This window comes from Akebia trifoliata, chromosome 13, assembly GCF_017979445.1.
Source record: "Akebia trifoliata isolate Shusen 1 chromosome 13, ASM1797944v1, whole genome shotgun sequence".
Classification (NCBI taxonomy): Eukaryota; Viridiplantae; Streptophyta; class Magnoliopsida; order Ranunculales; family Lardizabalaceae; genus Akebia; species Akebia trifoliata.
The window spans coordinates 2,300,686-2,427,176 of NC_141387.1; the positions used below are offsets into that span (position 1 = coordinate 2,300,686).

The following is a 126,491-nucleotide window of genomic DNA, read 5'->3' on the forward strand; positions in this document are numbered from 1 at the left end:
TTTATCATAAAGGTAATACATTTTTGTTGTGTTTTCTTTTCGTTTCTTTTCTTTTATCTCCCCCTTCATCACGTGTTCCTAACATTTGGACTCGAGAATTCTTGCGTATATATGAGTTTATGATTTGCATATATGTATGAATTTTGATTCAAGAATTTTTTATTTATTGATTTACCATGCATTCCTAACATTTTGATTCAAAAATTTTATATATGCGAATTGGTATTCGATGATTTGCCATGTATTCCAAACGTTTGTTTCAAGAATTTTATATGGATGGATTTTTTATTCGTTGATTTACTATGTGTTCACAAGTTCCCAACTTAGAAATTTGACGTGAATCTCTAACTCATGGATTTTCTAATATGTTAATAAATTACCAATGTTGAAATCCTTATATATTCATATTTTTCAGATTTGAAAATTTTCATATGACATTTCACCGATTTTCCAATTTGTGAATGTTCATATGTTCACTAATGTTTTATATAATATTTTCACCGATTTCATAAGGTATTTTGTAGGATAGTGATTTTCACTAATTTTGTGATTTATTGATGTTTATATTTCTTAAATTCCATATTTTAATATATGGCATTGATTTTCACAAACTTCATGGTATATGAAGGTTCATCTTTTCCAGATTTGATATATTTACATGATATTGATTTTCTTTTGAGATGCATGAATATTCACATTTTTCAGACTTTGTAATTTTACGTGGTATTGATTTTTGTTACTTTTGAGATCCATGTGTATTCATATTCTTCAAATTTGTTAATTTCATATGGTATTAACTTTTTACCAATTTCGAAATCAGTGTATGCTAATATTTTCCTGATTTGGTAATTTTACATGATATGGATTTTTGCTAATTTTGAGATTCATGTATATTCCTATTTTGTTCATTGGGTGTTTTTATGCGATATCGAATTTTGTAGATTTATTAAGTTGTCATGTGTCCATAATTACCTAATTTGGAAATTCATAATTATTTGTCTTAGGAAAATTCATATTCATCTAATTTAGAAGTTCCATTTTTTACGATTTTTCAATTTGAGAAGTTAGCATTTTCCTTATTTAGAAATTTCATGTTCATAGAAATTTATGATTTTCTAATTGGGAATTTTCATGTTATTTTGGTAATTTTCTATTTTGGAAAATTTATGTTTAGAAATTTCTAATTTAGGAATTTATCCCATATTTGCAAACTTCTAATTTGGAAAATCTCATGTTCATAATTTAGAAATTTCATAATTACCAATTTTGAAATTTCACATTTATAATTGCTTAATTTGAGAAATTTTTATACATTTCTATTTTATTTGATTTGGAAAATGTTGCAGATGTGGATTCTCAATTGAAGGATATTGCCATGTGAATTTTAAAAAATGAGATGAAATTATGATTTTTCCGAAGTTTTCATTTTTGTGTGGAATTCAAAAAATCATATAATATTTGGAAGAACTTTAGTCGTAAGATTCGTTTAACATATCCGATATAAATTAATGATGATGATTGGGCCATAGTCTTTCTTATTTGACCTTAAAATTTTTTTTGGATCATAGTAGAAATCAATAACCTCGATCGGACAGGTTTGGTGTTTTATCTTATTTGTAGAATGATCCAAATCCATTTGAAGTTATTTGTAGTTCCTAAACCTAAACAATGTGTCAACTCCCATTTTTCAAAAATCCTCCAATTTATTAATCGGACTCCTTTAAATTATTCAGTGAAAAAGAGTTAAGGCGATTTCACACAATCTCAAAATTTTGTATGAAATCACCTTGAAACTTTTTGTAAATGTATGAAAGAAAAAGAGAATAGTGATTTAAAAAAGAATAAGAAAGAGATGACGATGATGAATTACTCTACAATTGATTTTAGTTTAAGGTGGAATGAAAGTGAGAGAAGAAGAATATTGAATTAGGTTCGATTATTTTGATGAAGAATAACAAGTGCATGCACTTTGTAACTTAAATAAATTTTTTTTTTTTTTTGGGTTGGTGCAGAGAAAATTTAGGGTTTTTGGAGTGGTGTAAGCAGTAAGTTGGTGCACTAAAACAATATTTCATAAAGGGACATTATACACATCGTGTCTATGATACCCGGGTAATGTAGACAATAACTGTTTTAAACACACTTCGGACTATGAAAGATCATACCTTTGATTTTTTTAGATGCACATACATGGTTAACTAAATAGTAGAATGCCCTTAGCAACACATGACACCATCTAATGGGATTTCAAGCTCAAACCTAATTGTGATTCAAAATGGTCCCATCCAGAAGTATTTTTTAATGGGACATTTTACACACAATGTCTTGATACCCACGCATGAGATTATTTTATTTTTCCCTAATTAAGAGCTACTCTAGAAGGCCAATAAAAATGACTGAATATTTTCATATTCAACTTCTAACCACAAACCCTCATAGTTCTCCCAAAATCCATCATCTTCTTCCTCTTCAATAAATATCTTAAACCTTTCACAAAAAATTCTTGAATTTTCTACCCAACAATCTATAATCTTCTACTTCCCCCAAAAATCTTATCTTATCATTGAGATTTGGATGATAGAAGAGATATTTCCTATACTTTATTTGGGTTGAAAGAAGTGGAGAAAAGAAATTTGGACAATTTTAAAAATTTTAAATGTCTTAAAAGAGATTTAAGGGCAAAGTTGAAATTATAAAATATTTTAAAAGGGTTTCTCTTAATTTCTCTCCAAGTCTCTCCACTTTTAAAGAGAAAGAAAATTCACGATTTTTCTTTTTCTTCTCTTCTCACTTAACAATCCAAATAAGAGAAATGGAGAGAAACTCATTTATTTTTTCTTCTCTTCTCATAATTTCTCTCAATCCATACACAACGTTAGAATTGAAGATTGAATACACAAATTTTAATCCATAGGATTGAAGCAGACAACTTATGAGAAAGAGGGACTTTTGAAGATGGGGGTATTTAGATAAGGGAAAATTATGAAAATAAACCCAAAAAAAAACTTTATTTCTTAAAATAAACCAAAATTATTGATAATTATAACGAGCATACTAATTCGGCTATTAAATGGCCGGTCAAATTCTCTCTCCTCTCAAAAAAAAAATTTTAAACAAAAATTTGGCCCAGTCAAATTCTCTCTCCTCCTTTTTTCTCTTTCCTTCGATTTAAAAAAAAATGAAAACATTATATTCAGCCATTAAATGGCCGATCAAATTCTCTCTCCTCTATAAAATTCTCTCTCCTCATTTTTTTTCTCTCTTTCCATTTTTTTTAAGAAAATGAAAAATATATTCGGCCATTACATGGCCGGTCAAATTGTATAAACATTCACCTCTTCTTTTCATAATATATTCGACCATTTTTTTTCAAAATTTCCCCTATTTTATAAACATCAAGATTTTAAGATGATTTAAGATCTTGATTTTAAGATATTGATCTTGTGATCTTGATCTTAAGATATTGATGTTGATCATGATCATGATCAAGATCAATTTTTTTTAATTGATTTTTCTTCATATTTGAATCTATTTAATGTGATATTTGGTTTAGTAAGATTTGTCTAAATATTATTTCAATGATAGATTTAGTGGTTGTATGCGATTTTGTTTAACGACCGAATTAGTATCCTCATTATAATTATCAATCAATTTAATTTTTTTAAGAAATAATTTCTTTTTTTTCATAATTTCCCCTATGTTCAACCATTAAATGGCCGGTCAAATTAGTAAATAAAATCATATAAAACCACTAAATCTATCATTGAAATAATATTTAGACAAACCTTACTAAACCAAATATCACATTAAATAGATTCAAATATGAAGAAAAATCAATTAAGATCATCACGATCACGATCATGATCAACATCAATATCTTAAGATTAAGATCAAGATCTTAGATCATCTTAAAATCTTGATGTTTATGAAATAGGGGAATTAAGAAAAAAAAAATGGTCGAATATATTATGAAAAGAAGTGGTAGATGTTTATAGAATTTGACCTTTCGTTTTTTTTTTTTAAATGGAAAGAGGGAGAAAAATGGGAGTGAGAATTTTAAAGAGGAGTGAGAATTTGACCGGCCATTTAATGGCCGAATATTATATTTTCATTTTTTTTTTAAATGGAAGGAAAGAGAAAAAAAGGAGGAGAGAGAATTTTAAAGAGGAGAGAGAATTTGACCGAGTCAAATTTTTTTATTTTTTATAAAAAAAATTAAGAGGAGAGAGAAAAGAAAAGAGAGAGAATTTGATCAGCCGTTTAATGGCCGAATTAGTATCTCATTATAATTATCAATAAATTTAATTTTTTTTAAGAAATAATTTTCTTTTTTGATTTTTTTTTCATAATTTTCCCTTTAGATTATTTTACGTTACTATCTCAGAGGAGGCCCAGGTCAAAAGGTACATAGGGCGGAGCTAGTAAGGAGTTGGTGGGGGCAATTGCCCCCACAAAACTTTGAGACATCCTCTTAGCCGGCCTTCTCATATATTAATTAGAAATAATTTAAATATCGTTTTCTCCAACTTTTAATTAAAAATCTCTAAATTTCTCTCTAAACCCATTCATCTTTAAATTCTTAAAAATATATAACTAATCATAGTTTGCCCCACTACAAGAAAATCATTGCTCAGCCGTGAAGGGGTAGGTATGCCTAATAGTGTCATTTTCGTCATATTAACGGACAATTGACCACGACAAGGATAGAATCCTACCTACAGGATAGGAACCGAGAGAGAGAGAGAGAGAGATTATTAAGTGCTATCTAACTAGATGATCTTCGTCCACATTAGCTAAATCCAACTCTTCATTATTTTACCTAAAGGTGTGATCCTGGTACCAATCTCACATAAAATGGAATATTTTTGTTAGGCCAATTTACCTAAAATGGAAAAAATCATCTCAACCAGTAAAATTGCCACGTCAACTTTTGATATCTTACTAAAAATAGATGAGTGATTTTGACATAGCCCTCTACATTTTGATAAATATTAGAGATACCCCCACATTTTCAAATTGATGACATAGATCCCTTGACCATTGTCATTAATGAAGGACCAACAAAAGATGACGTTTAGGTGAATAAATACTTATCAAAAGATTTAAATACCCTCACACTAAATTCATCAGTGAATCAATGCCTTTTAAATTTATTGAAATACTCTCATTGTTGCTTCATTTGTGACTCACTTGAAGAAAAATTAGTTAAGTGGTCATGGGCCCACATGAACTATCAAGTTGACAAACAAATACGTCAATTTCTAAAGTTATTTAGGTCATATTATATATATTTTTTTAAATGGTAATAGGGCACATGGATTGCCATGTTGGCAAAATAATATGTCAATTAGAGGGTCATTTAGATTAAATCATTCAAGAATGAACTGTTGTAATCTTGATCAAAGACAATCAAAATCTAACTTTTTTTTGTTGAATTTTTTTTTAAAATTTGAAATATTTAAAATTGTGGCATCTAATCATCTTTTTGGTTGTCACAAATAGATATCATTGGAAAATCACTCCCCCCATCCTCAGAAAGATTGAGTTGACTCATCTTGAGGCAATTAGTATGATAAAAGTTAAATTATTATAAATAATTACATTATTTTCATATTTGAATTTTTATTTAAGATAATACTCTTTAATTTTCGACTACAAACAAAATCCTCACAAAAAAATCAGTTTATCCTGAAACTTTTAACTCATATAAGACAAATAATTCAGCTAAGGTGTGGTTGCCCTTATTAATTTGTGAGGTGCTTTTATAATTACCCTTTCTATTAAGCTAGTTGACATAAAACCATCCTATGCCAAACAACTACAGTAACATTTATTTTTTACATAAACTAAGTTTTTGTTTAAAAAGAAACACAATTAAAACAGAAGTACAATTAAAACACATAGATAGTAGTGTAGGCTAACGTACTTAGTAAGATTTCAAATCTTACCAAGGGTTGTTGGGCCTACATGAATCACCACATTGGCATTCCAACACCACAACACTCTAGATTTCATGGGAAAACTTTGATTAACAAAAAACTAATTAAAAAATTGATCTATGTATATTGATTAATGGTGTTGAAAATAGACTGCTACCGATCTTCCAAATTTAAAATTAAAATTTATGGTGAAAAAATAATTCTTTTTTTTTTTTTTTTTATAATTTTTTTTTCAAAGTTCTTAGAATTCTGTTATGTACAACCATGTGGCATTGAATCGTGTTTTTGAATACTACAAGATTATGGGATTAGGAAATTTACTAACTTAATAAGGAAAGTGTTTTTCTTAATATATTCATCTTCTCCAAATCTTTTTTTTTTTTCTTTTTTTTTTGAAGTTAAAGTCCTTTGCAGGTTATAATTTCATGGTTGTATCAGATTTAATAAATAATTTAAAAAAAGACCTAAAAAAGGAATATGTAATGAACTTTCAAATTTTAAATTAAAATCCCAGGTGAAAAATAATTTTTTTTTTTTTTTCAAAAAAGATGAAAAACTTGAGATTTTCAACCATAATCATGATTTTGAGATTACCTTTGCTTGGAATGAGACAGTGAATCGATCTTAACTCTTCTATATTGTGTGATTCATGTAAAGAATAAATGGATAATGATCAATTTTCTCAAGGGTTTTAGTATTTATCAAAATGAGAGGTTGAAGATAATTACAGACTTTCTAAAAAAGAACACTCAAGACTTTCAATCTTACACCCTAAATCCAACGTCTCATATCAATTTTAATATTAAAGATCTTGATCGTTTTACTAGATTTTAATTGTGAGAGTATTTTAATTTTTTGATAATTCTTTATTCTTTCAAACATGGGCGTGACTTAACTAGAAGGGTATTTCAGCCTTTTGACAAGTAATTATTCTCTCAAAGAGTAATATATTGTTAGTCTTTCGTTAAGGACAGCAGTCAAGGGATCTAAGTCATTAATTTAAAAATGTGGGTGGTATCTCTAATATTCATCAAAGATTAGGGGAATGTCAAAATCACCCAAAATATAATTGCCAATTCTGACCATTTTTGGCTCAACTCACCAATAAATAGTCCGGACGACATCGAGAGCAGATGAGTCAAATTCGAAGAATCTCTCTCGATGGCTAACGCGACGATAGCGAGTTGCAGAAATCCTAGTTTCTCCATCTCCAAACCCAATCTTTATTCCTTTAATCCCCTTCAAAGATCCTTCAAATGTGTGAAATTCCCATCGAGTCTGTCCTCCATTAAACCTGCTTCGATTTCCTGTACTCTACTTAGAGATCCAGCTGTTCAAATGGAGGAAAAAGAGACCAAATCTACGATTTTGGAGAGACCTGATTCGTTTGGTAGGTTTGGCAAATTTGGGGGAAAATACGTCCCGGAAACCCTTATGTACGCTCTTTCGGAGCTGGAGTTAGCGTTTCATTCGCTAGCTGGAGATAAAGATTTCCAGGTTTGTTTAGTTAGATTTAGGTTTCCTATCAAAGTTCCATTTTCATTTTTTTTTTTCAAATATAATTTTTTTTCGATCCCAATCTTATGAGTTTTAAGTGATTTTCTGAAAATAGATCTTAAGGTCGGTTAAGCAGAAAAAAAAAATGTTTTTTGGGAATTAAAAATGTAATTTTGGCAGAAAATGATAATCCATGTTTGGATTCCACAATTTTATTTGAAAAATCTAACCAATTTTTTTTTTCAACTTTTGTTGTTGTAATTGTAGGAAGAATTAGCTGGAATTTTGAAGGACTATGTCGGTAGGGAGAGCCCTCTTTACTTTGCAGAGAGGCTAACAGAGCATTATAAGCGCTCCAATGGTGAGGGCCCTTTAATATACTTGAAACGTGAAGATCTAAACCACACTGGAGCTCACAAGATCAATAATGCTGTTGCCCAAGCCTTGCTTGCGAAGCGTTTGGGGAAAAAGCGGATAATTGCTGAAACAGGAGCTGGTCAACATGGAGTTGCAACTGCTACTGTATGTGCTAGGTTTGGGTTGGAGTGCATTATTTACATGGGTGCCCAAGATATGGAAAGACAATCACTCAATGTTTTCAGAATGCGCCTGCTCGGGGCTGAGGTTTGTAGCTATTGTTCTCTTGGAGTGTTTCGCATTTGAACTAGAATGTGTATCCATGTTGTTTAAACTCTTTGAAATATGATTGTTTGGTTCGATAATTGAAAAAAGTAGTCGGCCAAAAATTCGAATTAATGATGGCAATCATATTGTTGATGAATATGCTTATTAATAAATTGATTCGTAGAGAACAAGTTATCTTTTATTTGTTCGTTGTAGGCTAGTTGGAGTTTCATTTAAGAATTGTAAATTAAAAGTTAATTAACCAGAAACATACATAGAAAAGAGATTAACCAAAATATGAATAATTGGAGTTCGAGTCATGAATCTTTGGTTGGATTATCGGATCTCGAAGATTGGGGCATGACAAAACCTCACAGAGCAATCAAAAAATAATAAAACTGTCATAAAACCTGAGTCCCTATGGAAAAGGGTCTCTTTCTCGATTTAACCTCTTGAAGCCCAACTTAGGAATACTAGACTTCTCACAACAATGCTCGTATAAAGGTTCTAGCTGTGCTTATGATTTTGCGAAAAATGTTTTTACGAAAATCACTTCTACTAGAAAATGGTTCTATAAAGAGTAAGGCTAGCCTTACTAACTAGGTAGGATTTCAACTCTTACTAATTGTTGTTGAGCTCACCTTCTGACATAAAAAAAAATGATCCAATACCATAGGGATTTAGAGGAAAAATTTCTCTAAACTTAAAAAAAAAAAAAAAAGAATCGATAAATAAATAAATAACTTAAAAAATATTACTTTTCACCATTAAATTTTAATTTTAAATTTGGGAGTTCAGTAGCAGTTCATTTTCAAAATCTTGGATCAAGCCTGCAAAAAATTTATTTTTCTGAATTTTTTTTGGATCTGAGTTTTTCCCTGAAATCTAGAAGGCTCTGGTGTTTGGATTTCAAGAGTGATTTTGGGGGAAATTCCCTATCCCACAAAGGTCAGTGGTAAATCAAGTTTGACCTTATGGAAGAGTCCTTCACGAAGGCTCTATTTGTTTTCTTTTGTGGCCACATACCATAATCATTATCTTTCACACCTTATCTCAATTATGTGGAGATGCCCTATGAGTTGTTTTATGCCAAACTATGATTTTCTTTTAACCATGTCTTTGGATTTGTTCACTCATCCAGGTAAGAGCAGTCCATTCGGGGACAGCCACACTGAAGGATGCAACTTCAGAGGCTATACGAGATTGGGTAACTAATGTCGAGTCAACCCATTATATTTTGGGGTCAGTTGCAGGGCCACATCCATATCCCATGATGGTTAGAGAGTTCCATGCAGTAATAGGCAAAGAAACAAGAAAACAAGCAATGGAGAAATGGGGTGGAAAGCCAGATGTGTTAGTTGCTTGTGTTGGTGGTGGTTCAAATGCAATGGGACTCTTTCACGAGTTCGTTGATGATGCAGAGGTAAGGTTGATTGGTGTGGAGGCTGCAGGTTTTGGCTTAGATAGTGGAAAACACGCTGCTACTTTGACAAGAGGGGAGGTAGGGGTTCTGCATGGGGCTATGAGCTATTTATTGCAGGACGATGATGGACAAATAGTTGAGCCTCATTCCATTAGTGCAGGGTAAGAAACAAAACCCTTTCTTTCCCTTGTTATTGATTCATGGTTTTGGTTTTCTTGCTATATTTTTCTTTTCATTTACATGACCAACTTTAGTCATCTTGTATCACATATAGCTTGGATTACCCTGGAGTTGGCCCAGAGCACAGCTATCTAAAAGATATAGGACGTGCTGAGTATTATAGCATCACCGATGAGCAGGCACTGGAAGGTATTGAGACTATAAAATCTTTTTTTTTTTTTTTTAAATGATTTCCATGTGGATTTTGGATACAGCATTTGCTGTATTACTAACTCATAGTCAAGAGGGTCATTTTTTAATGTATATTGACTTTGCATTGACTCATGCATCTTTTCCCAGCAGAAAACTTTGAAAACTTTCAAATTTGAGATAACGTGATTCATTTTCTTGCTTCACCAAAGTTTTTTCTATATTGCTGTAGTGGAATTCGATATGGTGTGATTATTATTTTGTATATGGCTTTCTCCATTTCCTAGTTTGGACTATAGTTCTGCATCTATCCTTGAAAATGATTCACCTGTATGTAGAATTGGAAGCTCCTCCAAGTTCTCAATATGGAGGATATCCTTGTCCATTCAATATTGGTATCCACACAACAAACTTAATACTTACGGTTAGGACTGCAAATGCTTTGATAAAAACCTTAGACGTTGTCCCCCATAAATGTTTCTGAATCAAAATATCTGCAAATATTGTGGCTTTTACTCCAAGATTCATAACAGCAACTTGTATTACATAAGCTGGCAAAAATTGAACTACTAAGGATCAGACATGGGCCTGATTTTATAAATATTGAGGAATTTACTTAGAAGTACAAATATTTGATTCCTTCTAGTTCCTCGTCATTGTTGTCTACTCCTCTTTGAAGGTGTCAGAGTTATTTCTATTGCTTATAAACTTTTCATGTATCCTATGTAGAGAAATTGCATGGATGATTTCCACTTAATATACCGAGTCACTTCTTGAACTGTAAATTTTATAATGACCCAATGGAAAATATCGACTCAGAACTACCATGGAAAACAAATGGTGGACATGATTTTTCTATCTTCCCCTTAAATGTACTAGTAACTGGTGCAGATTCAGATACATTTTTATGTATCAGGACCCTTTGAATGACTTTTAATCTGTCAACAAACTAGTATAAATATTAAATGTGGAATCTGTAAGATCTGGATATCTGCAAGTCCAGGTAGTTATTATATATGTTGCATCTTGCATGGGCTCTTCTAAAAGGGTGATACACCAATGTCAGACGTGTGTTGGATTCCAACACACCAATGCACTCTAGTGAAAAAATTCTACCTTTTTGGCTTTTGTCATAGACTACGAGTTCTACTCTTTTAAACTGAAATTTTCTTTGTAGAAAATGTAACATGAAGTGTATGTATGTTTATGTATTCATTCTCTTGCCATAGGTATATGTTATGTATCATAAGAGATCCTATTACATAATCAATTGAAATCAGTGACTTTGTTCTAAATGATTTAAAATATAATGCATTCACTTGTCTTGATTTCATCGTTATGTGCATTAGGTGTACTCGTCAGTGTGGTTCCGCTTTTCTGCCTTTTCTCATTATTTTTCTTATTCTTCTGTATTTGCAGCTTTTAAAAGGGTATCTCGACTGGAGGGTATAATACCAGCCTTGGAAACATCACATGCTTTGGCTTACCTGGAGAAGTTGTGCCCCACTCTACCAAATGGAGTCAAAGTCGTCCTTAACTTCAGTGGACGAGGGGATAAAGATGTTCAAACAGCCATTAAACATTTAATGCTTTGAAGGTGGTGTCATTATGCCGCCTTATGTTCCGTATTGAATCTATAAATGTTTTTTTCTTTGTTCTCTTTGAGAAAGTTCAAACATTTGTATGAGAGGAAAAAACAATATTGTGAGTGGTGCCCATCTGTTTTTCCATTAAAATAAAATGTAAGATTGTTATGGTCAATTAAGGATGAGTTACTTCTACTTGCTGTCTTCATTTTAGGTAATACTGTTTCAACCATGGTCTTATATTGGTAAATACTTTTTGGGAGAAATCTACCCTATTTGCCTTCACTCACCTGATATTGCAAATGTTGAAACCTTATGTCCAATAGGGCAGTGGAGTCTTTTGCATGCATGGCACACATTCTCTCACTATTTTAGCAAATCCCTAGGAAAAATGTGGAGTCAGTAGCACCCATTTTCTCTGGACCCGACCACTTTCACCGACTTTTCATCAAGAACAGCAGCCTTGAAGGTTGGTGGCATCTGCTAGGTTCAAACTTTTGATGCAGGAGATGCCCTTGATTCCCTGCTCTGATGGTTGGTGGAGTGATGATTACTCCACTTGATACATAGGTGATGCAGTGGCAGGTTATGTTATCTTGTGTGGCATATAAGAAGGATTTTTAAAAATTCTTGGAAATGGTCTGCTTATTTCAATCTCGTGAGATTTACCATACTTTCAAAGAAGTTTAAATAGAGCTGGTCATATCTTGGCGTGGTTTATAACTTTTAATTGGATGGTAGGCATCCATCCTCAAATCTTTTCCCATTCTTTTTTGTTGTTATTATTGTTATTATTTATTTATTTTATTTTTGAGGAAGTTAATCTTTTCCATTCTATTTGTTAAAGGTTTAGCTGATTTTGATAAGGTTTAGATGATTTTGATATATTCCCTCTTGGTTCTGGTAAATATTTGGGATGTTTGTTTTAAACTATGTTATACTCCTAGACCTCAGTCTTCCTTGAGAGTAATAAAAAATGACCTAAAATGCCCTCCTCTTCATCCTCTACAGGAAGTCCCCTTGGTTTTTCTCACCAAAACCCATCTTCAAATGTTATTAGAGTACTTTTTTAACCTAATCTTTAACCTCAAGATTTTGGGTGTATGAAAAGAGAAGGTTGAGTTTGAGAGTTGAGACTTTCAATAGTTCAACTATATCAAGTTCAACACTCAAAAGTTACAATGACAGTTCATTTTAACTTCGGTGTTTGGTTGGCATCCATGATTCAAAGAAACTCTTATCATCTCCAGAATCGAAGTATTGTCTCTCCATCAAACCCACAAAAATTCATTGCAACTTTCTCTGCCTTCGTAACTCTCTACAACTCCCAAACCCTCGAACCCAAATTCACAATCTCCTACTTCAACGACATCACCTACTCTGCAACCTTTCAATCTAATGGAAAAGATCTTGCTATTGGTGGCAACTCTAATCTTCTTGTAGTCTTTGATGTCAAGAATCGATCTTCTCTATTATAAATAAAAAGAAAGTGACTGTTTAAAATAGTGTGCTGGTTCAGAATAAACACACTGGTTCAAAATAGTGTTAAATTAAGCAAAAACAGTGTTTATTCACAGAATAAAAGTGGGTCTTGAAAATTAAAGCAAAAATGCGACGGGTCTTTGTGCGCACCCACGCGAGGTGTAAATCCGAGATTTTACACCCCCCTCTGTGCATTAAGGTTTTCGGACCTGTGGATCCAAATTTCAATTAGAACCATGGGTTTTCCTCTTAGACCTCCGTGTGGGTGCGTGAGCCCGCCCATTACTTCTATCCACTTTAAAATTATTAGAAGCACAACTATTTAAGAATTGCAAATCAATTCTTCTTCTAGTCGATGTGGGACTAAAATTACTTAAGGCAAAAATAAAGTTATCAATTAAACTTAAAGCAATAAAGTAAAAGGCATAAAGCATAAAACATAAAGCAAACATGGGATTGAAATATCCTATGGTTAATAGATTGATTTATCATATGGTTAAAACTAATTAAATATTAAAGGATTTTCCAATTCAACCCTCTAAATTTCAACATTCTCAACATTCGTCTCTTGGATGAATGTTGAATGACACAAAAGTTGGAAAATTGCCAACTTGCGTGTGTTAAATTTCCAAACATGTAAAGTTATACAACTTGCTTGAATTGCCAACTCACACGCGTAACTCTCAATCATCAAACATATCCTTTTATCTTCTTTATCTTTCAACCTCAAGCACAATATGGGAAGTTGAGAAAGATTTATTTTTCAAATGAAAAATCAAGGGCTTTTTGCAATAAAGAGGTAGATAACAAGGTTCGAAGATAATGGGTCGAAGGTGAAATAGTTTTTAAGAGAAAAATCATGGGCATTTTGGATAGTAGAGAAGACATTTAGGTCATTTTTCTGTTATTCTCTCTCAGAAGACCAAGGTGTGGGGGTGCCTTCAATTTGTAAACATCGGGGGATGTCCCAAATATTCACCCAAAACTGAAGGTGTACGTCTAAATCACCTTAAGACTCTCTGTCAAATTAACGGCTGAGATGGAATTAAATTGCCTCAGCATCAAACCGTGATTGAGTATAAAAATTCCTTTTTATACCCTCTGTTTTGGGACAACGATATTAAAATTTAGAGGTCAATTTCTAACATACTGAGGGTATTATAGTAATTTTAGGGCCAATTAATTTTCCCTCCGAAGTCCAAATTACATTTCTTGAGACTGTTCGTTACATCGACCGTTATATAATAACAGCTCCAACTCCCAAACCCTTTTCTCCTTCGCACTTGTAAATTTCCAAAGGTCGAGCGATTTTCAACTCATCTCAAGAAGCAGAGATGGAGAAAGCGATTCCTCAAGACGAGCGCTTCGATCCAAATCGCTTCTTCATGCTCCGTCTCGGGAGCACCATCGTCACCCCCACCACCAGCCCCAACCCTTCCACCTCCACCTCCACCTCCACCACCACCACCACCACCACTAGAAGCGATTCTCAAGATCGAGTGATCTTTGCAGATCCCTGTTCTATGTGCGGCACTAAGAAGAGAAGATCATCTCCTCGTCAAGAATCAATTTTCAATCCAAGAAAAAAGAAATTCTTGGTCGAATCAGCTTCCAACCCCATCACTACCGCAACTGGAGGAACAACAACTCTACAAGGATCCGATCCTCTCGTCCGTTCGATCTACGGATCGATCCCGTTTCCTCTTCCATCTTCTCCGATCACATCTCCCGTCCCAAAGACAAGTTCGATCTCATCAACGGTGGCTACTATTCAACGCTGCAATTCTGCTCCGCCGGAATCTATTCCCAGCCCAAATTCTCCGGTGATTGCTTTCGGATCGATACAGACACCACCACCATCACAGCCACCGGTGGTTTTCCGTGATCGGATCAATTCGGTTTCCGGTAGTCCGCAGATGTCACCAGAGTTATCACCGGCCAATGCATTTCTGCCACCACGTCCACCGACTCTTCGTCGATCGTCTTCGGCTCCTATACCATCTATAATGCATCCAATCGCGACAATTGGTGAAACTGTATCTGGTACCACATTTTTGGGGAGTTCAGACTCAGTAACTGCAACTCGGACTGGAACCGGAACTGAAGAGAGTCCTAGCCAGGTGAGTGAGGATTCAAAATTAGGGTTTTGTAATTTGTATGTTTAAGGATTTATGTTTAATTTTAGAATTACCCTCTGTAAAATTGGCGAAATTAGGGATATTCTCATCCGAAATGCAAGATGAGGTTGGCCGCACTTGATCAAAAGTCAACGTCACTCAAGGACGTTGAATTAACAGTGAAAATTAGAATGAAGTTAATTTGAATGATTTTGAGTTACGTTGACCTTTGGTCAAGGGATAAACCTAATCTTGCATTGCATTAGGGATAAACCTAATTTTTTGTTGTTGTAATTTTACGTGAAATAACGAAAATGCCCTGGAAGCAGAAGAGGTGGAAGAGAATGAGGGAGAGTTTGGCGGAGATTAGAAAATGGGTGGAAGAACAAGAGACATACGAAGGAGAGAATAACAAGAGTGAAGAAATAAAGGATGTAAAGAAGGGGGAGGGGTATGAGGTTGAGGATAACGTGACAGTAGAGAGAGATGGAAACAACTTCAGTGTCAGTTACAAGTGTTGTTGTGGGAGACGATGTCATATTGTCTTGCCCATATGAGAGAGAGAGGGGTTTTTTTGTTTTTTGTTACTGTAATTTGTCATGATCTTCACATGTAAAGGCTGATATATATCCCACATTAAACACTAATATTAAAATGAATGATGCACTGAAATGGAAATTTTACTAATTTTCTCTATTTTTTTTTAATGTTTGGTTGGATTACATTGAGAAGGCTATATATAATCAAAGATGTGAATGCCATGTTATGGATTTGTCTTGGATTACCAAGGCTCTTTTTGAGCAGGAATTAGGTTTAATTCTACAAGTTGTCACACCTTCTATCTTAGTTTTGAGAGAAACTATCTTCTAGAGGAAAAAAAAAAAAAGGTTTCCTCTCTGTGATTTCTCTCCTATATGCTAGATCTCTCTCTTTACTCTCATATAGCCATCTTTTCCTTTTCTCCCTTACTCTAGTCCCACCATCAATTATAAAGAAAAATTAGTTTACTGTTTTTTAACCTTTTTACACAACCATGGAAAATCTCAGCATAAGAGGGGGCAAGCCAACTTTTTATTCTCCTAAATTTGTTGTGGCTAATAGTGTTATGTATTTTCATTTTTCCCATTTTTATGATCAAATGATTAGTCATGGTTCAAAGTATAGTTTATTCTTAGAATTTATCATCCAAAGATGTCTTGGTCTCAAGCTGATGGGAATGCGATTTGTCTTGGATTTCAACTGACCAAAAGAGCCCCCAAGATTGGAACTTCAAACCATGTTTTACAAATAAAATGATTTAGCATAAATTATATATGGAAATGAAGTTTAAAAATTCTATAATTAATGAGCTTGAATCCATCTGTAAATAAGATTTTCAAATTTGAAGTAGATTTTTTTTTTTTCCAATTTTTGCAAGATAAAAGAAATTGGGTTAGGACACTTTTGAGAGAGAGAGAGAGAGAGAGAGAGAGAGAGAGAGAGAGATTTTATTGATTTTGGATTTCAATTAAGGAAGAAATAATAAGAGAGAGGAAAATAGATTTTAAATTAAAAAGAGTTGATGGAAGGATCTAGAATTGTTGATTAGTGGATTTTGTGAGTTTGGTTCTAATTAACTATAGGCCACGTGTCGTTTTCTCTTTGATTCGATCTAGGTAACCAGGCCTCATATATATATATATATATATATGGGGAATGCTAATGTTTAAGGTCTCATGGGGACAATAATATTCTTCAATATATTTTTTCTTCTTCAATAATATCTTTATTTATTTTGTCATTTAATGAAAAAAGATAAAGATATATTAATCTTTTTATATAATAAATATTTTAAAATTAAATGTCTTATTGCAATAAATGATTTATTAATCAATACAAATAAATATTTATTATGTCAAAGATCAACATGTCCTTATTTATTTTTATTAAAAGACTATATCTATAATAAGTTAACTAGATGAAACTTATCTTGGCCTGTGGATGTTTTATTTTTGGATAATAATATGACAAGATTTGATTTAGTATAAATCAATCTTGGTCTGGTTGTATTTGAGTTGTTGTTCATGATCCCTACTCATTGTATCCGCACCAAAAGTCTAAAAACGCATTAATTTATCAGGACTCTTTCGTCATATTTTTTTAAATTAAAGGTCTCTTGACTACACACATATCAAAGCAGCGAACTACTTTTTACACATCAAATTTTCTTTGTATTTTTATTAAATATTAACACAAATGTTGAAATGACTACAATGATGTGGTAGCGCACACATAATCGTAATGCTTTTTACTCGTATATTGTAAAAGGGTCCCTATCCGTGGCCAACATTTTGGCAAACACTTTTTCAAAACATGGGTTAGAGGTCTTGGAATGGGCTGATTTTTGGTGAGGATGATCTCTACGGTGAGGAGATCATCCTCACCAAAAATCAGCTCATTCCAAGACCTCTAACCCATGTTTTGAAAAATGTGTTTGCCAAAATGTTTGCCAAACTGTTGGCCATTGATCGCTACCCATTGTAAAAAGGCATCTATTGATTGTGCGTCACTACATCATTGTGTAACTCATGTGTTTGTGGTCACCCCAGCAGGACTCGTTAATATTAAACAAAGACTTAAAAAGGGTCTGTAACACCTCAACACTTTCTTCAGAAAGGGTCTGTAACACCTCAACTCCTCATTCTCTCCATTTCTTAGCTCTCACAAACAAGCAACCCCTCAACTCATCATCATCCAAACCCTCTTTGAAACCCTTCTTAACTCTGAGGGAACTCCAAACTTAGGCCAAGTTCAGTGAATTAATTCGCCTCATCTTTAAAGAAATTAATGCCATTTAAGGGGTTCCAAACTTGCCAATGTAACTCAAGTCTTCAAGAGAAATTCCTCTCTCCATCTTCTGTTTCAACGAAGAGATTTCGACCATGGGCGACCATCCCAAGTAAGTCCATCTCTAACTCTCCCTCTCTTATCAACTTCAACCATATAACTCCTTGACATTAATTGAAGATGACTGATTTTTTTAGGGAAAAATTTAGGATTTTGCAAGTCACTTTCTTTTTAGATATTATTCGAATTCAATTCAGATAATATCCGATATCCGGAAAGATAATTGGATACGAATTCGAATATTGACTTAATTATCCGATCCAATTTGGATAAAAATATTTTTCGGATTTGAATTCAGATATACCGATATGGCTATATCCGATCGGATAGCTACACGTTGACAGCCCTAATTAGATCTCCAAAGATTTTTATGTTCTGTGATTTTTATCTTAATTTATTTTTCAGTCGTTTATTTTTGTATTTTGTTTTAAAGTTGTGATGATATTTGATGGAAAAACTTGTAGAAATGGATAACGAAAGTAGATTGAATTTATTGGTGGCCAAGATATAACGAAAGTAGATTTGTTTTAAAAGCAGGCCGTTTATGAAAGAAAATATGATATAATGTTTTTTTTTTTCTAAATTTTTTTAGGAGAGCAATGGATGTAAAAGAGCAAAAGATTTCAAAAGGAGAAAACAAGGGCAGAGTAGTAGATAGAATTAGTGAGTTACCAGATTCACTTGTTCATCACATACTCTCTTTCCTTCCAATAACGCAAGTTGTTATTACAAGTATTTTATCAAAAAGATGGAGATACTTGTGGGCTTCTCTTCCCATTCTAAATTTTAAATATTTGGAGCCTTATACTAGCAATCAAAATCTAAGACTCGAACGGGCGAGGAAGTTTATGAATTTTGTGGAAAGATTTTTGTTTGGTCATGACATGAATATACAGAAACTCAACCTCGACATTGAGGGAGAAATTGATGAATCTTGTGTTAATGCATATATCTCCAAGGTTATAAGGCACAAAGTTCAAGATCTTAGCCTCAACAAGGACTTTTGGTTTGAACACTTTGTATTTCCCCCCAATCTTATAACTTGTGAATCACTTTTGAAGTTGACAATATATGGGAATTTTGTTTTCAAGTTTCCTAGTTCCACTTGTTTTCCAAGCCTGAAGATCCTTAATCTTTCAAACTTTGAATTTTCGGATGACTACTCTACCCAACAACTCTTTTCCAATTGCCCAGTTCTTGAAGAGTTGACAATATGTCGTTGCAAGTGGGATGATTTGAGTATTTTATGTATTTTGGGGCCGGTACTGAAGAGATTAAAAATTAATGATTATCAGAACGAGTGGGGTTCTTATTATAGTGATTGTGTAACCAAGATTAATGCACCGAACCTCGAATACCTCAGCTATTTTTGTTACTTACCAATAGATTTTGACCTTTGCAACTTTTCATCACTAGCATATGCTGAAATTTGTCTTAAAATTCAAGAAAGTGAAAGTAGTGATGCAGAATCAGAATCAGGTCATTGTGCAAGTAAGTTGTTTGAAGCGCTCTCTAATGTAAATGTTTTAAATATATCGGGTGAAATGTTTGAGGTATGCTTTCTTTCTTATTATATGATCCTCCAATTTATTTAATGACTTCAATGCATATATATACATGGGGAATGCTAACGTCCAAAACCGTATGAGGGAGTTAGCATTCTCCAACTCTTTTTTTTTTCAAGAATACCCTTACCCATTTTGTCTTTTAGTAAAAAAGACAATGGTATATTAGTCTTTTTACATAATAAATACTAAGGGCATTTAATCTTTAAAATTAAATATCTTGTTGTAATACATGATTTGGCAATTAATGCAAACAAGCATTTATTGTGAAAAAGACCAACATACCGCTATTTTTTTCATTAAAAGACAATATACCCCTAGGGGTATTATTGGAAAAAAATTGTTGGACGATGCTAATGTCCCCATAAGGTCTTGGACGTTAGCATTCCCTTATATATATATATATATATATATATATATATATATATATATATATATATATATATATATGTTTTGTTGCTCTTAAGGGTTATCTAACACAATACCATTTTTTTGTTCTGCTCTGTACCAAGATTCTCTCCAATACAAAAGATCTCTTAACGCATAATCCCAAATTTCATAATTTGATCCGTTTGGAGGTGAACGCAAAGCATTATGATTTGAGTGGAAGGGCACTGTTGGACTTACTGCAAATTATGCCTAATCTAGAATGTCTCATCTTTGATGAGGTAAGTCATTAAGAACTTAACATTTTTATTTTTTGCATCATTGATCAAATTTTTTATTTTTTGTTTGCTGCAATTACAAATAAAATTCTAAATTCTGATTCTCATTGAAAAGCTCTCTACCAACAACGAATATTGGACATATGAGAAGGTGCCTCAGTGTTTGTTGTTACATCTCAAGGAAGTTAAAATCAAGAAATTTAGTAGGTGTAAAACGGAGTTCTATGTTTTGAAATTCTTATTGGAGAATGCCAAAGTTTTGGAGAGGATGACTATCTCTAGTTGTTATTCAATGAGAGATCCACCGAAGAAACTGAAGATTATGAATATGTTACTAATGGTCGCCAGAGGCTCGACCAACTGTGTAATTGAGTTTTCGTAATGCATTTGAAAGATATTTTTGAGATCCAACTTTTGGATATATAAAACATACTAGATGTAACGACCTATGATGATACATCAATGGAACACTTATATTCGAAATCCCAAAAGTTGACTTGATTGAATAACTGTAACTATTCCCTCCTTTGTGCCAAGATCCCAACTATTATTTACGTATCATCTCTATATGGTTGTTCATAGATAGATCAAAATCATTTGTAAGGTCTCAAGGGTTACGAGACTCAAGACTACAGAGTCGGGTATCGTTCTTCTTCTTAAACAAGGTTTGCCGACTGATAATGTAATACTTAATTGAGTAAATTGTTTGGTTTGTCTTTTAATTTGTTGAATAAGTAGCAAATGCATGAGGGGGTTGAAAGCCATCACCTACTTCAAATGGACCAAGAAGAACAATGTGATGGATTTGATGGTAAGACACTAGATTGAGCTAACCTTACCCAAACTAGGTTATCATGTTCTGCTTTCTATTAACAATCTTTAGCTCTGAATGGAAAGCTTGGAAAGATTTCTTTTCATGCAAAAGAAAATTCTATTCTTTAAAATTTTCAGAACATTAATTTTCAAAGAAAGTTCTGTTTGCTTGGAACAGTGCCTTTATTTAATTTATTCCCACTCTTTTTATTCTGTTTGTTTAACAATCAGAAATGTTTTCATTTGCATCTTCTTCGATGATGAGAAGTCTTATATTCATAATGATTCACTCAGACTTGTCCTCAAATTCAGAATGTAAATCGGCATCACTCTAAAAGTCCAGAACAAAGATTGTTGATAAGGTCCCAATTATTCGATTTTGGGACCGTAATTGAATTAAGATTACCATTGCATAAATGTTAGTTCCTTTAAATAATTGCAAAATTATTTTATTTATCCAAATTAATAAAGCTAATGATATATTAGTGTTAATTGTAGTGCACGTGGAAGCCAACAAATCGCGAAACAAATACGGTTACAATACACGAGCCGAAAGGAAGTATCCAGAAAAATCTCGAAGGATTTGGGCGCCACGTCACCGCGCCGCGGCTAGGCATGACCGCGCCGCGGTCATCTCGAGGAATTTGCCCTCGAGATTTTCACAGAAGCTTCTAGAAGCTTCGGTGGTTGTAACTGAATGGGTAGTTTGAAGCGAATCATCCGAAAGTTAACCCGATTGCCCGAATACGAACATTATAAATTTGAGGGTTGATTTTAGAGAATGGTCCTTCTCCTTGCTCTCTTCTTCTCTAAGTTTTGATTTCTCCTCTTTGTAATTCTCTGCAATTTTCCTTTGAGTGAGATCTTGAGTGTAGTGAGAACATCAAGAGGAACCACTCATTGTTTATGTAATTGTTGGAAGAGCTATAAAAGGAGAATTTCGGATCGATCATCGTCTTCATCTTCTTCACCCATATTCTTTGCTTTTTATTAATTGTTGCAATTATGAATCTTGCAATGAGTGACTAGAATCTCCTTAGAGAGTTCAATAATGCCAGAGCAAGTCCATCCATTTAATGTAATTTCAAATTCATTATTCTTGTTTATCTTGTTAAATATTCTGTAAATTCTTCTTTGATTAGATCCCTTAGCTTATATTTCTGATTCAACTTTGATAGCCATTACTTAGATAAGTTCAAGAATGGCTATGCTCTGTGAAGAATCAGAATATAGATTAAGCAATCTCAATCAGATTAGGATTTACATGAATAATTTCTAGTTACTTTCGTTGATTAAACGGCTCCACTTTCCGATCCATGAGCAATGACTTGCTACATGGATTGAGTTAGATTCAGAATTAATCTGCATTGTGGATGGTTTGCAAAGGCTACATTGAACTCTCTAATCCTTCTCTCTTAGAATTTCAATCTTTATTTTCTGTTTAGATTTCAATTTAGTTTTTACTACAACTTTGTTTTGTTTTTAAGAAAAATCTGTTTTCCAATTCTGTTTTGGCATTTTTATCCGAATGAATCCTTGAATCCTCATTGTCCCTGTGGAACGAATTCGACTTACCCAAAGTCCTTGTTCAAATCTTAATCTCTGCATCTCTATTGTAAGCTTTACAACCGATCAATTGTTTTTTTTTTTTTTTGATAAGTCAGAACAAAGATTGTTTTACCAAACTAATGTTCTGTTATAGAGCTTGTATGGTATCGAAAACATGAATCCAATGGAGATATTGGGAGATTGCTTGTGGGTGGGTTTTTTGAAGGTTTGATCAAAATCCATTACATTTGTCGATGAAAACATGTGTCAAGAAAATGATCTTCCAATTGGGTCTAAGCTCCATGTATGTTACTTTGAGATGTATTGTGTTGATAGATTTTCTAGTAGAAATGGTGTTTGGTGCCGGAAATGCAAAAAATGTGAGATCATAAGGGCAATTTCGAGGGCTTTAGATGCGTATTGAGGGAAAGCTTCGACAGAACTTTGACCTGTGCACCTTGGAAGAGGGAGATTGGTTAGACCCTAATGGGACAATAAGTGGGCAGTGTTGGATGGCTATTATGACATACCCTTTTGTTGAAGCAAATGGTCTAGTTTAGATTTTGGGACAACTGTTTTTTCTAACACAATTGTTTTAGTTCTTTTGTAAGAGAATTGAGTTCTTTATTTCAATGAATCAAATTCGCAAGCTCCAATACCTATTTTTATTCGAACACTCTCAACCTCTAATAGTGTTTGTTGTTATCTCTGTGATCTATGTCTTGGGGGCTGACATTCATCATCTGAAATCTCACTCAACATATCGATCAAAAAAAAAAAAAAATCTCACCCAACATCTATAAGCACATAGGGTTTATCCGTTCTTGGGTAAAGGAAGGTAAGTGTCTCAACCTTTACTTTGAAACTTACAATGGTTGGTCTTTCTTGGGCAGTTCTTAAAACTGCACTAAACCCAAGGTCCCAAGGTAATCATCAACAACTTTTGAATGTACAATCATCAGAAGTTTAGATGTAAGCTACAGTTGCAACAAAAGATTTGATCAGTGCTACACAAACCGACACTTAAGTATTTAGCGACTTGCCTTGTCAAGGAAAAACTGATTCGAGATTGGCAAAGGAGGAGATTCCTCCAGGAAGTAGATCATTTGTATTACTTATTTCCTATACAATTCTTCTAGACTTGTGATTGGGTAAGGTGTCCCATTCCTAGGGATAACAATGCTGTCTACGTGTGACACATATATTAGGAATAAATACATCATTCTGCATTCAACACAGAGAACAGCTTGGTTAGGAGTCAATGAATCAGATTTTTCTCTTTGAGGATTGATACTGGTCTGCGTTTTTCCATTTTGGATCATTTAGTCCACTTGCATTGAAGGCATCCTAATGTGGGTATAATGTGACTAATTTTTTACAATCGGGATGCCCTTCAATACACTTGGACCATTAGGAATGTTGGTTTACCTGATCATGATTCTTCTATTGTACGCTTTAGATGCCATGAGATTCAATAAAAGTGTGGGATCTCCAAAACGCAAGTCTCCAAAAATAGCACTTGATTCTTACTGTATGTGGCGCTCTTCTATAGATTTAAACGCTGTGTTTGGATTGAGAGAAGAGAAAAGAAATGAGTTTCTCTCCATTTATTTTGTTTGGATTGTTAAGTATGGAGAGAAGAGAAAGAATTGGAGAGAAGGGGGGAAGCATATGTCAGAGGGGGGTGACAGATTATCGCGAGACCTCCAAATAACATAAGTTTAGAAAAAATGATCTTGTCATGCATGTGAAGGAAGCAGATTTTTTTTTAAAACTCACACAAAGTTAATTATTGAACGGAGGGTGTTAAAGTAATTAGATACGGGTTTGCTAAACGTGCCTCCTTAAGGCACATGTTAAGATGCATTTAAAATAATTTCAAAAATAAATATTTGAGGGTATTTTTAGGTTATTTCATATGGTAAAATAAAATTTTCAGGTGTTTTTAATGCTCTTAAGTGAACAACACCCAAAAATTGGTGAAATACTATTAGGCAACCTAACTTTTACTTATTACACTCAAATTAAAAATAAAGAAAATAATAATTTTTCCCAAAACGTGGGAAACAGTCCAAATCTTGATTTCGGTACACTGTTCATTTTAATTCCCAAAACATGCATTTCGAGTGAATTCGCCAATTTTATAATCAATGAATTTGCTGGTATATCTATGAATTTGTAGATATTAAAAGTGATGAACTCACGAGTTCACAGGTTATAAAAATGACGAATACATGTTTTGAGAATTAAAATGATCAGTGTAGAATTTCGTTGTATTCAATGCACGAATAGAGATTCACCTAAGAAAAATAAGTGAATGATTGAGAATACGTAAATATTGGGGTCCTATCTCTCTGTTTTTTTTTTAATTTTTTTTTAGATTTTTTAGATTTTTTTTTTTTTGAGTTTAGGAGTTTATATAAGACTTTTTATAATTGTAAACAACTATCAAAATTGTTTGTAAGAGTGTAATAATGTTTTGTAGTGTTGAGATAATAATTTGAGCATAATGTTTGTATGTTTTAAGAATGTGTTTTAATCTTTACTTGGGGTGTGATAAACACTTGAAGAAATTGGGATGTAATAAGAAAAAGGTAGGGTGCCAATAGCAGCTCTCTATTTTAAATGCACTCCAATTTGATTTGAACTGAGAAAATATATTTTAAAAAAAGGATCAAAGGGGGGATATCTGGATGTGGTGGCGCGTATGCCCATAGATGCATTTTTCCGAGATACGAGTAATTTTGTTTGCTTGGTATAGTGCCTTGATTTAATTTATTCCTTCTCTTTTTTTCTTTTTAGGTTCGTTTTACAATTAAAAACATTTTCATTTGCATCCTCTTTGATATTGCATTCAGGAGATGAAAAGTCTTTGATTCATCCTAATCAAATGCAAGATTGCTTGTGGGATTTTTGAAGGTTTTTGTCAAAATCAATTACAATCATAGATGATATTACAATTGGGTCTAAGCTTCATGTATGTTCCTTTGAGATGTGCTTGTCCTACTAAATTTTCTACTAGAAATGGTGTTCAGTACATTGTGACATACCCTTTTGTTTAAGGGTGCGTAAGAAATTCAGCACTCCTTATGAAATTACAAGCTCTTCTATCAAGGTCCTTAGCAGAAGGTAAGAGCTAAGATTTGTCTTAACTTCTATGAGACTTAAATTGACCTTTCTTCAGCTATCTATTTAATGAGCCTTTATTTATTGAGTTTCTATTGGCAGCCTAACTTTCTTGAGCTTCTATTATTTACTTATTTTCTCTAGATTGTTGCTCATAGATAGATCAAACTAAGTTCTTGGTTAAGATCAAGATTATAATTCTTCTTCCTCGTCAAAGTATAATATTATGGAAGTTTTATCTAATTATTTGAGTAAAACGCTTGGCTTGTTTATTTCATTAGCTATTAAGTTGCAAATGCTTAATGGGGTTGAAACCTTTCGCCCACTTCAAATAGACCACCAAGAACAATGTGTGGATTTGATTGTTGAGATCAATAGATTGAGGGGTCTGACTTTGGACTCACCTTTTGACTTAAAAAAAAAAAAACATGATCCAATGCTGCAGAGTTGTAGAGGACAAAATTCTATGAACTTTGAAAAAAAGAAGTTATTTTTAACCGTTGAATTTTAATTTTAAAGTTTGGAGTTAGGTAGAAGTTCAATAGTTGTCCATTTTCAAAACCTTGGATCAAGCCCAAAAAAAAAGGTTTTTTTTTTACCTGAGTTTTTGGATGAAATTTAAAGGGCTGCGGTGTTGGATTGCTAATGTAGTAATCCATTTAAGCAAATCGACCCTCAGTAAGGCTTAAAATCTTTACTAAAAAAAATGGTTCTCTAGATTGAGCTAACTCTTGTCTAAGTAGGATATCTTACCCCTGCATGTGTAAACCCTCTCTCTATAGCTCTGTTTGGAAGCTTTGTCTTTTCTCTTAACATAAATTATATCGTTTAAAATTTTTCACAACATTAGAAACTTAGTTTGAAGGAATATTTTGTTGGTTTCTGAAAGTGCCTTGGTATAAACCAAACCTTTGGTTCAAACGAGCATAAACATTTGCAACTGCTTATACTAACACAACTGTTTTAGTTCTTTTCTAAGAGAATTGAGTCATTTATTTCAATGAATTGAATTCGCAAGCGGTTTTGTTCCAACCCTCTCAACCTCTAATATTGTTTGTCGTTGTTTCTATGATCCATGTCTCTGAGCCTGAGATTCATCATCTGAAATCTCACTGAATGACTATAAACTCATGCAGTTTTTCCATTCTTTAGTCAAGGAAGGTAAGAGCTAAGCTTTGTCTCAACCTTAACTGCGAGACTTCAAATGGTTGGCTCTCTTGGGCTATCTATTTGGTTCAAATCTCATTCATTTGGCTCAAATAACGTCAATTAGGTATGTTAAGCCTATGATCTCATGCTATGTTGAGCCCAAGCCCATATTAATCCTAACCAATGAGAGTTGGGCATAATGGCCAATGCCTACCTCAAAAAAAAGGAGAGGTCTTGAGTTCAAACAACTTATTTAGTCACATAAAGGGATTTACCCAACTTACTTGGTTTGTGGGATTTGTGGGGTATTGCATGTACTCAGGGGATTTGAGCGAGATATGATACTTTAAGAGGCCAATTGCCTCGCCTTGTTGGCCAATGGATCTCGACACCCCGTGATCTAAATAGTCCTACCATGGTTTATGTAATAAAAAGAGAGAATATATATATGTCATAACTTATGGCTATCATATGACCTTAAGCTTCATTGGTCTAAATAGCCGTTGAATATCCTGTGATGAAGCTCCATTACATGTTCAAGCTTATTTTGGCCTAATCATGTACTTTTATTTTTGGATTCTTTATCTTCTACCATAGCTCTAGGGGGGCATGTAATTCATCTTGTGATAAGTTTGGGAGTCCAACTCAAAACCAATTGACAATAAGTAGAGAGGCCAAGGAGCTTAACTACAAGGAGACAGACAAAACAATGAGTGTCCTCTATGGAACTAAACTCAACATTGTGACCTTTCCGCGATTGATTTAGGTTGAGTCATGATAATATAACTCGCTAGGTGGCATACTGAATCGATATGACTTGCTAGGTGGCATACTCAATCAACTCCTTGATGTGGACAAGTTTGGGAATCGTAGATATGTACGTCTCAGGATACATGGCTCCCTCGCGATACACTTTTTTTTTTATGGGGAAGTGCAATCATGTATCCCGAGACGTACATATCTACGATTTCGAACTTGTCACGTCACAAAGTCGATTAAGTATGCCATCTTGCGAGTCATATTATCATGACTCACTTAGGTTATGTGTGCACCTCCATGTCAAAAATGTGGGGTCACAGTAGATCCAATGTCACCCTAGCATTCTTGTTAAAGTATTGATGGTTCAAGCTTGGGGAATACCAGAAGAGGAAGTTAAAGTAAACACTAATGTTGGGGTGACATTTAAATAACAAAGTTTCTAATATTTAGGGTTGGCAATGGGTTGGATAATATCCGTTTACCCTGGTATGGGCACAAATTTTTTATCCGATTAAGAATTCAAGTAAAGTTATCCACAATAATTTTTATCCGATTAGATTTAGGATCGGATATGGATAGCATTTTATCTAATCCGAATATATATTTTATCCAAGTTTAATATGATAAATTCACGATAAAATATATGTATAATCAAAAATTAAAATTTTTCCATCATCTTCACAATGAGAAATATGTATGCGACTTCCATATCCGCTTGAAATTTGGGTACAAGTTGGCTATGGATATCCTTTAAAAAAGTGGATAAATAATTGGATGTGGATATCTTGATCAGCATAAGTGGGTACAAAATTGGATGTGGGTAATGAGCTATAGAGTTAGATAAGGATATGACACTAGCTTCATCTAACCCACACCCGACCCATTGCCAACCTTACTAATATTCCCAACTAGGGGTGTCAATTGATACCCATATTCCTAACTAGTAGTCATGATTCTAAGTTCCTTAGGAACCGATCCAATCTTCGTTTTAGAGCCACAGTATTTTAGCACGTTTGTAACTGAAAATCTTGCAAAATCTCTTGACTTGTAAGTAATGCTTGACACGGACTCTTCAAGTTAGAGCCATTAAGAAAGAAGTCCCTTCACTAGGTCCTTTTAAGTAATTTTCCCTTAATTCAACAGCACAGATTTTTGTTAACGCGGACTCTTCAATCCAGGATCTGCTTCTCCGAATATAGCACTTTCTTTAATAATAAAAATTGTAAGTTCATCTATGTTTCTATTTTGTGATTTTGTGATTTTTTTTTTGATGGATGTTAGTTATTTGATGATGAATTAAATTTTATTTTTCAGGAAATATATGGATTTGAAGAAGCCAAAGATTATAAAAAGAGAAAAGAAGGGCAGAGGAATGGATAGGATTAGTGAGTTACCTGATGTGCTTCTTCATCAAATCCTCTCTCTCCTTCCAATAGATCAAGCTGTTACAACAAGTATTTTATCAACAAAATGGAGATACTTGTGGACTTCAATTCCTATTCTCAATTTTAAATATAAATATTGGCAATTTAATTCTTCCAATCCAATGGAGGTGATGAAGTTTATGAATTTTGTTGATAAAATTTTGCTTCTCCATGACACAAACATCCAGAAATTCAGTCTCGAATTTAATTATAATAATCTTGAGGAGTCTCGTGCCAATGCATGGATTACGAATGTTATGAGCCATAAAGTTCAAGAGCTTAACCTCAATGTGAATACATGGTACCCCTTTGTATTTAACCCCAATCTTATAACCTGTGAATCACTAATGAAGTTGACACTAACATTGAGAAATTGCGTTCTCAAGTTTCCGATGTCGACTTGCTTTCCACGCCTCAAAATCCTACATTTTGAGTTCTTTAAATTTCATGATGGCTACTTTGCTCAACACTTCTCTTCTAACTTCCCAGTTCTTGAAGAGTTAATAATGCATTACTGCTATGTGGAGAACTTGAACAATTTCTATATTTCAGGGCCTTTGCTAAAGAGATTAGACATTAAAGACTTTTATGGCGGGGAAGGTGGTTTAAGTGGTTGTCTAGTCAAGATTAATGCACCGAACCTCTTATATCTCAGTTATATGAGTGATTATTTACCGAAAGATTATATTTTGTGCAACTTTCCATCACTAACTGAGGCTAATATTGCTCTTACAACTAGAAGTTTGGGAGGGAGAAGTTTTGAAGAATTGGGTTATTGTGCAAGTAAGTTTCTGAGAAGTCTCTCTAACGTAAGAACTCTAAGACTATGGGGTAAAACCTTTGAGGTATGCTTGCTTTCTTATTATAATTTTGATCCAATTCAGTTAGTCACTACTACAAGTATTGAATGCATATTGTGTATATATATATAGGGTACCGTTCGACAAACAATGCTAGGGGGACAATGTTGGGAGACAAAATTTGTCCTATATGACTTAAAATTTTGGATTTGGATGATTTTTTGTGAGGATTATCTTCTCATCATAGTGATCATCTTCACAAAAAATCAGCCCATTCCAAAACTTCTAACCCATATAGGACAAACGTTGTCTCCCCAACATTGTTTGCTGAACGAGACCCATATATATATATTTGATTTGTTTCTCGAAGATTTATCTAACTCAATACTGATGTTTTATTGTACTGTGCCAAGATGCTCTCGTATGCAAAAGATCTCTCAAAGAATCTTCCCACATTTAATAATTTGATCCATTTGGAAGTGTCTACAAGTTTTTATTCTCCGAGCACTACACTATTGGACTTACTCCATATCTCGCCTAATCTAGAATATTTTGCTGTTGATGGGGTAAGTCATTAAGCACTTAAAAATTTGCTTGTTGCATCATTGACCAATATTCGTTGCAATTATTGCTGAGGTTTTAAATTTATAATTTCATTCAGGATCTGGTCATCAAGGAAGATTGTTGGATAAATGAAAAAGTGCCTCAATGTTTGCTGTGGCATCTCAAGAAAGTTAATTTTAAAAATTTGGTTTGGATGGAGACTGATTTCTGTGTTATTAAATTCTTCTTGAAGAATGCCAGAGTTTTGGAGAGGATGGCTATCGCTTCTCATTATTCTACATCAAAATATTCAAATAAGAAATTGGAGATTGTAAGGCTGATATTGATGATCCCCAGAGCTTCGATCGACTGCGGAATTGAGTTCTGCTTTTTGAGTTTAAAAACTAATGATGAGATGAAAAGACTTTATTTTAGATACCCACAAGTTTGACTTACAACTTTAACCATTTTGCCCAAGATTTAGAGGTCATCCATGGGATTGAACTCCATACATGGTCTGTGCTGAATGGTTGTCCCAATCCCTTTTTTATATGCCAAGGCCCAATAGAAGCCATCTCTTATTTACCTATTTTCTCTATATTGTTGCTTATAGATGGATCAAACTCATTTGTTGGTTAAGGGACTCAAGATTAAAGAATCAAGTATCATTCTTCTTCCCTGACAAGGTATAATGTTATGGAAGTTTTATCTGATTACTTGTGTAAAATGCTTGGTTTGTTTGTTTCATTTCCTATTTTAGTTCCAAATGTTTAATGGGGTTGAAACCACCCTTCACCCACTTCAAATGGACCACCAAGAATAATCTGATGGATTTGATGGTTAGGATTAGTAGATTGAGCTTACCCTCTCCCAACTAGGATTTCTTACCCCCACCCAACTAGGATATCTTACCCCTGCATGTGTTAATCATCTATTGCTCTGTTTGGAAGCTTGGAATTTTTTTTCGTTTTGGTTAAATTTTTTTAGACATTTTAAATTTAGTTTCATTTAAAATTTTGCTAGTTTCTGAATTGCCTTTATACATGCCAGATCTTTGTGTTTTTAAATTCATGTTGTGGATAAACTTTTACATCCATTTGGACACATTCGGCTATTTGCGGTTATCAATATCAATTTCTCCATGAGATCAGGATTAGATAATAGTATCTAGATTTTATTTTTATATTTGACATTGTTATATTTTCTATATAAACCTATTAGGGTAGATTGTAATTTATTGAAATCCAAGATATTAAATTAATGATTGAGAATAAGTAAAAATTGGGGTGCAAATAAACTCTCTCTCTCTCTCTTTCTCTTTCTCTTTCTCTTTCTCTTTTCTACTTATGTTTTTAAATGATCTTTTATGAGCGTAATCATAATTGTAGACATCTATTGAAATTGTTTGAATGAAGGCTATAACGTTTTGTAACGTTGAGATTATAATTAACCAAACCTTTGTAATGTTTCAAGAGTGTGTTTTAATCTTTAATTGGAGTGTGATAAATAATTAAGAAATTAAGGTGTAAGAAGCAAGCGTTGGATTTATGTTTTTCCAAAAATAACCTCAATCATTAATACTAATTTAGAGCAATAAATTAGGTTACAAAATTTGTAGACTCAACATGTAAAATTAATTAGTATTAAAAAAACCAGTTTCTTTCTTTAAAAAAATTAATACTAAAGAATATTTTTAGTTTCTTGCATGTTAAAAAAGAGTCCAAGCTCCATAGTTTTCAATTGACTAATACTAAAATAAGATTTTGGATTTTCTTGGTTCATCAGCGCTCAATTAAAAACTATATATAAAAAAAATAAAAAAATTTGTATCGTTATTGTCCCCTTTCTCTTCGTCATTCACAATCTTTTTTATAGCCTTTTTTTCTTTTCTTTTTTCTATATGAGTTGGAAATCTAAATCTTTTTGCAATATTTGTTTAGTAGACCCTATATATTTATTTTTTATTAATATGCACTTTTTTAAAAAGTAATTTATGTGAAGTTTGTGATTATGTTAATTGTAATTGTATGAATGAAATTTTTTATCTCCAACTTGAAGATAAATTTTGAATCCTTAATACAAATATCAACCATAGTTACGTTAGGTTGGTTTTGGCACAACAAGGGTTACATTAATCCTTTAAGAAAACCCATAAATTGAATCAATTTATTGAACCAACTCAAAAAACAATGAGTCAACTTGTTAATTCAGTCATTGGGTCGAGCAATATATATATGTTAAGAACAAAAATAATATTTTTATTATTTAAAATATTTAAAATTTCAATTTTTTTATTTGATTTGTTTGAGTCAACTTAAAAGTTGTTGACTTGACTCAACTTAAGGGTGGAATTTTTTTATTTATTTTTATATTAAATATTATTTGATTACAAATGTTTTGCTAGAGTAGCACTCATTCAAACAATTTCAGCAGATCTCTACAATTATGATTAGGCTCATCTATGATCATAAAAAAATAAAAATAAAAAATTAGTGAAAAGAGAGTTTATATTTGCACCTCAACTTTTACTAACTCTCAATCATTTACTTTTTTTCTTTTTTCTTTTTTTAAATTTTAATTTTTAATTGTGGTATAATAAGTAAATTTTGGGTGCCAATAGCAGCTCTCTTTTTAAGCATGGAAGAAAAAACCGTCTTATTTTAGTATTAATTTTTTTATAAAATTAAAAAAATTTTAAATGGCTTTTTTTTATTGAACAAAAATAAATATTTTTATTATTTAAGATATTTAAGGATTTAAATTTTTTTATTTGAATCGTCAAAGTCAGCTTAAACGTTGTCAACTTGACTCGACTTAAGGGTGGAATCTTTTTTTTTATTTTTTATATTAAATATTATTTGATTACAAATGTTTTGCTAAAGTAGCACTCATTCAAACAATTTCAATAGATGTCTACAATTATGATTAGGCTCATATATGATCATTAAAAAAATAAAAATAAAAATTTAGCAAAAAGAGATAGTTTATATTTGCACTCCAACTTTTACTAACTCTCAATCATTTACTTCTCTTTTTAATTTTTAATTGCAATGTAATAAGGAGCTCTAAAATTCAATTTTTTTTTCTCCTTATTGGAAATAATATAGTTTTTAGAAAAAATATGGATGTGAAAAAGCAAGAGGAGGAGGTTTCAACATAAGTAATTAATTATACAAGAGTAAGAGGAGGAGGAGAGTAGGAATTGATAGGATTAATGATTTACATGATTCACATCTTCATCACATCCTCTCTTTTGTTCCAATAAGGCAAGTTGTCACTACAAGCATTTTATCAAAATGATGGAGATACTTATGGACTTCTATTCCCATTCTTGATATTCAATATCATCAAGCTTATCCTAACAATCCAAAACGGGCGAAGAAGTTTATGTATTTTGTGTATAGATTTTTGCGTGGCCATGACATGTATATACAAAAGTTAAATCTCCACTTTTTTGTTGGAGAAGTTGATGAATCATATCGCTTTAATAGATGTATATCAATGGTGATGAGACATAAAGTTCAAGAGCTTGGCATTTCCTTTGCTGTAGACCACACCTTTGCATTTTCCTCTAAGCTTTTAACTTGTGAATCACTTGTAAAGTTGACACTAAATGGAAATTTTATTCTCAAGCTTCCTACGTCGTCAACTCATTTTTCAAGGCTCAAGATCCTTCATCTTGTAAGGGTTGAATTTCCGGATGACTTTTCAACCCAACAATTCTTTCAAATTGTGAAGCCCTTGAAGAGTTGCAAATGGAAGAATCTCAAGAGTTTCTGTATTTCAGGGCCTTCTCTTAAGTTTTGTGAAATTGATGGTGGACAGGATCGAGATGATGAGGGTTCTTGTGATTGTTTAGTCAAGATTTATGCAGCAAACCTTCACTATCTCCAATATTTATGTTGTCTACCAAAAGATGGTATTCTAGGTAACTTTTCAACATTACGAGAAGCGTATATTTGTCTTGAAACTGAAAGTAAGAGAAGGAGTGATGCGGAATTACGTTATTGTGCAACTATGCTTCTTGAAAGTTTCTCTAATGTAAAAATGTCTAGCTATATCCAGCGAAACATTGGAGGCACGTTTTCTTCCTTGACTTAACTAATGACCACTACAAATAGGGATCCAGAACGGTGCCCCACTCCTAACCAAGGTTAGGTGGCACCCCATTTTATGCCACATGACACCAAAGGCAGAGCCAAGATTTTCTTGTAATGGGGGCAAACTATTGTTAGTTGTATAGTTGAAGAACTTGAAGATGACTAATTTTAAGGAGGAATTCAGAGGTTTTTTGTTAAAAGTTGAAGAAAAGGATATTTAGGTCATTTCCAATTGATATATGAGAAGGCCCGGTCAAGAGGCAATGTCATCAACAAAAAATTGAAGAGTGGGGTTGGGGGGGGGGGGGGTCAAAAATTGGAGGGAGGCGAGGGTGGAGGAGAGGTGAGGGAGTGGGGACAAATGAGGCATGTAAATAGTCGAAAATATAGGGGTGTCTCGAAGTTCTGTGGGGGCAATTGCCCCCATTAGCTCCTTACTAGTTCTGCCCCTCTATGCACTTTTTGTGACCCACTGATCGTATGGATATGTGGTCCATCCCTGGGTGAACCTACACACAAAATATCAGTTTGATTGGTGTTGTGCATCCATTGATAATAGTACTCTCTTAAGAATGATTTCTAATAGTTTTGGATTTAAATTCTTTTTCAAGAGCTTAGATCTAGTGTATACAAGTTATCAAACACTATGATTTTTGATAGCTAGGTTCATCAAGGGATGGACCAAATATCCATATGGTTAGTAGATCCCCCCAAAATGACGGGGTGGCACCTGACCTTGGTGAGGAATGGGACAACCCTTCTGGATCCCTAGTCCTACAAATAAGGCATGTATAGATAAATGTTTTTTTATCTGACTCAATAATGATGTTTTGTTGTTTCATATCCCGTGTAAAACATCTCTTTATCTATCTTTCCACATTTAATAATTTGACCAATTTGATGGTGAGTTCGAACCTTCATCATTTGGGTGCAAGAGTAGTGTTAGACTTACTCCAAATCTTGCCTAATCTAAAATATCTTCTCTTTCTCGGGTTATGTCATTAACCACTTAATGTTTATTTTTTATTTTTTTGCAATGTACAGCTGAAGTTTTAAGTTTTGATTCTCATTTAGGAATTTTCGCTGCCACCAACGTTTCTTGGATATTTGAAGAGGTGCCTCAATGTTTGTTACTACATCTCGAGGAAGTTAATGAGTTTTGTTGGGAAGAAGATTGAGTTGTATGTTTTAAAATTTGTGTTGAAGAATGCCAGAGTTTTGGAGAGGATGAATATCTTTTTTGCTTATTCTCCATCAAAATTATCTGTTTTGCCCAATAGATCATCTTTCTCTTTTACTTCTTTGTTAATTTCTATACTATTCTATTTTAAAATTATAATCCTTTTATTTTATAAAAATTCATGTTTGGAATTCAGATTGGGACACATGGCTGACCTATCAAAATTGATGGGATCTTGGGGCATATGCAGATTTTAGTTTTGATGAGTTGAACACTTGAACACCATAAGTTTTTCTTCTTGTTTAATAATGTTGAAGAAAGTATGTCAATTAGGTGGAAAGAGGATGATTAGTGAAAGAAAAATAGGACATGTTGCTGTAATGGATGCAAGATCTTATATTGTATTTCTGAAAAAGACTTACTTTTATTGTGCTAAAAAATTTGTTAGAAGCAATTGATTTATGAACTGAGATTTGCTGTTTTGAAAATTATGTGCTAAGCTAATGAACCAATGGCATGACGCCATGTGTATTAAATGAGCAAAAGTGATTGGCCATTGAGAGAAACTTTCAGGAGAAAATTTTTGAGCAGTTTAAGTGCTTTATATGGTGTAGTGTCACTGGCTCATCAACTTAGCACATAACTTTCAAAACAACAATTCTCTGTTCTTGATTTCTTTGCAGTTCTCATTGGATTGATGCATTTATTGATTAAAAAACATCTCGTAGGTTAACTTTTTACTCAGCCCGAGCCCGTTAGGGTAGGGTTGGTACTTAATTGGCTTAGGCCTGATAGGGTTATAGGGCTTTTTAAGTACAACCCATCACTTTAGGGCTGGGTTAGGGCTCAATCAAACCGGCCTAAACTCACCCATTGACAGTCCTACTTGAATCCGACTAGTCTTACTTAGTAAAGATTTCATTCTCACTAAGGTTTGTTGGGCTCAACTTGTAGAATCCAAAAACATGATCCAATGCTTCAAGGTTGGAGAGAATAAATTCTATGAACTTTGAAAAAATTAGTCCCAAAAAATATGTTGAATTTCAATTTTAAGTTTGGGAGTTATATGAAAGTTCGATAGCCATTCATTTTCAAAACCTTGTACCAAGTTAAAAAAAACAAAAAAATTGATTTTTTTTTTCTTTTTTTGTGGATCTAGTTTTTCAAAGCAACTTAGAGGGTTGTGGTGTTGGATTGCTAAGGTGATAATCCATTTGAGTAAGATGATGGCTCAAATCTCTACTAAGTTTAGCTAGGAAAATGTTTCTCTCCTCGTTTTGCCTACAGTTAAAGATGAGGACTTATAAGTCATTTTAATTAGTTTATTAGAGTGAGATGTCAAAGAAGAATGTCATTACCCTTTGAGTCACCCACTTAAATTTTTATTTTGTTTTTTAGAAAAGAAATTACACATATACCCTCCCTCATCGAATTAATTTATACACCTACCATCTTCTCCATCTTATCTACTGAATGAAAGTTCGAACCATCTCATGATCTTCTCCATTCATTCTCTTCTTCTTCTTCTTCACCATCAACCTCTCTATTTCTCATTATTTATCTCCTTTCGAGTTTCATGATAAGTTGAATCAATGGAGATTAGGTTTTAGATTTCTTTTTTAAGTTATCTCATTTCTTTAAAATTACTTTGACTTTTTTTTGCATTTAATTATCAAGAAAAATAGAAAAAACACTATTAAAACTTTCAAAACAACAATTTGGGATTAATAAAAAAAATTTCCTAGAGATACATTTTGGGAATGAATAATGTTGAAGTGACCTCGGGCTGGAATCTCATATCGCACTTCTTAACTTGAAAGTGTATGGGAACCATAGATGCTTTCTCACTCATATCCAAAGGTCATGTTGATGTAGAGCCTCAACTGCTAGCATTGGACTTGGAATGCCTGGGCGCTCATAAAAATGTTTTGAACAAAGCTCAAATCTAATGGATAAAAATCACAAGTCTGTCTGTTGGGTTTCATTGGGTTAAGAAAGCTCATTATCCCTCACGAGGGGGAATCATTGCTGCCTTTCAATAACACCAACCTCATTCTCCGGTATATCTTTTCAAATTGATGACATGACACCTCGTCATCTATATAATAAAATACAACTATATGACCCACCATTACTATACTTTACTATACTTTATGGGACGAACGTCACATCTATCCTTTGTGTGGGCTCTAGTATATTGCCTTCTATCTTCATCCTTCAATCTTATTGTCTTTCATCTCCTTCCTCCACTTTTTTTTTTTTTAAGTAATACCCCTCTAACTGTTGTTTTTACTCTTTTAACCTCAAAATTTTTTTAATGATACCCTTGCAATTTTATTATTTTTCTTCTTGTACCCTTTTAACAAAAAGGATGCCAGTGTTGTAGGCACAAACGAACTTGGGTTTATATAATAAAACACAACTATAGGACTCATCATTATTACAATTATGGGGGCAAAAGTCCTATCCATCTTTTGTGTGGCCCCCACTATATTACATTATCTCTTCACCTCCTCTCCTCCCTCTTCCTTCCTTTTTTTTTTTTTTTTTCAATAATACTCTTTCAATTATTATTTTTCGTCTTTTACCTTTTCAACTCTAACAATTTTTAACAATATCCTTGGAATTTTATTATTTTCTTATTTTACTCCTTAATCTCCCAAAGAGAATGCCTGTGATATATATATATATATATATATATATATATATATATATATATATATATATATATATATATATATATATATAAAGGGTGACGTTCCTATGACCCTTATTACGACTCACATTGAGATACCGTGTTTGTCTTATATGGGCAAAAAGGTTTGAAATGGGCTGATTTTTTATGAGGATGATCTCTGTGATGAGAAGATCATCCTTGCAAAAAATCATCCCATTCCAAAACTTCTAACCCCATCAAAATTGATTTACAAAAATTGGACGGTCTAAAATTTTTTAACTTGTAAACATGGGGCTAGAAGTTTCATAATGAGCTGATTTTTGGCAAGGATGATCTCCTCACCATAGAGATCATCCTCACAAAAAATCAGAACATTTTTACCCATATAAGACAAAATACGGTGTCGCAATGTGAGTTGTAATAAGCGTCGTAGGAACCCGACCCACATATATATATATATATATATATATATATATATATATATATATATATATATATATATACATAATTATATGTCCCAAGTTCAACCTATTTCAAGCCCTACCCATTCCATGAATATGAAATTTGGTAACAGAAGAGCATTGTAAGTAGGAAGCTCAAGTACAAGGAGTTTTTGATTAAGTCAACTAGCACAAAATCTATAGGCCAACCCATTTTCTTGCTCTTAAAGCGATGGATCCATCTTGACATATGGGCTTCTGTCGAGCTATATGATTGAGTGGTATCGTCCACAAACGAGACGTTTCTCAGAAGTCAATCATTCCATTTTATCTCATTGTTGAATCAAAAGATTCAAATAAATTGGACAACTCGATCTCATTCAGGACGAGATGTCAAAGCACAAGTCTTAAAACCATGAGAGACTTGAGAGATGAGAGGTTTTAAGTCATTTTAATTATTTTATGAGGGGTCTTAGGGCATTAAGGTTCAACAACTACACTTCAAAAATTGGATTTTGTTTCGAAAACAACCTTGAAATTACTTTAATCAAAGTAAACGAGGCGGGAAGAATGTCATAAGTCATAACCTTTTTTTCCCTCTATTCTTTCTCCCCCCCCCCCCCCCCCCCTATTCTCTCTCTCTCTCACAGACGCACTCACGCACATACAGAGCTCCCTCTCATCCCTTCCAAATGGAGATATGCAGAAACAACAACAACAAAACCCTAAAATTGTAGAAAATATTCGATTTCTTCCACTGGGATAAATCTACCATAACCAAATCTAAGAAGATCTCTAATTACTTACTTACTTACTTGTAAGTTCATTTCTGTTTTGAAATTTTTTTTTTCTTTTTTAAATTCTGTCTTCTAATATTATCTTTAATAGATGCCCTGTTCCTCAACAGTGATTATGAATCTAAAATTTTATTTTTAAGTTACTAAAAAAGTTGAGGGGGGGCTCTGCGCCTGAATTAAAGCCAAGGCAAACATCAAATATTGATGTTTGAAGTCGAATCAAACTGGGATTCCTTTTTACTTATTAACTGTATAAGATACAAATATCGATGTTTGAAGTCGAATCAAACTGGGAATCCTATAAGATACAAATATCGATGTTTGAAGTCGAATCAAACTGGGAATCCTTTTTACTTATTAACTGTACAAGATAACAATTATACAACCCTAAACCCTATAAAATCATAAATCCCTGAAACAATTCGTATTTTATACTAAAGAGGAAGGACGAAAAATCCCAGAAGGAATTCGTAATTTGTAAGTTTTTTTTCTTATTTCTTTATTTTTTTCTCTTTGTGATTTTCTTAAGAGTAATCTTTTTATTCATATTTTTGAAGTTATATTTTATAAGTGAGATAGCGTGGCTACCTTATGGGGCCATTCTGTCACGTTGGCTGAATAAGAATTCGATCATGCTTCAAGGCGTAGATCTGATTTAAGGGGGGAAATAAATAAAATAAAATAATTTTTTTTTTTTCTTTTGGCATGATCCAAGTTTTCCGATCCAAACCCGAAAAATACCTGAACGTGAGGTGGTTCGGTTTGGTTACAGTTTCTATGACCTAGAACTGGCCCGAACTCATCATTGATCCATAAAATACCTTACACCCGTATCCATACCCGATACTCGTAAAATTTTTAGAATTTTAAGTTAAAAATATTTAAAAATATCTAATATATTTTGCATATACTCTATCTTTTATAATTTTTTTCTAATGTAGGAAGATTTATATATTTATAAATTTCAACTTTAATTTAGATTTAAATTTTAAAGTTAAATTAAATTATGTAAATAAATCAAATTTTAAGTTAAATTTTTTTAATTTTTAACATATGCCCAAACCCAAACTTGTACCCATAAAATACCCAAAAAATCAGGTTTGGGTAGGGTTCGTGTATACCCTTTTGATCTTTACCCATACTTGAAAAGTAATGGATTCATTCCGGTTTCGTGTATACCTGACTTGCACCTGAAAAATATGGCCGGGTTCGGTCCTGGGTACTCAAATGTACACCCCTAGTTAGATGTCCCATGATTTGAATTCTATATTGCTTTGAAATAATATTTTTAGATTTTTTAAAATATCTTTCTCCACTACTTTAATTTAATATTACATAAATACTTCTAAAATAAAATGATTATAATGGTAAAATATAATAGTATAGAAATTAACAAACAAATATGGTAGAAAAAAAAAAATTAAACTATTCGAAATTATTCGACCTGGTCAAACTCGAATCAAGCAATTCAGTCTAGATTTGCATTCGAATCCAAACAAAGAAATTTAGATCTGAATATGGACTTACACAAATCCGAGTAGAATCCAACCCATTTTAATCCCTAAATCAAGGAGCCCCCAAATTTAAAATTAAAATCCAACGGCAAAAATTTTTTTTAATCTTTTAAAATTTTGTGCGCCACACCACATCCTTGTGATATCTGATTATCTTTTTGGATTCACATGAATTGGGTCAAGAAATATTCCTTACCAAAAGTGTTTAAACACTTTCAAGTTAAGGTCGAAGCCAAAATATTATCAATTGCAAGTATGCAAATCTCAAAATTTGAACAATAAAAAAAAACTTTCAATTTTAATTTTAAATTTGGGAGTTTGTTGGACAGGTGGCTGTGCATTTTCATAGCCTTTGATCAAGCCTAAAAAGAATATATTTTTTCTGAATTTTTTTAATAAATGCGATTTAGGACACTAACAAGATGGCTGATAAGTTATTTTACTAATATAACAATCCACATGATTTTTTCTGAATATCATTTTTTGATATTTTGTTAAAGGTCTACAAAGAGAGAATTTTTTGCTCACAACCAAGTAATTTTGTAAATTGACAATGCCCTCAATACACGTGAGCAGGGGCGGAACCAGGATTTTGACCATGTGGGGGCAATTAAGCGTGAAAAAATATTTGTGAGTTCAACTAAGAGAGGTTTTTTCTTTGTGGGGGGCAACTAAGGGTAGAAAAAACAATTGTGGAGGCAATCCACCGCAATTACTGTCCCAATAACTCATAAATTCTTTGATATTGACAATTCTAGACTTGCCCCCAATGTAAATCCGCCCCTGCATGTGGATTCGTGTGATCGGTCGATCCGAGATTCTATAGTAACCCCAGAGTGGAATTTTTTATTTTTTTTTTGTGAGTGAAAAAAATTTCATTTACCACATGTATTAGAAATGCATAACAAAACATTGATTATAGAGGCAGCTAAATATTTTAATTCTGTATTCTAAACTTGTGTGTGTGTGTGTGTACGTTTTTTTTTTTTCTAAATATAAGTTATTTTTTGATGAATAATTTTTCTTTTTCTAGGAAACCAATGGATGTGAAAATGAAAATGCTTCCAAAAAGAGCATGCAAGTGGAGGAGTGGAGTAGATAGCATTAGTGAGTTACCTGATTCCCTTCTTCATGACATCCTCTCTCTACTTCCAATAGATCAAGCTGTTACTACAAGTATTTTATCAACAAGATGGAGATACTTGTGGACTTCAATGCCTGTTCTCGATTTTTTACATAGGAGTAACTTGGTGATTTGTGACCACAACCCCGATCTCCATTACAAATATTATCCCAACCCAACATCTCTGACGAAGTTCATAAATTTTGTGGATAAAGTTTTACAACACCATGACATGAACATACAGAAATTCAGCCTCGATTCTGAAGACAAAGTTGATGAATCCATTTTTATTGGATGGGTCTCGAAACTTATAAGACATAAGGTTCAGGAGCTTACACTCGTTGTGGATGTAAAACAACCCATTGACTTTCCCCGGGATCTTTTAAAGTGCGAATCACTAGTGAAGTTGAAACTAGGAATGGCAAAATGTGTTCTCCGGCTTCCAACCTCCACTTGTTTTCCGCACCTCAAAGTCGTTCATCTTGTATTGGCGTATTTCAACTCAACCGAACAACTCTTTTCCAACTTCCCAGTTCTCGAAGAGTTGATATTAGATAAATGTAAATGGGAGTATATGAACATTTCAGGGCGTGCACTAAAGAGATTAACAATTGAAGAATACATAATAAGGGAGGATCTTGGTTTAGGAGATTGTGTAATCAAGATCGATGCACCGAACCTCGTAGATCTGAGTTGTTCGTGTTATTTACCTAAAGAATTTATTCCATGCAACTTTCCATCATTAACTAATGCTTGTATTTGTTTTGCAACTGAAAGTTGGGGAAGGAATTCTGAAGAATTAGGATATTGTGCAAGAAAGTTTCTTGGAAGCCTCTCTAATATTAAATCTTTAGATATATGGGGTGAAAGCTTCGAGGTATGCTTGCTTCCTTATTATATTATTGATCTTATATAGTAATATTGAAGGCATCTATCGAAAACTTGACTTCGATATGCAGATACTGATGTTTTGTTTCTCTTAAGTTTTATCTGACTCAATGTTAATGTTTTATTGTGCCTTGTGACAAGATTTTCTCCAATGCGAAAGATCTCTTCACCCATCTTCCTGCATTTAATAATTTGACTCATTTAAATGTGGATACGGACCTTCGTTTTCCAAATAAAAGAGCTCTGATGGAATTACTCCATGTCTCACCTAATCTAGAATCTCTTGTACTTGAAGTAAGTCATTATGCCACTTAACATTTCCATTTTGCGTCATTGATCTATCTTTTGTTGCAATTATAGCTAGAGTTTTATATTTTAATTTTCATTCAGGATTTTGAGGTTCCGAAAGAATGTTGGGAAATGAAAAGGTGCCTCAATGTTTGTTGTTACACCTCAAGACAGTTCAATTTATGCGTTTTGGTGGGAAGGAAACCGAGTTCTATGTTTTAAAATACTTCTTGAAGAATGCCAAGGTTTTGAAGATGATGACTGTCACTTGTAGTCATTTATCAACAAATCTAGAGAAGAAGCTGAAGATTTCAAAACAGATACTAATGCTTCCCAGAGGCTCGACCAACAGCGTAATTCAGTTCAACTAATGCATTTTATAGAGTGTTTTAAGATCCAACTTTTGGAGTTATATAACATACCCGATGTAAAGATTTTGTAATGGTACATCAATGGAAACCTTATATATATTTGATGTCCCGACTTGATTGAGCATAACCAAAAACATACACAATGCCATTTTTTCCAGAGAGGCCATCCATAGAAATGGAACTCCATATATTCTTTTTCGTAAGTAGTTCAAACTTATTTGTAGTTTTGATTCAAGACTAACGAAACATGTATCCTTCTTCCCCGACAAGATTTGCATAGTGTGAATGTAAAGTTTTATCTAATTGTTTTTTGTTTGAGTAAAAAACTTGGCTTTTTTTTTTTTTTTTCTTTTTGTTGTATAATGCTTTAGGGGTTGAAATTCGTCACCTACTTCAAAATGTGTTTGATTCATTTTTAGATTATTTTAAGTAACAAACAAACAAGAGATATTGGAGGAAATTGAACCAAATGGCCATGGGTGTTTAATTATCTTGAAGAAGTTATGCTAGTCAATTAACCAAGTATGGGACATTTACAAGGTGCATTATCTTGTTATGTTTTATTAGTTATTTTACAAAGACAGGAGGAAAAATGCAGATTTCCTAGTTATTAGTTTCAATAATACATTTTTTTTCCTAGAGATACATTTTTGAGAATCCTTACATCTCAACAGTCATGCTGATGGAGGGCCTCTCTAAGTGAAAACTTCAAAATTTGAAAAGAAAATTCAACAGGACAAGCCACACAAATTTTAGAAACCAGATTTTGACATCCCAGGGCCATTGAAAATTTTTAGAACTGTCGAATTTCTCCCATCCTCCTTAATTTGATGATTTCGGCCCATCGAGAAAAAAAAAAAAAAAAAAAAACCTGACAATGAAAAATTTGACGCCTTGGTCTTTCGAATTTTGTGAAATACGACAGTCTTGGGCCGTTGAACATGGGCTTCTTTCATGTATTGCCTAAACTGCTATTATTGGGATTGGAAATTGGAGTGTATGGGCATGTTCATAAAACCCTGTTGAAAAAAGCTCAAATCCAATGGTCAAAAATCACTAGTCTATCTGGTTTCAATTGGCCAAGTAAAGCTCATTAAATGATAGACTTACCATCAATCCGACACAAGGGAGAAGCATCACTGCCTTTCAATAACACCAATTCCATTCTTCCTGTTTATATATCTTTTTTTTATAGGATGATTTAGACATACCCTTCCATGTTGGTAAAGAATGGTACTACAGTGACATCCTACAACACTTTCTATAGCACTGTTTGCGCATAGAACCATTGATTTTCCTTGAATGCACAACACTCATATCTCAAGTAAAAGCATATACGGTTTTGTGCAAACCCCCCACGTCATCGCATGCATTAGCAATTTAGCATTTTTCTTTGATAAATATTTGAAACACCCCCATTATTCAAATTGATGACATGACACCTAGTGATTCTAGTATCAATTATAATAAAAATGACCTAAACATCCTCATCTTCAACCTACAACCAAAAATCCTACATTTTGTTCTCACAAAATATGTCTTCTTCAGCCTCTAGTGTACATTATTTCAATTTATTCAACTTCAATTTCAATCTATCATATTCAACCCCAGCTTGATTCATATACGGGTCCTTTTTTCTAAGTAACCTTCTTGCACCTCAATTTGTAGCTTTAATGGTGGATCCTCCTTCTTCTGCAAAGTTTGTGCACCAATGTTGCATCCATCAAAAATCCTCTGACACTCAAGTTAGTACTTAGTGAATATGGTGTCTTCCTTGTCATCTTTCTGCCCCATTTATAGGTGGATTTCCTTTCGCTACCTAATGGCATAAAATGGGTCAAATTTTATCTAGTAGGATCCGAGTTGTATTCGAATATGTATTTGAATCTAGAAAAAAAAAAATCGGATATGAATATGGATATACTTAGATCTTGCCTAGGTCCGACCCATTTCAAGCCCTACCCATTCCATGAATATTGGATTCAGTAACGACATTGTAAATAGGGAGGTATTCTAATGTAGGAAGGACTCTTTGATTGGGTCCACTAGCGCAAAATCCAGGGCCAACCTTTTTTTTTGTTTTTTTTGCTCGGAAAGGGATGGATACACCCTGACATATGGGCTTTGGTCAATCCATATGAACGACCAGAGCTTTTTCATTCAAGAAGTACCATGGGCTTAGCCTATCTCAACCCCACTCAGCTCAGCCTCAATGTCTTCATAGGATTTTGACACGTGTAGGTTGAGGAGATACTCTACTTTTTTATCTTATATAATCCATTAAGTAGAAAACCATTGATTTTCTACCCAAAATTCTCTCTTTCACATCTTGCAAATTTGTGGTGTTCTTGGGATTTGAAATGAAGGTTGGGAAATAGATATAATATAAAAAAGAATAATGATGAATGCATGCAGTGATGGTACATGGCTGACATGGCAAGGGCACAGAATCGTACATCTTTTTCCTGTGTATCCCAATGAAAACGATCTATGGTTCTATGTCCTTTTCTCATCAGTTGCGTACTTAACTGCGTATCAAGACCGCATGCATTCATCACGACTCTATAAGAAAGGGTCAGACTCTTTGTAGCTACCAATACCATTTGTACTCCCTATTCTCACTTAAAGCACATGCATTTTGGGCTGGGAATTGGATGTATGGGGAAAGTGGGTGCATTATGCATAACGATGGGTGCAAATAGCCTGGACCTATATGTGGGAAATAGGAGGTTTAGCCTCTCTCTCACACACACAGGCATACAGAGTGTCCTCTCCCATCCCAACCAAGTAGAAATATGCAGAAGACATTTCACTTACTCCCCCAAAAAGGAACCAACAACAACAAAACCGTAGAATCATAGAGGATATTCGATTTATTTCACTGGGATAAACCTACCACAACCAAATCAAATATCTCTAATTACTTGTAAGTTCGTTTCTGTCTTGTAAGTTTAATTTCTGTCTTCTAAAATTCCAATTTTTTTAAAAAAAATCTTTGTTGGATATTGTAGTTTTTTAGGGAAACAATGGATGTGAAAAAGCAAGAAGAGATTCCAAAAAGAGTATACAAGAGGAGGAGGAGGAGGAGGAGAAGAAGAATCGATAGGATTAGTCAATTACCTGATTCACTTCTTCATCACATACTATCTTTTATTCCAATAAAGCAAGTTGTGACTACAAGCATTTTATCAAAAAGATGGGCATTTTCACCCAATATTTGAACTTGTGAATCACTTGTGAAATTGGAAATAGATGGGCATTTTGTTCTCAATCTTCCCACATCCACTCAATTTTCAAACCTCAAGATTCTTCGTCTTGCTGGAGTTATGCTTTATGATGATTATGCAACCCAACAATTCTTTCAATTGTCTAGCCCTTGAAGAGTTTTTTTTTTTTTTTTGATCAGTAAGCTGAGGCTATAGAGGGGCCCACCCTTATTATTAAAAGTTGCTTATGCCGAACAAAACAAACGTTAATATTCTCTGGAGGATATCATACAAGTCCCTCCGAAGATTTGACAAATTAAAAATACAAACATTTTCACTTTGAACTCCACTTCTTGCTAACTAGTCTGCTGCATTGTTAGTTTCTCTCCACTCGAACTCCAGCACAACCGAATTAAAGCCACTCATAATTATCTTAATATCCCTTACTAGGCTGAGCAATCTCCAAGGCGAGTTCCATTCTTCCTTAAGACTATTGACAGCAACTAACGAGTCGGAATTAATGATTATATCCGTGAACCCTTGCATTTTTAAATGGTTCAATCCCACAATAATTGCTTCCATTTCAATAGCATTGCTGTTATTATGATTTGAGCGCCCCATACCTACTGTAATCAACTTACCATTCCTATTTCTCGCAATAAACCCAAATCCTGCCCCTTGCTCTGACAAGGAACCATCTGTATTTAGTTTGATAACTCCCATAAGAGGAAGACGCATCTAAAAACAGAGCTCTCCTTTGCTCTGAAAATTGCATTACAGCCCCAACTTTGAATCACTCGCAGAATTTCAGCATTTTTCGTTTGAGTGCCTTGAAGTTTGCCACAAACATCAGCCATAATAAGCCGACTTAATTGCTGCCCATTCATCTCTTTTTCATCGAATATTCGTCTATTATGCTCCCGCCAAATATGATAAATCGTAGCACAAAACATAATACTAAGAATAAGCGTTATTGAATGATTTCCAATGAACTCCCCTTCCTCTTCTAAGCTCCCCACTATACCTCTATCAATTGCAGCCCACAGCAAAACTGATTTCCAGCAATCTCTACTGTACACACAATTGAAGAATAAGTGATCATTATCCTCAACATTCATACGGCACAAAGCACATCTAAACACCACCATCACACCTCATTTCCTTAAGGTTTCTACTGTTAGCAAGTTTCTGTTCAGCACCATCCAAGTTATAAAAGAATGATGAGGAATCTTCTTCTTACTCCATATTACTTTGGACCACGTAACTTCCAGATTCTGACATCTAATGGTGTTCCAAGCTAGGCTCAATGTGAACTTCTCATTCGCAGTCGCCGTCGACACTATTCTATCTTCTTCATTCGACCAAGGAGAATGGTGCTCTTCAACTTGATCGGCAATTTGGATAGACGAATCTCATCTCTTATGATGACTACTCAATCCAACAATTCTTTTCTAATTGTCAAGCCCTTGAAGAGTTGATACTAGACAATTGCCTCAGGGGGGATCTGAAGAGTTTCAGTGTTTCAGGACCTGTTCTTAAGAGAATTGAAATTTATCTTGATGATGAGGATCGATATGATTTTCAGTATGTTGATTGTTTAATCAAGATTTATGCACCGAACCTTGAACACCTCAAATATTTATGTTGTCTACCGAAAGATTTTTTTTCTAAGTATATGTTCGTCATTAATTGATGCGGATATTTGCCTTAAAACTAAAAGTCAGAGGAGTGATGCGGAATTAGGTTATTGTGCAACTAAGTTTCTTGGATTGCTCTCTAATGTAAAATGTCTGGATATATCCAGTGAAACCTTGAAGGTATGCTTACTTCCTTATTATATGATTTGAGTTATCTAATGACTATTACAAACGTAGAAAATTTGACTTCAATGCATTTAGTGATGTTTTGTTGCTCTAGCGTTTATCTGACTCAATAATAATGTTTTATTGTGCCATATGCCAAGATTCTCTCCAAGGCGAAAGATCTCTTAACACATCTTCCCACATTTCATAATTTGACTGGTTTGTGAGTGAGTTTGAACCATCATTTAAGTGGAAGAGCATTGTTAGACTTGCTCCAAATTTCACCTAATCTAAAATATCTTTTCTTTTCTGGGGTAAGTCATTAAGCACTTAAAGTTTAGTCTACCTGTTGCATCATTCATCAAATTTTGTTTTTGATTATCATTTAGGAGCTTCTTGCTGACGACAAAGATTGTTGGATATTTGAAGAGGTGCCTCAATGTGTGTTGTTACATCTCAAGGAAGTTAGTTTTCTGAATTTTGTTGGGGAGGAGATCGATTTCTATGTTTTAAAGTTCTTGTTGAACAATGCCAGAGTTTTGGAGAGGGTGTTTATCCGTTCTTCTTGTTCTACATCAGAAGATTTAAAGAAGAAATTGGAGATTGCGAGCCAACTACTGGTGCTTCCCAGAGCCTCGACAAACTGCATAATAAAGTTCGACTAATGTTTGCAAATGCTTTAGGGGGTTGCAACCTCTCAACTACTTCAAATGGACCACGAAAAATAATGCGATGGCTTTGATGGTTAGGAACACTTGATTGATTTAGCATTCACTTCCATCTGTTATATATCCATCTGTAGCTCTTTATGAAATCATAGAAAAAAAAATTCTTTTCCTTTACACGAATATTCTATTTCTTAAAATTTCTCAGAACATAAGAAATTTAGTTTCCAAGAAATTTTTGTTGGTTTCTAACAGTGCCTTAATTCTTTTTTTTTTTTTTCTCCCAAAAAATCTTAACTTAATCTTATATCCATCTAATTCCATCAATAATTGTGGATTGGTGTCATCATATACACTTTTTTTTTTTATATCTACATCCTTATGATGGATTTTAATTCAATTATAATTCTAAATTAGTTTTGCAAATATGGATGTTGAATCACTACAACTGGTTTGCCTAGCAACAAAAGGAAAATAGGATAAAAAAACAAAAAAAAACTTAAGACTGGTTTAGGATGGATTGGCTTTAGCTGTTCAATTGGTACGAATCAAATTATGACCTACAACTGCGGATTTAACCCCAATATCCAACTTTTTAAACTATGTTTTGTATGCTATATGTTTTTTCAGTGTTGTATCAACATATGCATTAATGTTAAGCAAAGCTCACAAAGATAAGAATGGTGAATGCCAAACATGACTCCATCCCAATCTGTTATGAACCCAAGTCTTCTTTTGATATTCAAAATGTGTTTTTATTCATTTGTACGTTATTTGAAATGACAGCCAAACAAGAGATATTGGAGGAAATTAAACCAAATGCCATGGGCATTTATCTTGAAGAAGTTATGGTAGCCAATTAGTCAATTATGGGATATTGACAAGGTGTATTTCCTAGATATTAGTTTCAATTTTCTAGGGATTAATAAAAATTTCCCTAGAGATACATTTTGGGAATGAATAATGCTAAAGTGACCTCAAGTTGGAACCTGATCATATCGCACACTTCTTGACGTGAAAGTGTATGGGAACCATAGATGCTTTTTTACTCATATCTAAAGGTCATGTTGATGTAGACTCTCAACTGCTAGCATTGGACTTGGAATGTATAGGCGCTCGTAAAAACGTTTTGAACAAAGCTCAAATTTAATGGATAAAAATCACAAGTCTGTCTATTGTGTTTCATTGGGTTAAGAAAGCTCATTATCCCTCACGAGAGGGAATCGTAGCTGCCTTTCAATGACACTAACCTTATTCTCTATGTCTATCTTTTCAAATTGATGACATGACACCTCGTTATCTATATAATAAAACACAACTATATGGCTCACTGTTACTATATTTTACTATATTTTATGGGACGAACGTCCCATCCAACCTTTATTTGAACTCCATTAGATTGCATTTTATCTTTACCCCTCAACTTTATCGTTTTTCCTCTCCTTTCTTCCTTTTTTTTTTTAAATAATACCCTTCTAATTATTATTTTTACTCTTTTAACCTTAAAGGCTTTTTGATGATACCCTTGCAATTTTATTATTTTTTCTCTGATATCCCTTTAACAAAGAGGATGCCTATATTAGAGGCACAAACGAACTTGTCTATATAATAAAACACAACCATAAGGCTCATTATTACTATAGTTAAGGGGGACATTCGTCCTATCCATCTTTGGTGTGGGCCCCATTGTATTGCATTATCTCTTCACCTTCTCTCCTCCCCCTTCCTTCTTTCCTCTTTTTTTTTTTTTTTTTTCAATAATACCCCTTTTAATTATTATTTTTCTTCTTTTACCTTTTTAACTTTAAAGATTTTTAATAATACCCTTGCAATTTTATTATTTTCTTATTTTACTTCCTTAATCCCTAAAGAGGATGTTTGTGATACGGCACAAGTGATCTCTAATACATATATATAATAAAAACACAATTATGTGCCTCAGGTTCAACTCATTTCAAGTGCTACCCATTCCATGAATATTGAACTCGGTAACGTAAGAGCATTGTAAATAGGAAGCTCATGAGGAGTCTATGATTAAGTCAACTAGCACAAAATCTACAAGCCAACCCACTTTCTTTCTCTTAAAGGGATGGATCCATCTTGACATATGGCCTTCGGCCGATCCATATGATTGAGGAAAGCTTCTTCATTCAAGAGGGTACCGCAAGTAGAAAACCATTGATTTTTCTAAGAGGAATATGAGTCCATGAAACAAAGAAGGTTGGGTGCAAATAGCCTGGAACCATAAAAATTAAATATAAAAAAAAAAAAAAGATGCGGTTAAACCTACTGTTAAGAGATGGGCATGGTTTTAAATCTCGTACATTCGTCTTTGATATCATCTACAAACGAGATGTTTCTCAAAAGTTAGTCATTCCATTTTATCTCATTATTTGACTCAAACGATTCAAATAAATTGGACAACTCGATCTCATTCAGGACAAGATGTCAAAAAGCACAAGTTTTAAAACCATGAGAGACTTGAGAGATGAGAGGTTTTAAGTCATTTTAATTATTTTATGAGGGGTCTTAGGGCATTAAGGTTCAACAACTACACTTCAAAAATTGGATTTTGTTTCGAAAACAACCTTGAAATTACTTTTATCAAACAAAACGAGGCGGGAAGAATGTCGTAAGTCATAATCTTTTTTTTCCCTCTATTCTTTCTCCCTCCCCTATTCTCTCTCTCTCACAGACGCACTCACGCACATACAGAGCTCCCTCTCATCCCTTCCAAATGGAGATATGCAGAAACAACAACAACAAAACCCTAAAATTGTAGAAAATATTCGATTTCTTCCACTGGGATAAATCTACCATAACCAAATCTAAGAAGATCTCTAATTACTTACTTACTTACTTGTAAGTTCATTTCTGTTTTGAAATTTTTTTTTAAATTCCGTCTTCTAATATTCTCTTTAAAGGATGCCCTGTTCCTCAACAGTGATTATGAATCTAAAATTTTATTTTTAAGTTACTAAAAAAGTTGTGGGGGGCTCTGCGCCTGAATTAAAGCCAAGGCAAACATCAAATATTGATGTTTGAAGTCGAATCAAACTGGGATTCCTTTTTACTTATTAACTGTATAAGATACAAATATCGATGTTTGAAGTCGAATCAAACTGGGAATCCTATAAGATACAAATATCGATGTTTGAAGTCGAATCAAACTGGGAATCCTTTTTACTTATTAACTGTACAAGATAACAGTTATACAACCCTAAACCCTATAAAATCATAAATCCCTGAAACAATTCGTATTTTATACTAAAGAGGAAGGACGAAAAATCCCAGAAGGAATTCGTAATTTGTAAGTTTTTTTCTTATTTCTTAATTTTTTTCTCTCTGTGATTTTCTTAAGAGTAATCTTTTTATTCATATTTTTGAAGTTATATTTTATAAGTGAGATAGCGTGGCTACCTTATGGGGCCATTCTATCACGTTGGCTGAATAAGAATTCCTTCTAGAGATCATGCTTCAAGGCGTAGATCTGATTTAAGGGGGGAAATAAATAAAATAAAATAACAAAACATTGAATATAGAGGCAGCTAAATATTTTAATTCTGTATTCTAAAGTTTTGTGTGTGTGTGTACGTTTTTTTTTTTTTTCTAAATATAAGTTATTTTTTGATGAATAATTTTTCTTTCTCTAGGAAACCAATGGATGTGAACAGGAAAATGCTTCCAAAAAGAGCTTGCAAGTGGAGGAGTGGAGTAGATAGCATTAGTGGGTTACCTGATTCCCTTCTTCATGACATCCTCTCTCTACTTCCAATACAGCAAGCTGTTACTACAAGTATTTTATCAACAAGATGGAGATACTTGTGGACTTCAATGCCTGTTCTCGATTTTTTACATAGGAGTAACTTGGTGATTTGTGACCACAACCCCGATCTCCATAACAAATATTATCCCAACCCAACATCTCCGATGAAGTTCATAAATTTTGTGGATAAAGTTTTACAACACCGTGACATGAACATACAGAAATTCAGCCTCGATTTTGAAGACAAAGTTGATGAATCCATTTTTATTGGATGGGTCTTGAAACTTATAAGACATAAGGTTCGGGAGCTTACACTCAATGCGGATGTAAAACAACCCTTTGTATTTCCCCAGGATTTTTTTAAATGCGAATCACTAGTGAAGTTGAAACTAGGAATAGGAAATTGTGTTCTCCAGCTTCCAACCTCCACTTGTTTTCCGCACCTCAAAGTCCTTCATCTTTTATTGGTGAATTTCGAGTCAACCGAACAATTTTTTTCCAACTTACCAGTTCTCGAAGAGTTGATATTAGATAAATGTAAATGGGAGTATATGAACATTTCAGGGCATGCAATAAAGAGATTAACAATTCAAGAATACATAAGAAGGGAGGATCTTGGTTTAAGAGATTGTGTAATCAAGATCGATGCACCGAACCTCGTAGATCTGAGTTGTTTGTGTTATTTACCAAAAGATTTTATTCCATGCAACTTTCCATCATTAACTAATGCTTGTATTTGTTTTGCAACTGAAAGTTGGGGAAGGAATTCTGAAGAATTAGGATATTGTGCAAGAAAGTTTCTTGGAAGCCTCTCTAATATTAAATCTTTAGATATATGGGGTGAAAGCTTCGAGGTATGCTTGCTTCCTTATTATAATATTGATCTTATTTAGTTAATCACTACTATTAATATTGAAGGCATCTATCGAAAACTTGACTTCAATATGCAGATACTGATGTTTTGTTTCTCTTAAGTTTTATCTGACTCAATGTTAATGTTTTATTGTGCCTTGTGACAAGATTTTCTCTAATGCGAAAAATCTCTTCACCCATCTTCCTGCATTTAATAATTTGACTCATTTAAATGTGGATACGGACCTTCGTTTACCAAATGGAAGAGCTCTGATGGAATTACTCCATGTCTCACCTAATCTAGAATCTCTTGTACTTGATGAAGTAAGTCATTATGCCACTTAACATTTCCATTTTGCGTCATTGATCGATCTTTTGATGCAATTATAGCTAAAGTTTTATATTTTAATTTTCATTCAGGATTTTGAGGTTCCGAAAGAATGTTGGGAAAATGAAAAGGTGCCTCAATGTTTGTTGTTACACCTCAAGACAGTTCAATTTATGCGTTTTGGTGGGAAGGAAACCGAGTTCTATGCTTTAAAATACTTCTTGAAGAATGCCAAGGTTTTGAAGATGATGACTGTCACTTGTAGTCATTTATCAACAAATCTAGAGAAGAAGCTGAAGATTGCAAAACAGATACTAATGCTTCCCAGAGGCTCGACCAGCAGTGTAATTCAGTTCAACTAATGCATTTTATAGAGTGTTTTAAGATCCAACTTTTGGAGTTATATAACATACCCGATATAAAGATTTTGTAATGGTACATCAATGGAAACCTTATATATATTTGATGTCCCGACTTGATTGAGTATAACCAAAAACATACACAATGCCATTTTTTCCTAAGAGGCCATCCATAGAATGGAACTCCATATATTCTTGTTCATAAGTAGTTCAAACTTATTTGTAGTTTTGATTCAAGACTAAAGAAAATGTATCCTTCTTCCCCGACAAGATTTGCATAGTGTGAATGTAAAGTTTTATCTAATTGTTTCGTTTGAGTAAAAAACTTGGCCTTTTTTTATTTTTATTTCTTTTTGTTGTATAATGCTTTAGGGGTTGAAATTCGTGACCTACTTCAAAATGTGTTTGATTCATTTTTAGATTATTTTAATTAACAAACAAACAAGAGATATTGGAGGAAATTGAACCAAATGGCCATGGGTGTTTAATTATCTAGAAGAAGTTATGCTAGTCAATTAACCAAGTATGGGACATTTACAAGGTGCATTATCTTGTTATGTTTTATTAGTTATTTTACAAAGACAGGAGGAAAAATGCAGATTTCCTAGTTATTAGTTTCAATAATACATTTTTTTTTCCTACAGATACATTTTTGAGAATCCTTACATCTCAACAGTCATGCTGATGGAGGGCCTCTCTAAGTGAAAACTTTAAAATTTGAAAAGAAAATTCAACAGGACAAGCCACACAAATTTTAGAAACCAGATTTTGACATCCCAGGGCCATTGAAAATTTTTAGAACTGTCGAATTTCTCCCATCCTCCTTAATTTGATGATTTCGGCCCATCGAGAAAAAAAAAAAAAAAAAAAAAAAACTGACAATGAAAAATTTGACGCCTTGGTCTTTCGAATTTTGTGAAATACGGCAGTCTTGGGCCGTTGAACATGGACTTCTTTCATGTATTGCCAAAACTGCTATTATTGGGATTGGAAATTGGAGTGTATGCGCATGTTCATAAAACCCTGTTGAAAAAAGCTCAAATCCAATGGTCAAAAATCACTAGTCTCTCTGGTTTCAATTGGCCAAGTAGAGCTCATTAAATGGTAGACTTACCATCAATCCGACACAAGGGAGAAGCATCACTGCTTTCAATAACACCAATTCCATTCTTCCTATTTATATATCTTTTTTTTCTAGGATGATTTAGACATACCCTTCCATGTTGGTAAAGAATGGTACTTCAGTGACATCCTACAACACTTTCTATAGCACTGTTTGCGCATAGAGCCATTGATTTTCCTTGAATGTACAACAGTTATATCTCGAGGAAAAGCATATACGGTTTTGTGCAAACCCCCCACGTCATCGCATACAGGAGCAATTTAGCATTTCTCTTTGATAAATATTTGAAACACCCCCATTATTCAAATTGATGACATGACACCTAGTGATTCTAGTATCAATTATAATAAAAATGACCTAAACATCCTCATCTTCAACCTACAACCAAAAATCCTACATTTTCTTCTCACAAAATATGTCTTCTTCGAGTTCTTCAGCCTCTAATGTAATGTACATTATTTCAATTTATTCAACTTCAATTTCAATCTATCATATTCAGCCCCAGCTTGATTCATATAGGGGTCCTTTTTTCTGAGCAACCTTCTTGCATCTCGACTTGTAGCTTTAATGGTGGATCCTCATTCTTCTGCAAAGTTTGTGCACCAATGTTGTATCATAAAAAATCCTCTGACACTCAAGTTAGTATCTCACTTAGTGAATATGGTGTCTTCCTTATCATCTTTCACCCCCATTTATAGGTGGATTTCCTTTCGCCAATCACATAATCTACTCCCTTATTCATGGGATATGGAAATATTCCATCCTAATGGCATAAAATGTGTCAAATTTTACGTGAAATCCAAATTTACTGAGTTTGGATCCTTAGAGTAAGGATAAAAAAAAATGGGTCGAATATGGTTTGATGTCTCTGTCGATAACTAATTTCATTTTCCTTCCTCGAGATGTAAAAATAAGAGATGACAAATGGTTTAATTGATTTTGATGAAAATGATGGTGGAACAATTCTCAATATACTCACTAGAGAGAGTTCTCTTTTGATTAACATTCCGATTTTTTAAGATGATGATGTGAAATTTTCTTCTCTTTGAGCTTTATCAATTGAGGATGATGATCTTGTATTTTGAGAACGCTTCAAGCTATATCTTCTCTGGGTTTGTTAGAGTCCAAGTGTTACAGATCTTTGCTGCTTCTCTAGATGAGAGCTTGTGAGCTTCTTCTTCTTTGGAAATGGAAATTCTCTTTGAGAGAAAATGATATACTTATTTTCTTTGGAAAAAAAATGATTTAATTTCTCTTCTTTTGGAGAAATGATCTAAGCTTTTTTGAATGCCTAGACTTTCGTATTTATAGAATCAGGTAAAGGTGATTTTTCAATTATACCCCCAACTTAAAGGGTTTAAGTAAATTGGTCTAAAAGTTAAAATTGTTTCTTTCTAATTTAGGTAATTATAGAAATTTCTTAATGGCCCTAGTCTAATCTTTCTAATTATTGGACTAAAAGATCAAGATGTTAAGCGATTTGAACAACCCATTTGGTGGGTTTTCAAAGTTTGATCACAAATAACCTAACTTATGGCTATGTGGGGCCTGGACCTAATATCTTTCACTTTGACAAATTAGAAACTTTGAATTGTATCTGTGAAAACCCAAGTCCAAACCCATAAAAAGGCCATTTTCAGCAAATGAGCCCAAAATGAAGGTAAGGATCCATTACTTAATTAGGGGGCCCTTTTTGTTATTTATGAATTAATTAAAGAGTTATTTGTAATTTTCAAAGAATTTAGGGACTAATGTAAATTTTTTCTTCCTATAGACTCTTGAGGAGGATAGGGATCCTCTATATACGCCTAGACCGGAATGATACATTGATTTTAAAGTTATATTTTTTATGTTTTTCAAAATATTATTTTCTACAAATTTAATATAACATGAATTTTTATAAAATAAATGGATTATAATGATAAAATAATGTATCAATTAACAAAGAAGTAAAAGAGAAAAATGTTGAGCGGTTTGAAATTATTCAGCCCAACCTGATTCAAGCAAAATCGATTGGGTTGGATTCATATTCCAATTAAGTGTACTCAATAGGATCTAGATATGATTTATCTAGTAGGATCCGAGTTGTATTGGAATATGGATTGGAATCTAGAAAAAAATCGGATTTGAATATGGATATACTTAGATCTAACCTAGGTCCGACCCATTTCAAGCCCTACCCATTCCATGAATATTGGATTCAGTAATGCCATTGTAAATGGGGAAGTATTCTAATGTAGTAAGGACTCTTGGATTGGGTCAATTAGTGCAAAATCAAGGGTCAACCTTATTTTGTTTTGCTCGGAAAGAGATGGATACGTCCCGACATATGGGCTTTGGTCAATCCATACGAACGGCCTAAGCTTTTTCATTCAAGAGGTACCATGGGCTTGGACCCCACTCAGCTCAGTCTCAAAGTCTTCATAGTTTTTTGACATGTGTAGTTCGAGGAGATACTGTACTTTTTTATCTTATATAATCCACTAAGTAGAAAATCATTGATTTTTCCACCCAAAATTCACTCTTTCACATCTTGCAAAATTGTGGTGTAATGGGGATTTGAAATGAAGGTTGGGAAGTAGATACAATATAAAGAAGAATAATAATGAATGCACGCGGCAATGGTATATGACTGTCGTAGCAAGGGTATAAAACCACACATCTTTTTCCTATGTATCCTGATGAAAATAATCTATGATTTTGTGTCTTTTTCTAGTCAACCGCGCACTTAATTGCATACCAAGTAGGGGTGCGCATGATTTGAATTGGTTCAGATTTGTGACAAAATCAGAATCGAATCAAACATGATCAGTTCTACAAATTTTGAACCGAACCAATCCAAGCCAACCTTGGTTTAAATTGGTTCGAATTGATTCTCGGTTCTCGTACTTATTATTTTTAATAGTAAAATTTAAATAGTTAAAACTTAAAACTAAACAAAATAAATATTAAACAAAGTATCACACATAACACGCATAAACAAAGTATCAACATATTTATTATTTCAATATAAACAAAACATCATACATAACACATTAAAAATAAAAATCATAAAAAAACTAAAAAAATAAAGCAAGAAAATCAATATACTATAATAAATATAAAAATTTGTTCAGTTCTATTATACCCCTAATTCGGAACAAAACCAAATCAATCGTTTTTTTTTTTTACAATTTGTACCAGAATCAAACTATGCTCAAGTCAAACCAATCCAATCCAAAAGGCTTCAGATTGATTCGATTATCTAATTTACCCGATCTAATGTGCACCTCTAGTACCAAGACCGTCTGCCTTCATCACAACTCCATAAGAAAGGGTTCAGAGTCTTTGTACCTACCAATAGCATTTGTGCTCCCTACCCCCACTTAAACACATGTTTGGTTTGGAATGGGGATGTATGCAAAAAGTGGGTGCCTTATACATAACGATGGGTGCAAATAGCCTGGATTCATAAGTGGGAAATGGGAGGTTTTGCCTTCAGTTAAAGATTTTAAGTCATTTTCTTTGGAGTAAACGATGTAAAGGGTTTTTTTTTTTGCCCTCTCTTGTTGCTCCGTCCCCTATTCCCTCTATCACACACGCACAGTCATACAGAGTTTCCTCTCACATCATCTCCAAACCTCATCCCATCCAAGTAGAAATATGCAGAAGACATTTCACTTACTTCCCCAAAAAGGAAACAACAACAAAACTGAAGAATCGTAGAGGATATTAGATTTATTTCACTGGGATAAACCTACCACAACCAAATCAAAGATCTCTAATTACTTGTAAGTTCGTTTCTGTTTTGTAATTTTAATTTCTGTCTTCTAAAATTCCAATTTTTTTAAAAAAATCTTTGTTGGATATTGTAGTTTTTTTTAGGGAAACAATGGATGTGAAAAAGCAAGAAGAGATTCCAAAAAGAGTATACAAGAGGAGGAGGAGAAGAAGAATCGATAGGATTAGTGAATTACCTGATTCACTTCTTCATCACATACTATCTTTTATTCCAATAAAGCAAGTTGTGACTACAAGCATTTTATCAAAAAGATGGAAATACTTATGGACTTCTCTTCCTATTCTCAATTTTAAACTTCAGCAGTTTTCTAATTCTACTGACAAGTTCATAAATTTTGTTGATAGATTTTTTCTTGGCCATGACACGAATATACAGAAGTTCAGCCTCGAGGTTTGTTTTGATGAAGTTGATGAAGCTTGTGTCGAAGAATGGATAGCAAAGGTCATGAGGTGTAAAGTTCAAGAGCTTAAGCTTTGGATTTCCTTGGATTTTTCAGAATACATCTTTGCATTTTCACCCAATATTTTAACTTGTGAATCACTTGTGAAATTGGAAATAGATGGGCATTTTGTTCTTAATCTTCCCACATCCACTCAATTTTCAAACCTCAAGATTCTTCGTCTTGTAGGAGTTATGCTTTATGATGACTATGCAACCCAACAATTCTTTTCAAATTGTCAAGCCCTTGAAGAGTTGATACTAGACAATTGCCATTGGAAGTATCTGAGGAGTTTTTGTATTTCAGGGCCTTCTCTTAAGAGAATTGAAATTGATGTTGGTGGTGAGGATCGAGATGATTTTCTATTTGTTGATTGTGTAATCAAGATTTATGCACCGAACCTTGAACATCTCAAATATATATGTTGTCTACCAAAAGATTTTATTCTAAGTAAATGTTCATCATTAATTGATGCGGATATTTGTCTCGTAACTGAAAGTGAGAGAAGGAGTGATGAGGAATTAGGTTATTGTGCAACTAAGTTTCTTGGAAAGCTCTCTAACGTAAAATGTCTAGATATATCCGCTGAAACCTTGAAGGTATGCTTGCTTCCTTATTATATGATCTGACTTACCTAATGACTATTACAAATATTGAAGACATATATATAGAAAACTTGACTTCAATGGATTTACTGATGTTTTCGTTGCTCTAGTTTTTACCTTGACTTAATAATGATGTTTTGTTTTGCCATATGCCAAGATCATCTCCAATGCAAAAGATCTCAAAACCCATCTTCCCACATTTCATAATTTGGTCTTTTTGCAAGTGAGTTTGAACCTTCATCGTTTGGGTGGAAGAGCATTGTTCGACTTACTCCAAATCTCACCTAATCTAAAGTATCTTTTCTTTGCTGGGGTAAGTCATTAAGCACTTAAACTTTTATTTGTTGGTTGCATCATCATCAATATTTTGTTGCAATTACATCTTAATTTTAAGTTTTGATTATCATTCAGGAGCTTGTCGCCGCCGACGAAGATTGTTGGATATTTGAAGAGGTGCCACAATGTGTGTTGTTACATCTCAAGGAAGTTAGTTTTCTGAATTTTGTTGGGGATGAGACCGATTTCTATGTTTTAAAGTTCTTGTTGAACAATGCCAGAGTATTGGAGAGGATGTTTGTCCGTTCTTCTTATTCTACATCAGAAGATTTAAAGAAGAAATTGGAGATTGCGAACCAGTTACTGGTGCTCCCCAGAGCCTCGACCAACTGCGTACTAGAGTTCGACTAATGCATCTCAGAGATATTTGTAATATTCGACTTATGGTATTATAAAACTTATCTGTTGTAAAAACTGGTGATGGTAATCAATGGAACCCTTATATTTATGTCAAAAGAGTTTGACTTGATTGAACAAATGAAACCATGCACCATTTCAATTTTGATTGGTCGGCCATGTGCGCGTACTCCTCCATGCATTCATTATGCTTAATGGTTTACCCAAGCCCTGCATATGTCCCAAGATCCCATCTATTATTTACTAATTTTCTCTGTATTGTCGTCCATAAATAGATCAAAACTGACTTATAGGTCTCAAGGAACAAGGGAGTGAAGACTAACGATTATTCATGTCCATCAAGGTTTGCCTTCTGTTCCTATAAGTTTTATCTTATTTGTTTCATATTTGGATAATGATGAAATAACATTACAATGTACATCGATTGTACATTCTGATGTGGTGGTGCACACATAATCATAGATGCTTTTCGTCAAGATATAAGTGAAAAGCATCAATGGTCATGTGTACACCACCACATCAGAATGTAAGAATTGATGTACATTTCAATGGTACTCCAGCGCAACTCTTCATAATTTGCTATATAATTTGCAATTTAGGATCACTACATTGAGTTAACCTCCACTGACTAGGATACCCTGTCCCTACATAGAAGTGCTCGGGGCATCGTTGGGCTCTCAAGTGGGGAATCTTCCTACGTCTTTTCTTGGGCTCCCTTTAGGAGCAATATACTCTAGCACCACACTTTGGGATCCGGTTTTGGAGAGAGTAGGTAGAAGGTTGAGCTCGTGGAAAGCAAGGTTCTTATCGAAAGGGGGAAGTTGACTTCGTTTAAAAAGCACCTTGAATAGCATACCGATTTACTTTCTTTCCCTTTTCACCATGCTGAGTTCTGTGGAGAAGAAATTGAGTAAGTTGTTTAGTGATTTTCTTTGGCACGACAAAGATGGGAATAAGAAGTTTCATCTTGTCAATTGGAAGAGTATGTGCCTCCCAAGGAAAGTTGGGGGTCTTGGGGTCCAAAACCTAAAAAAGATGAATCAAGCACTCTTAGGCAAGTGGTTGTGGATATTTGAGATCGAACAGAGTAGCCTTTGGAGAGCAATTATAGCTTCAAAGTTTGGTGAGGGAAGTTATAGATGGGTTAGTGGCCCTTCTCGGTTGGCATATGGGTGTGGTTTTTTGGAAAGGAGTGTTGGAAGTTTGGAAGTATCCCATCCCTAGGGCATAAATTGGGTCATATTTTATTCGAAATCCAAATTTATTGAGTTTGGATCCAAATAAAAAATGGGTTGAATATGGTGATCCAAGTTGGTTACAGATCCAACTCTATATATGCTTAGATCCAAATGATATATAGCTTTGAAATTTATATTTTTAGGTTTTTCATATTTTCTTTTTCTACTTCAATGTAACATGATTTTTTATAAAATGAAAGAATTATATAATGATAAAATAGATTAGTGCAACAATTAACAAAGAAGTAAAACAGAAAAATGTAGAGCGGTCAGAAATTATCTGACCCGACTTGAATCGATGGATTTAGATTTAGATTAAGTGTGTCTCAAAAGGAATCGGATATGGTTAAATTAGAGAGTTGCTATTGGCACCCCAAATATAAAGAAAATAAGTAAATGGTTAACATTAAGTAAAAGTTGGGGTGCCAGTAGAAGCACTCTCATTTTTATTTCTTAGATTTATATTTCTTGGGTTTAAGATTTTATGAGTCTAATCATAATGGTAAAGAATTGTTGAAATTGTTTGAAGGAGTGTTATAATGTTTTGTAATGCTTAGATAATAATTTGAGCCGAACTTTTGTAATGTTTGAATGGTGTGTTTTAATCTTTAATGATTTGTGAAATGGAGTGCCCACAACAATTTTAGATTTTTATAGATGCACATAAAAATTTTGAAAGCCCTTAAAGATTATTGGCGTGTCAATAAAATTTCCCCTATCAAAATTATTTTGAATCAGTGTTATAATATTTTTGAATGATGAGATTATAACCTTGATAATGGGTTGAAGATTTTTTACTAGAGAGATTTACTGAGTAGACCTATATGTTGCAAATTTATTACAAAAACTCCCTTACTTTACCAAGTTTGTCACATGAACAAACCTTAGTTTATGAATCACGCTACCTTAACTAAGTTAGTAAGATTTCAAATCTTACTAAGGGTCGTTGAGAGCACATGGATTGTCAAATTAGTAATCCAATGACACGAACTTGTAGATTTCATGGAAAATTCATACTACAAAGAAGAAAAAAAAAATCAAAATAAAAGAACTTTTTGATCTTGATCATAATTGTTGAAAATGAATAGCTACCGAACTCACACGTTTTAAACTCAAATTTAACTATGAAAATTAATTAATTAATTTTTAAAAAAATTTTCTTTTGAATTTCTTATAATTTTGTCCTTTTATAATTCTATGGCATTAGATCATATTTTTGGATGTCATAAATTCATATGGTTAGAATTCACTCCAAGATATATTAAGTAACAAATTAATCCCATAAATTTGAATTTTATGACATGGATCCCACTCTAGGATTTGGTGGGTAACAAACTTCATAAAATAAGGTTCCCTAGTTGTTAGAACTCCAAGGGACAATTAGGCATGCCAAGTAAATCTCTCTTCTTTTTAAGTTTTAAGAATTGGGGTGTCATATATAAGTAAAGAAATTAGATTGCTCTAATGAAATAGCCAACGCCCCTTGGAGAGAAGAAAGACTCGTTAAAGCAATCAAGACAGGAGTAACACACTTCCGTAGATTAGAGAATGACAGGAGCAACACACTTTCGTAGATTAGAGTTCTCCTTCTGCTACAGGGAAAATAACCAAGCAACTGACTTTCTAACATCTCTCCTTAACAAGTCAGGTGCAAGTGTTTTGGATCAATGAACCTCCCTAGGGATGCTTGTGGGCTATGACAGATAGTGATCTTGGTCCTAACCAAAGAAAAAAAAAATCATAGAAACTAGGGTGTCATAAGTAGAAGTTAAGGTGCCAATAACAGCTCTTTAGGTAAACGAAGTCAAGCTGTCCTATGTCATTACCATTTCTTTCCCCTCTTGACGCTCCCTCCCCCATTCCATCTCTCTCTCTCTCTCTCTCTCTCTAGTCTCACTCTCACACACACACAGAGTCATACAGAGTTTCCTCCCAGATCATCCCCACTATCATCACATCCAAGTAGAAATATGTAGAAGACATTTCACTGAGTCACTCAAAAAGGAAAAAACAACAAAACCCTAACTAAATCAAAGATCTCTAGAGACTACTTGTAAGTTCTTTTCTGTTTGTGTGTGTGTTTTTTTTTTTTAATTTCTGTCTAATAATGGATCTTTACCATTTTTTGGGCAAAAAAAAAAAAAAGAAAGAAAAAAGATTTAGATTGATGGTTGTGATTCAAGAGTGATTATGAATCTAAAATTCGATTTTTATTTTTTATTTTTTATATAATAGTTTTGGGGGGAAACAATGGAGATGAAAAAGCAAGAAGAGATTCCAAAAGGAGTGTACAAGAGGAGGAGACTTAGAATTGATAGGATTAGTGAATTACCTGATCCACTTATTCATCACATCCTCTCTTTTATTCCAATAAAGCAAGCTGTGACTACAAGCATTTTATCAACAAGATGGAGATACTTATGGACTTCTCTTCCTGTTCTCAATTTTAAACTTTGTGAGTTTTCTAACTCTGCCGATCCAATGCAACTGACGAAGTTCATAGATTTTGTGGATAGATTTTTGCTTGGCCATGACATGATTATACAGAAGTTCAACCTCGACATTAATGAAGAAATTGATGAATCTTGCATTAATGGATGGCTTTCAAAGGTCATGTCGCATAAAGTTCGAGAGCTTAGCCTTTCCCTGGATGATATAGAGACCTTTGCATTTCCCCCCAATATTTTAACTTGTGAATCACTTGTGAAATTGGAAATAGATGGGTATTTTGAACTCGATCTTCCTACACCCACTCATTTTTCAAACCTCAAGATCCTTCGTATTTCAAACGTTATTCTTTATGATGACTACTTAACCCAACATTTCTTTTCTAATTGTCAAGCCATTGAAGAGTTGATACTAGACAATTGCCATTGGGAGTGGTGGAGGAGTTTCTGTATTTCAGGGCCCGCTCTAAAGAGAATTGAAATTATTGTTGATGATGACGATCGAGATGATTTTCAATTTGTTGATTGTGTAATCAAGATTAATGCACCGAACCTTGAATATCTCAAATATTTATGTTGTCTTCCGAAAGATTTTATTCTAAGTAACTGTTCATCATTAACTGATGCGAATATTTGTCTTGAAACCGAAAGTGAGAGAAGGAGTGATGCGGAATTATGTTATTCAGCAATTAAGTTTCTTGGAAAGTTCTCTGATGTAAAATATCTAGATTTATCCGGTGAAACTTTAAAGGTATGCTTGCTTCCTAATTACATGATCTGACTTATCTATGGCTATTACAAATATTTAAGACACACTCACACATGCTCCAGTGTTTATCTGACTCAATAATGATGTTTTATTGTTCCATATGCCAAGATGCTCTCCAATGCAAAAGATCTCTTGTCCCAACTTCCCACATTTCATAATTTGATATATTTGGACGTGAGTTCGAACCTTGATCAGTTGGGTGGAAGAGCATTGTTAGACTTACTCCAAAAATCGCCTAATCTACGCCATCTTATCTTTCTTGGGGTAAGTCATTAAGCACTTCAAAGTTTAATTTGCTGGTTGCATTATTCATCAATTTTTTTGTTACAATTACAACTTAATTTTAAGTTTTGATTCATTTAGGAGCTTGAAGTTGATGACGAAGATTGTTGGATCTTTGAAAAGGTGCCTCAATGTGTGTTGTTACATCTCAAGACAGTTGGTCTTCTGAAATTTGTTGGGGAGGAGACCGATTTTTATGTTTTGAAGTTCTTGTTGAACAATGCCAGAGTTTTGGAGAGGATGTTGATCACTTGTTCTTTTCCTACATCCAAAGATTTAAAGAAGAAATTGGAGATTGCAAGACAGTTACTAGTACTCCCCAGAGCCTCGACCGACTGCATGATAGATTTCAACTAATGCATCTGAGTGATATTTGTATAATCCTATTTATGGTACTATAAAACATACCAAAAGAGTTTAACTTGATTGACCAAATGAAACCCTACATCATTTCAATGTTGATAGGTCAGACATATGGTTGTACTCCATACATATTAGTTACTCATTTTCTCTGTATTGTTGTCTGTAGATAGATCAAAACTCATTTGTAGGTCTCAAAGATTAATAGATTGAAGACTAATGAATCAGGTATCATTCTCCATCTTCATCTTCATCTTCATCAAGGTTTGCCTTCTTTTACAATAAGTTTTATCTTATTATATTAGTAAAATGCTTGGCTTGTTTGTTTCATAATTTGCAAATGCTTAAGGGAGTTGCAACCCATCACCTACTTCAAATGGACCAGAACCAAGAACAATGTTATATATTGGATGGTTAGGATAACCAGATTGAGTTAACCTCCACTCACTAGGATATCATCCCCCTCCATCTGTATCTCTTTATTGAATCATGGAAGAAATTTTCTTTTCCTTAAAATGAAAATTCTATTGCTTTAAATTTTCAATAATATAAGAAATTTAATTTCCACCCAAAATTTTGGAGTACACACCAAACCTATAATTCAGACTGTTGGTATGCATCCACTAACCAAGTGGTAAGATGTGTGTCTGATTTCATTACGCGCAGTCGTGTATATATGCATTTTGTTACACTGATTGGTAAATTCAACAATATAAGGTATGGTGATTCCTAGCTAGGGGGGAGCGATTTTGTCTATATGGGGTAACTAAGACTCTTGCAAACTCAAAAATTCTTGGGAGGGGGGCTGGGGGGCAAAAGTGGCGGATTTCTCTTTTTCCACCGTTGTTATGAGTTGCATTAATACTTGTAATTTTAAAATTTCTTGTTGGAGTCAACTGCCCCTATTGCCTCCCCTGTAAATCTGTCCATTTGATTCCTAGTTAGGCAGTTGGTTTTTGCAAATGCTTTAGATCATGGGTCAGATGTGTACTCATATATCTACAATATGTTTTGTCCTATGTGGACTAAAAGTTTCAGATTGAACTAATTTTTAGCGAAGATGATATCCCGATCTCTATGATGAGGAGATCATTCTCACAAAAAATCAAAAATCAACTCAATCCGAAACTTTTAACCTCGTCAAAAGTGGTTTACAAAAAATGCACGATTCACGATTCTGCAACTCATAAATATGGGGTTACAAGTTTCAGAATTAGTTGATTTTTTGTGAGAATGATCTCCTCATCTTCCCCAAAAATCAACACACTCCAAAACTTTTAGCCCACAAAGGACAAAACACGTTGTAGATATATGTGTACATGGATCTTAACCCTTAAATCATAAATATATATATATATATATATATATATATATATATATATATATATATATATATATATATATATATGAGGAATGCTAGCGTCCAAAATCTCATGGGGGATGTTAGCATTCTTCAACACTTTACTTTCCAAAAATACTTTTACCTATTTTATTTTTTAGTGAAAAAAACAAAGGCATCTTAGTCAAATACATTTATCATATCAACATTAATTGTCAAAGTTTTAATTGTAAAAAAACTATTCAAATCTAAATATTTAAATGTCCTTAATATTTATTAGAAGGAAAATGCTGGAATGATAAGGTGGCGCACACATAATCGTAGATGTTTTTACTCGTATCTCGTGAAAAAGTAATTATGGTAATGTGCATGACACCACATCATTTTGTCACATTTGTGTCACCCCAGCACGACTCTTTTAGAAAGTGAAAGTGTTGGATAATGCTAATTTTCCTATGAGGTCTTGGACATTAGCATTCTTCTATATATATAACAGAGGTTCATAGTTAGTGATACAAATACATATAATCGATAAATTAATTTATTAATATTTTTTAAAAATAAAGATTAATAGATCAACTATCAAGATTAAGATTCAAGACAAAAACTCTCTCCAACTATTATAAAATTAATAATTATAAATAATGAGAAAAGTTGTCTTATAAGATAAAAATATATATTCAAATAACTTCAAAAGTTCATATATAAAAGTATCTAATATTCACATGAGTTGCATGTTCATTTTTGCTAGAAAAAGAAAAGGTCAGGCTATTTGCACCCATCTTTTGTGCTTAGTGCACTCCCTTAAAACACATTTTGGGGGATAAAATGTATAGTGGGTGCACTAAATATAAATGATGGGTAAAAGGTTTTGGCTAATGTTAAAGATATGGGTTTTTAAGTATGGCTTTAAATATCGTTTGATATCAAGATGACCTCGATATCATCCATGAATGAGATAGATAGACAAGGCGTCTCACAGGTGCAAAATTTCACCAAACAAATAAGATGACTCTGACGATATTTTGAAAAAATCTCATCCAAGTCAATAAAACTCGTGTGAATCATTTAGGATTTTGTATATTCTAATTAAATCAATTAATTTTTGATATTTAAATATTTATTATCTAAATAAAATATGATATTATTACTAAAATCTTTTAATCTACATTATTTTCTAAAAAAATTATAATTATTTTTGAATAAATATTTATGAATAAATAATTGTAAAACAAAGTTAAATGATTGATCTTGTGTGATATGAGTTGACTTGATTGAGACAACTCAGTCTGCTCTATGTACAAGACGAGACGTTAAATTGAGTTTCGAAACAATGTGTTTAAGTTATTTAAATTAGACTAATGATAATCTTTTTATACACTCCTTGATGTGGCAGGGTATTAAACCATAGATATTTTTCCTTGTTGGTAAATGATTTTTTGACACCTCTCTGACATATGCCCCATCATCAAATCATAGTTCATTTGTGTCGAGATACGCATAATCATAAATCATTTTATTGTATATCGCAAGGCAAATGATCTACAATTCTATGATGGGGGAGTATGTGAGAGGGGTTATATTATCACAATTTTTTTCGTGTAATAATTTTTTGACACCCATGTCTAGCATACACAAAATGTAATTCATTTGCCTCGGGGTAAGCATAATCATAAATCTTTTTCTTGTGTGTCCCAAGGCAAATGATCTATAATTCTATGTTAGGGGTGTAGTAAGCCATGTATCAGAGAGGAACGTCAATATATCACAATTCTTGTGGAATGATTTTGGGACGCCCCTCTCTGGCATACGCCCCCTCTCATTTCCTTGTGTTTTGAGCTGTGTGATATATGAGTAAAGAAATTGGGAGTGTAAAAAGTAAAAGTAAGGTGCCAATAGCAGTTCTATAGAGTTAAGGAGGTCAAGGAAGAATGTATACCATTCCCATTTTCTTTCCCTCTTGTTGCTCCCTCCCCATTCCCACTCTCTTTCTCTCTCTCTCTTACACATACACACACACACACACACAGCCAAATCTCATCCCAACGAAGTAGAAATATGGAGAAAACGTTTCACTAACTCACTCAAAAAGGAAGCAACAACAAAACCCTAAAATCGTAGAGGATATTCGATTTCTTTCACAGGGATAGACTTACCAGTCTACCACAACCAAATCGAAGATCTCTAATTACTTGTAAGTTCGTTTCTGTTTTGTGAATTTTTTTTGTTCTTTTTAATTTCTGTCTAAAATTTTATCTTTTGTCATTTTTTTTTGGAAAAAAAAAAAGATTTAGATTGATACCTGTTGTTCAAGAGTGATTATGAATCTAAAATTCATTTTTTTTTTTTTAATAGTTTTTGGGGAAACAATGGAAGTGAAAAAGCAAGAAGAGATTCCAAAGGAGTGTACAAGAGGAGGAGGAGGAGAGGAGGAATTGACAGGATTAGTGAATTACCAGATTCACTTCTTCATCACATCCTCTCTTTTATATCAATAGAGCAAGTTGTGACTACAAGCATTTTATCAACAAGATGGAGATACTTGTGGACTTATCTTCCAATTCTCAATTTTAAACTTGAGCAGTTTTCTAATTCTACAGATCCAATGAAGTTCATAAATTTTGTTGATAGATTTTTGCTTGGGCATGACATGAATATACAGAAGTTCAACCTCGACATTAATGAAGAAGTTGATGAATCTTGCATTAATGGATGGATATCGAAGGTCATGACGCATAAAGTTCAAGAACTTAGCCTTCACTTTGATGTAGATTACATCTTTGCATTCCCCCCCAATATTTTAAATTGTGAATCACTTGTGAACTTGGAAATATCAGGGTATTGCATTCTCAATCTTCCTATGTCCACTCGTTTTTCAAACCTCAAGATCCTTCGTCTTGCAAATGTTACGCTTCATAATGACTACACAATCCAAGAATTCTTTTCAAATTGTCAAGCCCTTGAAGAGTTTATCATAGACAATTGCCATTGGGGGTTTTTCATGAATTTCAAGAGTTTCAGTATTTCAGGACCTGCTCTTAAGAGAATTGAAATTTATGGTGATGATCAGGATCGAGATGATTTTCAATTTGTTGATTGTGTAATCAAGATTTGTGCACCAAAACTTGTATCTCTCAAATATTTCTGTTGTCTACCGAAAGATTTTATTCTAAGTAACTCTTCATCATTCATTGATGCCTATATTTGCCTTGAAACTGAAAGTGAGAGAAGGAGTGATGCGGAATTAGGTTATTGTGCAACTAATTTTCTTGGAAAGCTCTCTAAAGTAAAATATCTAGATATATCCGGTGAAACCTTAAAGGTATGCTTGCATCCTTCTTACATGATCTGACTTATCTAATGGCTATTACAAATATTGAAGACACACACACACACACACACACACACACACACACACACACGCACACATGCTCTAATGTTTATCCGACTCAATAATGATGTTTTATTGTTCCATATGCCAAGATTCTCTCCAATGCAAAAGATCTCTTATCCCAACTTCCCACATTTCATAATTTGATATGTCTGGATGTGAGTTTGAACCTTGATCATTTGAGTGGAAGAGCATTGTTCGACTTACTCCAAAGCTCACCTAATCTACAACATCTTGTCTTTCTTGGGGTAAGTTATTAAAGACTTAAAGTTTAATTTGCTGGTTTGCATCATTCATCAATTTTTTGTTAATTTAAAGTTCTGATTCATTTAGGAGCTTGTCGCCACTGACGGAGATTGTTGGATATTTGAAGAGGTGCCTCAATGTGTGTTGTTACATCTCAAGACAGTTAGTTTTCTGAAATTTGTTGGGGAGGAGACCGATTTTTATGTTTTAAAGTTCTTGTTGAACAATGCCAGAGTTTTGGAGAGGATGTTTATCACTTCTTCTTTTCCTACATCAGAAGGTTTAAAGAAGAAATTGGAGATTGCGAGCCAGTTACTAGAACTCCCCAGAGCCTCGACCAACTGCATAATAGAGTTTGACTAATGCATCTGAAAGATATTTCTAATGCTCTACTTATGGTATTATAAAACTTACCAATTGTAAAAACTGGTGATGGTACATCAATGGAACCATTATACTTATGTCAAAACAGTTTTACTTGATCGAAGAACTAAAAGCCTACACATTTTAATTTTGATAGATCAGCCATGTGATTGTACTCCTCCATACATTGGTAGTGCTTAATGAATGGTTATCCCAATTCCTGCATGTCTCCCAAGACTTGTTACCATCTATTATTTACTCATTTTCTCTGTATCGTTGTCCATAAAACAAAATTTTATTGCTTAAATTTTTTTTAAAAATCAGAAATTTAGTTTCCAAGAAAATTTGTTGGTTTCTGACAGTGCTTTAATTCAATTTTTTTTTTCATTCAAAATTTTGGATAACACACCAAATCTATAATTCAGACCGTTGGTAACAAAGTGGTAGGATGTGTTTCTGAGTTCATTACGAGCCGTGATGTATAAATGCATTTTGGTACACTGATTGGTAAATTCAGTAGTACAAAGTTTGGTGATTCCTAACTAGGATTTTGTCTATATAAAGGCCACTAAGATCCGTACAAATTTAAAAATTCTTGTGAGGGCAATAATGTCGGATTTCTTTTTCTACCGTTGTTATCAGTCGCAGTACCATGTAAATCCTTCTAATTTTTAAGAGTCATGCAGGAGTAACCTCAAGATTGTACCTCACCTCGCACATCCCGACGTGAAAGTGTATAAGGACCATAAATGTTATAATGAAAATTTATAATTATAACATTTATGTTCCTTATACACTTTCACGTCGGAATGTATAATTATAACATTTATGGTCCTTATACACTTTCACGTCGGGATGTGCGACGTGAGGTACAATCTAGAGGTCACTTCAGCATTATTCAAGTTTTAAAAATTCTTGTGGGTTTGAGTATTATTCAATTTCTTGATCAATGCCTATACTCCATTTTTTTTTAATTGGAGCCTCTCTCTGTTTCACCTCTTGGTAGGCCTAGACATCAACAATTTGTTTTATTGATGAATTATATCGATCAGATTTGAGCAATTTTCACAATAAGTTCTGACTGAAGACGGAATATGTTCAAATCAAACCACTTTGTTTGTGTAGATTCACCAATCGTCGAAGAACAAAATGCAATATCCTCTTCCAAAGGTATACCTATAAGAAAATGTTTTAATTCCGAATGTCACAGATCTGCCTTATCCATAATGAACAATAAAATGGATGTCGAAAGTGCGCTCTATTAAAGACCTTAATTAGGAATGTGAGAAAACTATTTTACGGATAGTACAACAAAGTTCTTCATTGGGATGGAGTTCATAAATCCATGATGAAAAAATATCCAATCAAATGGCTAGAAATCACTAGTCCGGATTCCAATATCACCAATCCGTCTCCCTATCTACGATTTTTCTTGGGTGTTTAGAAGAGTAGCTACCCATATTTGTAAAACTGATGACACACATTGGTATTCTCTTATCTTCACTATTATAACGAGAGAAGCAAAGTAGAAGTGGTTCGCTTCCGCATCAAATTTTGGATCCTACAAATGCTCTCACCTTCATATTTAAATATAATATAATTAAGGTCATTTTGATCGAAAATTAAAAAAAAAATTGCCTCCCATATCCTTAAGAATTTAGTTTTTAAACTTACAAAAATATCATTTTTTATTATGTAAAAATCCTTTAATCAATTTGTTAAATTACAAATAAGCCCTCTCGATACATGTGTGTTTGCACATGCCACCTTCTGGTAGATTATAAAGAAAAGAGTAGGGATCCATGACTATAACACTGGTAAGGTGGCACCCATTTTATGCCACGTGGATCGTTTGGGGACCCACTGTCCGTATGAATATGTGGTTTATCCCTTGGCAAACCTAATTTCGAAAAATCATAGTGTTTGATAACTTGAATCCACTAGATCTAAGCTCTTGAAAAATAGTTTAAATCCAACGTTCATAAATCATTCTTAAGACAATCCTATAATCAATAGATGCACATCACCAATCAAACTGATCCACCTATAGAAAACCCTTGATTTTTCTACCAAAATTTTCATCTTTTCCACATCTCAAAAAAATTCATCTTGTTCTTGAGCTTCAAAGCTTTGAAGGTTGTCAAGTAAATACAATCTTAAGATTGAAGATGAAGCAGAAATATTAAAAAATAAAAAATTTACAATTGATTGTTTCTTTAGAAGAAAAAATTGGAAAGTAGGAGTTTTACCTACAATTGAAGATAAGGGCATTCAAGTCATTCACTAGTTTATTAAAGTAGACCGTGGTCAAGAAAGAAAAACATGCCACGCTCTGTCGCTCTCTCAAACAAGAAAATCCTTCGACATCAAAAAGGAATCCACCCAAAATCCCTAAACCCTAGTCCCAATATTTATCAAAAAACAAAGATCGCAGAACTAAATTCGATCTACCAAAATTGTAAGTTCATCTCTGTGTTTTTTCTTAATGTGATGATCTTTTAGGGTTGTCCAAATATTAAAAATTTATTTTTGAAAGAAAATCTAATTTAGATGCATGTGTTCGGAGAGTAATTATTATGATTCTAAATATTTGTTAGGAAAACAATGGATGTTGTAGATGCACGAAAATGGCTCTACACTTTCCTTCTCTTTTAAGCTCGGGGGACCTGCAAAACAGCCCACTCCGACGATCAAGTTAGCCAAATTGATCAGTGCAATGTGCTCAGAGAAGAAGAATTCGAACCTCTTTTACTCATAATCTTCTTCCTTATATAGGTGCTCGACTTGTTCGTTTTCTGTGCCACCCCTTGAGGTGACTTGGGGTAGTTAGCCTACTCTCTGACATGTCAGCTGCAGGAGTTGTTGCAACTGCCCTATCACTTCTGAGAAAGTCAGATTTGGTCTGACATGACGTGGGTGGTTAGAACTGGCTGTCTATTGCAGGCTTATCTGTCAGACCTGTCATACCGACCTACGAGCTGATGGCTCAGCTCCGAGCTCGGAATGCATGCATTCGTCGGGATTAATAAACCGAGCCACGACCTCAAATCATTAATCTCGGCCCCTGATCGAGCCACGTGTCCGTGCTCAAGAATTTCCCCCCACAATACCCCCTCCCGAGGGCTCGGTCAGAATGATCGGGTACTCGGGAATATTAATAACAAAAATTGACACGTGGATGCCTCTCATTGGGTCTCAGCTGAGATTAATGATATCTTTATGGCGAATAAAGAGATCGTTCTCACTTCTCGAGGGCGGCGGTCGGTTGGGCTCTTATCGCAGTTCGCGCCCTGTCTGTTGGTTTAAACGGCGCAATTATTACAAGGAGTACACGTGGCGCCCGGAGAGTGGCATCGATTCGTGTGTAAAGGGTCGAACGGTCGTATTGGGTTTCTCAGCATTTAATGCCTCATTATTGATCTGGGAAAACCCTGTCCGTTGATCCTAAACGCGCATCTCGAGGCCTCCTTGCCTATAAATATCCCCCTTACTTCTTATTTTCATTTTCACTTTCGCTCTCCCTGTTGTTACTCTGCCCGTTTGCCCCCTCGCGCGCTTCCTGTCTTTGCCAGTGCCTCCGCCGCGCCTCCGCCGCGCCATCCAGTCATCAGCTACTCTGTAACCAGCTCCCTTCGAAGAGGAAATTGAAGAAAAGGTAACAGAGTCAAGGCCACCCCTCTCCTCTAGTTTTTCCTTTCATTCCTCTGTCACCCCACCCTCATGGCCAAGGGGAAATCTTATTCCCCTGCCTGCCCTCCATTGGAGGTGGTTAGGGGCACCTTTGGTGTCCCTGCCAATGTCGGCCTGTCCTATGTGGACGAGGCCACGCAGCTCAGGGAAGGCCCTCCAGGTACCACGGTGGTATACTGGGGGCAATTTAGAGCAGGCCTCCGAGTCCCTTTGAGTAGGCTGACTCGGGAGGTTCTGAATTTTTACCGGAGGGCACCTGGGCAGATGAGCGGAAATTTCTTCCGACTTATTAGTGCCTTCGAGCATATGAACCATAGGCTGGAGGACGGCCTCCAGCTAGGGCTCTGGGATATCAGGGCCCAATTCGTTCTGAAGAAGTGCCCGAATAGGCCGGGCTTCTTCTATCTATCGAAGAGGAGAGGGAAGCCTTCCTTGGTCGAGTTACCTGACTCGGACAAGGAGTGGTTTTTGTTCCCCATTCAGTTGTCTGGTCAGTGGGAGTACGCCCAAGATGACGAGCTTCCCTCCCTGGCCTATTCCTTCTTCAACACCCATGGTGAGTGCTACTAAAAGTTTCTCCTCTTGTTCTCCTTTATTCTCTTGCCTAGAGACTAACTATGCGTCGTCCGACCTATGCAGGCCCGGCCAAAGACAAGTTTCCGGGAGACTCCGTGGTGATCACCCACCTCTTCTCCAACCCCGACTTGTACAATCAAGTTACGGCCTTTCTACCTCCGTCAATCCGCCCAGCAGAAATGGCACTGCAATCCAAGCGTCCCCCACCAGTCCTAGCCTCCGACTCTGAGGAGGAGGAAGTTGCTGTGGTTCCCCCAGCAATACCAACTGCAACTCCCGGGGTAAGACATGCCGATCCCGAGGAGGAAGAAGAGGAAGACCATCAACCTCTTCTAAAGAGGTTGAGGAGGGGGCCCCGTCCTCCAGCCCCGGTGCTCCAACTGCCCCCTCCTCAAGTTCTAGAGGAGACCTGCCATCCAGCCGAGCCATCGCAGGCATCCTCGGCTGGATCGGTGCAGAGGGGGGTCGTGCCTCCTACCCCCTGGGTAGTTCAACCCTCGGTCAGGGGCAGGCCGGTGTCGGACAAAGACTCGGCCTTGTCCGACCCGGCCATAGCAAGGGCAATCTTCGATGCTTCCGCGCTACCGCGGGACGTGGAGAAAGTCCGCAAGAGTTTTGCCGGTGATTCGGCAAAATTCTCGAACGAAGCGTTCCGAGCTTTGGCGGTGGTGAGCTTTTATCCTAGCCTTTTATTTTCCTTGGTTCGAATCCTATTTCCAGTTTGTCTCTCCATCTAAACTCTTTTCTTCTCCTTACCAGGTGCAACACGCCGTGGCCAAGCTCGTGGAATCCCGCGACGCTTCCGTGGACAGCCTTAGGTCCACGGAAGGTCGCCTCCTTCAGCTACAGGCTGAAAAGGATGCGGCTGCGGCCAATTCCCAGAAACTCCAATCAAGCTTGGATAGCGCACTATCCGAGTTGGAGCAGAATAAAGACAAGCTAGCTCTGGCGGAGGGGAAGATTTCTTCCCTAGAAGAACTGGTGAAGGCGAAGGAGGTAGAGCAGGAGAGAGCACTCCAAGATCAGCTCAACTCCCTCCAAGCCCAGCTGGATTCTTCGGAGGAGGCCTGGGAGACGGCTTATAATAAGCTGAAGGCGAAGCTAAGGAAAGCCGAGGCCGCTGCAAAGAGGCCGGAGGTGACCCCGGAAGCCATACCAACTGCTGCTCCCGAGCCAATTCCTGAAGCCCCAGCTGCACCAGTGGACATCCAAGCTCCCGATGAAGCCGAAGCTACACCTGCCGCGGATGTCTAATTTTTCTCTCCTTCTTTTCTTGTAGCACAATTTTGTAACTTTTTATGTAATTCAAATGGAAATATATATGAATAGATATTTTTCTGAAATTTTTGTGTCCTTTGCTGTTCTGCATTCTTTTTTTTCTGTTTATCATATTGAGGTCTATTGCTTAGGAAACAAGTGAAATAATTACCCATACCTAGCTCCTTAGGTTCGATCATAGGATTTTTCCATGGATTTAATGCTAGCAAAGAACCGAAGCTCCGATTCCGAACTAGACTCCATAGTTTATCTTGGCTCCCGTATAGGAGCTAAAGCTTTTCCTTCAAACCGACACCCCAGTTGGGCTCGGCTCCTATGGAGGGGCCGAGGCTTTTCCTTAGACCAACTCCCCAGTTGGGCTTGGTCCCCGTGGTGGGACCAAGGCTTTCTTCCGAACCAACTCCTCAGTTGGGCTCGGCTCCTATGGAGGGGCCGAGGCTTTTCCTTGTCCAACTCCTCAGTTGGGCTTGGTCCCCGTGGTGGGACCAAGGCTTTCCTCCGAACCAACTCCTCAGTTGGGCTCGGCTCCTATGGAGGGGCCGAGGCTTTTCCTTGTCCAACTCCTCAGTTGGGCTTGGTCCCCGTGGTGGGACCAAGGCTTTCCTCCGAACCAACTCCTCAGTTGGGCTCGGCTCCTATGGAGGGGCCGAGGCTTTTCCTTGTCCAACTCCTCAGTTGGGCTTGGTCCCCGTGGTGGGACCAAGGCTTTCCTCCGAACCAACTCCTCAGTTGGGCTCGGCTCCTATGGAGGGGCCGAGGCTTTTCCTTGTCCAACTCCTCAGTTGGGCTTGGTCCCCGTGGTGGGACCAAGGCTTTCTTCCGAACCAACTCCTCAGTTGGGCTCGGCTCCTATGGAGGGGCCGAGGCTTTTCCTTGTCCAACTCCTCAGTTGGGCTTGGTCCCCGTGGTGGGACCAAGGCTTTCTTCCGAACCAACTCCTCAGTTGGGCTCGGCTCCTATGGAGGGGCCGAGGCTTTTCCTTAGATAGCAGGGCTGTTGAGCAAAGATGACTTTATTGATAGTATTTCTTTAAATTGAATACATTCCATGGTGATTGAATTTCATCACCGGTCGGAGTCTCCAAGTAGTAAGCGCCATTTTCCCCGACTTTTCGTACAATATACGGTCCTTCCCAATTGCAGCCGAGCTTCCCACTATTAATTTCCTTGGTATTAGAAAATACCTTTCGTAACACCATATCTCCGACTTTGAACTCCCTGCAACGTACCTTCCGGTCATAAGATCTTTTCAGCACCTGTTGGTACCGTGCCAACCTCTCCATGACCCTTTCCCGCGTCTCATCCAACCAATCCAAGTTCCGAGCCACCATCTCGTCGTTGAATTCTGTCTCGGCCACCAGCGTCCTCGTTGTAGGAATCTGTATCTCGGTGGGAATGACAGCTTCTGTTCCATAGGCTAGTGCGAACGGAGTGTAACCTGTCGCCCTTCTTGCCGTGGTCCGGTATGCCCATAAGACGCTGTGTAGCTCGTCTACCCATCTTCCCTTGTGTTCCTCCAGCTTCTTCTTCAAGTTCGCGAGGATTGTCTTGTTTGACGCTTCGGCTTGGCCATTTCCCTGTGGATATCTTGGCGATGATTGCAGAGAACGGATTCCGTACTCCTTGAAGTACGATTGCACGCGGTTGCCCTTAAACTGAGTTCCATTATCAGAGATCAGTGCATAAGGGATCCCGAACCGCGTTATGATGTGCTCCCACGTGAATTTGATAACTTCTTCCTCCCGAATCCGTGTAAGGGGAACAGCTTCCACCCATTTAGTAAAATAATCCGTGGCTACTAGGATGAATAACTTGCCCCCCTTACCCCGAGGCAGAGGTCCCACAATGTCCATCCCCCATATCGAGAACGGCCAGGGTGACTTCATAGGGTGGAGTTCACTGGCTGGCTGCAAATGCATGGGGGCATGTTTTTGGCATTGATCACAGGTCCTTACATACCTCTTACAGTCTTCCTGCATCCTTGGCCAGAAGTAGCCCTGAGTGATAACCTTGTTGGCGAGCGACCGTCCTCCCGAATGATTACCGCAGATTCCCTCGTGGATTTCCGCCATTATTAGCTCGGACTCTTCTTTAGAAAGGCACTTAAGAAGTGGTCCCCCGAAAGACATTCTATACAGCTCTTCCCCAACGAGAGTGTACTTTCCGACCTGCCGAAGCAATTTCCTGGCCTCCCCTCTGTCTTCTGGCAGTACCTTTGAACGCAGATACTGAGTAAATTCTTCTATCCATCCCGACGTTCTATCGGCCTGTGCGCACTCCCTCTCCACATGTTCGATGCTTGCTTTAGGCAGGTATTCCACAGGTAAAGACCGTCCCTCCGTCTCCCCTAGCATTGAGGCAATGTAAGCCAATGAATCTGCGTGCCTGTTCTCATCCCTGGGTATCTGGCATATCTCCACTTGGTCGAACTTCTCAATCTCTCGTTTAACTGAGATCAGGTATCTCGCCATGCGTTCATCCTTTGCTTCAAATTTCCCGTTGCATTGGTTGGCTATAAGTTGGGAGTCGGTGCATAGTTTTACCCGGCCGATTTTCAACTCGCTCGCCATTCTTAGCCCGTGGATGACTGCCTCGTACTCTGCTTCGTTATTTGATGCCCCGTACCCAAGTTTAATTACCTTTTCCAGTCTATCGTTGCTCGGTGTTACAATTACTATTCCAACCCCCGAGCCCGAGTAGTTCGATGACCCATCGACAAAAATTCTCCATCCTGCCTGCTTGTCCCACAGCTCTACTTCTTCCGTCCCTTCATCCTCGTTCTCCAACTCTACCCAGTTCGGATCCTCTACCGGGAAGTCCGCAAGGAAATCTGCCAACACCTGCCCTTTTATCGCTGTCCGGGATTCAAACTGTAAGTCGTACTCTCCGAGGATTACAGCCCACCTCGCCATCCTCCTTGACTTTTCGGATCTGTGCATCATCTCTTTCAGCGGGGTGTCCGTCACAACTCGGATGCGGTGGGAAAGGAAGTAAGGCCTGAGCTTGTGCGCCGAGTAAACGAGCGACAATCCCATCTTCTCCGTCCTGGTGTACTTAACCTCCGATATGCCCAATGTCTTGCTGACATAATAAATAGGATATTCCCGTCCCATTTCAACTTTAAAGAGAACTGAGCTTACCGATGATGGACTGGTCGCCAGATAAATCCCCAGCTCCTCTCCATCTTCCGGAGAGCTAAGGATCGGTGGCTGCCCCAAATACCTTTTTAGGTCGCTAAAGGCTACCTCGCACTCCGTACTCCATGCAAAATTCTTCTCCTTCTGTAATAACGCGAAGAGCGGGCGGCATCGATCGGACACCCTGGAGATAAACCTGTTTAGCGCAGCTATTCTCCCTGCCAACTTCTGCACCTGCTTTTGGTTAGCGGGGCTCGGCATTTCTACCAACGCCCGGATCTGGTCTGGGTTTGCCTCGATACCTCTCCTGGTGATAATGTGCCCGAGGAATTTCCCAGAGGAAACGGCGAAGACACACTTCTTCGGATTCAACTTCATTTTGAAACTCCTCAGCCGATCAAATGTTTGCTTGAGGTCTGCCAGATGGTCTCCCGCTCTCTTGCTTTTTACCAACAGATCGTCGATATACACCTCCACAGTCTTTCCGATCAATCCTTCGAACATTTTTGTCACGAGTCTCTGGTAGGTTGCCCCGGCATTTCTCAGACCGAACGGCATAACTTTAAAACAGAACAGCCCTTGCTCGGTGATGAATGATGTCCGTTCCTGGTCTTCCACTGCTAAGGGGATCTGGTTATACCCCGAATATCCGTCCATAAACGACATTCTCTCATGTCCAGCCGTGGCATCGACCAACCTATCAATCCTTGGTAGCGGGAAGCTATCCTTTGGGCATGCCTTATTCAGGTTCGTGAAGTCGATGCACACTCTCACCCTTCCATCCTTCTTCGGCACTGCTACTATGTTCGCTATCCATTCTGGGTACTCTACCTCCCTGATAAACCCGGCCTTTAAAAGCTTTTCGATTTCCTCATTCACCCCCTGCCTGAGGCGCGGCGACAGCCTCCGGGGCTTCTGCCTAATAGGTCGGAAGCTTTCATCAACATTTAATCTATGACACGCCACCGACGGGTCTATCCCAGGCATGTCCTCCAATGACCATGCAAATACATCCTTGTTTGCCCTCAGAAGTTGGAGTATTGCTGCCCTCTCCTCCTGCAACATCGTGGTACCGACACTAACTACCTGTCCTCCATCGCCCCCGAGATCCACGGCTTCGACTTCCTCAACTGTCACTCGCTGCTCGCGCAGCGGCTGCTTCTGTAATTGCTACGAAGATTCATTAACAGTTGGAGTTACCTTTCTCTTCTTCGGTGGGACGGCCTCAGAGCCTCGGTCCTGCTTCAAAGCCAGGTGAAAACACCTCTGCGCCATCTCCTGATCTCCCCTGATTTCCATTATTCCTTCCTTACCCGGGAAACGAATAACTTGATGATAGGTTGACGGGACTGCTTTCATCTCGTGTATCCATCTCCGGCCCAAGATCGCGTTATAAGCCGAGTCTGCATCTATTACCACAAATCTTGTCATTACCACTTTAGACCCTGCTGAGATCGGGAGTGTGATTTCTCCTACCGAGCTGCTAGCGGCGCCGTTGAACCCATAGACGAGGGTCGGCGTTGGCTCCAAACTTTCTGAAACCCCCATTCTCTTAGCCGCGCTTAGGAAGAGAATGTCCACCGCGCTCCCCGAATCCACGAGTATTCTTCGGAGCTCGACGTTTCCCACTGGAAGCGCGATTACTAACGCGTCCTGATGGGGCCCTGCCGTCCCCCTTAGGTCACTTTCTGTGAATACGATTGCCCGGGGATCTGCTCCGTGGTTTGTCGTTCCAACTACCCGTACTCCTGACGCCACACTGTTAACCCCGACCATATGTCGGATCTTTTTTACCTTCTCCCGAATCTCACGCCTAGACGGCACTTCGGCCCCTAATAATCCTGTGATGGTATGAATTATCCTGCGCTCTTCCGTCTCTCGACGCCCTCCTTTAGCCGGCCTTCTTTGCTCGGGCTTTCGCTCAGCTCTCTCGGTAGTCTCCCCACTTCTCCTTCCTCCCGTGGAAACATAACCTTTGAGCTTCCCAGCATCGATCATATCCTGGATGATATGGCGCAGCCTGTAGCAGTCCTCAGTAGGGTGGTCCTCAGCCTCATGATACTCGCAGAATGGTTTTCCGGGTTTCCCCTTATACCCCCGTGGCGGCTGAACGAAATCGGGCTCCCCCCTTATGCGCCTCAGTATCACGGATAGTTTTTCGTTGAGCGGGGTATACACCCGGCCTCTTTTCCACCACGACTGCTCGTTCGAATCTCTCCGCCTTTTCTTACTTCCTTCCACTCCGGGGTGGGTCGGTACCTTTGAAGCGTCTACTCCTCCTTCGCTGTTAGCCACTGTCTGGGTGCTTCTTCTTCTGCCCTTCACAGATTCCTCCACCAGGATGTACTTTTCCACCTTCGCATATAAATCTTCTAAACGAGTAGGATCGGACTTGATCAAGGACTCATGCAACCGTGTTCCCGGGATCACCGCAGCGATGCACGCCGCGCATGCTGTGGCTTCGTCCATGCCCTCTACGTCCAGGGCTCTCGTTCGAAAACGGGTTATGAACGACCTAATACTCTCCCCGGGCTCCTGTCGAAGGTTAAATAGAGTGTTAACTCCGACCTTCTTCCTTCGCAGGTGCACGAACTGCCCTACGAACGTTTCTTCCAGCTCGGAAAAGCTCGTAATGGACCCGGCTGGTAAGGCCTGGAACCACATCATGGCCCCGAGCCTCAAGGTTGACGGAAACAGCTTGCAGAGCAACGGATCATCATTTTGGTACAGCACCATTTGACTTCTGTAGTGCAGTATATGGTCCATGGGATCTCGCGTCCCGTCATAAGTTTCAAACTTTGGCATGTGGAACGACCTGGGTGGTTCTGACTTCATTATCGCCTGCGAGAATGGTGTCCCTTTGAGTTCCCGAATTGCGTTCCGTACCTTTTGCGCGGGATCCTTTCCTCGCGCGAATTCCTCATCCCTCCTTTTGAGCATCTCCTCCACTTCCTTCCTCGTCATGGTTTCTTTAACTTCGGAGCTTCCCTGCTGCGTTTTTACTGCTGCTGAATCTTCAGTCCAATCTACCTCCGTTCTTGCCGCTCGAACAGGATGGTCGCTACTCTGCTCTGCCCCTGGGCCTTCCTCGGTCTCCGCACGCTCGCCTAACCTTTGCCTGAGCTCTTCGTTTTCCTTTCTTATTTTCACTATCTCATCATTTTGTTTCTCCAACCCCCTGCGCATTTCCTCTCTCATTTCTGTGAGTAAGTTGTACATTGCTAGCATTGGATCCGGCGCGTTTGGGGGCGAGTCTGCTGGTAGTGGATTTGATGGCTCTCCACGGTTTTCGCCTCTAGCTCTTCCCATATTGGTCGTTTTTCTCCTTGTAAGTTTCCCACGGACGGCGCCAAATTGTAGATGCACGAAAATGGCTCTACACTTTCCTTCTCTTTTAAGCTCGGGGGACCTGCAAAACAGCCCACTCCGACGATCAAGTTAGCCAAATTGATCAGTGCAATGTGCTCAGAGAAGAAGAATTCGAACCTCTTTTACTCATAATCTTCTTCCTTATATAGGTGCTCGACTTGTTCGTTTTCTGTGCCACCCCTTGAGGTGACATGGGGTAGTTAGCCTACTCTCTGACATGTCAGCTGCAGGAGTCGTTGCAACTGCCCTATCACTTCTGAGAAAGTCAGATTTGGTCTGACATGACGTGGGTGGTTAGAACTGGCTATCTATTGCAGGCTTATCTGTCAGACCTGTCATACCGACCTACGAGCTGATGGCTCAGCTCCGAGCTTGGAATGCATGCATTCGTCGGGATTAATAAACCGAGCCACGACCTCAAATCATTAATCTTGGCCCCTGATCGAGCCACGTGTCCGTGCTCAAGAATTTCCCCCCACAAGAACTTAGCTTTTACATGAATGTAAAACGCACATTGGCATTTTCTCCTAATCTTATAACATGTGAATCACTTGTGAAGTTGACAATAGATGGGAATTTCGCTCTCAAGCTTCCTACGTCCACTTGTTTTTCGAGTCTCAAGATTCTTTATCTTGTAAACATTGTATTTTCGGATGACTATTTAACCCAACAATTCTTTTCGAATTGTTGCCAAGCACTTGAAGAGTTGAGAATAGATAATTGTAGATGGGATGATATGAAGAGTTTATGTATTTCAGGGCCTTCACTTAAGAGATTAGAAATTGATGGTATTCGAGATTGGGAAGGTGATGGTTTATGTGATTGTGTACTCGAGATTGATGCACCAAACCTCGTATATCTCAATTATTCTTGTTGTCTACCGAAAGATTATATTCTGAGTAACTTTTCATCATTAACTCATGCGTGTATTTGTCTTGATGAAACTGAAAGTAGTGAAAGGAGTGATGCAGAATTAGGTTATTGTGCAAGTAAGTTTCTTGGAAGGCTCTCTAACGTAAAAGTTCTAAAAATATCTGGTGAAACTATTGAGGTATGTTTGCTTCCTTTTATGAATCAATTTACTTATTATCAATATGTATATATATGACTGCCCACAATTCTTCAACTTGTAAACTGAGGCTTGAAGTTTCAGAATGGGCTGATTTTTGGTGAGGATGATCTCTTCACCATAGAGATCACCCTCACAAAAAATCAGCCCATTCTGAAATTTTTAACCCCATCAAAAGTGGTTTATAAAAAATCGTTGTTACCATTGTTGTCCCTTGAACCGTCTCGTATAAATATGAAACAATTTATCTAATGACTATTACAAATATATGTTTTGTTGCTCTTAAGGTTTATCTTACTCAATGCTAATGTTTTATTTTTGTCCTGTGCCAAGATTTTCTTCAATGCAAAATATCCCTTATCTTCTCTTCCCGCATTTCATAATTTGATCCATTTGGAAGTGAGTTCGAACCTTCATTATTTGAGTGGAAGATCATTGTTGGACTTGCTCCAAATCTCGCCTAACCTAGAATATCTTGTCTTTGCTGAGGTATGTCTTCAAGCACTTAAAATTTTGCTTGTTGCATCATTGACCAAGTTTTTTTTTTGGGGGGGGGGGGCTAAAGCTTTATGTTCTGATTCTCTTTTAGGAGGTCACCACTGAGAAGGAATGTTGGACATTTGAAAATGTGCCCCAATGCTTGTTGTTACACCTTAAGGAAGTTAAATTCAGGCGATTTGTTGGGAATGAGACGGAGTTCTATGCTTTAAAATACTTATTGAAGAATGCCAGAGTTTTGGAGAGGATTACCATCTCTAGTTACTATTCACCAAAAGATCCAAATAAGAATTTGGAGATTGTAAAACAGTTACTAAGGCTTCCTAGATGTTCGACCAACAGTGTAGTTCAGTTCATTTAATGCATTTGAGAAATATTTGTAAGCTCCAACTTTTGGATTTATAAAATTAGCAGATGTAAAGACTTGTAATGGTACATCAATGAAATCTTTCTAGTTAATATCCCAAAAGTTGACTTGTTTGAATAGCTTTAAGCATACACAATGCCATTTTGGCCTAGGATATCATCAATAAATGGAACTCCATACATGGGCTGTGTTGACTGGCTGTCCCAATCCCTTCACGTGTGCCAAGAGGGTATCTATTAACTACTTATTTTATCTATATTGTTGTTCATAGATAGATCAAACTCACTTGTTGGTCTTGCCTGTTAAGAGAATCAAGACCAAAGAATCATGCATCATTCTTCTTCCCGGGCAAGGTTTACTTACTGTGAAGTAAGTTTTATCTAATTATTTGAGTAAAGTGCTTGGTTTGTTTGTTTCATTTGTTGTATGAGTTACAAATGCTTGAGGCAAACTGGAAACCCACCACCTACTTTAATTGGACCACCAAGAATAGTGTGATAGATTGATGGTTAGGATCATTAGATTAAACTAACCTCCCTCAACTAGGTTATCCTGTCCATTCATCTGTTAACTATATGTAGCTATTTGAACTATCTTCTATGTTCAATATGTTGTTTCGGTGGTTGTATCAATACACGCTATGAACCGGTCCTCAAGGGAGACCACTATGCATGTGCCATTTGCATATTCACTCGGACTTTAAAACCTGATATGCTCCTTCAATGGTGACTGCCAATCAGGATATCATCGTCAAACCTTATCCAAATGTTTTGTTCGGCGAATCCTGTTCCTCCATTCCTTTCTTTTTAGAGTCCACGTCTCCATCTCTTTGAAAGCTACTTTATATCCACTTTCATGTTCTTTTAGGTAAGAAACAAGCAAGAGATATTGGAAGAAATTGAACCAAATGCCTATGGGTGATGATCTTGAGGAAGATATGGCAGCCAATTATGTAGCAAACCTTGACAAGATACGGTTTATTATCTTGTTTGATGTATCACTTGTTTTGATTTGGTTCTAGTTCTAGTTTTCTTTTGGTATCAAAAGATGACTTGTAAATGTGTTTATTACAGGTGCTAGCTGAACTTCCTTCCTCACGTACTCTGAAGAGGAATGGATAAGATATATGCATCTAACCTCGTATATCTCAGCTATATATGTTGTTTATTGTGTGCAACTAATTGATACTGCTATTTGTTTTGAAACTGAAATGTGAGAAAGGAGTGATGCAGAACTAGGTTATTGTGCAAGTGAGTTTCTTGGAATGCTCTCTAAAGTATTAAGTTCTAAATATATTTAGTGAAACCTTTGAGGTGTGCTTACTTCTTACTGTATCATCCAATTTATCTAATAACTACTACACCAATATTGAAGGTATTTATAGAAAACTTGACTTCAATGCATGTAATGTTTCGGTGTGCCATGTGGCAGGATTCTCTCCGATGCAAAAGATCTCTTAACCCATCTTCCATATTTCATAATTTGGTCTGTTTGGAGTGTGTTCAAACCTTCATCATCATTTGGGTGGAGGAACATTGTTAGACTTACTCCAAATCTTGCCTAATTTAGAATATGTTGTCTTTGATGGGGCAAGTGATTGAGCACTTAATGTTTAATTTTCTGGTTGCATAATTGATCCTTTTTTGTTGCAATTGCTACTAAATTTTAAGTTTCGATTCTCATTTAGGAGTTTGTCGCAGACAACGGAGATTGTTGGATATTTGGAGAGGCGCCTCAATGTTTATCGTTACATCTCAAGGAAGTTAAATTTATGGAATTCTAGGAGAGGAGACTGAGTTCTATGTTTTAAAATTTTTGTTGAAGAATGCCAGAGTTTTGGAGGGGATGACTTATCATTTCTTATCCTTTAAAGAAGAAATTGGAGATTGTGAGGTAGCTACTAATGCTCCCCAGAGCCTCGACCAACAGTGTAATTGAGTTCTTCTAATGCATTTGAGAGATATTTGTAAGACCAACTTTACAAAATGTTTGTCTCAAATTATAATCTCAACATTGTAAAACATTATAACACCTCTTCAAACAAATTTTATAGCTGTTTACAACTATGATTAGGCTCATATAAAATCCTAAACCCCCAAAAAAATATAATAATAATAATCTAGCATTTTTTTTCAATAATCTATCAATTTGGTTGGATCATCTTATGTTTAATAATAAGAAAAATGTTGCAAAATTGGTGATTCACGATCAAAAACATAATTTGTGACAAATTTCCATCAAGTTTGATCGATTAATTGATTTGATTTTTAAATATTAAATGAAAAGACTTTAAAACTTGTAAGGGACAAAAGTGACATTTAAATCATGTTACATGAAAAGAGGAGGTTAAAATTGATATTTACAACAAAACAAAACAAAAATGTGACACAATAGGATTTATTGAATAAGATGAATGGTAATAAAGGTGGGGTTTTAAATCTTCTCTCCACTTCAAATTTGAAGCAATGAATAGTGATTTTAAGTCATTTTCTTTAAATTAAAGCATGGTTGGAGTTTGGTTTGGTTGGCCGAACCTCTATATTTAGAATTTTGAAAGACGATTGGATTTGCTAGGCCAAATAAAACTCGAGATGAGTATAGAATCAGTTTTGGACGTCCAACCCTGATCCAATCCAATTCAGAAGCCTTCATTTACATAAAAAATCAAAGTGCCCAAAGAAGTCCAAAAACGTTTTTTTTTTTTCAAGCCATCGTTGCGTAATAAAGATCTTCAATAATGAATTTTTTTTTAATAATGCTTAAGTGACCTCAAGATTGGATCTCACATCGCACACCCTAACTTGAAAGTGTAAAATGCTTTTTCTTGAGATATGAGTGAAAAAGGTATCTCTGATTCCTATACACAACTCTTTTTATTTTTTATTTTTTTATCCTAGAATCTTTGAAAAATTGATGAAAAATTCTTTAAGAAAATAAAACATTTAGAAATATATGAAAGATAGTAAGCATTCCAACAATGCTACCTGTGCCTTCCCATTTATCCTCAAATTCTTTAATTTATATGCTAAAATTCTATTAATCTATCCAACCTATCTTCAATAAGCCGTTTTCAATCATTTTAGTTAACAAGAGTTAAAAAACTTCAGATTTTTAAACCCAAAACTCTATTATTTTCTACTTGGACAGTGTTTGGAGGCCCTAAAGACAATCAAACATTGTGCCAAACATTTTTGAAATGTATGTGTTAGAGGTTTCAAAATGGGCTGATTTGTAGTGAGGATGATCTCCTACTATGATGAGGAAATCATCATCACCAAAAATCAACTCATTACGAAACTTCTAACCTCATCAAAAGTGATTTACAAAAATCGAACGATCCACGATTCTTCAACTTGTAAACTAGGGTTAGAAATTGAATGAGCTGATTTTTTACGAGGATGATGTCTTCACCACAAAGATCATCTATACAAAAAAATCAATCAATTATGAAGCTTCTACCCTTATTTTCAAAAATGTTTGACACAATGTTTGGCTCTCTTTAGGGCGTCTAAATGCTTCCCTTTTTACTTAAATATTGAGGGAGATTATCGACTAGTTTTGAAAATGAAAAATGAGAAAAATGTGATGTGTGTATGATTCGAGGTGATACAATTTTGTAGGAAAATGAACATATCCAGTTGCGTGAGATTAGAAAAACTAAAACAGATCCTTTGTAGTACACAATTCTTGTGGCAACCCTCTAGCACAATTTCAATGGATGGGATAGAGGTATTCAAAAAAAAAAAAAAAAAAAAAAACAATAGTCAAACTAGTCTTACCAACATAGTGTGAAAAATAAACGAAAGCTTACTAAGTCTCACCCATCATTAAAATGACACCAAGATTTATAAAATAAACTCTCAAGATTCCTAATAAAACCCAAGGTATTATTTTACATGTCTTGAGGTCTTTGTGACGGCAGATGATGCTTAGTAAGGCTTTTTTCTTCACTATGATAATTAGGAAAGTGTTTGTAAAAAATTTACATCCCAGACTCTTGTGATCATAAATTAGATCTCATTTATAAAAAAAAATTAATAATTTGATGCACATCATCTTAAAAAATGAACGGCTACTAAACTCCCAATATTTTAATTTAAAGTGTAGGATCTAATTGCTTGGCTGATGTGGCTATCTTTCAACTGTTGAAACTGTGCTACAGGAACAGGTTTTTAGTCACACGCAGTCTGATCTATTTATTATCCAATAAATACATGACACGCCACACCGTTTGTTATATTAAAATAAAAAAGGTACACATCCGGACTCTTAAGAAGAGTGCTGATATTCTAGAAACTCTTCACTCGGTCAATACTTGTATGACGTGGCAGGAATACGGAATCATAGATCTATTTTCTCGGGATACACAACTGTAACATCTCATAAAAAATACAGGTGCATATCTCGAGGAAACAGACCTATGGTTCCCTGGCATATTACCGAGTGAAGACTTTCTAATTAGAATATCATTAGTATTTTATAAGAAGTAGGAATCAGGATCGGTGGTGTCAGCGAGGTATGTTTTGGTAGGTGTTTAAGACACATTAGACTTCTAAGTTCTGTCCCGTTTTACTAAACTATATGAAACGCAATGTTTAAATTGGATGGTCCAATCGTATCCCGTGTTCCAATCAAACTCGAAACGCTTCTGAAACCTTTTAAAGCTCCGACTGTGCGAGGTTTCTTTTCACATTGGAAGATATTCGATTTCTTCTAAATATTTGTACGTTCGTTTCTGTTTAGTTAATTTTTTTCTTTATCTTTTTTGAAAAAAAAAATAGTTAGATAGATGCATGTTGCTTAGTGATTATGAATCTAAAATTTGATTTTTTATTTCTTTGTTTGATATAATATAGAATCGTGATAATCTGACTACGCCCACGTGGCAAACTCAATCGACTACTCTGATGTGGCAAGTTTGAGAACCGTAGATCTGCACTCCTCGGGATACACGGTTCCCTTGAGATACATTTTTTTTATTGGGAAGTGCAGTCATGTATTCTGAGGAGCACAGATCTACGGTCCCAAACTTATCACGTCTGTTGAGCTTATAAGTCCCACATCAGACACTCATAGCCAATTGGTTTTAAGTTGGACCCCCAAATTTATCAACGTCTGGGTAGTCGATTGAGTTTGCCACATGGGGTAGTCAGATTATCACGACTATACAATATAAGAATAATGATGAATGCACATAGTAAATAATATGTGTTATGTATGTGGCCGCCGCGTAGGTGTATTCGTCACGACTCATAACATATTTATAATTTTTTTTTATAGGAAAAGTGAAACAGCAACGACAAAAGATCACTGAGAAGAAAAATGGATAGTATTAGTGAGTTACCTGATTGGATTCTTCATGACATCCTCTCTCTCCTTCCAATAGAGCAAGCTGTTACTACAAGTATTTTATCAACAAGATGGAGATACTTGTGGACTTCAATGCCTGTTCTCGATTTTTTATATAGGAGTAACTTGGTGATTTGGGACCGCAACCCTGATCTCCATTACAAATATTATCCCAACCCAACATCTCCGACGAAGTTCATCAATTTTGTGGATAAAGTTTTACAACACCATGACATGAACATACAGAAATTCAACCTCAATTTTGAAGACAAAGTTGATGAATCCATTTTTATTGGTTGGGTCTCGAAACTTATAAGACATAAGGTTCGGGAGCTTACACTCATTTTGGATGTAAAACAACCCTTTCTATTTCCCCCGGATCTTTTAAAGTGCGAATCACTAGTGAAGTTCAAACTAGAAATGGGAAATTGTGTTCTCGAGATTCCAGCCTCCACTTGTTTTCCGCACCTCAAAGTCCTTCATCTTTCATCGTTCAAATTTTTGTATTACAACTCAACCCAACAAATTTTTTCCAACTTCCCAGTTCTTGAAGAGTTGATATTAGATAAATGTAAATGGGGGAATATGAACATTTCAGGGCGAGCATTAAAGAGATTAACAATTCAAGAATACGTAGAAGGGGAGGATCTTGATTTAAGAGATTGTGTACTCAAGATCGATGCACCGAACCTTGTAGATCTGACTTATTTGTGTAATTTACCAAAAGATTTTATTCCATGCAACTTTCCATCATTAACTAATGCTTGTATTTGTTTTGCAACTGAAAGTTGGGGAAGGAATTTTGAAGAATTAGGATATTGTGCAAGAAAGTTTCTTGGAAGCCTCTCTAATATTAAATCTTTAGATATATGGGGTGAAAGCTTCGAGGTATGCTTGCTTCCTTATTATATTATTGGTCTTCTTTAGTTAATCACTACTATTAATATTGAAGGCATCTATCGAAAACTTGACTTCAATATGCAGATACTGATGTTTTGTTTCTCTTAAGTTTTATCTTACTCAATGTTAATGTTTTATTGTGCCTTGTGACAAGATTTTCTCCAATGTGAAAGCTCTCTTCACCAATCTTCCTGCATTTAATAATTTGACTCATTTAAATGTGAATACGGGCCTTCGTTTTCCAAATGGAAGAGCTCTGATGGATTTACTCCATATCTCACCTAATCTAGAATCACTCGTACTTCTTGCTGTAAGTCATTATGCCGCTTAACATTTCCATTTTGCGTCATTGATCAATATTTTGTTGCAATTATAGCTGAAGTTTTATATTTGATTTTCATTCAGCGTTTTGAGGTTCAGAAAGAATGTTGGGAATATGAAAAGGTGCCTCAATGTTTGTTGTTACACCTCAAGACAGTTCAATTTATGCATTTTGGTGGGAAGGAAACCGAGTTCTATGCTTTAAAATACTTCTTGAAGAATGCCAAGGTTTTGAAGATGATGACTGTAACTTGTTGTAGTCATTTATCAACAAATCTAAAGAAGAAACTGAAGCTTTCAAAACAGATACTAATGCTTCCAAGAGGCTCGACCAACAGCGTAATTCAGTTCAACTAATGCATTTTATAGAGTGTTTTAAGATCCAACTTTTGGAGTTATAAAACATACCTGATGTAAAGATTTTGTAATGGTACATGAATGGAAACCTTATATATATTTGATGTCCCGACTTGATTGAGTATAACCAAAAACATACACAATGGCCATCCATTGAATGGAACTCCATATATTATTGTTCATAAATAGTTCAAACTTATTTGTAGTTCTGATTCAAGACTAAAGAAACATGTATCGTTCTTCCCTGACAAGATTTGCATAGTGTGAATGTAAAGTTTTATCTAATTGTTTCGTTTGAGTAAAAAACTTGGCTTTTTTTTTGTTTTGTTTTGTTTCATTTGTTGTATAATGCTTTAGGGGTTGAAATTCGTCACCTACTGCAAATGGACCACCAGGAACAATGTGATGGATTTGATGGCTAGGATCACTAGATTGAGCTAACCTTACCTCCCCCAACTGTAGCTCTTTATAGAAAGGTTGAAGAGGATGGCAATAGTTTTTATTAATTCTCACCCAAAATTTATAGAACATTATAAATTTACACCCATTTGGATCCTCGATAATGCATTGAGGTGAAGAATTTCAGACTCATAATGGATTGAAACAAAAACTGCCTTTAATAATTGTTGAGTTTAGTCCCACATCGGACACAAATTGCCTTCTCTTTCTCTCTCTCTCTCTCTCTCTCTCTCCCTCTCCTTCTAAGCTCCTTGGCCTCTCCACTCATTGCCTATTGGTTTTGAGTTGCACCCCCAAATTTATCATTAATGACTATTGATCGGCTACTAGGAGGACACATGTTTCCTATGAATCATCCCAAGTTCCCAACAACAGAAAATGGAAACAGAATTTAAATATAGATTAATGTGATGTGATCTTCAACTGGTTTAGGATGATTGAATTTGGTGGTTCAATTGGTCCGAATCAAATTGGGATCTACAACTATGGATTTAACTCCAAAATCCAGCTCTTTAAACTATGTTTTGCACTTTATATGTTGTTTCAGTGGTTGTATCAATATATGCTATGGACACACCCTCTAAGGCCACATTTATCACATGGCATTAATGTTAAGTAAAGCTCATAAAGATAAGAATGGTTAATGCCAAAAAAGATAACATCATTAAAGCTGTGAAAAAAATCAAAATAGTGGAGACAACACAAACACACAGAACACAAGGATTTACATGGTTCAGCAGTGTGCCTACGTCCATGGAACTGAGCAAGAACAATCACTCTTTTCTCATAAGTTTTACAGCCCTAGATATTTCTATTTATAATACTGAGAGTTACCAAAATATGTAAAACTCCCGGCGGGGGCGCTACCCCATGCACCCCGCAACTCTGTGCAGCGCAACAAAATACAAGACATTTACACAACAAAAGCCTCATCCCAAGGTTCGAGAACCATAGATCTGCATTCCTCAGGATACACGGTTCCCTTGAGATACACTTTTTTATTGGGAAGTGCAGTCATGTATTCTGAGGAGAACAGATCTACGGTACCCGAACTTTTCACGTCTGTTGAGTTTAGTCCCACATCAGACACTCATAGACAATTGGTTTTAAGTTGGAACCCCAAATTTATCAACATCAGGGTAGTCGATTGAGTTTGCCACATGGGGCAGTCAGATTATCACGACTCTATAACATAAGAATTTTGATAAATGCACACAGTAAATAATATGCGTTATGTATGTGGCCACCACGTACGTGTATTTGTCACAACTCATAATATATTTGTAATTTTTTATATAGGAAAAGTGAAACAGCAACAGAAGATCGCTGAGAAGAAAAATGGATAGTATTAGTGAGTTACCTGATTGCACTCTTCATGACATCCTCTCTTTAATTCCAATAGAGGAAGCTGTTACTAGCAGTATTTTATCAAGAAGATGGAGATACTTGTGGACTTCTATTCCTGTTCTCAATTTTATATCTTGGAGTCTTTTTCAAACCAATCTAACACATGAAACACGAAAGAAGAAGCTTCTTAATTTTGTGGATAGATTTTTGCTTGGCCATGACATGAATATACAGATATTCAGCCTCTCCTTTTCTGTTGAAGATATCGATGAATATTCCATTAATGGATTAATGTCAAAGGTCAAGAGCTTATTCTTTATATGAGTTTAAGAGGATCATTTGAATTCCCCCCAAATGTTTTGATTTATAAATCACTTGTGAAGTTGAAAATAAATGGGTACATATCTGTCAAGCTTCCTATGTCCACTTGTTTTTCAAGACTCAAGATCATTCATCTTGAAAACGTTTGCATTTCAGAAGAGACCCAACAACTCTTTTCCATTTGCCCAGTTCTTGAAGAGTTGATATTAGATTGTTGCACATGGATGAACAAAACGAAGATTATCTCTATTTCAGGGTCTGTGTTAAAGATCTTAAAAATTGATGGTTACCAAAGCATTTGGGGTCGTGACGGTTTAAGTGATTGTGTAATCAAGATCAATGCACCGAAGCTCATACATCTTACATATATATGCCATCCACCAAAAGATTTTAGTCTGTGTAACTTTTTGTCACTAATTGATGCCAAAATTAGTCTTCAATTTGATAGTTGGGAAAGGAGTAATGCAGAACAAGGTAATTGTGCAAATCAGTTTTTCGGAAGGCTCGCTAATGTAATAGTTCTAAATATATCTTCTATGACCTTGCAGGTATGCTTTCTTCTTTATTATATGATCCAATTTATCTAATGACAGTAAAAAATATTGAAGGCAGGATGACACATATAGTGCTGTTTTGTTGCTCTAATGTGTATCTTGTTGTCTTAAAAATGTCTTGTATTTTTAAGGGTTTTCTATTTGAGTCAAGATCCTATATGGTGTCCCATTTCTATAAATAGGAATGGTGTTTACGTGGCACAATTTCATTATAAAATAAATACATTGGGCTGTATGAACAGCTTGATAAGGAGCCCGAGGTGTTTTAAATACCAACTAAAGTGTGCATGCCACATAGACAGGACACCGTATTGGATCCTGAGTCTTTCTATTTTGGAGATTAACATGTTTTGGTAACTTCTGCTTTTATAAATAGAGATAAGATCTCTAGGGCTGGAAAAAGTAGGAGAAAAAGTGATAGTTCTTGTTCTGTTCCGTAGACATAGGCACACTGCTGAACCACGTAAATCCTTGTGTTTGTGCTTGTTTTTGTCTCTTTGCTATTTCGATTTTTTTCACATATCTAACTATGTTTTGCTGTGTCACATGCCAAGTTTCTCTTTCAGGAAAAAGATCTCTTAACCCATCTTCCAACATTTCATAACCTGATCCGTTTGGAAGCTAGCGGGGACCTCTTCCAATCGGGGATCAGAAAATTATTGGACTTGGTCCAAATCGTGCCTTCTCTAGAATATCTCGTATTTGAAGGGGTAAGTCATTGAGTGCTTAATGTTTTTTCACTTGTATAATTGATCATTTTTTTGTTGCAATTCTCGCTAAAGTTTTAAGTTGTGATTCTCATTTAGAGGATAATCACCGACGGAGAAGAAAGTTGCATATTTGAAGGGGTGCCTCAATGTTCGTTGTTACATCTCAAGGAAGTTAATTTTATGCAGTTCCTTGGAGAGGAGTATGAGTTCTATTTTTTAGAATTCTTGTTGAAGAATGCCAGAGTTTTGGAGAAGATAACTATCAGTTCTTATTTTCTTACACCTAAAGACAAGATGTTAGAGGTTGCAAGGCAGTTACGAATGCTTTCCAGTGGTTTTTCCGACAACATAATTAAGTTCTCTTAATGCGTTTGAGAGATATTTCTATGATCCAAGTTTTGGAGTTACAAAACCTAGCAAAATGGAAAGACTCGCAGATGATGATACATCAATGGAACTCTTATATTTGATATTTTAAAAGTTGATTTGTTTAAATAGCTTTTTTCCCTAGAGATCATCCATGGGTTGAATGGTTGTCTCAATCCTTTTCTTTTGTGTGCCAAGAGCCCATCTATTATTTACTTATTTTCTTTGTATTGTAGTTCACAAATAGCTCAAACTCATTTGTAGGTCTCAAGCATTAAGAAGTTCAAGACGAAAGAATCACATATCGTTCTTCTTTTCTGGCAAGATTTGCTTAACGTTAATATAAGTTTTATCTAATTAATTTGGTAAAATGCTTGGCTTTGTTTGTTTATATAAGGCCCTGCTTGGTACGCTGTAAATCATTTGCAAATGCAAATAATTTTTTGAAATCAATTTTACTGGTGCTTGGTTACACATTGCAAATGATTTGCATTGCAAAAAATTTGCACGGGTCACATAAATTCATAAGAAATTTCAGCGAACGATTTGCAGTAATTCATTTGCAAAATCATAGTGAATTTTTATTGTAAATCATTCATTGATTTTCTTTGTAATAAGCCGGGCTTAAGTTGCAAATGTTAAAGGGTTGAAACCAATCACCTACTTCAAATGGACACCAAGAACAAGGTGATGGATTTGGAGGTAAGGCCTCAGGATTTCTACATTGAACTAACCTCCCCCAAGATATCCTGCCCCCTGCATTTGAATCTCTTTATGAAAGATTAGAAGAAAAAAAATCTTTCTTTTAAAAGAAAATTCTATTTATCAAATTTTTTTTGAACATCAAAAGTTTAGATTCATAGAAAATTTTGTTTGTTTCTTAATTTCATTTATTGTCAATCTTTTCTTTTCTTCTAATACGCGAATTTGAGAATTGTTTAAGGAAAATACTTGGACGCTAAGTTCAACACTGAGCTGACATGGCAATGCATAGAGAATCGAATTTTTGAACTTCTATATCAAGGAAATAAGTCTATTGTTATCTGTGCACCGACAAATCTACCAAGTCAGCTCAGTGCTGAACACAGTGTCCAATGCACGCAATGTAGAACGAGTCATTGTTTTAACCCCATTACAGTATGAGTCGTGATAATATGACTCCATGACGTGGACAAGTTCTGGTATCGTAGATCTGTAGGTCTCGGGGATTAGGGATGTCAATGGATAGGCGAAAATTCGAATCTGATTTGAATTCGAATTCGAAAATTTCGAATATCAGATTCGAATTCAGATAGTTTTATATATTCGAATCCTTATTGGATATGGATTCAGATATTAACATTTTGAATTCAATAATACCCCATTCGAAATAATATAACATATATTATTTTATTAGATTAATTTTTTATATAAATAATATAATTTTATTTATTTATTATATAAATAATATAATATAATAATTTTTTTAATAATGAAAAATCAGTTAGATAAGGAAAAATTATGTTTTTTTTATATACAAATTATTCAAATTTTAATCGGATATTATCCAATATCCGATAAGATAATTAGATTTGAATTCGAATAGAGTTTTAGAACATCTGTTGGATTCGAATTCGAATTCGGATATCCGATAAAAAAATTTAGATTCGGATTCAGATATTACTGTATCCAAACCGATAAGCATCTGTTGACAGTCCTATCAAGAATACACACAAGATACATTTTTTTTTTATGGGAAGTGCAATTATACAATTGTGAATCCCAATGTGTACAAATCTACGATGGAGATTCATAATAATTAAATTAAGCTCGTCCCTTATAATTTTAAAAATTACAAAAAAACCCTTCTAAAGGATGAAATTACACCCAAGACCTCGTGAAACTGTTTCTTCAAGACAAAGGTTGAAAAAACTTACGGAACTAAAAATTTACTGAATTTTAAGTAGATCACTAATTTTTTTTTGAAATCCCATCGACCCCTCCATTCTTAAATTTTTTACACATTTAAGAAAAAAAAATTTGGCCATGGTGTTGGGGTGCCCTTGATAATAATTGGGGTGCCTGTAACACTACCGTTGAAAGAGAGAGAGAGAGAGGAAAGGAAACCAAAGTAAATTCTTAAACCCTAACTTAAATTCGCAGCGGTTCCTTTCCTTCCTTCGCAAAGAAACTGAAGATCTAATAATAATTTGTAAGTCTGCTTCTTTCAGTCCTTTATTTTTATTTTTTTTTTCCTATGGGTGGAAAATTACATTTCCATAGAAAATAAAATTTTCCATTGCTTGATTTCTTCTCTGCATTTTTTTTTCTTGTTTTTTTTAAACCTTTTGACAGAAAAACACAGATTAGAGATTTTTCTTGCTTAATAATGGTTGAGAATGCATCCTTATACTGTAGTGATTTACTTCAATTGGTAAGAACTTCAGCATAGTTTTGGAATTCGTTAGACCCGAATTTTTTGCATAAAGACTAGCCACAAACTTGGACAATGAAATTGTTCTTTGTGGTGTTTCCATCCAATAAAAGTGATTGAAGATCCTTTCATTCATAAAGGAATGAAGTAATGGTGAGTTTTTCGCTTAGGCATTGTTTGATGGTAAGAGAAGAATTGTTTCGTTCGATAGAGCCATCCAGATGGACCTCGATCTCAAACCCGAGGGAAGTTAAGTTGAATAATTCGACCTTGTATGTAGCTAAGTGATCCAGCTTGAGATGATTCACCCATCACAATGCTACATAAACTCGACTTTGACATCCATTTTTGGGTCTTTCAGATCGTTCTCCTCACTTAGTTCAGGAGTTCATCGAAAGATGCTCATACTTTATATGAAGGTAATGGGCTGTTGTAGGATGTCTTTAAGCACCTAATTCTATTATTCGCAAATACCTCAAGATTCTTGTTCTTGGTCTCATGTAGATGAACTCCAGGGTCAGACGTGGTCCCATGGTATGCATTTTCTTAAGGAATTTGAATTTCTTGCAAGTTGCAATCAAACAGACCGTGAATGGATCGAATTTAAGTTGAGTGATGCTAAATGCATGCTGTTTTTGGCCAACGCCTCTTTCTCTCTTCAGCCCATAGTGAAAAAAAAAGAAAACTTTCTGATTTGATCACCTTGTGACATTCAAAAACATGATCAGATGCAATGGAGCTGTAGAGGACAAAATTATATGAACTTAAAAAAAAAATTTATTTTTCACCGTTGAATTTTATTTTTAAATTTGGGTGCTCAGTGGCCGTTCATCTGCAACACCTTGGATCAAGCCCGAAAAACAATATTTTTTTAATTTCTTTTGTTTTGAATATGAATATTTTCATGAAATCTAAATGTGGGCCCACCGACCCTTTTTAAGATTTGAAATCTAAAAAAATAAATGTGGGCAGCGGGCAAGAGAGAGAAACTCTCTTTATTACTGATGTCATTGTGCCACATGTCAAATGTTTGTTGGGCTGTGAGCCAACACGTCATAGGGCGTTGGCCAAAAATGGCGTCCATTTAGCATTTCTCATTTAAGTTATATCTTCTAATTTTTATATTCTTTTTTGGAAGAAAATTTGATTGTGCTTAGAGAGATTATTACTTTATAAAGTTTGATTTTTTATTTTTCCTTTGCTGGATATAAATAATTTAATAATGAAAAATATTTTTTAGGAAAACAATGGACGTGAAAAAGCATAAGGTTCCAGAAGGAGTATACAAGAGAAGAAGAGTGGATAGGATTAGTAAGTTACCTGATACACTTCTTCATCACGTCCTCTCTTTCCTTCCAATAGGGGAAGTTGTGACTACCAGTATTTTATCAAGAAGATGGAGATACTTGTGGACTTGTATTCCCGTTCTCCAATTTAAATATCCACAGTCTGATCTTCAGAATCCAACATGTGTGAGGAAGTTTATAAATTTCGTTGATGGATTTTTACTTCTCCATAACATGAACGTACAGAAGTTCTACCTCGTATCTAATGATGAAATTGATGAATCTATTGTTAATAGATGGATCTCATGCGTTGTAAGGCATAAAGTTCAAGAGCTTTGCCTTGACATGGATGTAAAACTATCCTATGCATTTGCCCCTGATCTTTTAACTTGTGAATCACTTGTGAAGTTGACAATACGTGGTTATTGCATTTTCAAGCTTCCTATGCAGACTTGTTTTCCAAGACTCAAGAACCTTTGTCTCTTTTCCTTTAAATTTTCTGTTGACCATTCAACCGAAAAACTCTTTTCCAATTTCCCAGTACTTGAAGAGTTGGCCTTTTACCAATGTAGATGGGAGGATATAGAAATTTTCTACATTTCAGCACCTGTTTTGAAGAGATTAATATTTTGTGGTTTTGAAGGTGGGGAGGATGATGGTTTAAGTGATTGTGTACTCAAAATTAATGCACCGAACCTCTTATGTCTCCATTATTCATGTTGTCTACCGAAAGATTACATTCAATGCAACTCTTCATCATTCATTTGTGCTGATATTTGTGTTGCAACCAATAGTTTTTTGGAAAGGAGTCCTACAGAACTAGTTTTTGGTGCAATTAAGCTTCTTGGAAGGCTCTCTAATGTAAAACTTCTAAGAATATCTGGTGGAACCTTTGAGGTATGCCCGCTTCCTTACTATATCATCTGTTTTATCAAGTGACTGTTACAAATATGGAAGGCATATATAGAAAAGAGTCGTGCTGGAGTGACCTCAAAGTTGTACCTCACATCGCACATCTTGACGTGAAAGTGTATAGGAACCGTAGATGCTTTTTATCGAGATATGAGTCAAAAAGCATCTATGGTTTGTACACACTTTCACTTCAAGAAGTGCATATATGAGGTACAATCTTGACATCACTTCAGCATTAGTCTATAGAAAACTTGTCTTTTACTTATCAAAAAAAAAAAAACTTGTCTTCAATACATATACTTGGTTTGTTGCTTTAAGGTTTGTCAGACTCAACACTGATATTGTTTTTTTCATTCTTTATGTAAAGATTCTCTCCAATGCAAAAGATCTCTTAACCCATCTTCCTCCATTTCATAATTTGATCATTTTGGAAGTGATATTGGAAATTCGTTATTCGGATGGAAGAGCACTGTTGGACTTGCTCCAAATCTCGCCTAAATTATTAGCTCTTAACATATTTGGGGTGAGTCATTAAGCGCCTAACATTTTTGTTGTTGCATCACTAATATATATATATATATATATATGTGTGTGTGTGTGTGTGTGTATTTAGTTGTTGTTAAAGTTAAAGTCCTAATTCTTATTCAGGGGATTGATGCCGACGAAGAATATTGGATAATAGAAAAGGTTCCTCAGTGTTTGTTGTTACACCTCCGGGAAGTTAAATTTCAAGGGCTTGTGGGGGATGAGTTGGAGTTCTCTATTTTAGAATTCTTGTTGAGGAATGCCCAAGTTTTGGAGAGGATGAATCTCTCTTATTATCTTCCATCAACAAATCTAAAGAAGAGACTAGATATTGCAAAGAAGTTACTAATGCTTCCTAGAGGCTCGACCAAAAGTGTAATTCAGTTCTCCTAATGCATTTGAGAGATATTTGTAGTACTCAAAACTGTTGTGAGATCTCTAGTATTCGTAAGTCGAGTGTCAAGAAGCTAAATCAGAAAAGGGGCCTTTTTTTATGGATTGATCTCCCACTCTTCTGTGGACATAGGCAATTGTTGAATCATGTAAATCTGTTTTCTCTTGTCTGTATATTTTTCATGTAATTCTCGTTCTCTTTATGCTTTTGCATAACTTTTTGAAGCATATGGATTGTCATCTTGTACTTCCTTTCGTTTCATTTTTGTTTTTTCTCATTTGTTGTAGAAACTTTATTTTTGTTCCTTGCATCCTTGGTAATGAATTATAAAATTTATATTTTCATTACAATTCTAAAATCTGGTTGGGTTTTGGGTTAGGTTGTGTTAGACTAAACCCTATGATCCGAAGTATAAATCAAGCAAGAACACAAGAATCTCACACGACACAAAATATACGTGGTTCGGTTAAAGAATCGACCTACGTCTACAGGCGAAAACGACGATTTCACTATATTAACCAAAGAAGATCATTGTTATAATTTCTCGCTGTCTCTTATATCTCTCTCTCCCTTTTTAAGGTTTCATCTCTTACTTTTTATATATTTAGGGTTACAAAGAGGTTAAACAGATCGGATCCAAAATCAAATCAAATGGGCCCAATATTTTGCCTGGGGCTTTCGCCCCGGGACCCCCGATAATGGTGGGGAAATCCCACACATTACCAATTAAAACGGGTCATGTAGGTCGTTAACGGATCTCAAAAGATCTAGGTTGAATTCACAACAACCCTCCACATACAAGAATAGAAGACATAACCAACAGGTTGATTTTACGAAACATACTACAAACTGGTTGGCTTCATTTCGTACCAATTTGTTCTTTGGACTAGTAGCAGTGAATTGGGTAACACAGGTCTAGCTCTAGCCCAATTGGGTAACATTGTGCTCTGCCTTCACTATCATCTGATCTGATTATGTTTTTGAATAACTCGGTTAATAATTATTTATTCATTTTTATTTATATATAAAAAAAATTATAAATATTTTTATGAAACAAGGAGGATTAGAGGATGTCCAAATCATAAATTCATATTTTTTTTATAGTAAATATTGAAATTTTAAATTAACTATTTTAATTAAAATATACAAAATCCCAATTGACTCCACCAAAATTTATTAACTCAGACGTGATTTTCAAAATGTTATTTAAGTCATATTGTTTATCTCATGAAATATGTGAATCTCGAATTGCTGTATAAATCCAACTCGTTAGTGAATAGTACCGATCATATTGGTCCCATACGAGACTTAAAATCATGGGTTGAAGAACTTGAAGATTGTTGAATTTTTAGCATAGGGGGGTGGGGCCGAGGGTTCTTGGTTAGAGGACCCATTCTAAATTTTAAACATCTAAGGTCTCATGATCATACCGAGCCAATGCGACTGAAAAAGTACATGAAATTTGTGGATAGAGTTTTGCTTGAACATGACATGATTATATTGAAGTTCAGCCTCGACATTGAAGAAGAAGTTGAGGGCGAAGTTGACGTATCTCATGTTAATACATGGATATTGAATGTTATAAAGTGCAAAGTTCAAGAGCTTTGTCTCAACATTGATGTAGTAGACCCCTTCGCTCTTTCCTCCATTAAAACTAAAATGGGTCGTGATAATATGATGCCTCTTACGCCCTCATCACAGAACTGTAGATCATTTGCCCAGCAATACGTAAAACAATAAATCTTTTTCTTATGTATTCCAAGGCAAATGATCTATGATTCTGTAATGAGGGTGTTTGTCTGAAGGGAGGGACGCATAATCACGGTTCAACTAAAATTCAAGGGTGAAAATGAATTTTTTTTTGAATATTTTTTTTCAAAGTTCTTGGAAAAATTTTCCTCTATAACCCTGTGACATCACATTATGTTTTTGGATACCACAAAGTTATGTTGTTAGGATCTACTTCAAGGTTTGTTGAGTAACAAATTAACCAACAAACTTTATAAAGTAAGCAAACTTCATAAAGTAATGTTCCCTTAGAATTGTCAGAATTCAGAACTCCATAGAATCAAATCAAACCGACCTTAATTTAAACAAGTTCTTAGGATTTGACAACCCATTGAATCGAACTAAACCCACAGCTCAATTGGGGTTGGTTTGGCTCTATGGCAATTCGATTCAGTTATGATTCTCATTTAATGGAGCTGATTTAGGTTGGTTCAATTTGGCCTCAAATCAAGCCAAGTTGCACACTAAGTCAGGTCTAGCTTATGGGATTATTTGTTGCACGTTTTGTTAGTAGTTATTTATTTTTAATTTTTTAAATAAAGATATTATTAAGTATTTTTTTTTTTTTTTTGAAAAATGCAAAAGTAACATCAAAATAGATATCGATTCTCACATTACTGACGTGGATGTATGTATTGAATAGATACTTTTAATCAAGATAAGAGTGAAAAGCATCTATAGCTGTGTGCACCTCCACATAGCTTTCCCCTCCCCTAGAGGTGACTGATATGCGTTCCAACTAGGGGTGTCAATGGATAGTCAGAAATTCGAATTTGAATTCAAAAAATCCAATATTATCTAAAAATTTCGGATATTGAATTCGAATTTGGATAGTTTTATATATTCGAATCCTTATCGATCATGGATTCGGATATTAACATTTCGAATATGATAATATCTTATTCAAAATAACATATAATATATATTATTTTATTTTATTTATTTTTTATATATATATATAATTTATAATAGATTTTTTATAATAATGAAAAATCAATTGGATAAGAAAAAATTATTTTTTTTTAATATACAAGTTATTCGAATTCTAATCGGTTATTATCTGATAGGATATTCGAATTTGAATTCGGATAGAATTTTAGAACATTTGTTGGATTCAGATTTGGATTCGGATTCGAATAATTTTTTTTACAAATTCGGATATTATTATATCCAACTCAATAAGCATCCCTTGACAGCCCTAGATCCAACACAATATTTGGTTCTCTTGTCTCGAGGGCTGAGTCACCATAGCAATACTCTTTAAAGAGGAGGGGAGGGGAGGGGAAGTTCACTTTCTTTGGAGTTTGTGTCGTTCTTTTTCAGATTTGAAAGTGAGAGGGAGGAAAGGAAACGACAACAAACTCCTAAACCCTAACTGACTAAAAATCGCAGCACTTCCTTTCCCTCCTTCGAGTGGAGTAAACTTATCGCAACGAAACTGAAGATCTAATAATAATTTGTAAGTTGGTTTACTTTCCAATTCCTTTTATTATCTATTTTTCAGTTTGATTTCACATGGAAAATTAATTTTTCCCATTATTGGACTTGTTTGCATTTTTTAGGCCTTTTTCTTCTTCTGTTTCTGCAAATACATGATTATATATCAATACTCCTCTCGCTTTCTCACACTTAATACTGGTTGAAACTTGGATTGGTATTCAGTTTTTCTTCACCATTGGAGCTATACCCACTGCTTCAATAAGGGTAGTGGGTGTCGAAACATTTGAATATCGTCTTTAAGCTTGCAAACAAAGTAGTTGATAAGGAAGGATTGGTTGAGTTGGCTAGGCGTTCAAATTGTGTTTAGTAGTCTCTCTAACTGTAGCAATTTGCTTAAGAACTCAAGCATAGTTTTCAAATTTGGTGAACCCGAATTTGGCTTAAAAGGTAACTACAAAAGTATTTTTTTTTTTTTTTTGAAAGGTAACCACAAAAGTATTTCCATCTAATAAAACCATTGAAGACCCTTCCCTTCATAATGGAATGAAGTAATGCTCTGAGTATTTGCTTAGGGGTTGTTTGATGGTAGAAGAAGTTGTTCAGCTCGATAGACTCACTTGGATGGGTCTCCACCTCAAAACCGAGGGAATTCAAGTTGAATAATTCAGTCTTGTTTGTCGCTAAATGATCCAACTTGAGATGATTCACCCAACACATCAGCTTGACTTTGACGTCCAATGTTGTGTCCTTCAAATTGTTCTCCTCACTTATTTTAGGAGTTCGTTTAGAGATGATCGTACTTGATATTAAGGCAATGAGCTGTTGTAGGATGACCGTAAGCACCTAATTCTATTATGCGCAAATACCTCAAGGTTGTCTTTAAGAACCTAATTCTATGTCCAACGGGGTCGGACATGGTCCCAGTTGGCTCTGATCCCAAATGATATGTCGGAATGCATCAAATTTAAGACCTTTAATCACTTAGCCTTCCTTTTTATATTTTTTTATGCAAAACAGGGGCTACACCTCTCTTTCTCTCTCTCTCTCTCTCACCCCCACCCCCTCTTTCTATTTTTTCTTCTTTTCTCTATTTTTTTTTTCTTTTCCTAGGAGCAATCAAATGGTTGAGTTTAATTTTCCATGGTATGCATTTTCTGAAGGAAATTGAATTTCTTGCAATCAAACGGAATGTAAATGGATCAAATTTAAGTTCTGTCTTCTAATTTTTTGTATTCTTTTTTGAAAGAAAATTTGATTGTGCTTCAAGAGTGATCATTACTTCATAAAGTTATATTTATTTTTTTAAAATTATTTAACAATGAATTTTTTTTATTATAGGAAAACAATGGATGTGAAAAGGCAAAAGGTTCTTTTAGAAGTATACAAGAGAAGAAGAGTGGATAGGATTAGTAAGTTACCTGATGAACTTCTTCATCACGTACTCTCTTTCCTTCCAATAAGGGAAGTTGTGACTACCAGTATTTTATCAACAAGATGGAGATACTTGTGGACTTCTATTCCTATTCTCCAATTTAGTTATCTGCGGTCTGATCTACAGAATCCAACATGTGTGAAGAAGTTCATAAATTTTGTTGATGGATTTTTACTTCGCCATAACATGAATATACAGAAGTTCAGCCTTGAATTTATTGGTGAAATTGATGCATCTATTGTTAATGCATGGATCTCGCGTGTTTTAAGGCATAACATTCGAGAGCTTAGCCTCTTCATTGCCATGAAACAACCCTATGCATTTCCTCCGGATCTTTTAACTTGTGAATCACTTGAGAAGTTGACAATCTTTGGTTATCGCATTCTCAAGCTTCCTATGCTGACTTGTTTTCCAAGACTCAAGATCCTTCGTCTTGTATCCTTTAAATTTTCTGTTGACTATTCGACCGAACAACTCTTTTCCAATTTTCCAGTTCTTGAAACATTGGTCTTTTACCGATGTAGATGGGAGGATATAAAAATTTTCTATATTTCAGCGTCTGCATTGAAGAATTTACTATTTTGTGGTTTTGAAGGTGGGGAGGATGATGGTCTAAATGATTGTGTACTCAAGATTAATGCACCGAACCTCTTAGGTCTCCATTATTCATGTTGTCTGCCGAAAGATTATATTCAAAGCAACCCTTCATCATTAAGTTATGCTGAGATTTGCGTTGCAACCAATAGTTTTCGGGTAAGGAGTCCTACAGAACTAGGTTTTGGGGTAATTAAACTTCTTGGAAGGCTCTCTAACGTAGAACTTCTAACAATATCTGGTGGAACCTTTGAGGTATGCCCACTTCCTTACTATATCATCAATATTATCAAGGTCTCTTACAAATATGGAAGGCATATATGGAAAACTTGGTTTCAATACATATAGTTGGCTTGTTGCTCTAATGTTTATCTGACTCAACACTGATATTGTTTTGTTTTCCTTGTGTAAAGATTCTCTCCAATGCAAAAGATCTCTTAAGCCATCTTTCCCCATTTCATAATTTACTTTTTTTGAAAGTGATGTCGCAATTTCGTTGTTCGGATGGAAGAGCACTGTTGGAGTTGCTCCGAGTCTCACCTAAATTAGCAGTTCTTAAGTTTTTTGGGGTGAGTAATTAAGCGCCTTACATTTTTTCTTGTTGCATAACTAATTTATATATTTGGGTAGCATATGACAGCCAGCTTTGGGAGCCAAAAATTTTCCTATATAGCTTAAAAGTTTTGGATTGGGCTGATTTTTTGTGATGATGATCTCTATGGTGAGGAGATCATCCTCACAAAAAAATCAGCCCAATCTGAAACTTCTAACCCCATGAAAGTAATGGTAAAAAATCGTGATTCACAATTCTAAACCACTTTTGATGGGGTTAGAAGTTTCTTATCGGCCTGATTTTTTGTGAAGATATCTCCTCACCATAGAGATCATCTTAAAAAAAAAAAAAATCAGCCCATTGCGAAACTTCTAACCATATAGGACAAAGGTGTTGGCTCCCTAACGTTGGCTTCCAAACGAGATCCCAACTTTAATTGTTGCTAAAGTTGTAAGTTCTGATTCTCAATCAGGAGATTAATACCGACGAAGAATATTGGATATTAGAAAAGGTTCCCGAGTGTTTGTTGTTACACCTCCGGGAAGTTAAATTTCAAGGGCTTGTAGGAGATGAGGTGGAGTTCTCTCTTTTAGAATTATTGTTGAAGAATGCCCGAGTTTTGGAGAGGATGACTCTTTCTTATTGTCTTCCTTCAACAAATCTAAAGAAGAGATTAGATATTGCAAAGAAATTACTAATGCTTCCTAGAGGCTCGACCAAAAGTATAATTCAGTTCTCATAATGCATTTGAGAGATATTTGTAGTACTCAACTGTTGTGAGATCTCTAGCATTTGTAAGTTGGGCGTCAAGAAGTTAAATCAGAAAAATGGGCATTTCTTTATCGGCGATATTAGATTGATCTCCATCTCTTCCGTGGACGTAGGCAATTGTTGAATCATGTAAATCCTTGTCTTCTATGTATATTTTTCATTTAATTCTCGCTCTCATTGTGTTTTTGCACATCTTTTTGAGACATGGATTGTCCTGTTATACTTCCTTTCTTTTCATTTTTTTTCTCTTTTGTTATAGAAACTCTGTTTTTGGTTCCTACATCCTTTAGTAGTGAATTATAAATTTATATTTTCATCATAATTCTAAATTAGTTTTGCCAATGTGGTTGTTGGCAGGATTGCCTAACTGATGACATGCACTACTTTACCTTGGTCCTCTCTAATATAGTCATGAAAATGACCAAAAAGCCCCAATCTTTAACAGTTCAACCTGTAACCAATACCAAGCCTTGTCTTGCTCAGCTGGACTATGCCAAAATGGCCAAATAACACCTCACTCTAATGTTCATGGCATAGATTAAATTCAAAAAAAAAAAAAAAACTTTTTCTAACTTGATCAAAGCCTTTGAAAATACTGTCCCAAATTTCCCAAAATTAAAATTCAATTACAATGAAAATTAGTCTTTTTTACCTATTTTCTAAAATTCTTAAAATGTTGTGCTCTTCCTTGCATGATTATGTTTTTGGATTACACATGAAGCTGTGGGGTCATGGAACCGTTTCTATTAACTATTTTAATTAAAACATACAAAATCTCAGTTAATTAGGCTGAGTTTTATCGACTCGAATGAGAGCTTCAAAATATCATCCGAGTCATACCAATTTATCTTAGGAAATATGTGAATCTTTAGATGCTGTGTAAATTCATCTCATTGGTCTCAGGACAAAATTTGAACAGTGGGTTGAAGAGCTTGAAGATGGTTGATTTTATAGAGGTTAAAACAAAAACAGCGAGGGTTGAACATCGATTGAGGGAAAGAATGGGTCGGGTTACTACAAGGTTCGGTCTGGGAGATTTGCAAGGCCCATACTCGACCTGACCACCTAACTCTTCATCAGGTTTGATTGGGACGGGCTGGTATCGGCCCCAAATCCGGACCGGATCGGCTTATGGGCTTTTTTACACCCCTAAGACCATCCCTTCCTCCTCCTCCTCCTCGAATAAATACCCTCTCTCTCGTTTTGCCCTTCTCAACTCTCTCTCTCTCTCTCTCTCTCTCTCTCTCTACACAGAGTTCCCCCTCCCCACTCTCATCTCCTGCAGTTTCTTTTCTCTCGCCATCAAATCCAATAACCCCTCCCCCTCTTAGGTTCAAAACCCTTTTTTTTCAGATTAATTTTCAAAGACCTAAAACCCTAGTCCCAATATTTAATGAGGACCAAAAATCGCAGAAGGAATTTGTAAGCTTTGCAGTTTCTTCCAATTGGATAGACCATAACCAGACTGAACATCTCTACTAACTTGTAAGTTCGCCTATGTTTTGTAATTTATTTTTTCAATCGTTTTTTTTTTTTTTTAATAAAGAAATCGTGGTTTAGACCCTTGTTAGTAAAATTCGGAATATACGGCAAAAATTCGATGCTCAAAAAATTTGAGTTCCATTTGATTTTGGGTTGCAAAAATCTGGTCTAAATTTTGACAAATGAAAAATATGCCGCATATACTATATCCGTGTATTATTGAAAATAAAAAAATTCCACAATATGATAGTGATGATGATGGAGAAGGTGATAATGAGGGCATTGAGGTTATTGTTCCATTGATTTATAAAAGAAGAAGACGGGTGGTATCTTAAATAAATGTAGAAGGGCATGTCATTACTTTTTTAAATGATCAAAGGGAGATTTTTCCGTAAATAGGTGGATTCCTCCAAAATTTTAAAATATAACCGCTTCAAGGTCGAACTTGTGTTACAAATTACAACTTACGAGTTTGCACTTAAAACTTTACAACATACAACAAGTTACAATAGCATTTTTTTTTCGCGACCGAGATTTATAAAAAAAAGAAGTATTTTATTCTTTTTTAACTTAAAATATACAAATTATTTATAATAATTTAATAATCCTGAGAATAATACTTTCATTGAAAAAAAATGAAAAATTCGTGAATTAAACGGGAGATTGCTAACAAGGGTTTATTTGCTTTTGCTTTGAGTGTGATCACGCCTCTAAATTCTGAAGTTTTATTTATTTATTTATTTATCCTTATTTGTTGGATATAATATTTTTTTTAGGAAAACAATGGATGTGACAAAGCAAGAAGAGGTTTCAAAAGGATTATACCAAAGAAGAGTACGAATCGATAGGATTAGTGAGTTACCTGATGAGCTTCTTCTTCACATTCTCTCTTTCCTTCCAATAGAGTATGCTATCACTACCAGCATTTTATCAACAAGATGGAGATACTTGTGGACTTCTCTTCCCATTCTCAATTTTAAATATCTAAGGTCTTCTGATCAAACCAATCCAATACGTCTGACGAAGTTCATAATTTTTGTGGATAGATTTTTGCTTGGCCATGACATGAATATACAGAAGTTCAGCCTCAACATTGAGGACGAAGTTGATGAATCTCATGTTAATGCATGGACTTCTATTGTTGTAACGAGTAAAGTTCAAGAGCTTTGCCTCGCCATCGATGTAGAAGACCCCTTCGCTCTTCCCTCCAATCTTTTTACTTGTGAATCACTTGTGAAGTTGACAATAGATGGGAATTTCATTCTGAAGGTTCCAATGTCCACTTGTTTTTCAAGCCTCAAGATCCTTAATCTTTTATCTTTGAAATTTTCGGATGACTACTCAACCCAACAACTCTTTTCAAATTGCCCAGTTCTTGAAGAATTGATGTTAGACCACTGTTCATGGGGGGATATTAAAATTTTCAATATTTCCGGGCTTGCACTAAAGAGATTAGCAATACAAGGTTCTGAATACGGAGAGGGTGTTGATTTAGATAATTGTGTAATCAAGATTTATGCACCAAACCTCATATATCTCAGCTATTTCTGTGGTTCACCAAAAGATTTTGATCTGGGCGATTTTCCATCACTAATTCATGCTTCTATTTGTTTTGAAAATGAATATTGGGAAAGGAGTGATGAAGAACTAGGTTATGTTGCTAGTAAGTTTCTTAAAAGCCTCTCTAATGTAAAAGTTCTGGACCTATCGGGTGAAACCTTTGAGGTATGTTTGCTTCCTTATTATATGATCTAATTTATCTAATGACTATTACAAATAGAGTCGTGCTGGAGTGACCTCTATATTGTACTGTATATCACACATCTTGACATGAAAGTCAGTAGGAACCATAGATGCTTTTTGACTTGTATCTCGATGAAAAGCATCTATGGTTCCTACACACTTTCATGTCAGGATGTGCGATCTGAGGTACAATTTTGAGGTCACTTCAGCATTATTCTTACAAATATTGAAGACATATATTGAAAACATGACTTCCATGCATATACTGTTTCTCTTAAGGTTTGTCTGACTTAATACTGATGTTTTGTTTTTTTTTCCCGTGCCAAGATTTTATCCAATGCAAATGATCGCTTAACCTGTCTTCCCCCATTTCAAAATTTAATTCGTTTGAAAGTAAGTTCAACCCTTCCTTTTCCGATTGGAAGATCACTGTTGGACTTACTCCAAATCTCGCCTAACCTTGAGTATCTTGTCTTTACTAAGGTGTGTCTTAAAGCACAACATTTTGTTTGTTGTATCATTGATCAAATTTTTGTTTTTTTTTTGTTTTAATAGCTAAAGTTTTGATTCTCATATAGGAGCTTACCATCGATGAAGAATGTTGGATGAATGGAAATGTGCCTCAATGCTTGTCCTTACACCTCAAAGAAGTTAAATTTAAGCAATTTGGTGGGAATGAGACAGAGTTTTATGTTTTAGAATACTTGTTGAAGAATTCCCGAGTTTTGGAGAAGATGACTATCTGTGGTAATTATTCACCAGAAGATCCAAAGAATAAACTGGAGATTGCAAAGCAGATACTAATGCTTCCCAGAGGCTCATCCAATAGTGTCATTGAGTTTATTTAATGCATGTGAGACATATTTTTAGGTCCAAATTTTGGAGTATAAAACATTTTGAATGTAAATTCTTATGATGGTACATCAATGGATCCCTCATATTTGATATCCCAAAAGTTGAATTTCTGTAACCATACACAATGCCATATTCACTCATTTATGTCAGGTGCCCACTTATTATTTACTTGTGTTTTTTTTTTTGGTTCCTGGATAGATCAAAATCATTTGTAGGTCTCATGGGTTAATTCCAAAGAATCAGGTATCATTCTTCTTCCCCAACAAGGTTTGCCAACTGTAGCCGGATGTTTATCTAATTAGTTGGGTAAAAGGCTTGGTTTGTTGTTTCATTTGCTGTATAGGTTGCAAATGCTTGAGGGGGTTGAAGTTACTTCAATTGGACCACCAAAACCAATGTGATGGATTTGATATTTATCTAACCTAACTGACTTGCGGGGCGGAGTCAGGAATTTTTTTGTGGGGGACAACGAAGAGTGGAAATTGTTTTTTTTTTTTTTTTTTTAAATGGTGGCTGATTTTTCTCTCTGTTGTTAAAATCTATCACAATAGCTCACTAATCCAAAGACTTTGAAAATTTTTGTGGGGGTAAGTAATCCCACTGTAAATCAGCCTCTGATGACTAGGAAGGGTAGGTCAAGTGATCGAAACCCCACGAAGCTATGAATTCCTTGGGGCCATCCTCCAGGTCCAGTTGATCACTCAACCAGTTGTGCGTAAGACTTTCCAAAGGGGTGGTGCATGTGACTGTGGGATTAGTCTCACCCAAAGGGTCGGATACCCATGATAAGAATTAAATAAAAAAAAAAACCCTAGGATATCTTGCCCTTCCATCTATTGATAATCTTTAGCTCAGTATGGAAGCTTGGGAAAAAAATTCTTTTCCTCCAAAAGATTTTCCTTAAAAAAAAAAAAAAAAAAAAGATTAAAACATTATAAATTTTTTTATTTGCTTCCAACTGTCTTAATTCTCAATGGTCTGCTCAAATTTATTTTTGCTTGTTTTACTATAAAAAACATTTACGCACATTTGCATCATCTTGCATAACATATTCAGGTGAAGAAAAGTTCTGAAATTCATTATGATTACAGCAAGCTTGTCCTAAAATTTAGAGTGTAATTCAGCACACTCTATAACAGGACAGTGTAAGACATTAAGAATGGAAAATAAATCAATGAAGCCCTCCACTTCTATTGATTATTCCAATCCCATCCTTTTAGATTTAGGTTGTGTTTGGATTGAGAGAAAAAGGAGAGAAAATAAATGAGTTCCTCTCCATTTCTCCTATTTGGATTGTTAAGTGGGGAGAGGAGAAAAGAATTGGAGAAAAGAGGAGAGAAAAAAATGTGGGTTTTCTTTCTCTCCAAAAGTAGAGAGAATAGGAGAGACATTGAAATAAAGCCTTTTAAAATATTTTATAATACCAACTTTGCCCCTAGATTTCTTTTAAGATATTTTAAGATATCAAACTTGTCCCAAGTCCTCTCCTGTGAATCCAAACATGATGGAGAAAAATTAAATTTCTCTTCTCTTCTCTTGCCTTTTCTTTTTTTTCTCTTAATGAGTTTCTCTTCTCTCCACTTCTCTCAATCCAAACATAGCCTAAGTATATAACCTTGCCCAGTATCTAACCTCTCAATTGAGATCCAACTAAACCATCTTATTGAATTCTGTTTTTCTTTATTCCATGAATAAAATCTCTATTTCTTATTCTACAATTTTTATCTCTTCGAAAGTCTTCATTTTTTATCATTTATAATCTCCATCGAGTTATAATGATCAAGTCACACTATCCAATCACTTTTGGGAGATATCATATGATTTGATTTAATGACCACTAGTTCCGACAATCTCGATGATGAGGAGAATATAACAGCGATGAATTTATAGACAGTCAAAGACCACCAAAAGCATGATGGATGCTCGTAGGCAACACTAAGTATCTGGTAAAAGAGATCTTAAAGAGTTTAATATTAACCAATCATTACATTCCTTATTTGAAGGAACATGTGATTGAGGGAGAGTATTGGAGTAATAGTGGGAATGCATTGTAATGAAGTCTACTGCAATACGTTGTATCATATTTCTTGAAATTAAGATTGATTTGAATCAAATTTCTTAGGGATAGAGTTTACCTCTAGATAGGATTGATTTCTATAAAAAAAAAAAATGATTTCTAATGATCATCCAAAGATTCAATCAATGATATTCTTCTTCATGCACCACTTTTTGAGACATGTATTTTTATCAAGTAGTACTTCCTCTGTTTTTGTCCTCTTTTGTTATGGAAACTCTGCTTTTGGTCCCTTACATCCTTTGATAATGAATTATAAATTTATATTTTCTTTATAATTCTAAATTAATTATACGCAAATATGTTTGTTGGCAGGTTTGCCTTATATAACAAAAGAAAATGTCACTTAAACTGGTTTAACCTTGGAGTGTATATTGGGCTGGAGTAGGCTGGGTAGGCTTTTCTTTGTATAAGGCCTGTCTTGGTCAGGCCCAAAATAAGTTGGGCTTCAAACTGATGACATGTACTGCTTGACCATGGTCCTCTATAATTGACTCATGAAACAGACCAAAAGACTCAATCTTTAACAGTAGTTCAACTATAACAAAAAAATATTAAGACTGGTCTAGCCCACATGGACTGCCACGTTGGCCAAATAACACCTCAGTGCTCTTAAGTTAATGGCATAGATTAAATTTAAAAAACAAATTTTTTTTTGACTTGATCAAAGCCTATGAAAATAGGCCATCACTTAATTTCCTAAATTATAATACAATTCCATGAAAAGTTTTCTTTTAAAGTTGTTAAAATTTTGTGATCTACCTTCACTAGCATCTGATTATGTTTTTATCTTGCACATGGAGGTGTGGTCATGAAACTTTCCTGATTAATGTGACAAAATTCATAAATTTTGTGGATAGATTTTTGCTTGGACATGATATGAATATACAGAAGTTCAATCTTGACATTAGTTATGAAGAAATTGATGAATCTTGCATTAATGGATGGATATGAAATGTTATATGATCTAAAGTTCAAGAGCTTAGCCTCGACCTCAATGTAGAACAACCCTTCGCTCTTCCGCCCAATCTTTTAACTTGTGAATCACTTGTGAAGTTGACAATAGATGGGAATTGTATTCTCAAGCTTCCTACATCCACTCGTTTTTATAGTCTCAAGATCCTTTATCTTTCAAACTTTGGATTTTTGGATGACTACTCAACCCAACAACTCTTTTCCAATTGCCCAGTTCTTGAAGAATTGACATTAGACCAATGTTCATGGGGGAGTATTAAGATTTTTAATATTTCAGGGCTTGCGCTAAAGAGATTAGTAATTCACCTCGTATATCTCAGATATTTCTGTTGTTCACCGAAAGATTTTACTTTGGGCAATTTTTCATCATTAATTCATGCTGCTATTTGTTTTGAAAATGAATATTGGGAAAGGAGTGATGAAGAACTAGGAAATGTTGCTCGTAAGTTTCTTGAAAGGCTCTCTAATATAAAAGTTGTACAATATCTGATGAGACCTTTGAGGTATGCTTCCTTCCTTATTACATGATTCAATCTTTCTAATAACAATTATCAATGCATTAACCGATGTTTTGTTGCTCTTACAATGCTGTCGTTTTGTTTTTTCCTTGTGCCAAGATTTTATCAAATGTAAATGTTGTCTTAACTTGTCTTCCCACATTTCAAATTTTGATCTGTTTGGAAGTGAGTTTGAGCCTTCTTTTTTTGATGGGAAGATCACTGTTTGCCTTACTCCAAATCTCACCTAACCATTGTCTTCGCTGGGGTATGTCATTAAGTGCTAACATTGATCATTTGTTTTTTTTTTTTTTTTCCGGGTATTGTAGCTAAAGTTTTATGTTGTGATTCTCATTTAGGAGCTCACCATGGATGAAGAATTTTGGATATTTGAAATGTGCCTCAATGCTTGTTAAGGAAGTTAAATTTAAGCGGTTTATTGGGAATGAGATGGACTTCTATGTTTTAAAATACTTGTTGAAGAATGCCTTGGTTTTGGGGAGGATGACTATCTGTAGTTATTATTCACCAAAATATTCAAAGAAGAAACTTGAGAATGCAAAGCAGATATTAGTGCTTCCCAGAGGCTCGTCCAATAGTGTCATCGAGTTCACTTAATTTATATGAGATATATTTGTAGATCTAATTTTTAGAGTACGAAAACATTTTGAATGTAAAGTCTTGTAATGGTACATCAATTGAGCCCTTATGTTTGATATATCTCAAAAGTTGAATTTCTGTAACATTAACAACGCCATATTTGCTCAAGCGGTCATCCATTGGAAGGAACTCCATACATGGGGTTCTTGCATGTCTGTCAAGAGCCCATTTATTATTAACTTGTTTTCTTTCCTTTTTTGTTCCTAGATAGATCAGAATCATTTGTAGGTCTCAAGGTTTAAGAGACTCAATGCCGAAGAATCAGGTATCATCATTCTTCCCCAGCAACGTTTGTCAACTGTGAATGTAAGTTTTATCTAAGGAAAATGCTGAAGTAAAATTGAAATTGACATCGTCTCAGATATTGCTGGCATGGATGTATCTCTAGAACCATAGATGCTTTTCATTGAGATACGAGTGAGAAACATCTATGATTCTGTGCACACCAATGTCCCAAACGATGTCAAGTTCAACGTTACTCTAGCACGACTCTTTATCTAATTATTTGAGTAAAATGCTTGGTTTGTTGTTTCATTGGCTGTATAAGTTGCAAATGCTTGACGGGGTTGAAACCCAGTCACTTACTTCAAATGAACCACCAAATACTATGTATGGACAGCTAGATTGACCCAAACTCTGATATTCTGCCTTTTCAGCTATTAACCATATTTAGCTCTCTATGGAAAAACTTGATTTTTTTTTTCTTTTCCTTCCAAGGAAAATTCTATTTTTCTTTTTGAATTTTAAAACACTACATATTTATTTTCAAAGAATTTTTTGTTTGTTTGTTTGTCTTTCTTAATTTTATTTATTTTAAGTAAGTCTCCTTTTTTTTTTTTTTTTTGTTTTACAATAAGAAACATTTATACCCATTTGTGTTCTTTTAAGATTCATAAGGATTACATCAAGCTCATCCTAAAATTCAGGATGTAATGCATTACTGTTGTATAACAGGGATTGTATTACCACTCTAACATTCTCTTAGCTTTATATCGCCACACCAACTTTTTTTATAATACACCAAACAACAATCTGTGGATGTGGATTGTCTTTCTTATTTCTCCCAAGGTTGGTTTTGGGGTCGTCTGATTGAATCGATATTCCTCCATTCTACTTGTTTATATCCAAATCTTCTTGTGTTATTAAAACATTAAGCCTATTTGGATTCTCTTACAAAAGTATAGCTAAGCACGGATTCACTTAAAAATGTATTTATTTATTTTTATTTTAGAAATTTGAAATTTTAAAAAGATTGTTTGGATTAATTTTAAAAAGTTTGAGAAATCTAATTTTTTTTTTTTAAATTTTACTATGAACTTTTTAAAAATTACTTTCTCCTTTGTATCCAAACAAGATCAAAGTATGTTTTTATCACCATTCATTGTTCTTTAGCTGACAAATAGACAAACAAGTGAGAGTGGAGGAAATTGAACCAAATGCCCATTGGCAATATAACTAGGTCCGTTTAGTTAGAAGAAGGACTTAAGTCAATCCCATCGAACCTCTTTTTTGCACTCTTGATGGATTGAAGTTAAGTTTTGGTAACTTAAAAATAATTTATCATAAAGGTTGAAGAGCTTTAAGATGGCTGATTTTGAAAAAGAGTAGTGTTGGAGTGATGTTAGAAATTAACATAGTTTTGTTCACACATTGTTAATGTGGATGTGTCAAAAATTATGTGCACACCTCCACACATGTTATACATCTAGTCCAAGTCCGAGACAACTTGTTAGACATGTCTCGGTATAGTCCACCAATGAGATGGATAGACAAGTCAAACGTATCGGATAAGATTTAAAACAATGGTTCATTTTTCTCATTGTTGAATAAGACGACTCAAACGTATTGGAAAACTCATTTGAGACGACTTGGTCTCTCGTTCATGGACGAGACAAGACGTCGAAATGAGTTTTAAAACCATGCATCCACGTGAGTAACATGTGGAATAATGTGATTTGTAATATCACTCCAGCATTTTTCTTAAAAAAAAAAAAAATTTAGAAGACCTCAATCTAAAATCTCATATCGCACTTCTTGATGTGAAAATGTATGAAACCATTAAATATTTTTCATTGAAATACGAATTAAAAAACATACATGATCTCTATTCCACTTTCACATTAAAAATTGTAATGAGGATCCGGTTTGAGGTCACTCCTATGCTACTAAAAAAAAGAGAGGTTCCTAAAAGTCAGAGAGCTATAGGTTGATGACAGACAGGTAAGTCGGGTTTCGGACTTTGCCAGAGATTAGAGCTTGCTTTAGGTCGGACTTGAAAAGACAAGACAAGACACATGTGGGCCGAATTTGCCTAGAGTCTGGTCGGGCCGGACTGATATGGCACAAAAAATCCGGACCGTTTTCATCCCTAAATCCAACCCCTCACTTATTCTGCCATAATCGCTTCTGTGTTTCTCTCAACAACAAAAACCTAAACCCTAGCACGAATTTTACAGACTAAAAGTCGAGGAGGAATTCGTCAGCTTCGCAATTTTCTTACATCACCAGAAGATTTAATAATTTGTAAGTTCGCTTTTTTTTTTTCCTCTTCTGTAAACAAAATGTGATTTTGATATCTGTGTGACTCTAAAATTCAAAATTTTTTTTTCTTCTTTATTTGATATAATATTTTATTTTAGGAAAACAATGGAAGTGAAAAAGCAAGAAGAGATTCCAAAAAGAGTATACAAGAGGAAGAGGAGAGTAGGAATTGATAGGATTAGTGAATTACCTGATTCACTTCTTCATCATATCCTCTCTTTTATTTCAATAGAGCAAGTTGTGACTACCTGCATTTTATCAACAAGATGGAGATATGTATGGACTTCTCTTCCCTTTATCAATTTTAAATATTGTAGCTCTAATGATCCAAATCCAGCAAATGTGACAAAATTCATAAATTTTGTTGATAGATTTTTGCTTGGACATTATATGAATATACAGAAGTTCAACGTCGACATTAGTTACGAAGAAATTGATGAATCTTGCATTAATGGATGGATATCAAATGTTATAAATCATCAAGTTCAAGAGCTTAGCCTCACCACGCATGTACTACACGCCTGCGCTCTTCCTCCCAATCTATTTACTTGTGAATCACTTGTCAATTTGACAATACATGGAGATTTCGTTCTCAATCATACTACATCCACTTGTTTTTCAAGACTTAAGATCCTTAATCTTGGAAATGTTATATTTTCAGATGACTATTCGACCCAACAACTCTTTTCCAATTGCCCGGTTCTTGAAGATTTGACATTAGATCACTGTTCATGGGAGAATATTAAGATTTTCAATTTTACAGGTCTTGCGCTAAAGAGATTAGCAATTTACAATTTCGACTACAATGGGGGTGTTGCTTTAAGTAATTGTGTAATCAAGATTTACGCACCGAACCTTGTATATCTCAGCTATATATGTTTTTTACCAAAAGATTTTATTCTGTGCAATTTTTCATCACTAATTGATGCTGAAATTGGTCTCGAGACTGTAAGCACGGAAACGAGTGATGCAGAACTAGGTTATTGTGCAAGTAAGTTACTTGGAAGGCTCTCTAATGTAAAAGTTTTAGACCTATCTGGTGAAACCTTTGAGGTATGCTTGCTTCCATTCTTATTATATGATCCAATTTATTTAGTAATTATTTCAAATATTGAAAGCATGTATGTTGATTTTCTAACTTACTCTGACAGAATCACTCAAAAACTCAACAATGTGGCATGTGCAAGAACCCTAGATTGTTTTTCCCCTTGGGACATACAACTGAACGTGTTTATGGGGATGTGCAGTTGTGTATCCCGAGGGAAAAATCTACGGTTCTTGCACATGCCACGTCGTTGAGTTTTTGAGTTATTCTGACAGAATTGAGTTAGAAATCATTACATGTAGAAAAAATGACTTAAATGCATACACTTATGTTTTGTTTTATCGGACTCAATACTGACGTTTTTATTTTTGTTCTGTGCCAAGATTTTCTCCAATGCAAAATATATCTTAACCCGTCTTCCAACATTTCATAATTTGATCCGTTTGGAAGTGAGTTCGTTAGATCATTCGGTTGGGAGTGCATTGTTGGACTTACTCCAAATCTCGCCCAATCTAGAATATCTTGTCTTTGATTGGGTAAGTCATTAAGCGCTTAACATTTTGTTTGTTGCTTCGTTGATCAATTTTTTTTTTTGCAATTATACATCAAGTTTTATGTTTCCTTCAGTATCTTACGGTCGAGGAAGGATGTTGGATCTATGAAAAGGTGCCTCAGTGTTTGTTGTTACACCTCAAGGAAGTTAAATTGATGCGATTTGTTGGGAGTGAGGCAGAGTTACGTGCTTTGAAATTCTTGTTGAAGAATGCCAGAGTTTTGGAGAGGATGATTATTTATTATCCACTAGAAGATTCAAAGAAAAAGTTAGAGATTGCAAAGAAGTTATTAATGCTTCCAAGAGGCTCAACTAACAGTGTAATCGAGTTCATTGATTCGTATGAGATGTATTTCTAAGATCCAACTTTTGGAGTTATAAAACATGGATCAGAATCATTTTCTTCTTCCATTGTAAGGTTTGCCAACTATTAACACATGTTTTATCTAATTAGTTTCTGTAACTTGGTTTGTTGTTTCATTTGCTGCTTGGGTTGCAAATGCTTGAGGGGGTTTGAAAACCCAATCACCTACTTCAAATGGACCATAAAAAACCAATGTGATGGAGTTGATGGTTCTCTATTGATCTAACCCCTACCCCTACTGGGATATCCTACCCTTCCATCTATTGATAATCTTTAGCTCTGTATGGAAGCTTGGAAAAAAAATTATTTTCCTTCAAAAGAAAATTCTATTCTTTAAATTTTAAAACTTTGTAAATTTATTTTGAAAGAGAATTTTGTTTGTTCCTCAGTCTTAATTTCATTTATTCTCACCAGTCTCCCCAAATTTATTTTTGGTTGTTTGTTTTACAATAAGAAACATTTACACCTGTTTGCACCCTCCTGGATAACTCATTTGGATCTCTTTGGGGCGTCTGAACGCTTCCCATATATATATTATGGGAACAACATTTTGTCCTATATGGCAAAATGATTTCGGAATGGGGTGATTTTTGTGAGGATGATCTCTATGGAGATCATCCTCACAAAAAATCGTCTGATTCTAAAACTTCTAACCCTATGAAAAGTGGTTACAAACTTATATTAAAAATGAATGATCCACGATTCTTCAACTTGTAAAATGGGGCTAACAATTTTAGAATGGGTTGATATTTTGTCAGGATGACCCTCTCACCATAGAGATCATCCTCACAAAAAATCAGTTCATTCCGAAACTTTTAGCTCATATAGGACAAAACACGATGTCTAAAATGTTGCTTATGGAATTTGACCTTATATATACGAGGAATGTTGCGTCCAAAACCTCATGGGAATATTAGCATTGTCCACCACATTCATTTTTCAATAATACCCTTTCAATTTATCTTTTAATAAAAAATACAAGGGTAAATTGATCTTTTACATATATTTTGTAGTCAGTTTACATCTTTTTGATAAAATGCTTGTTTGTTCAACTAATTGTATTGGAATGAGAGAATGTGGTGAGCAATACTTTCTAGCGGATCACTTATTCGGTCTCCTATTTAGCTAATGTCATTAGAAGTGAACATCTACATTGTGCTTGCTTCCATGGTCTTGATGATATTCCTAACAATATCCATATAGGCACAAAGAGGGGAGCTTCATCAAGAATTAGAAAATAAGGAAAAGAGACTTAATTTTAATTAGGCAAGGTAGGCTGAATATAATGCCAAAAAAAAAAAAAAAAAAAAAAACTTAGATCCCTTGGATCTAGAAGAGTGCTATAAATCAGTAAGTAGGGTCTACAGATGAAATTTGAATATCATGATAATAAACAATCATTTAAAAAAAATGACCTAAATTCCCCCTACCTTTAGTCAAGAAGTAATATCATCGATGTAGAGGGATATGCCTAAATCACCTAAAATATCGTGGCAATGCACTGGTCAGAAGAGTGTCTAAGAGCTTCTGGGGACCAAAAGCAGACAATGATTGATGACCCCATTTACAGTTGTCGATCATACTAAGTCATTTGAAGTACACACGGATGCGTCAAATTATGCCATTAATGGTGTGCTAGTACAAACTATTGCATATGAGAGCCGAAAGCACACTGAGCCTGAAAGGCGTGGTCCAAGAGATGAGATGATGATGATAAGGCACTACTTGAGAACGTGGAGATGAGTCACAATTCGTGGTCAAGATGGATAATGCGGCAACGATTTAATCCCTATCATTAATATGATTAGAGAATTTGTATTTAGTTTGAAATTTTAAAATTTTAATTTACGTTTTAAGAGCATGTTATGTTATTCTAGCTTTCCATATCTTAAATTAAATTTTAGAAAGACGTGAATTTTTTATATGATCAGAGTAGATTGGACAAATGATTCCATTTTATTTTTAAGTATTTTTAATTCAAACTAATTTCTTTGAAAAATTAAGAAAAAAATAATAATAAAATGATATTCTAGCAACGGTAGGTTTGGGATTGGCTATCTAAGTAACGCTATATGACGTTACATTCACTAAATAGAGAAACTTTTGTATTAATGTATTTTGTCTTGCATCATCTCAGGCTGAAAATTTTTCTACCCTTCAGAACATCAAACTTTAAAGCTCCCGTAATTAAACATGGCCACGTGTACATGAGGGTGGGCGTTGGGGGTTGGACAAGTACATCACCTTCTTGGCAGTTTCTTCTTTTTTTTCCAATTATGTGAGCCCCAGCCCTTGTCAGTGTGCACGCCCATTTATTGTCTGATTGTGGGGATAGAATTAGAATCTGAATTTTTTGTTTTCATGTCTTACCTCCCTAGTTAATATTGCATATTAGTCAATTTACTCTTGAATCTTGACCAAATGATGAAAAAGTCAATATTTGCTCTTCACATTCCATGTGATAAACTCCACTTGACTATAACTTTTTAAGGTGCTTTCCTTGAAACAATTAAAAATGAGCATCAAAACTTTACATGGTATACAGAACCTATCACACACAGACATATATACACATATAAAAGGAGTCAAAATTTGTTCTATATGACTTAAAATTTTAGATTGTGCTATTTTTTAATTTTTTTTGTGAACTATTGAAATTATCGAGAGAGTACCGCTAACGGTGATGAAGGTTACCGACTTTCGGTGGACGCGGAGTCCCAAGCCTACGGATGATTTATATCGTGAGGTCAATCCAATCTGAAAGTTCTAATCCCATCAAAAGTGACTTATAAATTAATGGTAAAAAAATCAATGGTCTACATTTCTAAACTACTTTTGATAGGATTAAAAGTTTTAGATTGGATTGATTTTATAAAAATCATCCTCATAAAAAATTAACTCAATCCAAAACTTTTAACTCATGTTAAACAAAGGTGTTAACCACCGAACGAGACCCATATATAATATATTGGCTTTAACTTTTATTTGTATATCTTTACTATTATAATGAGAGAAGGTGGAGTAGAAGTGGTTTGACACTAAATTTAACATCTCTCAAATACAAACCTCTAAATTTATCTCATTTGTGCTTGTGATTACATTAGTTAGTTTTTAAAATTTACGAAGTATCCCTTTTTTATGTTATTTTCAAAATCCTTTTACTTAGGATTTTAAATTATAAAAAACAACTTTATGCCACCCACCTACTTAGTATATAAAATTGATGATGTTCCAGTTTAACAACTACGATCACCAATCGATACAAATCAGTCAAAATGGAATCAAACATTAATTGGTCAAATGATTTTTTAAAGCATTTCGTGTGCCTTGTAAAAGGGATGGAGTAAAGTAGCCATCCAACTCACCGATGTACAAGATTAGCTACATTGAAGGAGTCATTTGACATAAGCTTTATTGTATAAGGAGATCAGTGAAAATCCCAAAAAATTGTAATTGGGAAGAGCCATGGCAAAGGACCTTTTTTCCAAGGGAAATCACATTATATGCTTGGCCTGCTTTTCCAACCATTAAAGAATCACTGTCATGCATTTAATTTCTTTGCTTCAATATAAATTTCTGTGGCCGCCAAAGTAGCCCTTCAAATTCTATAAGATGACATTCAAAATGGAGGGAGAAGAAAAGGTCCGGATTTTTCTTACACCTCTTCACAAGCATACTAAAAAAAGAGTTGTGATAATCTGACTTAGACACGTGGCATACTAAATCGATTTATGACATGATATGCTTGAAAATCGTAGATCTACTTTTCTTGGATACAAAATTGTACTTTTATGGGGAATAGTAATTTTGTATCCCGAGGATAGCAAATCGCAAGCCTGTCATGTCAGTAAATCGTTTGAGTTGTCATGTGCCTAAGTCAGATCATCAGCACTCTAATTAAAAGCTTCCACTCTATTGTAATATTTGGGGGGATTTTTCCCCTATTACTTGACTAATTAGAGGAATTATCAAGACACTCAATACTTTCAATTTGTTGCAAGTATCAAATCTCTACCTCGGTCATTGATATAATTATTTGGATCTATGGATCAAGATAGAGTTGAAAGTGGAAATAAGATTCATGCCACCAATATTTAGGATAATATGTGTATGATGATGATGGTTATTTTGCTAATTCATCCAATTAGTTAGGTTATATTGTATTGAGGGCATCTTTTGGTGAAATTAGTTATTCCTTAATTGAGACCACATTGATTATTGGGCAGGGAAAATCATGGTGAAGTATACCTATACCTTCAAATCCAATTGATTGTTAACCAACAAGTGTTGGGAATAGTAGCCAAGACCTTCCTCCAAAAAGGGGGAGGTCTTGAGTCTAACCCCCTTGTTAGCCAATCTTAGGGATTCTTTTAGAAATTACCTAGTGCATGTGGGGGGAGGGGATTGCACGTGTCTTGATGATCAGTTTGGGTGCTCTAAGAGGCCTAGATACCCCGGTTTACAAAAGAAACATAGATTAGAAACCTTACCAATCAAGCTTCGACATTGTCACTTGCTCCATCAATACAATTTTATATTTAGTGGTTATAATTGTCTCCAAGGTAACTATACATGATGAAGTACCATACTTGAGTAATAGCACTACTTAACATTTTTATAGTTGAATTTAACTCCTTGATTATCTCCAAAAACCCGTTGATTTTCTCTCGAAACTATTCATTTGTAACAGTTTTTTTGCCCTTGTTTTCAACATTAAATTCCATCTCTTCAACCTTCAAAACTCAAGAAAAAGATAGAATTTTTGGAGAAGTAGAAGGATGGATTTTTTGTTAAAAAATTAATGATTTCTAAAAGAAATTGAAAAGGGTGGATTGAAGACGAGGTTGAATAATCTAAAAATAGTTTTCACTAAAGGTTAATAGTTTGAATAGAATGGATTTTTAGGGTAAATGCATCTTCAATATTAAGATTCTCTTTTCCAACCTTGAAATATCAAGAATAAGATAGGTTGGATTTTTTTGTATTTTGTATTTTGTTTTGTTTTGTTTTGTTTTTTTCTTTTTTAATGTAGAAAATCATGAACGTTCTATGAGACATTGAATATGATGGATTAAAGACAAGATCAAGCCGGTTAAAAATATTTTCCCTTAGAAGTTAACAACTTGAGGATGACAGAATTTTTTGGGAGAATAATCAAGGGATTTTAGCCAAAGGTTGAA

The 126,491-nt window shown here is 35.1% G+C and overlaps 15 protein-coding genes and 1 pseudogene across 32 annotated transcripts; all 16 read left to right on the forward strand.

Annotated features, from left to right (window-relative positions):
- Positions 1 to 7,040: 7,040 nt before the first annotated feature.
- Positions 7,041 to 11,633, forward strand: LOC147387259 (tryptophan synthase beta chain 1). Its single transcript, XM_086421934.1, has 5 exons — positions 7,041 to 7,436; positions 7,704 to 8,060; positions 9,202 to 9,644; positions 9,758 to 9,852; positions 11,272 to 11,633. Exons 1-5 carry the CDS (start codon positions 7,101 to 7,103, stop codon positions 11,445 to 11,447), a joined length of 1,407 nt encoding a protein of 468 aa, XP_086278060.1. The 5' UTR covers positions 7,041 to 7,100; the 3' UTR covers positions 11,448 to 11,633.
- A 2,582-nt stretch (positions 11,634 to 14,215) lies between these two features.
- LOC147387260 (uncharacterized) lies at positions 14,216 to 15,771 on the forward strand. The gene is made up of 2 exons (XM_086421935.1): positions 14,216 to 15,040; positions 15,367 to 15,771. The coding sequence occupies exons 1-2, from the start codon at positions 14,255 to 14,257 to the stop codon at positions 15,592 to 15,594; spliced, it is 1,014 nt and encodes a 337-aa protein (XP_086278061.1). The 5' UTR covers positions 14,216 to 14,254; the 3' UTR covers positions 15,595 to 15,771.
- A 1,890-nt stretch (positions 15,772 to 17,661) lies between these two features.
- On the forward strand, positions 17,662 to 31,024 carry LOC147387261 (putative F-box/FBD/LRR-repeat protein At3g59240). 7 transcript variants are annotated; one of them, XM_086421931.1, is made up of 4 exons: positions 17,662 to 17,975; positions 18,516 to 19,476; positions 20,001 to 20,156; positions 28,863 to 29,004. In XM_086421931.1, the coding sequence occupies exons 1-4, from the start codon at positions 17,959 to 17,961 to the stop codon at positions 28,926 to 28,928; spliced, it is 1,200 nt and encodes a 399-aa protein (XP_086278057.1). In that variant the 5' UTR covers positions 17,662 to 17,958; the 3' UTR covers positions 28,929 to 29,004. The 7 variants fall into 7 exon arrangements, with proteins under 7 accessions (XP_086278057.1, XP_086278056.1, XP_086278058.1 ...); XM_086421930.1 differs by lacking the exon at positions 28,863 to 29,004 and adding an exon at positions 21,465 to 21,951; XM_086421932.1 differs by lacking the exon at positions 28,863 to 29,004 and adding an exon at positions 22,851 to 22,874 and having other exon boundaries at positions 17,663 to 17,975.
- An 11,095-nt stretch (positions 31,025 to 42,119) lies between these two features.
- On the forward strand, positions 42,120 to 43,678 carry LOC147387262 (F-box/LRR-repeat protein At4g14096-like). Its single transcript, XM_086421372.1, has 3 exons — positions 42,120 to 43,023; positions 43,176 to 43,328; positions 43,425 to 43,678. The coding sequence occupies exons 1-3, from the start codon at positions 42,238 to 42,240 to the stop codon at positions 43,542 to 43,544; spliced, it is 1,059 nt and encodes a 352-aa protein (XP_086277498.1). The 5' UTR covers positions 42,120 to 42,237; the 3' UTR covers positions 43,545 to 43,678.
- An 8,169-nt stretch (positions 43,679 to 51,847) lies between these two features.
- LOC147387263 (F-box/LRR-repeat protein At4g14103-like) lies at positions 51,848 to 54,965 on the forward strand. The gene is made up of 4 exons (XM_086421965.1): positions 51,848 to 52,228; positions 53,020 to 53,986; positions 54,153 to 54,308; positions 54,405 to 54,965. Exons 2-4 carry the CDS (start codon positions 53,027 to 53,029, stop codon positions 54,672 to 54,674), a joined length of 1,386 nt encoding a protein of 461 aa, XP_086278091.1. The 5' UTR covers positions 51,848 to 52,228; positions 53,020 to 53,026; the 3' UTR covers positions 54,675 to 54,965.
- A 4,324-nt stretch (positions 54,966 to 59,289) lies between these two features.
- LOC147387264 (F-box/LRR-repeat protein At4g14103-like) lies at positions 59,290 to 61,457 on the forward strand. Its single transcript, XM_086421596.1, has 4 exons — positions 59,290 to 59,564; positions 59,649 to 60,613; positions 60,777 to 60,932; positions 61,031 to 61,457. The coding sequence occupies exons 2-4, from the start codon at positions 59,666 to 59,668 to the stop codon at positions 61,304 to 61,306; spliced, it is 1,380 nt and encodes a 459-aa protein (XP_086277722.1). The 5' UTR covers positions 59,290 to 59,564; positions 59,649 to 59,665; the 3' UTR covers positions 61,307 to 61,457.
- Positions 61,458 to 64,362: 2,905 nt separating this feature from the next.
- LOC147387265 (F-box/LRR-repeat protein At4g14103-like) lies at positions 64,363 to 66,667 on the forward strand. Of its 2 annotated transcripts, none has more exons than XM_086421442.1 (4): positions 64,363 to 64,603; positions 64,786 to 65,748; positions 65,875 to 66,030; positions 66,115 to 66,251. In XM_086421442.1, exons 2-4 carry the CDS (start codon positions 64,801 to 64,803, stop codon positions 66,118 to 66,120), a joined length of 1,110 nt encoding a protein of 369 aa, XP_086277568.1. In that variant the 5' UTR covers positions 64,363 to 64,603; positions 64,786 to 64,800; the 3' UTR covers positions 66,121 to 66,251. The 2 variants fall into 2 exon arrangements, with proteins under 2 accessions (XP_086277568.1, XP_086277567.1); XM_086421441.1 differs by having other exon boundaries at positions 64,367 to 64,603; positions 66,130 to 66,667.
- Positions 66,668 to 70,108: 3,441 nt separating this feature from the next.
- LOC147387266 (F-box/LRR-repeat protein At3g26922-like) lies at positions 70,109 to 71,895 on the forward strand (annotated as a pseudogene). The gene is made up of 3 exons (XR_015171546.1): positions 70,109 to 71,069; positions 71,231 to 71,386; positions 71,472 to 71,895. The product of XR_015171546.1 is annotated as an F-box/LRR-repeat protein At3g26922-like (transcript).
- Positions 71,896 to 74,064: 2,169 nt separating this feature from the next.
- LOC147387267 (F-box/LRR-repeat protein At3g26922-like) lies at positions 74,065 to 108,699 on the forward strand. Of its 3 annotated transcripts, XM_086420954.1 has the most exons (5): positions 105,007 to 105,191; positions 106,511 to 106,581; positions 107,200 to 107,453; positions 107,612 to 107,767; positions 108,224 to 108,699. In XM_086420954.1, exons 2-5 carry the CDS (start codon positions 106,518 to 106,520, stop codon positions 108,491 to 108,493), a joined length of 744 nt encoding a protein of 247 aa, XP_086277080.1. In that variant the 5' UTR covers positions 105,007 to 105,191; positions 106,511 to 106,517; the 3' UTR covers positions 108,494 to 108,699. The 3 variants fall into 3 exon arrangements, with proteins under 3 accessions (XP_086277079.1, XP_086277080.1, XP_086277078.1); XM_086420953.1 differs by lacking the exon at positions 105,007 to 105,191 and adding an exon at positions 74,065 to 74,205 and having other exon boundaries at positions 106,511 to 107,453; XM_086420952.1 differs by having other exon boundaries at positions 105,008 to 105,191; positions 106,511 to 107,453.
- On the forward strand, positions 74,366 to 78,376 carry LOC147387268 (uncharacterized). The gene is made up of 3 exons (XM_086420945.1): positions 74,366 to 75,993; positions 76,077 to 76,681; positions 76,773 to 78,376. The coding sequence occupies exons 1-3, from the start codon at positions 75,468 to 75,470 to the stop codon at positions 77,265 to 77,267; spliced, it is 1,626 nt and encodes a 541-aa protein (XP_086277071.1). The 5' UTR covers positions 74,366 to 75,467; the 3' UTR covers positions 77,268 to 78,376.
- Positions 84,282 to 87,759, forward strand: LOC147387269 (F-box/LRR-repeat protein At1g06630-like). 2 transcript variants are annotated; one of them, XM_086420956.1, is made up of 3 exons: positions 84,282 to 84,847; positions 85,199 to 85,354; positions 87,431 to 87,759. In XM_086420956.1, the coding sequence occupies exons 1-3, from the start codon at positions 84,293 to 84,295 to the stop codon at positions 87,524 to 87,526; spliced, it is 807 nt and encodes a 268-aa protein (XP_086277082.1). In that variant the 5' UTR covers positions 84,282 to 84,292; the 3' UTR covers positions 87,527 to 87,759. The 2 variants fall into 2 exon arrangements, with proteins under 2 accessions (XP_086277082.1, XP_086277081.1); XM_086420955.1 differs by lacking the exon at positions 87,431 to 87,759 and adding an exon at positions 85,455 to 87,413.
- Positions 91,665 to 92,657, forward strand: LOC147387270 (FBD-associated F-box protein At5g22730-like). Its single transcript, XM_086421520.1, has 3 exons — positions 91,665 to 91,967; positions 92,134 to 92,289; positions 92,385 to 92,657. Exons 1-3 carry the CDS (start codon positions 91,665 to 91,667, stop codon positions 92,655 to 92,657), a joined length of 732 nt encoding a protein of 243 aa, XP_086277646.1.
- LOC147387271 (F-box/FBD/LRR-repeat protein At5g22660-like) lies at positions 94,455 to 96,414 on the forward strand. The gene is made up of 4 exons (XM_086421521.1): positions 94,455 to 94,763; positions 94,847 to 95,332; positions 95,905 to 96,048; positions 96,145 to 96,414. The coding sequence occupies exons 1-4, from the start codon at positions 94,455 to 94,457 to the stop codon at positions 96,412 to 96,414; spliced, it is 1,209 nt and encodes a 402-aa protein (XP_086277647.1).
- LOC147387272 (F-box/LRR-repeat protein At3g26922-like) lies at positions 98,492 to 102,221 on the forward strand. 3 transcript variants are annotated; one of them, XM_086421629.1, is made up of 4 exons: positions 98,492 to 98,605; positions 100,068 to 101,010; positions 101,393 to 101,548; positions 101,674 to 102,221. In XM_086421629.1, the coding sequence occupies exons 2-4, from the start codon at positions 100,075 to 100,077 to the stop codon at positions 101,941 to 101,943; spliced, it is 1,362 nt and encodes a 453-aa protein (XP_086277755.1). In that variant the 5' UTR covers positions 98,492 to 98,605; positions 100,068 to 100,074; the 3' UTR covers positions 101,944 to 102,221. The 3 variants fall into 3 exon arrangements, with proteins under 3 accessions (XP_086277755.1, XP_086277758.1, XP_086277756.1); XM_086421630.1 differs by lacking the exon at positions 98,492 to 98,605 and adding an exon at positions 98,749 to 99,361; XM_086421632.1 differs by lacking the exon at positions 101,393 to 101,548 and having other exon boundaries at positions 98,493 to 98,605.
- A 1,021-nt stretch (positions 108,700 to 109,720) lies between the features above and the next one.
- Positions 109,721 to 112,770, forward strand: LOC147387273 (F-box protein At4g09920-like). Of its 2 annotated transcripts, XM_086420950.1 has the most exons (4): positions 109,751 to 110,007; positions 110,781 to 111,729; positions 112,075 to 112,230; positions 112,326 to 112,770. In XM_086420950.1, the coding sequence occupies exons 2-4, from the start codon at positions 110,788 to 110,790 to the stop codon at positions 112,593 to 112,595; spliced, it is 1,368 nt and encodes a 455-aa protein (XP_086277076.1). In that variant the 5' UTR covers positions 109,751 to 110,007; positions 110,781 to 110,787; the 3' UTR covers positions 112,596 to 112,770. The 2 variants fall into 2 exon arrangements, with proteins under 2 accessions (XP_086277077.1, XP_086277076.1); XM_086420951.1 differs by lacking the exon at positions 112,075 to 112,230 and having other exon boundaries at positions 109,721 to 110,007.
- A 6,252-nt stretch (positions 112,771 to 119,022) lies between these two features.
- LOC147387274 (F-box/LRR-repeat protein At3g59200-like) lies at positions 119,023 to 121,410 on the forward strand. 4 transcript variants are annotated; one of them, XM_086420949.1, is made up of 5 exons: positions 119,023 to 119,331; positions 119,448 to 119,625; positions 120,295 to 120,402; positions 120,778 to 120,930; positions 121,022 to 121,410. In XM_086420949.1, the coding sequence occupies exons 2-5, from the start codon at positions 119,455 to 119,457 to the stop codon at positions 121,304 to 121,306; spliced, it is 717 nt and encodes a 238-aa protein (XP_086277075.1). In that variant the 5' UTR covers positions 119,023 to 119,331; positions 119,448 to 119,454; the 3' UTR covers positions 121,307 to 121,410. The 4 variants fall into 4 exon arrangements, with proteins under 4 accessions (XP_086277075.1, XP_086277072.1, XP_086277073.1 ...); XM_086420946.1 differs by having other exon boundaries at positions 119,024 to 119,331; positions 119,448 to 120,402; XM_086420947.1 differs by lacking the exon at positions 119,023 to 119,331 and having other exon boundaries at positions 119,486 to 119,625; positions 119,721 to 120,402.
- The last annotated feature ends 5,081 nt before the right edge of the window (positions 121,411 to 126,491 follow it).

Excerpts from the sequence above, each read along its gene's own strand:
- LOC147387259 (XM_086421934.1), top strand. The coding sequence starts at position 7,101 with ATGGCTAACGCGACGATAGCGAGTTGCAGAAATCCTAGTTTCTCCATC. Across the intron at positions 7,437-7,703 it reads CTGGAGATAAAGATTTCCAG|GAAGAATTAGCTGGAATTTT; the intron begins GTTTGTTTAGTT and ends TTGTAATTGTAG. Across the intron at positions 8,061-9,201 it reads TGCGCCTGCTCGGGGCTGAG|GTAAGAGCAGTCCATTCGGG; the intron begins GTTTGTAGCTAT and ends TCACTCATCCAG.
- LOC147387260 (XM_086421935.1), top strand. The coding sequence starts at position 14,255 with ATGGAGAAAGCGATTCCTCAAGACGAGCGCTTCGATCCAAATCGCTTC. Across the intron at positions 15,041-15,366 it reads CTGAAGAGAGTCCTAGCCAG|AAGAGGTGGAAGAGAATGAG; the intron begins GTGAGTGAGGAT and ends CCCTGGAAGCAG.
- LOC147387261 (XM_086421926.1), top strand. Across the intron at positions 29,818-30,185 it reads TATGGGGTAAAACCTTTGAG|ATGCTCTCGTATGCAAAAGA; the intron begins GTATGCTTGCTT and ends TACTGTGCCAAG. Across the intron at positions 30,339-30,433 it reads AATATTTTGCTGTTGATGGG|GATCTGGTCATCAAGGAAGA; the intron begins GTAAGTCATTAA and ends AATTTCATTCAG.
- LOC147387262 (XM_086421372.1), top strand. The coding sequence starts at position 42,238 with ATGCCTGTTCTCGATTTTTTACATAGGAGTAACTTGGTGATTTGTGAC. Across the intron at positions 43,024-43,175 it reads TATGGGGTGAAAGCTTCGAG|ATTTTCTCCAATGCGAAAGA; the intron begins GTATGCTTGCTT and ends CCTTGTGACAAG. Across the intron at positions 43,329-43,424 it reads TAGAATCTCTTGTACTTGAA|GATTTTGAGGTTCCGAAAGA; the intron begins GTAAGTCATTAT and ends ATTTTCATTCAG.
- LOC147387263 (XM_086421965.1), top strand. The coding sequence starts at position 53,027 with ATGGATGTGAACAGGAAAATGCTTCCAAAAAGAGCTTGCAAGTGGAGG. Across the intron at positions 53,987-54,152 it reads TATGGGGTGAAAGCTTCGAG|ATTTTCTCTAATGCGAAAAA; the intron begins GTATGCTTGCTT and ends CCTTGTGACAAG. Across the intron at positions 54,309-54,404 it reads AATCTCTTGTACTTGATGAA|GATTTTGAGGTTCCGAAAGA; the intron begins GTAAGTCATTAT and ends ATTTTCATTCAG.
- LOC147387264 (XM_086421596.1), top strand. The coding sequence starts at position 59,666 with ATGGATGTGAAAAAGCAAGAAGAGATTCCAAAAAGAGTATACAAGAGG. Across the intron at positions 60,614-60,776 it reads TATCCGCTGAAACCTTGAAG|ATCATCTCCAATGCAAAAGA; the intron begins GTATGCTTGCTT and ends CCATATGCCAAG. Across the intron at positions 60,933-61,030 it reads AGTATCTTTTCTTTGCTGGG|GAGCTTGTCGCCGCCGACGA; the intron begins GTAAGTCATTAA and ends ATTATCATTCAG.
- LOC147387265 (XM_086421441.1), top strand. The coding sequence starts at position 64,801 with ATGGAGATGAAAAAGCAAGAAGAGATTCCAAAAGGAGTGTACAAGAGG. Across the intron at positions 65,749-65,874 it reads TATCCGGTGAAACTTTAAAG|ATGCTCTCCAATGCAAAAGA; the intron begins GTATGCTTGCTT and ends CCATATGCCAAG. Across the intron at positions 66,031-66,129 it reads GCCATCTTATCTTTCTTGGG|GAGCTTGAAGTTGATGACGA; the intron begins GTAAGTCATTAA and ends TGATTCATTTAG.
- LOC147387268 (XM_086420945.1), top strand. The coding sequence starts at position 75,468 with ATGGCCAAGGGGAAATCTTATTCCCCTGCCTGCCCTCCATTGGAGGTG. Across the intron at positions 75,994-76,076 it reads TTCCTTCTTCAACACCCATG|GCCCGGCCAAAGACAAGTTT; the intron begins GTGAGTGCTACT and ends CGACCTATGCAG. Across the intron at positions 76,682-76,772 it reads CGTTCCGAGCTTTGGCGGTG|GTGCAACACGCCGTGGCCAA; the intron begins GTGAGCTTTTAT and ends TCTCCTTACCAG.
- LOC147387269 (XM_086420955.1), top strand. The coding sequence starts at position 84,293 with ATGAATGTAAAACGCACATTGGCATTTTCTCCTAATCTTATAACATGT. Across the intron at positions 84,848-85,198 it reads TATCTGGTGAAACTATTGAG|ATTTTCTTCAATGCAAAATA; the intron begins GTATGTTTGCTT and ends TCCTGTGCCAAG. Across the intron at positions 85,355-85,454 it reads AATATCTTGTCTTTGCTGAG|GAGGTCACCACTGAGAAGGA; the intron begins GTATGTCTTCAA and ends ATTCTCTTTTAG.
- LOC147387270 (XM_086421520.1), top strand. The coding sequence starts at position 91,665 with ATGAACATTTCAGGGCGAGCATTAAAGAGATTAACAATTCAAGAATAC. Across the intron at positions 91,968-92,133 it reads TATGGGGTGAAAGCTTCGAG|ATTTTCTCCAATGTGAAAGC; the intron begins GTATGCTTGCTT and ends CCTTGTGACAAG. Across the intron at positions 92,290-92,384 it reads AATCACTCGTACTTCTTGCT|CGTTTTGAGGTTCAGAAAGA; the intron begins GTAAGTCATTAT and ends ATTTTCATTCAG.
- LOC147387271 (XM_086421521.1), top strand. The coding sequence starts at position 94,455 with ATGGATAGTATTAGTGAGTTACCTGATTGCACTCTTCATGACATCCTC. Across the intron at positions 94,764-94,846 it reads TTAATGGATTAATGTCAAAG|TTGAAAATAAATGGGTACAT; the intron begins GTCAAGAGCTTA and ends TCACTTGTGAAG. Across the intron at positions 96,049-96,144 it reads AATATCTCGTATTTGAAGGG|AGGATAATCACCGACGGAGA; the intron begins GTAAGTCATTGA and ends ATTCTCATTTAG.
- LOC147387272 (XM_086421629.1), top strand. The coding sequence starts at position 100,075 with ATGGACGTGAAAAAGCATAAGGTTCCAGAAGGAGTATACAAGAGAAGA. Across the intron at positions 101,011-101,392 it reads TATCTGGTGGAACCTTTGAG|ATTCTCTCCAATGCAAAAGA; the intron begins GTATGCCCGCTT and ends CTTTATGTAAAG. Across the intron at positions 101,549-101,673 it reads TAGCTCTTAACATATTTGGG|GGGATTGATGCCGACGAAGA; the intron begins GTGAGTCATTAA and ends ATTCTTATTCAG.
- LOC147387267 (XM_086420953.1), top strand. The coding sequence starts at position 106,518 with ATGGATGTGAAAAGGCAAAAGGTTCTTTTAGAAGTATACAAGAGAAGA. Across the intron at positions 107,454-107,611 it reads TATCTGGTGGAACCTTTGAG|ATTCTCTCCAATGCAAAAGA; the intron begins GTATGCCCACTT and ends CCTTGTGTAAAG. Across the intron at positions 107,768-108,223 it reads CAGTTCTTAAGTTTTTTGGG|GAGATTAATACCGACGAAGA; the intron begins GTGAGTAATTAA and ends ATTCTCAATCAG.
- LOC147387273 (XM_086420950.1), top strand. The coding sequence starts at position 110,788 with ATGGATGTGACAAAGCAAGAAGAGGTTTCAAAAGGATTATACCAAAGA. Across the intron at positions 111,730-112,074 it reads TATCGGGTGAAACCTTTGAG|ATTTTATCCAATGCAAATGA; the intron begins GTATGTTTGCTT and ends TCCCGTGCCAAG. Across the intron at positions 112,231-112,325 it reads AGTATCTTGTCTTTACTAAG|GAGCTTACCATCGATGAAGA; the intron begins GTGTGTCTTAAA and ends ATTCTCATATAG.
- LOC147387274 (XM_086420946.1), top strand. The coding sequence starts at position 119,455 with ATGGAAGTGAAAAAGCAAGAAGAGATTCCAAAAAGAGTATACAAGAGG. Across the intron at positions 120,403-120,777 it reads TATCTGGTGAAACCTTTGAG|ATTTTCTCCAATGCAAAATA; the intron begins GTATGCTTGCTT and ends TTCTGTGCCAAG. Across the intron at positions 120,931-121,021 it reads AATATCTTGTCTTTGATTGG|TATCTTACGGTCGAGGAAGG; the intron begins GTAAGTCATTAA and ends TGTTTCCTTCAG.